Raw genomic sequence first — 117,117 nt, forward strand, 5'->3', positions numbered from 1 at the left:
ATTTTTTTTAGACGAATAAATTCTTCTAAAGTTGTTCTTACCTAATGTTTCTTTCAGAATTGTCGACAAATTTCGGAACAATTTTAGGGGGGATAAAGTACACAAATTTGCTCTGTCATTTTCTCTAATCATATCATTTGCACTCTGAATACTACTTTCTATTAGACAGTTTGCAAAAAGCGAAGAACGGAGGAGGGCCTCTTGGTGTCTTTGAATGCTAAATTGATATATGTGACTTTCATGTCCCTCAACCTCGTCTTAAGTTTGGCGCTTTCGTTTAGTGAGAATGTAATTCCAAAAACGCTCCGGCCACTCTTAAGAGTATTATTATTAGCATCCCTCTTTTATACATCACTGATGTTCATTGAAAGCACTATAGGTACGTAAATTTAACATACAAAATATCGCCGTATATTGTACCTGTCAATCCAATGGTTTCTTTGTGACCATTCCTCAAAAGCTCGCATATTAACTGGTAAGCTAATGTATTTTTTTGTGAGAAGGTTAATTATAGTTTTTGTTCAATTCACATTGACAAGCTTATTAAAGAACTAACAAAACATCATCATCTAAATATATAATAATTGATGTTGTAGATAACATTAGGTGTGTGTTATTTTGCTATAGCATCTCCAATATAAGCTGGTTCTGATGATGATGATGTAAAACTAACATCTTTTCTTAACACGTATAGAAAAACAAATACATCTGTAGACTCATGTATTAACTATTATTCCCGTTATATTAGTAGCTTCGATACCTAAACTAAGTGTAACCACATGGAACATTGATGTGGCCTCCATATATAATACACCAACCAAATTCATTATAGTGGGTTGCATTTACTCTTTTTGTTGGGTGTGTGTATATACTTCTCTACTTAAAAAGAGGTGAAAATTAACATTAAAATGCATAATATGTTAATTTTTGGTTCAACCGGAGGTCCGAATCGGGTTTCAAAACACTGCATAGCATTGATTTTCTGTCAAAAAGATAAACCATCAGTATTCATAGGTATCTCTTACAAAATGTTACAATATGAGAATAATTAAGTAAAAAGATTCAAAATAGAAATACATTGATTATTAAAACACACATATATACATATATATAGCTGCTTCTTTTTCAAGACAAATTGCAAAAAAAAAACGGACGTATCATTCTGACAACAAAAAAAGAAAAAGAATATTTTCGAACATAAATATAGTGAAAAATATTGTTATGACTAAGATTATTCACATAGTTACATAATCACCTCTGAACATTACCTCAAGAATGATAATGGAAAAGAAAGAATTACTCCGTCTTAATTTTGATAAAGGTGATGTCGTAATGAAACGGCCTTTGGACTTTCCAAGCCCGTGAAGCTTCTGTATGATACTGGGCCAATGTTTAACTTTTCTTTTGTTTCCACTTCTTCTTTTGTCTCAATAAATCACATCCGAAAAAGAGGACAGTTTTCCCTAAAAAAATTATTTTATACAGTAATCTCGAATAAAACATTTTTGTAATACACACACATATATATATATATATATATATATATATATATATATATATAGTTTTTTTTAAGACTTTAATATATAATATTTTTTGGAAGCCACTCTGCGATTTTAAGAATAAAAATCCTTTATAATTTAATCTAGAATTTGAAGACAAGAATTTATTTTTAAGTAAGAAAATATATGAGTATGGTAAAATTAGAACTAGGTTTTTAATATAAATTGTATAATTCTATTTTTTGTAAAATTTAATAAATTGTTTTGATGTACGGTCATTTCTCGTCAAAAATTTGTAATGAATAATTTTATATTATTTTGTTGTTGTGGCAGATAATTAAAACTCAACCAATTGCTAATTAAAAAAGATTTGACTGGCGATGAAATATAGTGAAATTGAGTGGTTACACGTGTCTCTTTCGGTTTGGTTTTAGAAAAGATTATTTATATAAAGATAGTTTAAAAAAATTATAAACTTTAAAAGAGGAAAAATAACTTCAAAAGTAGCATTTTAGCAAATAAAAAAAGTAAGCTGTAGGAAAATTCAAAAGCTATTTAAGCCGGAAGCTAAGGTAATCTTTTCAGGTCAATGTCTGCCACCTCCTGTCTAATTCACTCGTGCAATATTAGAAGAAAATAAAAATGACAACAGCAAAATTAATAAAATCGAATGTTTCCGCTCAAAATCAACCAAGAAAGTAGAATATGGCCTCTTTATACACGTTTTCTGTAAAGAGTTTTGAACCGTGTGTTGTCTTGTGTAATTCTATTTGCTTTCCAGTTAGTATTCGAGTCATCTGCAGCTGTACAAAAAAACCCTTCAACACACAAGCAATAAATAAAATTTCACTAAACTGGTAAGTAGTACCAAGTTTCTAATCGAAGTTCAGAATGATACTAAAACCAAAAACCGAAATGAATGTACATGATGATAAAAATATTAAAAGAACCCTCAATAAATACAAAGCGACAGCCACATGGTCTCTACTTTTTACATAGACTTTGAATGGTTGCTTTAGTTTTCTCAAGTCGTTAAAGTCTATCCACGAAGTCTCCAAAACAACGATTATGTAATCTTTGATGTCAAAACATTTGTTTTGTTATAGTCGAATGGGTCCTCAACTGTTACTTGTAGTTTTTAGTGGGTCAATTTGGAATAACGTCAAATATATAGATTCCAAAGAGAAGATAAGGTATAAATTCTTACAATAATAATAATTTCCTATAAGGTACAACGTAGTGTGTCAATTGATGAGCTTACCTAGCAACTCGAGAATAATACAATTATATCTATATTAACATTTATAATTTATAAAACTGAATAACACAATGAAAACTGCATCATGATCAAAAAAAAATTTGTCAACATAAACTATACTAAACTACAAAGATCCCAAATCCGAAAGCTTATCATAATCAAATTTTATTTGTAGAAATTTGAAGGATGCAATTTCTATTTATACCATGATAGTTTTTCTAGTTGAGAGGTATTTATATTTTTACTATTTAACTAATTTTAAGTGTTAATGTGGTTGTTGATAGTGCATAATTTCTAATTAGATACCAAATGTGACACTATTTTCATTGGCCAAGTGGGAAATGAAAGAATTCCAGTGCAAAACGAATCTATGAAAAGGATAATTATGACTTGCTTTGAATCTTTTATTAGGGTACACCATTTGGTTACCAAAAACCTAATTGGAATAATAAGCTTTGATTTTAAGTTTTAACTAATGTTAGTTTTGATTTAAACCTTGTGATATGAATTTCTAAGTACTAAGTACGTAGTCCCCACCAACTACTAAAAGATAAAGAGCACATTATTCTCGATGGGAACCCTTTCTAATTTCAACTTCCTTCTTTCGTAATGGGTTTTATTTCAACTTCATAATATTAATTTTTTCTTAACATCTGACCCTACAAAATTAACATTTATTGGATCTTTAACAAACCTAAAATAGGACTGTAAACAATTTGTTTACGAATATTTGGAGAATGAATTTTCTATAAATTTTTTTTGGAGTCCCTTTTTAGAATCTGGGCATACACCTGAACAAAGTTAGACCTTGCATAATATAACAGTAGGAGAAACATTAAGAAAGGTTTTTTTGTTTCAAATTTTAGAGTATGTATAATTGTATATATATGATTTTTGTGAGTTAGATAGGAATTGATTAGAACACGAAAGGTGGTGGCCTGATCCATACATGAATCCAACTAATAGTTTAGAGGGTCTTTCCGAGCCATTGAAATTTTTTTTTCTTAAAGACGACACTTAGAATTTTACACAAGAAACCAGGTGTATCCTTTTCTTAGGTTCTTGGACTTTCATGAGCACATATACTCAGATACTCGGCTCGTACTTGCTAATCCCTCTGTACTTGTTCCGTAAAAATCAAGTACTTGCAATGATCAAACCAAGTAACAAATATCTCAAATTGATAAATTGCAAGCATAAATCAAGTATCAAATCTTAAAGAAATAGTAACTACTCAGCTTGCGTTGCCTTGTTATTCGTCCATGTTTTCTTAAAGTAATATTGACATGAGTTTTTCCAGTATCAAAATCTTACTGTTTAATATTTAAAATTAGGTGATCATTCTTTTTTTTTTTTAGCTTATTATACTCGTTACTTTCCTCGTTTCGTCTTGAAAATCAAGTATTCGACATTGTCAAATTGGATAACAAACCAATAAATCTTATTATTTATATAAAATATTAGATTAGATAAGAAAAAAGTCCATTAATAAAATGGATAGTAAAATTCAAATACTGTACTTACTTTTGTATGAAATGTTAACTTAGATGGGCTTCTAATCTAAAACCAATTGGTGATAAAAGGAGGGACCCATCTATCTTATATATTGTTAATGATCTCCTTCCAATACCCGATGTGGGACATTTGTCCCTAATATGTCCCTTCGAGATGATGGTTCTTTGAATGTCAATCTCGGAATGTTTTGGGTAAAGATCGATGAGTCGATTTGGACTGGATCGATGATGGATCGGATTGGACTGCATGAATCGGGTTCTGATATCATGTTAAGCTAGATGGGCTTCCAACTTGAAACCAATTGATTTAAGTGTGAAGTCCATCTAGCTTAACATGAAATTGTATTTTTATTATATTTACTTGCATGTAATAAGTATCTTAGAAGTAAGAACTTGATTTTGGGGTTTTTTTTGTCGAATACTTGATATAATAAGTACTTGCTTTAAACAACAAACTAGAATTTGACCCGTCTTTAAAAATGGCAGGTATATTTTTTTGTTGGAAAATTATTTTACGTAATAAAATTATGATTTTGATAAATTATATATTTTAACTTTTTATAAAATTTATCTTAAATTTACTTATATGACTTATTTTTGTTATTTTCAATATGAGAAGACTATAAATAGTTCTAACCCGTAATATGATTTTATTTATTTAAACCGAAGTTAAACTTATTTTACACTGATTTTTTTTAATTTAAATAAAATATTTTATATCTTCAACACTCTTGTATTGAAAATTTCATTTGTGCGTTTTAAAACATTTTCTATAATTTTATTAAATTTAGTTTATGTGATTTAGTTTTTCTTTTAAATGAAACTATTTTTTAAGGAGTTGAGATAATTCAGACCCGTATTATGATTTTGTTGATTTAATCATTTGTTATTTTAACTTGATTTTATTTTGAGGTTTCATTTAATAAATGCTTTCAAATAATTAATAATGTGAAATTTTTTTTGAAAAGATATAGTGCAAACATTTAGGAAACAAAATTTTCAAAAAGATTAAGAACTGAATTATATTAAATACTTTTAATGTAATTGCAAAATAATGACTTTTGATTGGTTGTAAATAATGTTGAGAAAAAAATACAGACAATTTTTATAATTACTTAAAATTTTAAACAGTCATCTGCTTTTTTTTTTGACATCACAGACATCTGCTTTAATAGTATAGATTCAAGTTCAAAATATGATTACTTGAATAAGTCAAGTTAAATACCAAATCTCCTAAAGTTGGCAAATGTTTTGCTTGTGTCAAATCTTAAGTACGGCTGGTTTAATTACATTTACAACGTTAAAAGGACTTTGTTTGAGGGTTCAATGATATATCATGACTTCTTATATTCGATCCCCTCAGATATTCTAATTCCCCAAACTGATGGTTCATTGACTGACAGGGGGGTTTCTATTGGTGAAATAATTAAACACTTAGGGCTAAAGAGATCAAGAAAAAACTTGTCACCTCTTCACACCTGAGTTTGAATCTATCATTTGAACAGTGGAATGTTTAAAATGGCTAGCTATGACTAAATTAGTTTTGCATTGGATCGCAACAATTTTATTTATGTGATTGATAATTCTGCAGAATAGCCGACTTTTTGCTCTAGAACTAGAAGACTTCAAATATCTTAGAGAATGTTTACCTTTTCTGAATTAGATATGTTCCTCGAAATTTTAATATCTGTGTAACTGTGTTAATTGCCTTGCAAAAAGAGCAAGAGTGCGAGTTTTTGTTTTTCTCATGTAAGTTTTAAGATTTCTGGTTGGGCTTCTTAAGAGGAGTGTTTTGATAAAACTTAATAAAATGGTGAATTTGAGAAAAAGGGCTTTGTTTTATGGATAGTTACACTACCTAAACTAGAGAAAGAAATACACAATATCTCTGAAGGGCACTACAGAAGTAATAGCTGATGTTTTGTCAGAATTATTAACTCATTGTCCCGAGTCGAACCCAAGTCGCAATGCACACCTAACGTTTGCTGGTACCAAACGCTACCACAAAAACACCACTCACTCGCTCTTTACTTACGATTTTAGTAGCCGTCCTTTCTACAAATATACCATTTACTGCCATTACTGTCCGTTTTGCAAAAAAATATTGATTGAGCAAAGAAATATCTACATTAAAATAGTAGAGGAGTAAAAAAGATTTCGACTCTATTTTGGTTGGCTACATCCTGCATGTAATGAAGAGTAGACGAACGGTGAAATGAATCCAGACATATCTCACGTGGTGTTGTATCCAGAAAGTTAGGCATCTAACACAAAATATATATTGCACTATTTTGTTTATAGTTTATCATCTGTGGGCATTAATTTCTGCAGTTCTTTTCTTCTTTATTTTTCTTATGGTTAATCATTGTTCATTTCATTGGTATTGTTTTTTTTTATTTGCAAGGAGCGTATTATATCATGGGTGCGATAAAAATATCTAACTTATTAAAACATCATGTACATTCTTGTATTCTTAGGACATCTCCAATGATACACAAAAGTCAATTCTATATTTTACTTTAAAATAAAGTAATTTTATTATATAGTTGAATTTGCTCCAATGATTCACTTTATAATAGAATTATTCTATAAACAAAGTGAATTATAGAGTAACTCTATTATATAGTGAACTATTGAAACAAATACAATTCTATAATATAGTTACTCTATTTTCGAGTAAAATATAAAGTAAATTTTTGTATTCCATTGGAGATGGTCTTAGAACATCTCCAAAGTTCACTCTATTTTTCACTCTATAATAGAGAAGGAGTTTGCTCCAGTGGTACTCTATTTTAGAATAGAAAATAGAGTGATGAACAAAAAAAACAACTTACTCTATATTTGGAGTAAACCTATTTTTCATTCTATTATAGAGTAAGAAATAGAGTACCATTTGAGCATTTTTTACTCTAAACTCTATTTTAGAATGAAAAATATAGTGGAGTTGGAGATGTTCTTAGAGTCAACAAATACAAAAGTCAAAATTTACGCAATCCAGAAGTTAAAAATTCAAAAATTTATACTAATACCTAAGAATTTATACCAAGAAAGAAAGATTAAGAACCCCTTCATTTACGTAATACTTCAATGATCACTTGTTCTTATTTCTCCAGCACAGAAGCTTATAATGTTCCCCTGTACTTTCAGTCAACAATTATTTTTCATTGTTGACAAAATGATTAACGTTGTAGATGAATATGTTTATTGATGCTAGAAATAGTAAAAATGTGTGGTAAGTTACACAGGTTACATTATATTATGCTATTTTCTTTACCAACATATATAAGTAAAGGTGAGATTCCTAAAGCTGTAAGGTACAATAATCACAAATGCTTCATGCTTGGTCTAAAGATATTATCATGGAGACTCATGATTTTACTTTGTCACATTAGTTTCATGTTAATGCAGTGGACCATGGAGCCCCTTTGAACGAGACATGTTTCCGAATCATCATCCATTTTCCAACATATCAGACAATATAATCTGAATCTTCATCTCGTTTAGAAACACGTTATTAACTAGATATTTCAACTTTATTAGAAAAATGGATAACACTATATATTTAAGGCTGTTTATTTTTAGAAAACTAACATTTATCGATAGAGAAAAGTTTATGTCCAAAGCGTTTTTCTAATTAATTACAGATTATTCTTAATTTGAATGCAATATACAGGTGTAGAAACTCTCTCGTTTGTGAGAAACAAGATGGGAGCACATCGAGAACGTTATGCCGGCAACGCGATCGCAGCCGCGTCTCTGATTCTTTAGAGCATCTTTATTGGTATATTTCAATACATTTTAGAACAATATAATAAAAGAAAAAAATTGAAATAGTGATGAGAGATGTGTATTTCAAAGTCTTCCACAAGAAGTGTTTTGGTAAAATTATTAAGTGACATGACACTAAATTTTATTTTTTACTTTATTTTATTAACTTTTCACATTTAAGATATATCTTTCTACTTATTCCATTAAAGAAGCTCTAACCAAAAAGGTTTGCCAACATATTACAACATTTATTTACATCTCAGAATCCGCTGACATTTTTGTTAAATAATAATGTGGACTTTTCTGCTATGCGTCTAACATGCAATTAAGCATATGTTATTTGGTAAAAAGTACAAACTAGTGAAACACATTGTTTGACCGAAAATGCATAAAGATTATATTATAATAGCTAACCACAATAAAAAAGAACTCTTTACGCTAACCACTCAAAAACTGAATATTCTCGAAAATATTATCATTTACAAAAAGACTAAACTTAAGACACAAAAGAACCAATTCCATATATTAACCAATAATCACTCAGCTTGACTACAGAAACATTTTTAACTGAAAAAAAAAAACATGAACACAAATAACATATTTTCTGATTGTTTGTTTATAACTATATTATAGGATGGTTAGCTATAAATTTTGTCGCACCAAATGTTATTAATAAAAATCAACAATTTTCAAGCCAACACAAAGGAAAATCATACAACATACCATAGGTTTTCAATAGTTTCGAATTCATTGGACAGATGTGTCTCGACTGTTAGAATAGTTTGCACAATTTTTTTTTTAATTATACAGAGGTATCATAGCCCTATAAAAGTGGTCCAGACTAGTCACGTGTTGTCACGTGTCGGTTTTCTATCTCTAGCGATGCCGAAATGTTAATTCGAAATCTTAATTCGAAATGTTAGTTTGCACAATTGAATAAACAATTTTCTATTTTTCTTAGGTGGGTCATGGGTGGACTGACGACGTCATGCTAGTGTCATTTTTCGCACCTGATAGATTTTGACTATACACGTTGAAAAATCTTCTAGGGATTTAGAGAATCACGCACTTTCTTGTTCCACTTGTTTTACATCAGTTTACGAAGTTTTGTCTTCAGCTTATTTGTGGATTGTCTTAGCTTTTTCTTTTTGGAAACTGAGGATTGTTTAACTCTTAGCATTTCCAAGTATAAAACTCTATTTTTTCTTTTAAAATAGAATAAAAGTAAATATGGAGTAAAATTATTTCAACCCTTCTATTTCATTCTATAATGGAACTATGAATAAACAAAAATAGATTACTCTATTTATGGAATAAACTTTAAAATGGAATGATATATGAAATTAGATTAGAGCACTTGTTACTCAATATTCATTTTTACTTTATTTTGAAATAAAAATGGAGTTGGTTTGGAGATGCCTTTAACGAATCAATAATGGTGTTTACGAACACTATTCAATAGAGATTCTATAAATAAAAATTAGTGTGAGATTTTTTTTTAGTTTTGAATATGATATATATTATTTCAGAATATGGGAAATAACTCTTGAAAGTAATATAAAACAATAAATAAAAAATAATTCAGCGGTTCAATATAATCTAAAAGAAAACAGGTTAAAACAGAAAAAGGTCTACTATTAAAAAATCATCAAAAAATAAAGAAATCAATTAATCTGAGAAAACAAATTCAAATATTTTAGTGACCAATCAAACGTACTTAAAAATAATATATATAAATAATTAAACCGATTAACATCATTAAAACATTACATTCTTATGTATTGTTACTTATTATTAGGAAATATTTATTTATTTTATATAATATTTTAGAAATTAAGTTCTTAATCGTTTTAATTATTTTATAAGAATGTAATGTTACATAACATTACAACGAAGCATAGTTATACGGAAATCATATGTAGAATGATAAGTAAGATGAGTAAAACTAAATGCCTTTTTACAAGGAAGAAAACATATAACTAATGACATATTAATAACATATTAAAGTATTCAGTCGGTCTAGTGATTCGTTGGTCAAATAAATTAGAGATTGAAATCGGTCAAAGACTATTAAAGTAACATCATTTGAGATTGTACAAAAATCATTGTAAGTTCAAATGTATCGTGTTGCAGTCCTATTAGTCTCAGTACCAGGTGCGCCGTGGAGAATCTACGATAAATTCAAAGGTTTTGTTGACAAAGAAAAAATCATTAAAACCACTCAAAAGCCAATTCTGTAATCCAAAAAGCAAGAAAAATGATAAGATGTTTGTATATTGGTGTCGTGTTAGATAATCACATGCACAAAAATCAAATTTCCAAACTCAAATGATTTCCTTGCACTCTTCCTTGTCTTGCACTCTTCCTTGTCGACAAACTACTTTTATTTCCAATGGCATAGAGTTGCTAATCTGAATTACTAAAGGAAATATATGAAAAATGTAATAAAACTATCCACGTCTCTTAGAGCAACTGCAATAAAGGATTCTACCAAATCCTTCCGCGGATTTTTAGAAAAAAATATTAAAAAATTGTTGTGTTTGGTATCTGTGTCGAGACCGTGAGCGAAAAATCCTTTCCTAAAGATTGATTTTCGTCGAGTCCGTTACTGTGTCGCAGACTCTACGACACGTGGCGGCTCACGATTATTTTATTTTTTATTTTTTTAATTAGACGAAAAAAGAAAAAAAAATAGTTGGAAATCGAGCCATTCGAAACCACGATTGCAGTTGCTTTTACACTCTCTGCATTAAAGAAAAGACGTTGATTTTTCAACTAAAATATTAGAACTTTATGACTATTATAATTAAGACATCTCCAACCACATTCTATTTTTCACTATAAAATATCATTTAGAGTAAAAATGCTTCAATGGTATTCTATTTCGCATCTCTAACCTCATTCTATTTTCCACTCTTAAATAGAGTTTGGAGTAAAAATGTTTCAATATAGATTTATTCCAAATATAGAATAAGTTGTTTTTTTTTCATCACTTTATTTTTTACTCTAAAATAGAATATCATTGGAGTAAACTTCAACTTTATTATACAATCACTCTATTTTAAAATAGAAAATAGAGTAAATCATTGAAGATAATCTTAATAACACTAATCTTCAAAAAACTGAGGCCATCAATACTGTTAAAGTGGAATCAGTAAGGATTCATATTACAATCAAATACCATTTGCACATGAATGATATGGCGCTGATATAAAAGAAAAAGCATACAGCCATAAGCCATTTGGCTCTTCTTAATCAATTCCAAGTTTATTATTCTCACACTAATTACCAATTTTTTTAGGTGTTCACATAAGTATTTTTTGAGAAAAGAACTAATGCTAGAAACAGTTAAAACGCATTAGTGTTTTTTATCCAGTGCAAGAAATTCATTGATGGAACAAATAAAACTATAGATCTACTAGTGATGCACATCTTTTATGTTTTATTTATCAATAACAGTAGAGTCCATCACAACATTTTTTAGTGGGATAAGCTTAAAAATGGAGGAAAATTCGATTAAATCACTTTCAAAAAGAAACAAAGAAAAGGTTCTTAAGCTAAGCACATGGAATCATAAGTAAAAAATAGTTGACATTTATAAAAAGATGAAATATGGAAAGGCCGCAAAAAAGAAGGTAGGGCCAAGTGAAGGGAACAGAAGGGAACAAGGTCCAAAACTTGATCCCCGTTGGAAAGACCAATCTCTGCTCTCCATATCCTTCTTCTCATCATTACTTCTCCACTCTTCCCCATCTTTTTTCCTCTCATTTTCTAAACATCTTGGGTAATTATTTACTACTCCCTCTGTTTATAAAAGATACTTCCTCCGTTTCATTTTATTTGTCGTTCTAGATTTATGTACACAGATTAAAAAAAAATATAATTTTGTATATTTCCAAAATAAAGACATAATTACCTATACACCTAACCATATTTTAACCAATAGAAAAATAAAATAGAGAATCTTTTTAATAAGTTTTGCATTGAAACTCTAAAACGACACTTATTTTGAAACGAAATTTTTTCTCTACAATGACAATTAAATCGAAACGGAGGGAGTAGTTTGTTTAGTATTTTCACACATATTAAAAAAACGCATTAAATCATTATAATAAGTTTATTGTTTTCTGTAAATTTTTAATTATCAACAACTTTTAACCAATAGTAATCCAATAAAACCATGTTAAAAAAAATCCAACAAAACCAATTTTTTTTAAAAAAATTTGCAATTTTTTCATAGAAAACATAAAACAACCATCTTTTAGGAATGGATAGAGTAGTATTTTTATTTTTCATCTTTAATTAATCACACCGAACAAAATTATTTTGTTATCATTTAAAGAAGTTATATACAAGCACAAAACAATGTAGTTTGATTATCATTTTCTTTTAGTAATTTTGCGAAAGAGAGTGTACTACATGACAATATAGACTCGTCTTAATAAAACAAAGAAATAACTGAAACATTCGGTAGAATGGTAAAAATACATCAGTGGTTAACATAAATTTTGTGAACTCAGTGTTCCGAACGTCTTTATTGGTCCATAGCTGGCAAGTTTCATAAAACTTGTGTCTGTATTTAATTTTTCCATCACTCGTTTTCCATTATTCTTCCAAATGTAAGTTTTGCCTCTATACGAGCAAGCTGCAAGATGTAGGATTGTTTGGGTAATATGCAAAACGGTGAGTAACGTTTGTGATGAAAATTTACGGTTGAGTTATTAGTCACAGAAAGTAGTATAACTATATAATTCGTAACATCATTATCTTTCCGTTCCACTCACAAATATATATCGTATTTTGACGTTAACCTTGGTCCATTACAAAAAGAAGGATCTTGTGGAAGAGAACACTTGGATAGTTTTACAAAATACTAATCGAAAATCGATATGTTTGATACTCTTTTTACATCAGAATATAAGTGATGTTTTATGTTTTACATGCATAAATTATTGTTTTCTCTAAAGTAAAACTTCATTTATCTCTATACACATGCATTCATAATATTATGTAATTTGCTCAATTTTACCCAAAAACATTACTTAATTTGTGTGAAAGGAGTATATTATCGATATTTGATGGCACATTAAACTATAATAATATTCATAAAAGACTAACCACTATGTAAAGATTGTGAAACCCAAAAATATTGGATTAAAGTTCTTCAGAACAATTGGATTATATATATAGAGTTATAAGATGGCGTTTAAAACAACTCAGATAGATAAATTGACATCAAAGAAATAATAAATTGCAGCCGACTACTCCCTCCACTTCCAATTTCATACATTTCAAAGGCTTCAGAAAATTTGCACTGTCCCATTAATATATATTGCACTGAAAACTCCTTAAACAACCAAGTGGTCTTGGCCTAGTGGTAAAGGGGCTCCGGCTGGAGCTTCCGCCCTGGGTTCGATTCTACTTGGCCACCCGGAGCGCCTTAAGTGGTAAGAAAACGCGGATCTTGCGGGCCTCGTGGTGATTAGTCCTTGGGCCTAGAAAGCCTTTGGGATCACACCACGGTTATCAAAAAAAAAAAAAAAAAAAAAAAAAAGAAAACTCCTTAAACAATCATATCTTTTGTGTTGATATTATTCAAGCCATCGCCTGCTTAGTGTAATATTGGTCCCCTATTTATACTAGGGGCATAGCCCCGCGCAAGCGCGGGGCTAGGTACATTGTTAATGCTTATGTAGACCTGAACCAAAAAGAACAATCCATAAATCAAAAAGTTGGGGCAAGCAAAATGTAGACGACATCATATTTTGAAGAACAATGATGATTGTTTCATGCGTTTAAATAAAAAATGTAAAGAATTTTATTTCCAACCCATAAATCTAATGGCTTCCCATCTGATCAGGGGTGGGTTTTTGTAAAAAAAATAGTACAGACAACAGAACAGAGGTGGTGGATGTATGTGTAACTGAGGCATTTGGGGGTTATTTGTTTTATCTTAATAGTCGGTCTCAATCACTCTAATATATGACGAAACCATCTTCTATGTATACGAAGTGCAATATTATTAAGTTTAAAACGGGAATATCATGGTGTATCAGTCAATTCAATGTTTAGTGTCTGCGTATGTATTATTTTAATGAGTATTGCATGCTCTGTTCTGTCTTATATTAACAACAACCTTGGAATCGCAACAAAACAGAACAGGCATCCGCTCGGTAAAACATCTGCTCTGCAGCAAACCATTGATAAGTACACAGTCACATTCCCGTCGTGGAAACAATAAGCAGAGACTTTCAAATAACCATAGAAGCAAAACCCAACAATGAACAAATCTTATATGAAGCAGTAGAGTGGACTATTGCCTCAGGCAGCTAATCTAAACGACACAGTATAAAGATCTACCAAGAAGCTGCACAACATGAGACCCAAACGACAGATTGAATGGTTTAAAAGTTACGCACTGTTCAATTAAGAGGCGGACCACAACTCTGGTGGTTGCTGCAGTGTTCTTCAGATCGGAACCCTGCATGGAACGTATTTCACCAACAACATCTGCCAAACAGAAACTACCTTAGCGACGTTGGTGTGAAAAGGTTTAAAATAAATTTGTGTTGATACGGAACACAGACCTGGGAGCTCTAGGTTAGTGTTCGCAAGAACTTGAAGATGATCATAACGTCGGACCATGAATCTGTCGAACTTGATCACAGGAGCGTCCGTCTGAACCTCACCCATACGTGTTGAAGGGATGAAACGAAGCACGAACTGATCCTCCGTAACCTTGTACATGTGAGGCACACACGCAACTTCAAAGCGGTCCAATCTTACAATAGAACCGACTTTCAGATCGTTCCAGTAGTGGCTGAAACGGTTAGCGGGAATGAACCCCTGAATCACAGAGTCCTGCATAAAAGTTAAAAATTAAAGATCATGTATTCAGAAGTTCTCATATACGATAAAAGGTGAAGCTTCGATCTTCAGTAAGAGGCAAATAAATAGAATCGAAACAGTCATCAAACGGAAAAGCTTTGTTCTTCGGTAATTAAGCGAAACAATAAAATCGTAAAAATCCTCACCAATTCATCAAGGAGGAGAATCGTTATCCCCAAAATCTCATTGTTCTTGGTGATGTCTCTGGAATCCCAGAAACGGATGAGCCTACAAACGACGGTCTGAGCAGCTCGGCCGAGGCGAAGGGAGTTGAAAGTGGAGTAGGCGGCGGCGTTAGCGACGGGGGCGTTAAGGACGGCGGTGGTAGGGACGGGAGAACCTGATGAACCAAAGACAAAAAATGGAGTAGAAATTTTTTGAGCAAATGAAACCCCACCAGACAAGACCTCGATATATAGGAATATTTAAAATCCGTTACAGGAAGATGATTCGCGACGTCGAAAGAGATCATGCTAAGGTTCATAATGATCGAGTTAAAGAAATGGGCGCTGGAAGAGGAAGAGCCCCGCAAGCGAAGGATCGCGAAGGAGAGGCAACCCTAAACAGACGTAGGGAGACACATAGGAGGACGGCTACCGCCGGAGAAGCCCAAAATAAAATAGAAAAGCCCACGCGCTAAAAATGCTGACGTGTCCTTCCAGGAGAGACTCAAGTGTCCTATTATATTATAGATTTATAGAAATATATGACTTCAAAGGGGTCACATCAAACGGATGCAAACGTCAAAATTTAGTTCTCCTAAACAAAACTTAATGAGAACTTGAACTCGGCCTATTGTATGAGGATTACGTCTTAATTGCTAGGATGTAATATGATAACGTAAATTCGTATATTTTGTATTAACCGAGACCGAATCCACACTAAATAAGGGATTTGGCAGATCGGACTTCTAATAAATTTGCAAAAATAAAAATAAATTTGCAAAATAAAAATAGTTCCTCTGCTACATACTTTCTTCGTTTTATAATAATTTTTTTGTTATAATATAAGAGTTAATTTTAATGCAATTTCAGTTATTTTATTTCCTTACCCTATATAATTAAAAATAATAAATGCAATAAATTTATAGTTAAATAAGAGTAAAACTGAATATCTAACCATCTTTAATATGTATGAAAAATGTAAAAAGATATCTAATATGAAACATAGAGAGTATATATTTTAATAAATTTAGTTAAAAACTTGCAATTAGTAGATATTGGAAATAATTATAGTGTTGGTGGCGATGTGGCTCCACCAGTTGCTCTTTTATTACGAATGTAGTCTTCTCCATGTGTACAAAGATACGATTATGGTGTTGATTCATAAAATACTAATTATTTAATAATATTCAATTTTAAAAAAGAAACCTCACTAATAAAAATTTAAGGATTTTATATAATTAAACAGCAGCAAAGATTCCCGAGATATGTCTACTACATGAGAAATGGACCCAATCGATCTGATAGCTACGTTGTCAAAAAGATTAATATTAACCTGTTCGAAATAGAATATTATATATAAATTTTTGAGAATGGAGGTCCCGTAGACTATTTAAGAAACATGGTGACATGTTTTTGTAGTCTAAAGAAAGAAATATTTATTTATGACAATATATACATAGAACATATATAGAAAAAAATTGTATGATATAATAGTGTGTTCACAAGGGCTTACCAAACCTGTGACATGATTTCATTGAACGTTAAAAATTATAAAATTTTGTTGCAAATTGTCAAAAAGAGATGGACCCACTAGCCGATAAGGGGATCTATGGCAAAATCGTCCGCTAGTAAAAAAGCATCTTTATAAATGATGAAACGGCGGCGTGTAGGGGCGCAGGTGTTCATTGTGCGCATGTTTCTTCTGTAAAGCCTCAAGCGTGTAAGTTCGTGGAAGGTTCGTTTCTGGTTTGTCTCGTCTCGGCTGGGAGCTTTGTTGCAACTACAGAGTTTTTTGGCTCATAGTCATAGTCGTATGTGTTTCACAGCCTCGGCTGTTTTGGCTCCCAGTTTAAGGAAGGATGACAAGAGCTCTTCGGTTTCAGTCTTAACATTTTCAATATCTAACTATTCCCAGACCTGATATACCTATTTGTAGTTCTATCTGAAGCAAATAATTATCTCCTTCTTGGCTTAAAATTAGTCTTTGATAGTATAGTTAAAGTATATATATCGTTCCTCACATTCTACAAAAAAAAAAAATATATCGTTCCTCAAGCAATGGAAATTCTAACTTAAAAGAACAAATCGTTTGTAGTGGGAAAGAGTTTGATCCATAGTAACATAGAGAAAAATATATAAATGAGAAAGAGTCCGGTCCAAAACATATGTGTGGAAATCAAAGCATATGTCATACGCCTCCGGTGTTATTGTTATAATTTTATGTTGGTTTTACCTTTTTAGTGTGTTAAGAGTAATATGATGAAAATTTACATTATATATGTAGGTGGTAGTCTGGTAGATGTTAATGTTACTTTGCATATGTACTTATGTCTTGATTTCATGTCAAATACAACTCTATAAAATATGTAGTCTAGAAGTTATATATCAACATGATATAAACGTATGAGAATAATGTAAATATAGTATGTTGTCAACCTTTTTTAGTGGAATCGAGTTGAAAATATATATAAAAGGAATGATATATTCATTATTAATTAATTTAAGTTTGAAACTTCACCATATGTAATCGTCAAATAATTTACAAATATGCCATTTCTCAAATGTGGTGACGAATTACAGGTTTACTATATTAATATTTGTGTGAAACAGAAGCAAAACAAGCAACTCGTTGGGTAAAATCTGCAGTTTCTGCACCAGATTAAAGAAAACCTGCAACATTGCCGCCTTTACATAAACACACTCTCTATACACACATAGGTAATAGGTTATTTGCAGTCCTGTATATTTGTTTATGATAGTATGCAAGTTGGTTAGATTTATAAAGTTTCAAGAAAATAGTCAAGTTTCGTTGTCTACAAACCGTTGCTTAAGAGTGGGAACATGTTATTCAATATTTAAACAATCCTTTTTAGCTGCTGCGCAAGCAAGTTACTTGCAAAACGTAGAACCAAAGATTGCCATGCTAATATTGATATAGCTGCATATTCGTGCATTTCACATCAATATTATAACTTTCATTTTATAAAAGGTATCATTATACAATTTATTAACAGACTAGATGTTTATAATATAAAATTCTCGTAAACCTCATTAGACCATTAGTGTCGACCTTACCTTTGACATCAAGGACAAAATACCATTTTTTTCTTGAAATAACCAGGCCGGCACAGAGGGCAAGCCATCCAAGCCATGGATTAAGACATCCAAATTAGTAGGACATATTTTTTGGAAAAAAACTTATAAGTATGTATAAACAAATAAAATTTTGTAGGAAAATCTTAAGATTAATTGCTTCAATACACTCATGAATCAAGTTCTAATTTCTTTTGAATCTAGATTTGAACAATTCCAAATATATAAAATTTCTTTTGGATTTTTGTTTATTTTTAAAAAAGTAATACGTGCCAGTGAGGATACATTGAGGGCATTATGTTTGAATTTGGAACTTTCTTTAAAGAATGGTTATCATTTAGATATAACTAATGATGGTTTTTTTTTATGGAAAAAAAGATTCTTCGAAAATCAATATCAAAAAAATTAGAAAATCTATTGACGTGCTCAACTTTTTTTTAAATGGAGGATGATTTAGAAAATTTCTAACACATATTTTTTACCATTCCGGTGACGAACACCATAACTGAATAAAATATTTCAAAACTCGAGTTGGTAAGAAATTATTTGCGATATATTATGTCACAAGAAAGGTTAAATGAATTGGTTATATTATCAATTGAAACGGAAATGGCTATAAGAAATGGCTGTAAGAAGATCTATATTTCAACAATAATTGTTTTAATATCACTATTTTTTTTATAAACAGACTATGGAATTTGACTTTTTTAATGAAAACTCAAATTCTTTTTGATAATGCGTTATGATCTTTTATCAAGGCATAATTTTAAATTTTTGATTGGGACATCATAAAAAGTTAGTCCGGCACTGAAAATAACACATGTATTATGAAAAAACTATAAATATCCAACTTTTTCTTGAAATAACACATGTATCATAAATAATTTATATTTTGAAAAAAAAAATTATAAAGTAACTTATGTTATGAAATAGTGGATGTATAGAAAAAATAGATAGCTGTTGAAAAAAACTGTAGATAGCTGTTGAAGAAAAATGTAGATAGCTGTTGAAAATATAGATCTCTAACTCTAAATGCTAATTCAATAAATCGCCAACTTTGATGTGTTTGCGTTACAATATTTTTTCTCATCATGTCTTAATTCGAATCAATGAATATTTTGTTAGTCATAGAAGTACAACTAATGATTTGGTAGATGGAAAAGATGTATACTTTTTGCTTATATACGATTTATGTATTTTAAACCCATATGCCTTTTGTTTTTTTGGACAACAACCCATATGGCTTAACAATTTAGCTTTTATTCTATTTTTTAATAGAACCCGGAAATCCTGGATGTCAATAGTCACACTAAATACTAATGCGAAAACGTAAAAAATAATTAGATGCTACCGTTACCTAAAAAAAGTTAATGGCATGATTTTACAGCAGCTGTTTAATCTTATTTATTATATAAAAAGAGAGAAGAGATTGGTCTATAAAAAGGAGAGGGGGTGAAGTTCGAAGCTATCTTATAGCAAGTTCTTTTTAGCTTTCGTTCCTTCTTTTGCTCAGATCAAAGAACTCTCTCTCTCTCTCCTTCTCTGCCATCTTCTGCGTTCTCTTCTCTGCCAAAGACACAGAGAGAGTAAATATTCATTTAAAGAGAAAAAGAGGAACAAGTGTAACTTAAATCAGTTGTGGTCTTTGTTTGCTTCTGATTTGTTCTCACCTTCTTCTTCTTTAAAAGAGAAAAACACGTAAGTCACTCTGTTTCTCACTAAAGAAGAAAAAACAAAACTTTACACTCTGCTTTATAATTGATCCTCGTAACTGTGTTCTCTGCCTGTATCTCACCTGAATCATCTTCCAGCCTGATCTCTCTCTCACACACACAGATCTAGTAGAGGCAAATCATAGAGAAAGCAAAAATGTCGGCGGGAGAAGAAGCAATAGTAGCTAGCGGAAATGACCACGACGGAGATCAGAATAACGGTAACCACACCGGAAAAACCGAAGAATACGACCCCTCCACCGGTTCTGCACTAAGCAACTTTCTCTGGCACGGTGGCTCTGTCTGGGACGCTTGGTTCAGCTGCGCATCTAACCAGGTATACCAACCCTCAAAAATCGAGAAAAAAAAATCAAGAAAATCTTGATTTTTAAGAATCCTCAAAAGATCTGTGGTTTTGGCACCTTTTCAGGTGGCGCAAGTGCTTCTGACACTACCGTACTCGTTCAGTCAACTAGGGATGTTATCAGGAATAGTACTTCAGATCTTTTACGGCTTACTCGGAAGCTGGACTGCTTACCTCATCAGTGTTCTCTACGTTGAGTATCGAGCTCGTAAGGAGAAAGAAGGCAAAAACTTCAAAAACCACGTTATTCAGGTATATAATTATCATGCTAATCACTCACTAACTGTAATTAAAAATTCACTAAATCATTTTAATAACAGTGGTTCGAAGTACTCGATGGGTTACTCGGCACATACTGGAAAGCAGTAGGCCTCGCATTTAACTGCACTTTCCTCTTGTTTGGATCTGTAATCCAACTCATTGCTTGTGCCAGGTCTCCTTAATCTCTCTTTTAATGATGATCTCTCCTTTTGATTATTAATGGATGATTAATATAAAATGATGATTGATTTGTTGCAGTAACATTTATTACATAAACGATCACTTGGACAAGAGAACATGGACTTACATATTCGGCGCGTGTTGTGCAACCACTGTGTTTATACCGTCGTTCCATAATTATCGAATCTGGTCATTCCTCGGCTTGGGTATGACCACCTACACGGCATGGTACTTGGCCATCGCCTCCATTATCCACGGCCAGGTATTCTATTAAACATATTTAGATTTTTCTTTCAAAATATAATATTACAGATAAATACATTGTCGTTTTCATATTTTTATGCTTTGCATTGAGGTGACAGTATATGCCCTTGATTTAAAAGAAATTATATTCGAATTTCTCTTTTAAGAATAAGGAAAAAGAATTGAATTATTCCTTGCATCTAAACCCAAATTAGTATTTATTTATGCTTCTAAAACTAGGCAATTATAGAATTGTTTTAATATTCTCTTTATCAAATCACTGTTTAAGATTTGTTTTTGATGTCTTGTGGTTTATCTTTAATTTTTAGACGGAAGGTGTGAAGCACACTGGTCCAACAAAGCTAGTCCTTTATTTTACGGGAGCTACCAATATCTTGTATACCTTTGGTGGTCACGCAGTTACTGTGTAAGTTATCACTTAATAATTATTGTTAATCCATCTATATTTTATAGGTTAGTAATTTTTTATTAAATTCTGTCAGATATAGTTGAATACTATGTATATAAAGCTCGATTGGCAGTAAAAGTAATTTAATATTAAATTGTGGGTGCTGTATTGTTTTATCGCCGCTTCTATTGCAGCTTTTGCCGGCAAATAAGGTGTAATATTGTTAGTCATGATGATTATCATTAGTACAGTATTATTTTCTATCCTTATAGCAGAAGCTAGAAAATGTTACAAAAACATTTATAGCCTTTAATAAATAGTAAGCGTCAATAAAACTAAATAATAAATTTAATATTCCTATCCCTATACTATTGAATGCCACCCAAGCACCTCTACTAGCAACAGTAACGCGTCTACGAAATGTCACATACACCCTTATGCTTATGTGATCATTTGTGATTTAATTATGAGGTATTAACAGCAAAAGTTTAATTATGCAGTGAGATAATGCATGCAATGTGGAAACCACAGAAGTTTAAGTACATTTACTTGATGGCGACGTTATACGTTTTCACACTAACGATTCCGTCAGCTTCCGCCGTTTACTGGGCCTTCGGAGACGCACTTCTCAACCACTCTAATGCTTTTTCTCTTCTCCCCAAGAACGGGTGGCGTGACGCTGCCGTTATCCTCATGCTCATTCACCAAGTAAGTTATAATAAACCTTTAGTATATTAATGTTTATTGTTTTTATCATAAGGTTAATAATGAAGCTTAATGTAATGTGTTAATGCAGTTTATAACGTTTGGATTCGCGTGTACCCCGCTCTACTTTGTGTGGGAGAAAGTGATAGGGATGCATGACACAAAAAGCATTTTCTTGAGGGCTTTAGCTCGATTGCCTGTGGTTATACCGATATGGTTCTTAGCTATTATCTTCCCGTTCTTTGGTCCGATCAATTCAGCGGTTGGTGCTCTTCTGGTTAGCTTCACCGTCTATATCATCCCGTCCCTTGCTCACATGCTCACTTACCGATCTGCCTCAGCTCGTCAGGTTTGCTTTTACAAATCTCCTCTATTTAACTAGCGCCATATATGGAGAATCGAACTTAAATATCGAGACTACAAACGGTTTACATTTTGCGCTATAACATGATCAAGATATTATAACATGCATATGCAGAACATTATCGTGGCTTGATTGAAAACAATGGTTTAGATTTACAAACCTATAATCATTATAATTCTCCTAATGATGTGCGAGTATTGAATAATTATATAGTTAAGGGTAGGGTTCTGAATATATATTATTGTCAACGGAGGGTATAAAGGTCTTGTTCATAAGGATAGATGGGGTTCAGTGTTCCGTATCTTACGGAAGATGGGATCATCACCCACATTCCTTACTGGCGTCCCCTCCAAATTATTTATTTGAGTTGGTTTCAAAGTTCTTATTTTTATTATTCCTTTTTAAAAAGTAAAAAAAAATACTATGTCATGTTTTCTGGTTAGGTTAGAATTAGTAATCGACCATGAAATACTTTTTGTTTTTTTTCCTCTGTTTCAAACTCGTGTATATTATATTATTACTGACAATAGAAAAGAAAAAGAAGTTAGAAAAGGGATAGTTTATGAGGAAAATAAGGGAGAGAAGAGAATAGGCAAGAGTCAGGAGCTGTACAATAGAGACTGTCTGCCTAACATTGATCTAAAAGTGAATGTCTGAGTATGACAAATCACGATCATAACTCTCTCTCTCTTTCGCATTCATGGGTCAACACAGCTTTGGCTTTTGTCCATTACCATACGACAAACACATACAGTCACTCATTACCTCTCTCTACAATAGTTCTTGATTTTTTTTTATCCTTTGGATTTTTCTTGTAGAATGCGGCGGAAAAGCCACCGTTCTTCATGCCAAGCTGGACGGCGATGTACGTGTTGAATGCTTTCGTGGTGATATGGGTTCTAATAGTCGGATTCGGGTTTGGTGGATGGGCAAGTGTAACCAACTTTGTTCGTCAAGTCGATACTTTTGGTCTCTTTGCTAAGTGTTACCAATGTAAATCACCGGTTCCAGCTGCCGCCACTCATGCTCCGGTCTCTGCTTTACACCACCGCCTTTGAGAGATCTAGCCAGCATATATAATCTAATGCTTTTGTGGAGTTTATTAAAAATTATTTGTTCTTATTTTCGTGTTTTGTGTTTGTATACATGTTGGGAGTAAAAAGTCACGAAAATAGTGTACTTATTACACATCCCCTTTGAATGCGTGTTAAGCTCTTAGTTTTTTTGGGTGTTGTATTTTTTACTCGTTAGGTCGATAATATAGTAATGTGTGATTTCTTAATTTGGTATTGTTAAAACAATAGGCTGCTAAAAAGTTGAATCGGCTTCTCTTTTTTATTTGGCTTGTGGTAAACACATAATAATCCTTTTTATCATTTTCATTGTTGGTGTGGCTAATTTGTATTATTTAATGAATTTGTTTTTAGAAATTAGATTTTCTCTAGCATTTTTATGCGAATTAGAAAAACTAAATTTCACACATGTAAGAATACATTCATTAAAATCCGAATGTTACATTTATAAAAAAGATTGGGTGAAAAGGATATTTATTTTTGCAAGTTTTTACTTAATTGGGAAATAAATACAGAGAACAATGGACAAGTAGGACCGACGGAGCCGGTCATTTATATATGGGGCACATGGCTGTGGGGAGGGACCGCACGTGGCTTCTTGGTCTGAGTCACGTGCCATTATTGACTTCCCACTCTTTCTCTCTGATCAGAAACTTTGAAGGAATGGATCAGAGGACCCGTTCTTGTCCCTCTTATTAAATATGACATGTGTTCATATCATTACTCAATCGTTACCCATATCATACGCTCTAGTTTCACATGTACCTTTGGATGAACGGAAACTATATAATATTCACTAATATTCTCGTTCCTGTACTCTTAATTTGACCTTTTGTTTTTATTTTGTATATATAAAAAAGTAAAGCGCTTTGGGAAAATGTTTAGTCTAATATCAAATAATCATCTTTGTAGAAAGAACAAAAAGACATGAATGTAGTAAATATAAATGTCACACAATGTGAGTGTGAAGAAAAAAGAAACACATAATGTAGCACACAATGTGAATGCGAGTGAGTTGCGTCTGAGAAGTGCAGCCGGGACTCGCTACGAAGGGGAGAAGTAACGCTGGTTATTGAGTGGGTCAAATATTCATGACTCCTAACCATGTGGCGAGATGTGAATCCTCTTTTAATTTGTTCTGGTTTTAGCCATGTGAACTTTATTACAAAAGTTTTTTTATTTGTTTTAATAGAGACTTCTATTCGTGAAAGATAGAGTATTTTGGAAACATAAAATCTTGTTAACATGGATATATCCCAATTTGAATTTTAAAGAAGGTACTTGTGAAAGAGAACTACTAGATAGCATTCTACAAGGGTATTCAAAAATCAGAAGATACTTTCGTCAAATTTCTCAAAACAACTTAAATGTGTGTATAATTCAAAACATGATCGGTCTTGAGATTTTTTTAAATATAAACAATTCAGTAAAAACATTAACAAAATTATAACATATAGGGCAATATCTTTATATATATTAACTCTTAAAAATTTTAGGGGTCCAAAGCTAAAGTTTCACTTGGCTGTATCAAAACCAGCTCTAGTTCAAAGTTTGTTTACTATTTTATGTCCAAACTTAATTAGGTATCGTTTCGACATAGTAGCTTGTATGTTTTGTCCCGAACAAAAAACAACTGATCATTTCTTAAATTTTTGGTGGAGCTTCGTGTTTTCTTTCTCACTTTGTGACTCCCAAACACTGGACGTTAAACCCCCACAGTGACAAAAAAAAGACGTTAACCCTAGTCGAACGAGAACATTTCATGTAAATAAGCTCTGTAGCCACTAAATTTAGTAGCCCAATAATTTGGGCCTAAATAAGCCCACTAAATATGAATAAGGGAAGAGGGCCGAAAAGAGCTCATGTCCCTCCTGCACCTCCGAGGAAAGATAAGTTTTGAGAACGACGAGAAGATCAAAGATCGACGAGTCTCTCTATTAGGACAAAAGACTTCTTGTCTTATAAGCTTTATTATGCCTGCGACTCTTTGCTGTTATGTAAACATCCTCACTTTCAACTTGTATGAAATTAAGTCAATGTTAGAGATGTTGTTTAGACGAAACTAATTGAGATTATCAATAAAAAAAACCTAAAGCAAAAGTGTAAAGACTGTAATTAAAAACGAGAATCTATAAACATATGAAATGAATATTTTGTCTCTTCTTGGAACTCAAGCGTGAGAGTTTATGATATTTCTGCAGACTGTGCAGTGTGTGGAGATGAGCTTGTGCATCACGCTTCCTTGTTCAATCTCAATCTTTCTCGTCACTTTATTCCACAGATGCACCATGTAACTCCCTTTGCTCATTTCTTGTACCGTCTTCTCCACCCATGTTGCTTCTCCCGTCGTGTTTGGTTTCTTGAAAAGCCTCGGGATGTCAAGCCAGTTCACCGGATAGAAAGCACCCGGCGGAAAGATCGTGAGATTGAACTCAGGTTTGTCTCCTAATCTCTTGATAACTCTAGTGACCAGGTAAGGACTGTTGTGTCCCCATCTGTTCCCGTTGAATGTTGTAGCGTACTCGTTCAAGAACTCTCTCATGAGTGGGTGGTAAGGGTCAAAGACCATCACTGCGTTGTTTAGCGTTCTCCATTTCCTGGCATCTTGTTCCAAAGTCTGTACTCCGATAGCGTTTCTCAGCCGAGTTATGTCGTTGAGGAAGATGATGTCCGTGTCTAGGTAGACACCTCCGTATTTGTAGAGCACCGCGAGTCTCGTTAGGTCAGAGAGGTTCATGAACAGAGGGATGGACCCTGGATCCATGTCGCCGCTCTTTAGTTTGACAAGCCAAGGCTCTGCGGGTGTGTTCTCGACGAGGAACGGGATGTCTAACGTTACGGCGACGAGGTTGAAACCTAGAGAAAGAAACGGGTTAAGGATGGTGTGTCCTTGAGGTGAGTCTAAGGAGTTGGAGAGAATCACCAAGCAAGCGTTGGGATTGGTGGTGAAGAGAGTGTCGACGGCTAAGATCTCTCTTGGTCCAAAGGACTTTGCTGGAGAGAGCCAGATCATGAAGAAGTGAGCTGAGCAGTTCTTGTTGTGTAACTCCGAAACTCTTTCATGGAGCCTTTTGCTCTTGTTTGTTGAGTTTAGTATCTCAAGCTCAGGCAGCTTGCTTCTGAACCAATTGATTCTCTGCCTCTTGTTAGCCTTAGGGGGAGGTACCAACGGATCTAACTCCTGCTCTTCTTTTTCATCCGAGAAACTGCTACTAGGCACGTTTGGTTTGACCGGTGGCGTATCGTCAGAGACAATAGATGTTGAAGGTTTCATGTAGAGGAGATGCAACAGAACACAGACTGAAAATATTGCCAACATCAGTAAGGTCTTTTCTCGCATCTTAATCTTTTGGAAAAAAAAACACTCTTGTTTGGTGTTCCTTAGCTTTACGTTTAGACAGAACTAGAGTTACATGATCAGTTCCTAGTTCTTGTTCTAGACGGAGTAAGATTAGCACATGTGTGTGGCCGTGTGGTGAGGGAACGCACATGGCTTCTTCGTTGTGAGTCACGTGCATTATTGACTTCTCACTCTTTCTCTCTGATCTGACTGAAAGAATGGATAAGAGGAAGGTTCTTGTATCTTATTTAAGTACGGGATGTGTTCATTACATCACTAGATCGTTACCTTGTTATATGCTCTTGTTTCGCATGTCCTTTTGGAAGAAAAGATTCTCAATATATGTATTATATACCAACATGCTCGTAAGACAAATTGTTTTTAAAGACATGTTGAGGTAGAATTATAAAAACATGTTGAGTTCATCTTTCACATTTTCTAGGTATAGTTTTTGGATTAGAGTGTATTAAACAAAACTAACAATATTAATATGAAATGATTACACTGTCTAAATCTTGTTTAGGTCAATCTTAGGACTTTGATTACAAAACTAACAATATTAGTAAGAGGATGGCGATGACTCCTTCTTGTCCAACATTGACTTTGTTGCAATGCTTGTTACCCGTAGATTCCCCGGAACGCTATGCTTTATGTTCTGCACAGAAGAAGCTTACAGTTTTGTGAGAAGTTAAGGAAGAAAACGAAGAAAAGCTAACTGAGTAGCTTCAATGGTTAAAGGAACAAGGAGGAACCGTACCATGTGCCTCATGGCCATATCAAGAGACGACCTAGAGAGAGTTCTCCCGAATCCCGAGTTCATCTTATCGTCATGTTTCGGAGGTGGTAGTTTCCTCATGTTCACCACTCTTTCCACCATTTGAGTCCCCATCAAAACAGGGTTCACATCATCGCTAGTCTTGGACGATCTCCCACCAGAGCTGTTGTATCCTCTGCCTCTGGAAGCTGAGACAGGTCTAGCTGGTATTTCACGGATTGTTAAAGATGTTGACTTAGCCGCAGTAGGAGCAGACTTCCCCACAGAGGATGAACGTGTACAGGAAGATGCTCGTGGGTTTGATTTGATTGAAGAGGCTTTACAAACTGGACTCGGATTCCGAGCAGAGTTGGTTGGTCTTGTGGAAGATGATGTGGTTCGTGGAGTTGGGGTGGCTTGTCTTGAAGGCTTACTTTTTGTTTTTGGTTCTGCAATGGTGTTGGATTGTTTCCTTACAGGTGTTGAAGAAACCAATCTTGGGATTTGCTTGGAAGCCTTAACGCTCAACGTCACAGGCTCTTGCTGAATGTTTTCGACCTTCAAAAGAAAAAGATTAACATGAATCAGCAGGAGAGATCATCATTAAGAAGAGTAAGTTTATAACATGGCGAATGAACACATTATACAGTGAAGTGAACCGTATTACTTGGGGCTAGAAGAGATGTTACACAGACTGGTTGAAGAGCAGGAAAGTATAACTTGGAAGTTTTGTAATTTGATTCTCAATCTCACCCGTGGTTTTAGAGCAGTGGACCTAGCTGCTTTAGGCTGCTTAGGTTGAACCATAGAGTTCTCTTGCGCTTCTTTCTTCTCACCTAGTGTCTCTGGAGCAGCAAGTAACCTGATGAAAAATATCATCTATAGATATTTATGTCTTCAACAAAAAAGATGCCGAATCAAATCCATTGAGGCATCTACATTCTATCTAACAGAAGCAAACATCAATCAGATAAGACCTGGATTCTTAGAAACAAGCTAATGTTCAGATTCAAACTCTAATACAGATTCAGCTCAAAGAAGTACCACTCATAATCAGATTTGTTGTTCTCGGAGTCCAAGAACTTTTCAATAGCGCTCCTACGCTGATGAACGTATCTCGTGGTTGTTGACACTAAACTCTCTGTGGTAGTAGTCTCGTCAACACTGTTTGTTCCTGTGAACAAATCCAAAATTACGATAATACACCAACCATTCAAATACTAGAAAATCCACCAGACTTTTCTCGTTAGATCTAACCACTAACTATAAACAGCTAACGAGGTTCAAAATCTGAGCAAACAACACTATAGATACTTCAAATGTACAGTCGTATCGAACTAAAGCAGAGATTCATCATTGATTGTGCTATTCCGATTCTCAGATTCAGGTTCCGTGAGCTCAGATTCGGAGAAAGCGTAACTAACCAGGCTCTGAGAGAGAAGAAACGCCTTGAACCTTCTTCTCGCGCCTTCGCATCTCCAGGAACAGAGAGAGTTCTTCATCTACGTCTCGAGCCACAACGTTCGCCATTTTCGAAAACCTCTTCTTCACTATCACTTTCAGCTAAATAAACAACGATGGAGAAGAGGAAGAAGAAATTTAACGAAGCTGCCACTGTTTTCTATTTGTCAGGTACTCTTTTGCAGTAGAGGAGCTGGAGCGTTGAAGGTGGGGGCATCGATGTATAATTGATGTAGGTCCCTTTGACTGAATATATTGAATCTGAACCGTTGGATGTATAACGGCGATGAGTGATCTGACGGTTGGTATTTGAATGGACTGACAAAAAATGAAGTAGCCTCGTATATCGTGTGATTCAAACTCCTAACGACCCGGGTTTTTTTTATTTGTTTTTGTTCCACTCTATATCTAACAGGCCCAGTAGCTAATTCATTCGGCTTTTAAGTCCATGGAAGCCCACGAAAGACCGGTACTGAGAAATATATGTATCGATCAACCGACTCTCAAGTAAGCTGTATCAAACCAAAATGTATGCATGGGTTAGTTACTGTGATGGATGAACATTCAGATTTGCGATTAGATTTTTTTTTTTTTTTTTTAAGTTTTCTCTTTATCGGTTCTAAAAGTTTACACCATGCACATATTTTGGTTTGATACGGTTAAGAGGAGTGTTTAATAACAGTTTATTTCTAAACACATCCTAATTTGGAGGAAAAAACCTAGTATAATCCCATACTATCTGCTAAGAAGAATGATTAATCATAAAATAATGAGATAGAGCATTAGACAAAAGAAAATATTAATAGATATATAGTTCATCTAAACCCACACATGAACATCACAAAAACTTCTCAAAACTCATCATCATCAAGATCACAACACAAAGCATAATGTGAGAATACACTCACTGAATCTCAGAAATCTCTCTCACAAGTTCTTTGATATTTGAAATGAATCAAGAAATTGGGAAAATTTATCATCTCCACTGTGTCCCTTTGAGAGTTTTTGTTTCAACACATTGACAGTAGTCCAGATTTAAGATGAGAAAACTCCTTCACCGACAGCAGCGGCAACATTGTTCATCACTTGATGTCCCAAGTGAATAACATTTGGTTGTTCTGAAATAAACATTTCCGTAAAACTATTATTGTCCATCTAGTAACGTATATGTACTAATATAAAATATGAAATTTAACTCACTCTGAGGAAGTTTGTCAACGAAGAAACAAATGGCAATAATGATGTAGCAAAGCAATAGAACCAATCCCTTCATGTAGTGAGAAGTCCCATCCTAAAGAACCACAAAACATAACACATAAGCATTGATGAATTATGTAAATCATAGTATAATGGACCAATAATCATTGTAAGGGGCTGAAAATGTCTAACCTGTAATGTGAAGGCTGTGATTATAATGGAAAGAGCAAGAGAACCGGTTTCAAGGAGATTGAAATTGAGATCCATGTTAATTCCTATAATCCACGCTACGATAATGGTCAAGGGGACGACAAATAAGCCAATCTGAGTTGCAGAACCTAAGGCAACTCCCAAAGATATATCCTACAAGAATTTTGCATTAAATGAGTTCATGCATTGTATCATTTTTTTGTTATAAAGGGATATTGATGCTAAAATGAATCTTACAAGCTTGTTCTTAAAAGCGAAAATGATGGCTCCAGCGTGTTCAGCTGCGTTTCCAACAATAGGAAGCAATATGATACTTATGAAACTCACTGATAGTCCCCATGATTCCGATGCGTCCTAACCAAAGATAAAGCCATTTTTAAGTTTATTGGTAATCTGGTATATACATTAATATAATATGATTTATTAATATTCCAAAATTTATATAATATGATTTATTAATATTCCAAAATTTATACAGATTGATATTAAGAATCTTATATAAGAAATATAAAACACATGAACTAGTTAAAGGTCATGAAGCTTAACAAAAGTTACCTCAATGGTGGCCACAACATACTCTGATAGCAATGCGATGACTAGTGTCATCCCAACCAACCACACAAATCCACTCCAAAATCCAATCACTGCGGTTTCTTCCTCAGTGACATCGTCATTGTACGCATCATCCTGACCCAAAATTCGTTTTAAAGATTTGTTAGAACACGAGAAAAAACGACTTCCTTATTTATCTTAGGTGTATATATTTATTTGTATACCTGATCTTGTGCGTCGAACAATTGGCGGTGAGTAAAAAGCTGAAAAACGAGATACGCGATATAACTGATCAACATAACAATACTGCTGGCTCGTGACAAGTTCAGTGACATGTCAGCAATTAAATCAGCTGAAGTCTCTCCGGTTGCAACGTATCCGAACAACATTGGCAGCAAGTGACACAACAGTCCCATAAGGAGTAAGAAGAAGTTCACATCAGCTTGTTTCTGCAACAGTGACAAGAAAATACACGACAAAATCAAATTAATGTGGTTCCTCAAGTCCAGTATTTAGATATTAACCGGACTACCATACTACTACTACTTGATTGTTTATCAAGATAGGAGTTAACACATAATTACAATACCGGTTAAGACTAATTATACCAAGCCTATTTCATTTCTGGATCGGTTATCTTAAACTTATTGGTTTTGTTAATTTTTATGTAGGGAGATTATACCCGGTCGAACCGTTGCTCCCTTTGAAGATTTTTAATTCCACCACAGAAGAGTGAAGTCCCGAGAACCAATAGAAGGTTCGACAAAATCGAACCTAGAAGCGAGTACTTCACCACTGCGACCTTGTGATTGGTCAATGCCAGAATCGCGATGATCAATTCAGTTGCGTTTCCACACGTTGCGTTCAGTAGACCACCCACTGCGGTTCAAAACACAAACAAAACATTGAGTTTGGACTGATAAACTAAGTTGTCATTGAAATTGTAGGATATAACAAAACTAATAGTTGGTAAAGAAGACGTTACATGTAGGACCAGTGTAGAAAGCCAGTTGCCTGCACGGGATGCACGAGAGATTTTATTACACAGTCACCACATAAAATAAAACAAAAATTATAAATCACTAACAGACACATTTTTATTTCCAAACGATTCTAGATTGTACTATGTTGTCACGTCGACATATGAGTGGAAAATCATTGAGTGCGGTCGGTGATACCCGATTATGAAATGACGAATCCAGAAAGAATATATTGGTCCATTTATTTCAAAAAGCAAAGTAATAAAGGAACAAATATACGGTGGATTCAGACAAAACTAATGTTAGGTTCAAATTCAAATAATGTGCTGACAAAGTTGCAATGGGCTAAATCTTGAAAGAGACATACAATATTTGATTTAACGTAATATTTTATCTAAAGATGGATGGTTATATACGATTTCATTTCATAGACAGTTGGCTAAATCTTGTTTTGATCGAAAAGAAAATGTCGTAAGGTGAATAATTCAAATAAATAATGAATTGTAAATGGATAGAATAAGAATAAGTTTTTGGATGAGGATGAAATAAAGTACTTACTCTGTCAGAAAGCTGACTCGCTCAGCCAAAGGTGTGAGTCCTAGCAAGCTCAGTCCAAATATCCATGGCTGTAATATTCACCATTTTAACTTAATGTAAGTACGTTACTCGGGTTCAATGATGATGAACTGAGAGCCCAAACTTCGAGATCAAGAACAAGAGGAACACGATGATGGATGAAAATTTTATTAATATATCATCATGGTGTATGTGTTATGTTCGGTAAATATATTCTTTATCAATTACGTGGTAATGCACACCAAATAATCAAAAACGTTAATGATTGCAAAACCAATCAATTAAATTCTTCCATTGAATACATCTCCCTAATTTAGTGGAGTCTAATAAGTAATAATTCAATCAGATGCGCTAATTATGCCAAAATATATTACAAATTAACTGCCAAAATATATTACAAATTAACTGCAAATTTTCTCATTAATTGTTTACATTTTGGAGAATTAATTGTTTAATAAAAATATAACTGATAGTATTTCATATCTTTATCCTGACACGTAAAATGATCAATATCTAGATGTAATTTTGTATATTTGTTCAAAACAATAAAAAAAACTGAAGGAGCTTGAATGCTATTCTGTTTGATAATAGGTTCTAAATGTTAAGTTTACCAGAAAAGTTATGAAAATGAAACAAATCTCACCTGACTGAAGCCGCAATAAGTGCCAATAATGGCAGCTGGTATGGCCGGAAAAAGAATGGCAAGCTTTGTGCCGAGAATGACTTCTTGAAGATTAGAGAGAAAATCTTTAAGACCTTTGTAAGGAACCTTCTGGATCACTCGGAGGTCTGATTTTTTCCTCAACGATGAAGAAGACATGCTGTGAGCTGTTCTTCCTCCATATCTCAGCTCTCTGCTCGATCCCTTCGCAGTCATGGTTGCGTTCCCGTTCTCCGCCGCTGACCATTGTTCTGGAACGATCCCCGCCATTTCTACACTGGTTCAAAGTATGAAATCTATGTATAACAAGTATGTTTTGACTTGATATTAAAATATTTTGCTTTGCTGATTGATTTTTATGTTATGCTTATATAAAAAGGCGTCGCAGGTGTTTAAATAGTGAGTAGTAGTTATACGTTATATGGGTATCCATCAGAGGCAACTTCCAGGAAGTTTCGTTCGATTTATCTATTATTTATTTTTTTGGATTTTATTCTTTATTATATTTGGCAACAAATAGTAAAAGATGGTAGAGTATATATGTGTAGATGAAAAATTGTAAACACATGGCTAGCAAATCTGTATTTTTGGGAAAGTTAATTCTTCTAAATAGACTTTTTAGATAAAATTATCACAAAAAGAATTTTTAAAACGGAAAATGACCAAAATATTTTTAATAGATAAAAGGGGAAATTTCACTTATAGCACTTTGGTGATACCACTTTTCATGTTTACCATCAACATGAGGACATTTTCAAAAATACATTTTTCATTAAAGTATAAAAAACTAAATTGCCTTCTAACCTAATTTTGTTTTCCATCTTAAGTCTGTTATCGTCTTCTTCGTCAAGCTTACCTCGCCGTCGCCGTAGTTAAGAATTGAGCGCATCCTTCCGGTGTTCTATCGGCGACGTTGCTGCTCCTTTCTCATGAACAGTGTTCTCTCTCCTCTTATCTCTCAGTTCCAGTGAATCCTTTTTCTAGCTCCCTCCGATGACGTGTCTTCAGCAAATCCCGATGGTGTCCTTCCTGCTTTCTTCCTCTGCACCGACGACTCAGACAACCCAGCTCAACCATGGCGTTCACATAAGTTTGAAGAATCCCTCAGTTGCACGTGGTATTGCTCTTGGGTTGATGTCTCTTGACCCTCCCGAGCCACCAGATCTCCGCCAGATTTGGGATCTGTCATGGTGGAATCAAATCTTGTGACAGTCTCCTTTGAGTATGAAGTTTCATCTTCTATGTATGGCCCTGATTTGATTTAGGTTACGATAGGGATGGACTTGAGGGTTGTTCTGGCGGGGTAAAAGTACATCAAAGAACATCATTGGTTTTGTTTGAGTGGTATCTTTACATAGTTGCTAATCATATTCCAATGGATAGCACTTGCCTAGATAATTGTTGTCAGTGTGCTCTCTTCTGTTGCTTATAATGTTCTTGCAACTCCACACCCCTTTGTGGCTGAGGATTTCCTCACAATTTCAAGGTCATCAAAATGGTGTATGATCTCACCTTTGTAGCCAAGTTTCTTGCTGCTCTTTATGCCTTTATTGCGGCAGCATGTTTGGGTAGCAGTTCACCAAGTGCCTTCTCTGATTCCCATGGCTTCATCTCACCAATTAGCACTTTGATGTTTAACTTTAAATTGTTTAATTACTTTGTTTGCTTTTATCTGTGTTTATGTTATCTGCTAGCCTTTGATACAGCAGTTTTTTTCGTCATTTTGACAATGTTATTATGTTTGCCAAACAATTTCTCCATTGATGGAGCTTGAGTTTTATGTATAAAAAAGAACGAGTCATAAATATATATATATACATAAACACAGATAAAGGCAACCAGACAATAGATAATGTTCTGACTGTAGATCAAAGTAAGCATTATAAACTAGTATCTCATGTATTTCAGATATACTAGTTTCATGAAGAGATTATATAACTTATAACCCCTATAAAGTATATTATAACTTATTAAAAATTCACTTATAAACCTTTATAAAATTCAGATATAGTAGTTTCATGAAGAGATTATATAACTTATAAACCTATATAAAACTCAGACATACTAGTTTACAAAATATTATATAATTTCAGAGATGAAAAGGCTGATAAATAATAACTTATAAATATTTATAGCTGGCTCATGTATCTCAGATATACTAGTTTCATGTATCTCATATATACTAGTTTCATGAAAAGATTATATAACTTATAACCTCTTATAAAGTATCTTATAACTTATTAAAAACTCACTTATAAGCCTTTATAAAACTCAGATATAATAATTTCATGAAGAAATTATATAACTTATAACCTCTTATAAAATATCTTATAACTTATTAAAAATCACTTATAAACCTTTATAAAACTCAGAAAATACTAGTTTATAAAGTACTATATAAACTCAGAAATGAAAAGGCTGATAAATAATAACTTATAAATGTTTATAGCTGGCCCATGTATCTCAGATATACTAGTTTCATGAAGAAATTATATAACTTATAACTCTTTATAAAGTATTATAAAACTCAGAAAATACTAGTTTATAAAATATTATATAAACTCAGAGATAAAAAGACTGATAGATAATAACTTATAAATGTTTATGGCCCATGTATCGCATATATACTAGTTTATAAAGTATTATATAACTTATAATCCCTTATAAATCTTATAATAAGATTATAGAAATCATTTTGAAAGTCGTGATAAAATGTTTATTAAACAAAGAAAAAGTAAAATCGGTAATATAAATACATGAAGATGCTCGTTACTAAATTTTTTTAAAAATAATTAGAGTAAATGTAATTACAAATGGTTTACAGCTTTTAGTCACTTATAAAAACACGTGTTAGAGATATATATATATAGCTTACAGAAATACATGTGTCATGTTTCTCTTATATGTCTCACAGAAATATTTTATATTAAATCCTATAGATAATTATTTAAAGGAGCTGATTAAAACATTTCTAAGTTATTAAAAAATAACTTATAAACCTTTATAAAACATTCATAAAGTTATAAAAATAATTTATAAATTTTGTACACCAATTTATAAGAGGTTACAATGTTTATGAATTATTTATAAAGGTTTATAAAATCATTTATAAGAGTTTATAAAATGAATAAAATGTATAAAATAAATAGACAAGAAGAATGTTTTTTTTTGTTGACAATCAAATTTTATTTAGAATTCTCGAAATATAGTACCAACTTAAAATGACAACACATTCAAAAGCATTCATTTGCAAGTTATCTATAGAGATGGCAACACATGCAAAAGCCTTATTAATCAAAGAATTATTTACTAAAAGTCAAATTTGTTCCAGTTTTTTTATAAACCCTTATAAACTATAAATGTTAAAAAAAACAATTTATTAAACGTGACAATAGTATGATTAATAAACGTGTCCAATTCAGAACGCAAACCGTTCGCTTCCATCTTGTTCCATAACAGAACAGCTTCCTTTACTTCCCCCCAACTCACACGCCAAACTGATAACGACACTGTAAACATCATGATCGAGATGATACCCTGTCTGCTTCATCTTCTCCAGCAACTCCAAACACTCGTCAAGATTGTCTCTCTTCTCATGAGCCGCCATTATATGCATATACATAACTTAGGACGGCACAAACCCTTTTCTTTAACATATCATCTAACAAACTTTAACACTTGACAATCTTCCCTGATTTACAAAACCCACTTACCAATTCAGTGTAAGTCACAGTATCAGCCTCACATCCATACTCTCCATCGATCTCAGCAAACACACTCATCGCCTCACCCATTCTATCTACCTTACACAACGCCTGGATCAAAACAGTGTAACAATTCTCACTCGTCTCAAACCCTCACCTCCTCATATCTTTCAACACATCATAGGCATCATCCATTTTACCAGCGTGAGCATAACCACTCAGCAAGTTAGTGTAATCAACAACGTCAGGCTCAAACCCAACTTCATTCATCTGAACCAAAACATGCTTAGCTTCCATCATCTTCCCTTCTCTACACCAACCATACAACGGCAAAGCAAAATACCTACGATCCATTGAAAAAAACTGTAACCTCATATCCTCGAAAAGATTTGCAGCATCCTTAACGCAACCGTTCTTACACAAAGCATCGAGCAAACACGCGAACACATACACGTCCGGTTCAGGCATTTCGTCGAGCACCTCGACGACTTTTTTCACAATATCCGAACCCTCTAATCACCTCTCGAGAACAACGAACAGCTCCGGCTCGATCAGGTGAGGATTCTGCTTCCTCATCTCCTCGATTAGACTCCAAACGGATCCGAATCGCTGCATTTTGCTTATGATTTTCGTCATCGATATGTAGATTTGGTGGTTGTGGCAATAATACCCGGGTCGCTTCGCTGCCCAGACGAAGAATCTGTAACCTAGGTTCCCGGCATCTTCGCAACGGTTCAAAACGCGTTCGATTAGCCCGAGTTCGACACCGGATTCGTTGAGCGCGAGCTCCAGCTTCGGGACTCATCACTGCCGGAGATATTTGGGAAGATGACAATTGTAGATTTATTTAATCAGGGGTATAATAGTATTTTGGTTATTAAAATTTTAATGGTAAAGTTGGTTAGTGTAGAAATGAAAATTAGTATCATGAAAGTGGTATATTTGGCAATTTCTCTAGATAAAATATATTTATACTCTAAATATATAAATGCAAATAGATAAAATAAATAATAAAAATTATAGTTTCAAGTTATAGTTTCTAATTATATGTTTTCAAATTATTATTTTTTATATTTTTCGATATTTTTCGATTTTTATATTCTTTTCGAATTTTCTTTTGAAATTCGAAAATGATTTTTAAAACTATTTTAAAAAAAATTATTTTCAATTTTTAATATTTATTTTTATGTTATAAAATTTTAAACTCGAACTCAAAAGCTCCATCATTTAACTCTAGATTAGTTATTCCTAAGGATATAAATATATATATTTACTTCTTTAATGAAATATTTTGTCATTTTGATCTTTATAGGTAATATTTGTGACAAAAAAAAGTTTAGGGCTATCTTAGGATATTTCTCTAAATTTTATGTAATATAATTTTCCACCAAAATTATTATATTGTTATGACATTATGTATTTTCTGATATATCTGTTAAATTTGTTATTTTCAAGAAAAATATCATATGATAGCTCTAGAAACGTTTTTGTTAAAAATATAGTCTTTAAAGATAAAAATGACCAAAATATTTCAATAAAGAGATAAATATACACTTATACTATATGATTAATTAATTTAGATTTTAGGGTTTAGAGTTCAAGGTGGATTTTTGGGATTAGAGTTTAAAATTAAAATTTAAAATTAATATAAAAATTTGAAAATAAAATTTTAAAAATAGATTCAAAAAACATTTTTGAATTTCAAAAATAAAATTCGAAAAAGAAATAAAAAATCGAAAAAATCAGAAAAATATAAAATATTTTGAGTTTAGAACATATAATTCAAAACTATAAATTCTTTATTTATTTATTATTTTATTATTTATTTGCATTTATATATTTAGGGCATAAAGATTTTTTGTTATTAAATGAAATATTTTTGGTCATTTTTTTCTATTTAAAAGTTTTTATGACAAAAACTTGAAAATTGTCAATTTAAGGGGGGGTTATTGGGAGAAGAATTTGTATAGAGTTTGTGAATTTTAAGAGTTGATTGATTTTAAAAGTTATGTGGATTGTGCGAATTTGATCATGATTTTCTTAGATTTGTCTAGCTTTTCATTAACTTGGATTACCAAAAGATGTTTCATTAAGAGACACACTTGTTATATATAAAGAATAATAAAAAATATTTTTAAAAAAATATTTCGAATTATAGTTTTCAAATTCTAACATTTTTATAAATTTTTTGTTTTTTTTTTAATTTTCTTTTTTAAATTTGAAAATGATTTTCCAAACTATTATAAACTTTTTATTTAAAGTTTTTTTTATATATATAAATATAATTATATATTGAAAATGATAAACATTATAAATATAAATTAAGTTTTCAAAAGTGTAATGAATTATAGATTTGGACATAATTTGGTAAAAGTTGCACATGGATTTTGAAAATCACATGGATACATATGATATTTTGAAAGTTGAGTCTCATGAATAAAAATGAATAGAATTCATGTCCCGATAACAATAGATTTAGTTAGAATTAGAGAATCTATAATAACAAAACTTTTTGAATAACAATGGATTTGAATGGATTTTGAAAATTCTTAAACCAATAACAATGGATTCTATTAAGATTTATGAAATCCAAGAACCAATAACAAAGAAATCTCAAAATTTCCAAAATTCATCTCCCAATAACCCTCCTAAGAGAATTGTGCAAGGAAAAATCCCAAAAAAAAATAAGAAACATAAAAGACTATCATTGACTTCGTTCCTCCCGTAAAACAACACTAGTAAATTTTAGTATATCGAATATAAACGCAGTCTTTTACTTATCTTTAAAGTTTTTTTTTTTGTGACACATCTTTAAAGTTTTTTCAGAAGTCAAATATCTGTACAGTAGCTTTTAAACTTCTGTACCAGTAATGTACGGATCTCCGTTTGGGATTTGCCACCCATACTCTTTGAGAAGTTAACTCCAAACTTTCTATTGTGAGATAAATTATGGGCCAGTCGATATCGAAATGTAATTCGTATAGGAAGATAATAAAGATTAGCATCAGTATGCCACGTGCTGTCAGAGTGTTCCATGGAGGAATCCAATGGCCCAAAATTGTATCGTGTAGTTTGAAATGAAGCTGCTTATTGCAGTGTCTTTTTTGCTTAACGAGGAGGTAGCTTAAATAAAATGTTGAAAGTGGCTCCTACCTTTTGTCCTCTATTTATTAAGTTCAACTTCTAGACTTGATGTGATTTCATCATACTTCATTTTAAAAAACATTATTAAAATTTGACCTCAGAGTATCAATCAGTTGAGATACGTGGCTCAGTTTGAAACCTTCAAGAATTAGAAGAAGAACTCGATGTTTCAAAAGAAAATTCGTAGATATTAAAGAGAGACGTGCAACAAGTAAACATTACTTCTGATTTTTTAGTTCAAAAAAGAAGTAAACAATACCGAGGATAGTGATGCTAATCTGTCGGCACCAATTCATTCCGAAATCTATAAATATTGTACTCTCCATGTGCACGACAATGTTTTTTAAAAATGAATATGGTGATCCACAAACTTTCTAGGTCACAAGGGAATCACGCTCAACTAGTTTAACCTAACTTTTTGACAGACTAGTTTAACCGAGTTAACATTTTAAACTTATTATATATTTATATAGCTTCCAGCGAGGTAAGCACTTCTTCTAAAAATAAATATTTAAAATCAACTACTGTACTATAACAAAATGAACTAAACCATTTTACTGCAAGTCCGCAACAACATTTAACGTATTTGATATACTTAATTTTTTATTAACTTGTGAGCGTATAAAACTTCCTTGAGCTTTTTAGCTCATGGCCACTCTTAAATACAAATTTCTAGAATGATTTCATTTACAACAAAACGTACATTTTCTTTTTCTTTCCCCCCAACTCAATAACTTGAATCTTAAATTATAGCGCCACGAGTCCCAGAGAATTATTTGTTCATTATAAAACGATAGATACTCTATATTTATATGTAGTCCTCGTTCATTGATAACAATTGATCCGAGAATCTAGACTAATCGAGATATCAATTATATTGATATTCAAATAAATGGTCCATCAACCCGATCATTAGAGAAATAAGAGGAACCCAAGAGGTTAAAATAAAGAGACAAACACCGCTGAAAGACCCATTTGTCTTGTCCGAAACACACCACAAAGTAGTTATTCTTGAAATGCCCCCACAAATCTTTGTTGATTTCGTAAGTTACACTAATTTCTTGTTTGAGTTCGTCGACATACATATGGGCAACAACGGACGAAAGGCATTGTGGTCACAAACTCACAATGAGGAAAAGGCCAAAACACATTAAACTGTACTTGATGTTAAAGGAAACTTCCTGGAAGCTGCCTTCTTGAGGATACGTCTATACATTTCTCACATGCATGCGGAAGATGTTGATATCAACCCACTCTTCTTGGATATAAAGATACGATAGTACTTTTTGTCTGTTATACAATAAGTACTTTGTAGTAAATAAAAGTGCCTACATTATTTTAAGTTCTTCCAAAATTTACATATTAGGGCATCTATAGATTACTAGCCGTTTTTTATATATAGTTCGGCCACAGACCATTTGACGAGCTGTTCCCTTTATGTACGGAACAAGAGAATTCCATTACAAATTCTTATCTTCCTACAATAGACATCATAACTTCTTAGAAGGAATCATACTACATTCTCACGATGGAAAAAGAAAAAGAAAAAAGAACCATATCTTCACACAAAGAATCCTAATCATAAATGAAAATCAAACCTACGGATTTAACGGTTTAGCAATCAATATTTATATCGTGTACAACTTCATGTACAACTATTTTCGGGTTATTACACGGTGTCACGGTGTGACCACATATTTACGAATGATCTTGACAATCTAAAACCATTGAAATATTTTATTCATGTTTACGTTTTGGGGATTACTAATAGGTGGATGCGGAAATTCAAGCTGAAAGATTGTGTGAATCTCAAGTCTTGATCACAACTGCGTACATCCACCTTAGGGCTCTATATATGGCTGCATTGATGGTACCTTCAGTCATATGATCGACTTTCCTTGGCTACAATACTAGATTGTAAATTTGTGGAGCAAAATCGTTTGAGATGGCCATTCCATAGATTTCACGTTAGTTCTACAAAAATACAAACAAAATACAAAGAAAACATTCATATACATTTTGTTACAATTTTGATAGAGAATGAATGGAATGAATCTATTCCCGTTTTAATGTATTCTTTTCATCTTGTTCCATCTATTTTGATTTCACTAATTCCATTTTATGTTTATGTCTACTATTTACAGTTTTTGTTTCCTTTTTTTTGCCAAAAGATCATAAAGTTATTTTCTAATTTGCCAATGGTTCAATTTTTCACTATAAGAAAGCAGGCGGATACTGACGGACGAATTCGTCAGAATATCGTCGGAATAGACATATTTTGACGAATATCTGACGAAACTGTCCGTCGGTATCATTTCGTCGGAATTTCGAACTTCGTCGGAATTTCGTCAGCCACACCGACGAATTTCTGACGAATGCCGAGAAACTATATTCTGACGAACTTCTGACCACATTCCGATAACAGCTCCGACAACAGCGGTCCTCGGAAAATTGAAAATACTGACGAACTAGGTCCCTCGGAAAATACCGACGAACCTGTCCCTCGGAAATACCGACGAACTCGGTCCCTCGGTAAATACCGACGACTACGTTCGTCAGTATTTTCCGACGACATTGTTCGTCGGTAATTTCCGAGGGACAGGTTCGTCGGTATTTTCCGAGGGACAGGTTCGTCGGTATTTTCCGAGGGACAGGTTCGTCGGTATTTTCCGAGGACCGCGGTTCGTCGGTATTTTCCGAGGGACATGGTTCGTCAGTATTTCCAATTTTTCAATATAGAATTTGTATTTTGCATTTTTAAATATTTTTATTATAGAATAAAATTTTGCAATTTTATAAATTTAATTAAAATAAATCTGAAATTGAAAACTAATAATATTATAGAATTTAAATTCATACAAACCGAAATATAAAAAAAAAACATTCAGAAAGTTTTAAAATTCAGAAAAAAACTAAGAACTCGAAGCAAATAAACGGTTTAGCTTCTCCATTATCTCGGCGTTGGTCTTCTTTTGGGATGCCAACTCAGCAAGGATAGTGGCATTCTCAGCAAGGATAGTGGCATTCTCAGCTTGGATAGTGGCGTTCTGCTCCTCCAATGCCACAATCCGTTCACCTTTGTCATGTAGCTCATCGAGAATCATGGGATCGGCATACGGAGCCTGCGAAGAAGATGCCGGATACGAAGAAGCACGGCGGGCCAATCCAACTAAAAAGCCTCCTTTCCTTTTAGGAACAGCCTACAAAATATTTTAAGTTAGTAAACTACATTATAAAATGAATATATTAATAAAAAAAAATTACCTTTTCAACCATCTCATTGATTTGCAATCGGGACAAGTTGGTTGAAGCTCCCACTGAATCGCCGTCATCAGAGAGAGGCTGAGATTGAGATGCTATTTCAGTTTCCACCAAATCAACGACATCTTTGATCAAGAGGTCCTGAATTTGACCCGTCTTCTTGTTAGTGTGAGCCACCTTAATGAGTTGGAGTCGATCAACGGGATTACCGTCATTTGCTTCGATCTAAAAAACCACCATTATTAGCCAAGGAATATATAAAATATTTATATAAATAAACATAAAGATAAATAATAAAAAAAACTTACAAGTTCATCTTCCTTAGTAGACATAGAGCAAGCCCCGAGGTTGTGCACATACATACCTTTCCCGCCACGATCGCTCTTCCGGTTCTTAGAGTTCCTAGAAGACGTCTCTGCAGTTTCGTCCTTCTGCCAATGAGCTACCAACTGCTCGAACACCCTCCCGTTGATGTTCCGTGGCCTCTTGTTCTTCTGCCAAACTTTCTTCCACGCATTCACTTGCTTTGTATAAGAGTCCATGGCCTTAGCTTTGAATCTAATACGGACTGTTTCCGTGTGATCGGGGTGCCAGTTGAACTCTTGCTACAAAACACACATAATTTTAATAAGTAGATATATTAAAAAAATGTAAGTAATTTTAAAAAATGAAGAGTTATTACCGCAAATTGACGAAACCACAACTCTTGGTCTTCTTGAGGGATCTCACTCCACTTCGTATATCCAATTTGGAGCATGGAATACATCATCTGGTTGATGCTCCTGCTAATGCCATTACTCGACTTGGTGAACCTTTAAAAAAATACAAGTTAACAAGTTAATTAATGGAAAAAAACATAATGCAACAAATAAAAAAAATACTAACCAAGTGCTATGTCCTCGTCGTGGGGTGGGATGGAGAACCGGGAGATGCTCTCGACCCGGTTGTTGAACCAATAGTTCAACTGGCATGACCCCCGGATTCTGTTGAGCGGGAGGTGGAGCGGGAATATATGCGGGAAACGAGTTTTGTTCGTGAGACGATCCCGATGCACGGGAAGAGCTCACCGAACTACGTCGACGGGCTGCAGGGCGGGGTGATTCCTCGGACCTAAAAAAATTAATACATCAAATTAATTAAAATGATTTTTACATAAAAAATGATTTATATATATATATATAAAATATAAAAAATTATAATTTTTTATAAATATTGAAAAGGGTTGTTAAATATTTTTAAAAATCGAAAAACGTTTTTAAAAATCAAAAATCATTTTTAAAAATCAAAAAACGTTTTTAAAAATCAAAAAACGTTTCTAAAAATCAACCAAAAAATAAACGTTTTAAATAATACATAGTTTAAACTGTAAACTTGAAAAAACGTTTTTAAATATCAAAAAACGTTTTAAAAATCAAAAATCATTTTTAAAAATCAAAAAACGTTTTTAAAAATCAAAAAAAACGTTTCTAAAAATCAAAAAAAAAAACGTTTTAAATAATACATAGTTTAAACTGTAAACTTGAAAAAAACGTTTTTAAATATCAAAAAACGTTTTTAAATATCAAAAAACGTTTTAAAAAATAGTAAAACGTTTTGAATTTAACAAAAACACAAAATAATTCCAGAAAAAAATTAAAACAACAACAATCCTAACTTATATATCCTAAACAATCCATTCAATCCTAAAACATTCAATCAAACAAGAACAAATCGGAGATCTAACATCTAAAACCCTAAAAAATTGAAATAAACAAAGGTTAGGATGATTCTTACATGATTTCGGGTTTGGGGGAAGAGATATGAGCGTGGGTAGAGGAATCGCCGGGGATGGGAGCTCGAAAACCACCGGAATCGCCTTCAAAGAGAGAGAAACGGCGGAGAGGATAGAGAGAGAGGCGGAAATAACGAAGAAGGAAGAAGAAGGGTTAATTATATTTGATGATTCCGACGGACACGGGTTCGTCAGTATTCCGTCGGAATCATTAAATATAAACCAATTCGAGGTGCGCGAAAATTTTCACGCGGTTTAGTTTCCCGGGTGAATAAAATTTCCGACGGACACGGGTTCGTCAGTGTTTTCCGACGGAATACTGACAAACTTTACCGAGGGAATTCCGACGACATAGTGTTTAGGGGTTGATTACAAGTTTCTAAATGCAAAATCCTAATCTCTGATAATATATATAGTATTTGCATAAATATTTAACAATAAAAATGTTTTTATAACACAATTTTACACAATAACATTTTTTTGTAGTAAGATTAGATGAATATGATTGTATAAGTATATGAGTGTTAAGATGAGATGTTATAAAACATTGATATGCATAAACACTTATTTTATGAGTTGTTATATTTGAATGGTTGCGATCTAATACTATACTAAAAACTTATTATGTGTTATTTTGTTGTTTTGGCATCTAAATTTATAGATTTATATGTTTGAAATTGTTTTCAAACACAAGTCCTCGTTAATTCGTCAGTATATTCCGACGACATACCGACGAACTCGACCAGTTCGTCGGTATGTCGTCGGAATATACTGACGAATTAACGAGGAAGTATACAAACATCATTGAAACCCTATGTCGTCGGAACTCCGTCGCAATATACCGACGGATTACCGACGAACTAGCCTGGTTCATCGGTAATCCGTCGGTATATGCCGACGGAATTCCGACGGACCGAGGAAAAAAAAAAAAAAAAAAAAAACCTAATCCGAATCTTCTGAATCTTCATCAAACTCCCCAACCTCAGCTTCTGGCTCCGAATGTACAACAGCATCAAGTCCAAACTCAGTAAAATTCTCAACGAATTCAACATCTGCCAAATCTTGAACTGCCTGGGCGTTGCTGGTAGACTCTGGTTGCAATGGTTCATCATCATCAGAACTTCCATTCAATCGTCCTCTTGGGTTGATTTGCGTTACTGTGACCCATGGATCGTCTCTGTACGTCACCCGAGGGTAACTGATGTAGCACACCTATACATATCAATTTTACAAGTATTAGTAGAGTATATAACATTAATTAATGATATTGGTAAAAAATTATGAATAAATTAACATACCTGATCAGCTTGCGAACCAAGAATGAAGGGATCATAATATTGAAGTTTCCGCCGCGAATGAACCGATATAACACCAAACGCATCAATCTTCACTCCTCTATCTAGGGTGGTGTCATACCAATCACAATAGAATACTACACAACGCAATCCAACCATTCCAGGAAATTGGATTTCTAATATTTCTTTTATGTTGCCGTAGTAGACATCGTCACCGGAAGAAGATGAAACACCAGCATCATATGTTGTCTTAGAATGACCTTTCTTTGTGAATGCATATCCTCGCGTACAGAATTTTGGATATGATTTGACCACATAGTTTGGTCCCTGCACAAATTCGCGTATCCAATCATCGAACACAAAACCTCTGGCCAAACCATCATTCACCTATAAATTAAAAACATATATGAGTGAAAAGTTAATTTGTTTATATTAAAATTAAACTACTCATTTGCATAGGGTAATATGATATATATAACTCACATAACTACGAAGCCACGCAGCAAATCCATTATCTCTAAGTTGTTGAAGCTCATGTTCTGTTGCATGGCTGTGAGTCATACGCAACTCCGCCATATATACACTATATACAAAAATATTATATCAATTTATTGAATATTAAAAAAACAATGTAAATGAATAAATATTTTTACCTCTCATATTGTAGAACATCTTCACAGTTGGTGAGCAAATATGTTTGCAAATGAGCGTGCTCAGTGTCCGTAAGTCTCCGCTTCGTGAATGTTCCACTAAGTCGTCCTATTTCCTTGAACATGCTTGGGACAGTAACATGATATGTTGCTCTCTCTCCTCTGTCATTGTGCCGAGAAGGTCTTCGGTGTTTTGTATGCACTTCTGGTGGAAAATAATTTTCAGCAAAAATTGCAGTTTCTTCATTGATCACCTGTGCCACTATAGATCCTTCCACCCGGCTTAAATTTTTGACCATCTTCTTCAGATGATGCATATAACGCTCAAAAATATACATCCATCTGTACTGCACAGGACCACCAAGTTCCAATTCTCTTGCGAGATGAATAACAAGATGTTCCATAACATCAAAGAATGATGGAGGAAATATCTTCTCGAGGTTGCACATGCTGACTGGAGCGTTTGTCTTCAAATTATTAATACCCTCTTCAGTCACTACTCTGCTGCATAAATCGCGGAAGAAAACACTTATCCCTACATAGATAAAAGACATAGATTTCATAAGTATTAGTTTATATAAGCATAACTGTTAAATATAAAAATAAATTAAACTGTAAAAATAAAAGATACCTGCAATTGCTTCATGAACATTACGTGGCAATAATGCTGAAAAAGCAAACGGAAGGAGGCGCTGCATAATTACATGACAATCATGACTCTTCAAGCCAGTAAACTTTCCTTCGCTTCTATCAACGCAGTTCCCCAAATTTGATGCATATCCGTCAGGAAATTTCATTTTATCTGTAATCCAATCAAAGAACTCTTCTTTTCTAGCACCATCCAGACGATAAATGGGAAAAGGGGCCGTACCATTCTCATCCACATGAAGTTCAGGACGATCACAGATATCGACTAAATCCAACCTTGACTTCAAGTTATCCTTCGTTTTACCTTGGATGTTAAGGACTGTGTTCATCAGATTGTCGAAGAAGTTCTTCTCAATATGCATGACATCTAAATTATGCCGCAATAGATGACTTTCCCAATATGGCAGATCCCAGAAAATACTCTTTTTGTGCCAGTTATGTAGCTCTCCAACCGCACTGACTCGAATGTTTTCATGTCCACCTACATCTGGCGTCCTTTCTGCATCAAAATACCTAAACTGCTTCAACAAATCTTCCCCACTAACTTCCACAGGTGGACCATCAAACACCTGCTTGTTCTTCGTAAATGCATTCCTACTCCTGCGGTATGGATGATCAGGTGGTAGAAATCGCCTGTGACAATCAAACCAACACGTTTTCCTTCCGTTCTTTAGTTGGAAAGCAGCTGTGTCATCTTGACAATATGGACATGATAGTCTCCCATGTGTTGTCCATCCAGATAACATACCATATGCTGGAAAGTCACTTATTGTCCACATAAGTACTGCCCGCATATGAAAGTTTTCTTTGCACGAAACATCGTATGTCTCAAAACCATGCGCCCATAGTTGTTGCAACTCATATATCAGTGGTTGAAGAAACACATCTAGTGATCTTTTAGGATGCTCTGGCCCGGGGACGAGAATTGAGAGGAACAAAAACTCTCGTCGCATGCACAAGCTCGGCGGTAGGTTGTACGGTGTCACAATAACTGGCCAAAGAGAATACTGTCTTCCATGCTTTCCAAATGGGCTGAAACCATCAGTAGATAATCCAAGATAAACATTTCTTCTCTCTTCTGCAAATTCTGGATATGTTGACTGGAAATGTTTCCAAGCCTTCGCATCTGAAGGATGTCTAATCTCACCATTTGTGGAATGCTCTGCATGCCATCTCATTGCTTTTGCTGTGCGCTCACACTGATACAACCTCTTCAATCTTTCCGTCAAAGGCAAATACCACATTCTTTTGAACGGGATCGGAACTCTTCCCCTCGTCTCCTGGAAACGAGGTTTCCCACAAAATTTGCATTCATTCCGTGTCTCATCCGCTCTCCAGTAGATCATGCAGTTGTCAATACATACATCTATCACTTCGTACGGTAGTTGAAGACCGGCAACCAGTTTCTGAACTTCGTAGTATGAACCCGGTGCAACATTATCCTCAGGTAGAATGCCTTTGACAAAATCAGTAATCGCATCCATACATTCTTCAGCCAAATTATAGTCTGTCTTAATACCCATTAATCTAGTTGCAGATGATAAGGCTGAATGACCATCTCTACAATTTTGATACAAAGGTTGTTTTCCTGCATCTAACATGTCAAAAAATCTCCTAGATTCGGGATTTGGTTCTTCCCCTCTATAATGATCATGTACCATCTGCTCAGTACCTACACCATAATCTATATCCGTTCTAGATTCTTCTAACCTAATATCCGACTGAAATTCACTAATAGGCTGAGGTTCGCTAGTACTACCATATTCATAACCAGTTTCTCCATGAAGATACCAAACTTTGTAATTACGTGAAAACCCTTTCATATACAAATGAGTCCAAACATTAAATTCTTCTATAACTTTATTATTATTGCAACTAGAGCAGGGACATCTTAACATACCATTTTTTGCATCTGGTTGTTGTTGAACAAGCCTCATGAATTCTTTAATCCCTTGAACGTATTCTTCCGTAAGCAATTTGGTGTTGGGATCCAAATGAGGTTTATCCATCCATGAACGATAATAACCTCCTGAAGACATGATTTTTACGGAATTGTTATGATCAAAGAGAATGAAGAGAGAATGAGGAGTGAAGAGTTGAAATGAGGAGGAGTTGAATTTATAGGAAATTGGTTACGGCTTTCCGACGAATTTCTGACGGAATTCCGACGGACATAAAGCAGTGCGTCGGAATTCCGTCGGTATTTACAAATTTTAAACGGCTATAAAACGGTCATATGGATTTGTCGGCAACGGTCACATAGTCCATCAGAAATTCGTCGGTATTTTCTGACGGAATACCGACGACCTCAACGGTTATATCTGTTGATCAGAATATCGTCAGATAGTCGTCGGTATATGCCGACGAACAAGGGTTCGTCAGAATTCCGTCGGTTTATACCGACGGAATACTGACGACCCCAACGGATATAATTGTTGATCGGAATATCGTCGGATAGTCGTCGGTATATACCGACGAACCCTGTTTCGTCGGAATTCCGTCAGTATTTACTGACGGAATTCCGACGACCTCTTATTTTTTGCTTCCGTCAGAAATTGGTCGGAAAATCGTCAAATTTGTCCGACGACACTTTGGTCCGTCGGAACCTCCGTCGGAATTCAGCGTGTTTTCTTGTAGTGTTTAAAACACTCTTCTGTTAGAGATAAACTCGAAGATAACTTAGAGTCCAAGAAATATTAATTCTAATTGAGTTAGGATAAAGAGGAAAATATATATGTTTTGTTAAGAGAGTTTATGAAGTTTTAAGATCTGTTTAGGAGATATCAACTTGTGATATAACATATGAGTTTGTAAGAGATCTTTGTGAGAGTTTATGTTTTTAAGAAAATTTTCTTAAGCTAATAATAAGAGTTAGAGTTATTCTTATCAAGATCTTTGAGTTTATACTTTGTGTCTGAAACAATAATTGGTATCAGAGCGGTTGATGAGAAATCTACAAGAAAATCAAAAATACCATTCGAGATATGAATGGAACTCTTCGAGTGAGACACAAGATGAATGTGATCATTAGTTTGAGAGAGAATGTGAGATATCAAACTAAGTCTCACATTAGAAAATTAGATAAGAAATGTTTAATATATAAACAGATGTCCAAATCTAATTAGTACAAAACATTTTTGGGAGGAGCTCAAAAATAAATTCATGCGGATTAGTTCCTTAGATCCAAAACGAAATGTATCGTACTAATCATACAATATAGAGTTGGAAATGGACTTTCACAATTCCAACATCTTCATGACCAGATTATTTTGTTTTCTAACAATGTTAATATTTGTAGCAAAAACTAATTTAAAAGTTGCTCCCAAAACTACAGTATCTTTTATGAATATATAGTACCTGACTGGAGCAGTTGAAGTGTTGAACCACTCTAAGGCGATGGGGGCTGTGGGGGTGTGGAGGGATCTTAGAAACGTGAATCCAAACATATGGGTACACATACAAACTTTTCTCATTTCAAAAAACGTTTAAAATCAAACAATTCATCTACGTAGACGTGATAAAGGTTCAACAATTCAAATTTTAGAATTTTAGGGGAAGACAATTAGACAAAGCCAACATTAATAAACATGAATAATTCTTTCAGAGCCAAAAAAATAATTCTTTCAGAGCCAAAAAGTCACACAATCCAAAGCTGATAACTAGAATACAAACGACCACTACATGCCAAATTAGAAGAAAAAAATGTAAACAACGGAAAGAGCAAAAAGGAACAACAAAATAATCTATCTTTTTTTTTTTTGTCAACACAAAATAATCTATCTTCTATCCATCTAATTTCTATTTTCAAGAGTTTAAATTACCGACTAATCATATTCTGCAAAACGATTTTTGTTTTTTTAACACATCTGTAAAAAGATTAACCTTAAATAAACTTTCAAAAGAAGGACAAAAGAAAAAGACGGTTGATGCTACCCTAATTAACCCCAAACTCCCAATTAACCGGAGTATTTTTAAAGTATATTGCTTAAATATTTTCTTAAATATCTTAAATTTAGTATAAAAATTAACCTATTAAATCATTTATAAATATTTAAATATTAATCATTTATAAATTATAAACTTGACTTCGACTTCTAAATAGTAAACTTTAAACAATAGGTGTGATTGGTTGAATGTAGTAAGTGATTTTAACTATTAAAGTAAGATATATAAACTAATAAATAATTTCATATTTTAATATACATATTTAAAATAGAATATAAAATAATGATTAAATATATTTATCAAGTACGAAATATGTTAAATAGCATATAATTAATTTATATAATAATCAAATAAATTTTAACCAATAGAAAAAAATAAAAATAAATGTGTACTACAATTTAAGCTTTAATATATAAATAAAATAAATATTGGGCAGATCATATAAATGAATTATATTATCTTCATAAAATTATATTAATGTAAATTGTAATTTAATTATATATACTTTAAAAATAGGCTCGATAATTATCCGTCTAATGCCATTTTTTGGTGTATTCTTCCGGATTCTGCTAATAAAAATTTGGATTCGTATCCTACACGATCTATTCTGATATTATATTGCAAACCGGATAAAAAATTGTATTTTTCTGTTTCGGTTTGAAATTTGGGTTGTATTTTTAATGACAAAATACTATTATATACATTTTTCACCAAAATATGAAAATATTATCGACTAGAGTAGACTACCACAGATTTGTAATTAATTCTCTGTTTTTCTTTTTGAGGAATCATTTAAGGAATATTTGTCGATGTGTCAGTACTGAAGATCTAATCTAACACAAAAGGGCAGTACTATATACTCCCTCTGTTTTTTAAAGATAGATGTTTTAGAAAAATAAATTGTTTCACAAAGATGTATTTTTTATGTTTTCTATGGCCTTGATTGATAGAGCATTAGCATTAGCATTATGCTCTACATATATATATTAATTAATGGTAAATTTTTGTTTTTAAAATAAAATTTTCAATATAAACATAATTTTTGAAATTAGTAAATAAAATAATTAATTATATCTCTTTTATATATTAATATATAATATAAAAAGATAAATTATAATGATAATTTTTTTTGATAATATTCAAATTATTTTATATCCAAAAAACTTATATTTAAAAAAAATACATTTTTTTTTAAATAATAATATTTCACATTTAAAATTTAATTTAATTTATGTTATTAATTAAGATTCGTTAATTTTAATATATATATATTATAATTTAATATATTAATATATATATATATATTACAATTTAATATATATTAATATATATATTATAATTTAATATATATTATTTTAAAATAAATATATTATATATTAACTTTTATATAAAAAATTAAAATTGTATACTGCTACTGCTCTACCAATCATCTTATTAAAAGTTTTAATGAAAGCATACAGCTTCTGCAGCATACTGCTTCTACAGCATACTGCTACTGCTTCTTCATCAGCTGTACCAATCGAGGCCTATACAAAAATTGTAAATTTCAATAAAATTGATTGAATTTATTGAAAGACTATTGGTTAAAATGTATTGGAATTTGATAATTTCTAAAAATGATGTATAATTAATATGTTTTCTTAATATGTGGGAAAACACCAAAACATCTTTAAAAAAAACAGAGGGAGTAATACACTTTTCAATCGGAGCATTCAAGTGTCACGAATCGAAAGAGAGAAAGCTCGATCGGAAGAAGAAGCCAATGGTTGGTCCAGGAAGACCTCAAATCGTCCTTTTCGGTTCGTCAATCGTACAATATAGCTTCATCGATGGTGGATGGGGAGCCACTCTCGCTAACATCTACTCTCGCACGGTTTGTGATCCTCTCTCTCACACAACTGGTGTCTTTTTTGTTTACTCTGATCCATAACTGTAACACTTGAAGTTTCAATCTTTTTGATGAACTTCACAGGCTGACATAATCCTCCGTGGGTATGCTGGTTGGAACTCCAGATCTGCCTTGAAGGTGTTAGACCAAGCGTTCCCAAAGGTACATTACTACACTCTGTTTTTTCTTTTAGTGTTTCAAAAAAAAACACTCTGTTTTTAGGAAGTGGGCTTATTGAAAATGCATATGTTAAGTACACAATGAGGTTATATTTTTTAATCATAAGTGAAAGTGACACTCTTTATGTCTGATTCTTTTGTGACATGTTCTGCAAATGAATTAGCTTTGGCTTGAAGGTTCACAAAGGTACACTCTGTTTTTGGGGAATTGGGTTTATTGAAAATACATATGTTCAGTGAACAATGACGTTAGATTGTTTCAACTTATGTGAAAGTGACACTCTTTATGTATGGTTCTTGAGTGACATGTTCTTGCAAATGAATTAGCTTTTGCCTTGGAGGTCTTAGACCAAGTGTTCCAAAAGGTATACTCTGTTTTGAGGAAGTGGGCTTATTGAAAATGCATATGTTAAATGAACAACGAAGTTATAAGTGAAAGTTACACTCTTTATGTATGGTTCTTGAGTGAATTAGCTTTCTTTGATGTCTCTGTCTTTTTTTTACTGTTAGGATGCTGTATTACAACCTTCTTTGGTGATAGTGTACTTCGGTGGGAATGATTCAATGCCTCCTCATCCATCAGGTCAAGGAGGATCTCATGTTCCTCTATCTGAATTCACTGATAACATGAGGAAGATCGGAGAGCATCTTTTGGTAGCTATCCCCTTTTTCAAAGTTTGAGACTTTTTTCTTTCTTAGTGTATTGCTACTAGCCCATGATATCTTCTTACCAGAGCCTTTCGGACAAGACCCGTGTCATTTTTCTCTCTCCCCCACCAATGAATGAGAGACAGATCCAAGTAGTGTTTGGGTACATGTCATAGAGAATCGGTTAAAATGTTTCCTCTTGGTTATTATTTTTGAAAGCTTGATGATCAGTATCCTTGTGTAACTCATGTACTAGAGATGCAATGAGAGGACGTAGTAACGAGCTGTGTCGTCCATACGCAGAAGCTTTGTTGAATCTATGCAGGGAGATCAATGTGAAAGGTATCGATCTTTGGAACGCAATTCAGCAACAAGATGATTGGTTAAACACTTGCTTCACGTGAGCTACTGCACCTTTATATGATATTGAAAACGATTCTCCATCAAACTAACTTTTTTTTTTTTTTTTTGCTTTCATAGCGATGGGATCCATTTCACGGCCAAGGCAAGCGAGATTGTCGTGAAGGAGATACTGAAGGTTGTGAGAGAAGCTGACTGGAAACCGAGTCTTCACAGGAAGGCATTACCGAATGAGTTTCCTTTTGATTCTGGTCTACCAAACTCCCTTAGCCTTAGTGATCTAGAGTTAACCAGAAACAAGAAGTTGGAGCCACCACCACCTGGACCTGGTATGGCCCGGTTGTAGAAACAACTTAGCGCTTATACATTGACATGTTTTTGAACCCTTAGGCTATCATGCAAGTTGAGTTTGTTATAGTACTCTAGGTGTCAGTAGATCTACCAGACTATCACAATACGAGAAAGCTTCTGAGTCAAGGCAGTCTTTGTTACCAAACACAAATATATTGTTATGATAAAATCATTATCATAATCTCCATGAAGTAGATTGAAATCATTAACTTTACAACAGTTCACGCTTTATACCTTTAGACTTCACACATCATTTTCGTTCAAGTTATCTCCTAACCCAAAAATATCTGTTACCACAAAAAAGAAAAACACAACAACAAATATATATCTGAATTAATTTGAATGGTTGTTCAACATACACGGTAATACAGGAAACTGAGGTCCACGTCAGCAGACATATCTCTTCGGGACTCTACATTCACATTGATAGAAATGAAATTTGTGGTCAAACTTTCCATTATCCAAACACTGCTTCTCCTCCCTACACTCAACTCCACCGTAATCCACATGCTCCTTTATCTACCACCGTTCGATGAGATTACTTTGACCTTTTTCTTTCAATCAGATTAATCTCAATTCGCGCGCCTCACTCCATAAATACAAAATCTCTTATCTTCCTCTCCCTCCACACTCCCTCAAAAAACCCTAGAAAAAATGGCGGAACCAACCGGAGTGGTGGCGGTTTACGGCGAAGGATCCATGACGGAGACGACGACGACAAAGCAGCAATCTCCCTTCTCCGTCAAGGTCGGCCTCGCACAGATGCTCCGCGGCGGCGTGATCATGGACGTCGTCAACGCCGAGCAAGCGCGAATCGCCGAGGAAGCCGGCGCCTGCGCCGTCATGGCTCTGGAGCGCGTCCCCGCCGACATCAGAGCGCAGGGCGGCGTCGCGAGGATGAGCGATCCGGAGATGATCAAAGAGATCAAACGGGCGGTTACGATTCCGGTGATGGCCAAGGCTCGGATCGGGCACTTCGTCGAGGCGCAGATCCTCGAGTCCATCGGGGTGGACTACGTCGACGAGAGCGAGGTACTCACTCTCGCCGACGAGGACCACCACATCAACAAGCACAAGTTCAAGATCCCGTTCGTCTGCGGGTGCAGGAACCTCGGGGAAGCGCTGAGGCGCATCCGCGAGGGAGCCGCGATGATAAGGACCAAAGGAGAGGCAGGGACGGGGAACGTCGTGGAGGCCGTTAGGCACGTGAGGAGCGTGACGGGAGCGATTAGTTTGCTTAGAGGCATGGATGAGGATGAGGTGTTCGCTTACGCGAAGAAGATCGCCGCGCCTTATGAGTTGGTTATGCAGACGAAGACGCTCGGGAGGTTGCCGGTGGTTCAGTTCGCCGCCGGGGGGGTTGCGACGCCGGCGGATGCGGCGCTGATGATGCAGCTGGGGTGCGATGGAGTGTTCGTCGGGTCGGGGATTTTCAAGAGCGGGGATCCGGCGAAGCGTGCTAAGGCGATTGTGCAGGCGGTTACGAATTATAGAGACGCGGCGGTGCTGGCGGAGGTGAGCTGTGGGTTGGGGGAAGCTATGGTTGGTATTAATTTGGATGATAAGGTTGAGAGGTTTGCGAACCGGTCTGAGTAAACTAATCAACGAATTCAAATGTTTTATTTCGGTTTACATTGGTTAAAAATATGTAAGATTGGGATTCGATTTCGCATTTGTGCTGTGTATGTTATGTTTGGGTCCAACGGGGTTTGCTGTTTGGGCCCATTGGGCTTTGTTATGATAATTCAGTTATGTTTTGTTTCTTTCGGTTTTGTAGTACTTACCTATGTTAACAATGAGCTAGCTTTTAAAACATGAAAACAAAATGGCACATGAAATTGTCATAATGTTGTTACTTATTTTAACTTCTATTAAAACATAAACTCTTCCTTATCAGTATCTTTGGTTACGAATGATTGATTAGGAATAAAAAAAAGATTGATTAGGAAGAGTTTGTGATAATGGGTTCGTCCAATGATCTTTTGTAGCCGATGATATTGAATCCTTTCTTAAAGGAGATATATATATATAAGCTTTAAAAATGAAATGTGTAAGATGGAGGAAGCGAGGACGGGTGGGATCATGCCCGACCTTGGAATAAAGCAAAAGTTTACAGCCTTTTAGAACTTATAGATTATTTCAGTCTATTTCTATGACAAAAACTACATTAGGTAGAAGTTAGGACTGGTACATGGGTATATATGGAAAAATAAAATCGAAATTAAAACGTTAAACAAATAATGATACGATGATATTCTTTTGTTTTCTTTCTACTTTTTTCTTTATTGAATCTGAGGTTGATACAGTAAACTTTTCGTGCAACTTGAATCAGTGGATGACAAACATGTTACATAATACGACACGTACGATATTCTTTTACTCCACTTTTTGCCAACATATTCCACCTTTTCTTTATTAATAATTTTGATGTCGAGCTAGTTGAATGACAATTGAAAACATAAACAAAACACGTTTTAAGAATTGTGGATAGATGACACTATTTAGTATTTAGAGTATGTGCATTGTTTTTTTATAGTACTCTCTCAACATTTAAATAGTTAAAAGAAAAGATGTAGAAAATAGAAGGAATGTTTCTTCTTTGAGAAACTCTTTAACATTGGTAAAAATCCCAAAATACATATGTATCAATATATAACTAGTCATGTTTTTATATTTATACTTTATTACATAATAACTTATACCAATACTCCTTCCGTTTCATAAAGTTACAAATTATGGAAAAAAAATTATTTTGAAAAATCTGTATTTCACATTTTTAATGCATGTTTTATTTACTAATCACAAACTTAAAAAAAAAAAATTACACTTATTGATTTTTTATTGGTTTAAAATCATGGAAAAATAATCACAAAAAATTATGCATATATAAATGAGATTTAATATATTTTATTAGTATGTGTAAAAAGTCTAAAATATATTTTAAAATGGAGGGACTATTAATTAGATGAAAACTTAAAGAGACTGATTCATTAATAATTAGTTTGCTTACTGTTTAATTAAAATATGTTTGTTATAAATTAAGTAAATTTTTTATATTTTAGAGACACACGTTTAATATTTTTAATCAGTTGCATAACATAACATTTTTATTGGTTAAATTAATTTTATTATAGATATTTTATACTGTCAAGATAAATTTTCAAAAAAGTTGCACAATCTATAGTAGAAAGCTTATTATGAGAGAGACCAAAAGCTAAGATATGTAAGTAAACTATTTAAATCTTTGTTTTTATTGTTGTCATGTCCCATTGATGTTTTCTCTAAAATATTTTGGTTTTTCCTTTTAAATCCAACTATTTAATTTTAAACCTTATATATGATTCATGACTTTAGTACAGTAGAAAATAATAAAAGAAAAAAACTTATGTGCGATCGACTATTCACCGTTTTTGAATGTTCGACTTGAATAAGCTTTTTTGTAACTTTAACTTCTATAAACTTACACTAGTGAAAGAGTAGCAGGGCAGTTGTAATACTTTTCTTATCAGTGAACCAACTAGGAATATACATATCCAGCCTCAGGAGAGATCATGAATTCTTTCCGTACTCTTTTAGCTAACACAATACGCTAAATAAACTATTAAAAAGTAAACATGAAGATCAGGTTTGATGCCAATTGTGCAATTATTCTTTCTTACATAGAGTAAGTTTACATATTATTTAGGTACGAATACATAAGTAGTGTACGTTTGTACGTAGTAACTGATTTTTCTCGGGATATATATATCAATTATCATGTGCTTGCCAACAGTGAATCGACTTGATTTTTTCCACTAGGACCCTTTTGCCTAATCAGAAGACGGTACTCGTCGAACCTGATCGGCTTATAAAGAGCAGGTCGATCTTCGGTTAATAGTTCTTTAACCGGTCCGATCGGGATATCACTTCTTGGGTTGTAGAAGAGTGCCAAGGAGACTCGATCCATACCGGAATTAACGACCACCTGATGCTCCACGCTTTTGTAAATTCCATTGCTAAGTATCTACAATTTGATCCCAACATATTGTTTGGGTTAAATGAATTTGCTAAAAATAATATCGTCATAGGAACACTATTAAACTATTATTATACATATGTTCCGCAGAATGGAGACTTTCTATATAACTATGAGCCTAGGACATACAATCTTATTTGTTTTTTTGCTATGACAGATCTAGGGCTTGCTCCATGTAGAGTTTCAGTATATCATATGTAAATGAACAATAAAGTCTCTAAAACCATATATATATGGCGATGACTATTTTGTTCTCCAGGTTATCTATAGTTTAAAATGTTCCAAAAGGTAAAATCTAATTAGGAACCGGTACCTGAACTTGGTCTCCAATGTTAACAATCAAAGCATTGGGGACGGATTTAACGGTGACCCAGCAGTCACCACGACGGACCTGGAGGCCAGCTACCTTTTCGTCCGGGAGGACAATGGTAATGCCACCAGGGTCAGAATGGGAAGAAAGACCTAAAGTTAGGTGTGGCTGAGGGCATTTTGGGTAGAAATTTGCCCTCAGATTAGCTCCAACTTTGTCTTCTCCTCCAAAAGCCTTCATGAGATGGTTTGGTTCTAAACCTAAACTCTCTGACAATGTCTCCACCAGCCTCTCACACAGTTTTCTCACTTCTTCTCCGTACTCTTCGATCAATTTTCTGCATCGGTGAAAAAGTATGCTTTTAATATTAATATAATACGTATACTGGTTGATTGTAGACAACTGTTTGTGAAATAGATGTACTACTAAAGTTTGTGATCTTACTGTCGGTAAAAGTAAGTGAAAAAAACAACCATTTAAAGTTTTAAGACAAATAACACACAATACAAAGCTAATGTACATATTTTAAGTCATGATTCACATGGTGTGACACACGAAACGTGTTGACACATGAGACACGTGCCTAAATTAACAAAAGACCAGAAGGCATGTGTGTACGTATTTGCAAGTTGTACCTTCACATAATCAAGATGCATCAACAGCTATAAATCAAAACACACACGAAACGTGTGTCCCCATGCGAACATCCACTTAGTAACATATCTTTTTAAACAAAGGGTTTCTTTAAGAACATACACACTGAGATTTATAATATACATATATCAACTATAACTATATCTTAGAGGTTCATTGGAATTGTGTGAATATGTATATACTAAATACCTTATCTTAGGAGGCTGAGATGGCCACTTGGAAGGGTTTCTAATGGAGGAAGGCAAGTAATTGAGGAAGAAATAATCACTCCAATCTAACTTAGCATCTTTCACAACCCCAATCCTGCTTCCATAGCCTTCATATGTGTCTGGTGAATTTGCATACTTTCGTTTCATCTCTACGGGTAAATCAAAGAACTCTCGCCACGCTCCCCTCACACTCTCCATCAGCGCATAGTCTACACCATGGTTCACCACTTGGAAGAAACCCCACTCCTCACACGCATTCCTCACGCGCTTCAGCCCCTCCGGTTTCTTCCACACGTCCCTCATGTCTAGCACGGGTACTTCCATGTCAAGATCGGATTGGTCGGAGTTGTAGACCGGTCTCTGATGAACCGGTTTAACATAGCGGTTTGGAACGGTGGATAGGCCGGTTTGGGACAAGGCTTGAACGGAAACAATCGGCTCAGGCCAGGTTGCAACCATTTTCTTTTCTTTTGTGAATTGTGTTTTATTAGAAGACACTCAAGCAGAGAGATGTAAAGGAAACAATGAAAGTTTTAGATGGTGGAAGAAGCAAGGACGAGTAGGGGTATAAATACATGAAAAAATAGACCGAAATGAAACGTGAAACAATTAATACGGTATTTTTTGTTTCACTTTGTATTTTTTAATTGAATTTCGAGTTCGACCTAATATACTTTGCATGTTGAGCTAATTGGATGAAAAACATAATAAGACACGTTTTTATAAAGTTGTGCATAGATGCCGACAATATTTCATTTTTTCTTTAGTGACTTTTGAAGTTAGGGAGATGGAGAACGAATGTCGGCGCCGTGCGATGGTTTGCAACTCATTTATTAATTAGTTAAGATTTAAGAGCTATATGGGAGAGACAAAACGATAACACTTTTATCATCACGTGTTTAGTTGAGGTGTCCTACTGAAGTCTTTCCTCAGTTACATTTATCTTAGGATACAATCTTCATGGTAAAATGACACTTGAATGAACATACTTAATAATATAGTTTTTTGCTTCTTTTTGTAGCAATACATAGATGTATTTACACAAAATGAACAGACTCAATTTTTTTTTTCTTTTTGTAGCAATACATAGATGTATTTACACTTGAATGAACAGACTTAATAATATAGTTTTTTGTTTCTTTTTGTAGCAATACATAGATGTCAAAATGATATGTCAATTTTTGACCAAAAAAAAAAAAAAAATTTATGTTCTCATACACCGTGAGTTCAGATAAACGAGATTGTATAAATCTCTTAGGTTGGAACTCCACATTGTCAACAATAAACAAACAAGCTAACTCATAGTGATCGTTTCGTTTTCAACTTTTCATTATATTTATATTCATAAGCCCATTCATAATATATACCAAATATAAAAAGCTGAAAATTCGTGTTTTCAGAACCACAACGTAAAACTGGAGCACAGGCACTTGAAAAGTAAACATTTGACATAGTGAATAAACACGATTATTCAGAATAATATGTATCTCATGTAATCACATTGAGAGCACATCCACTTGTAAAATATAATTAACCTCTTTCACTGATCAAATACATATCGCATTTTGAAATTTAAGTCAAAAAGGTAATTCAGATCGCATTTTTCAAAAAAGGAAATTAAACACTTTTCAACCATATGTTTAGTTGTTGGAAAAAGTCTCTTTCTTTGAAATTTTATTGATAATAAGGGACCATACAGTAGAGAAGAAGCAATGTATATTGTTGCGTATGTATCACATGTGTTATTTAAAATCGGCTGAATATATTAAGGGTTTCAAATCGGCTGAATTATCAGTGCTATAACTCATCGTCGCGAATGATAGTGCTAACCTTGCATAAATATAGATTACATCAAGTCATCAATCAAGCCAACGTTTATTTAAGCTTTCAAAAATTACAAATATTATGTGGGAGATTAGTTTCCCCACGAAAGTGAAAATGAGTTGGCTATTTCGGTGTTATTCGATTGAAAATTTTATCCACGTCATGGACTACACTTCTGGTGATTATTTTCGCATATATTTAATATACCGAATCTTTCGTTGTGATAATAAAATTAATTTCATTTAAGGCTTATTTGCTTAATAATCAAAATCATAATAAAAATTAAGTGCATGACATTGATGTTGATATAATTAAAAAACTATCAGTTGTGTCTCATATTATCCGGTTATACCCTCTGCATGTGCAAATTGCCAGTATCAAAAGAAGAAAGAGGTGACACGATGGTTTATGAAGTCAATTCATTTTTTTCTTTTTTTTCTTTTTTTTTTGTTTAAACCCCTTTGTGTTATTGGAGATGATATAGCAAAATGATATATGGTAAATTAAGCACATACGTATGATGTTAACAAAATGAAATGTGGCCAATATTTATTGTACACTATTCATATTTCACACAGTCAAATCAGAGTGTTCTAGTCCATATAAACAAAATAGTATATAAGAGTGAGTTAGTGAAACCTCTCCCCCAGATGATAACACTAAACCCTAATCTGGAAATGTCAACCCACATCCGAGATATAAATAATTTTCTCCGTTTTCAAATAATGACATTCATCAGGTTCATAATACTATACTACACAGTAGATATAGTATACTACTTTAGAGGTACGGGAAACTAAATTTTAGTCTCATTCAATAATTCAGAGGACTTTAGTAGCAAGGTTATATGGATGTTGTACTACTATATTATTGAATAGAATAGACTGACATTACGACATAGATGAGTTCATATCACTAATACAAGTAATAGAGTAATGAGGGTGAGTTAGTAAAACCCTCACCCAGATGATAACACTAAACCCTAACTTGGAAATATCAACCCAAATCCGAGATATAAACAGTTTTCTCCGTTTTCAAATAATGACATTCACCAGGTTCATAATACTATACTACATGGTGCATATAGTATAGTACTTTTAAAGTTTACGGGCTCGTTCAATAATTCAGGATGAGTTAGTGAAACTCAACTTAGATGATAAAACTATACCCTAACCCGAAAATGTCAACCCACATCCAAAATATAAACAATTTCCCTATGCTGAGAAATATTCATTGTAACCAGATTATTACATGTTTATGAAATAGTATAGAAATATGTCACGAATAGTATGGTACCCTTGCATAAATAACTACACTAAAGAATATATAGTATACTATTTCGTTGACTGAATATAGTATAGACGACGAGTTCATCTTCTTCAATTCTTCTTTTTTCAAACGTGCTGATACACCTCCACTTTGTTCACCATCGTTATTCTTCACCACCATGCAAAGATCATCTTTGTCTCCTTTCTTTTTTTCCGACACAACGATTCTTCTACCGGTCCGTCGTCGTTATTTTTCACCATTGGAACACTAAAACAAAAACAAAATCAGAATAAAAACAGAAACAGTAACTGTAACGGAGTATAAAAACAGAAACATAAACATAATATAAAAATAAAAACAGAAACAGAGTATATGCAAAAACAAAAACAGAGTAAAAAGTATGATGTCACCTCATTCTATACGGTGCCATATTCTCCTCCAAATTCAATTTCATAAGTCATGAATCTTTGTTTCTTCCTTGCTTTGAGATAAAGTGGTGTGTGTTTGTACGTACCAAGAAAAAACAAAGATTTGGTGAAAAGAGGAAGGAGAAGAAAAGAGATGTGTATCAATAATAGCCACAATTTATCATATTGTTTTTTAATATTTATTTTAATATATATTTTTCAGTAGGTTACACAGGTCACAATTAAGGGGTAATATGGCTATTTTTTATATTGTGGAACTGGTATATAGATGATCTAGGGGTTTTAGCTATGAGGTGAATTAACATTTGTTTGATGATTGTACAATCCAATTCCCCTTTTATTTAGTAATGAGATAGAAACTAGGTCTTGTCCTGCAGTTTGCAAGATTGGATATTAATTATTCCATCCGTTTCAAAATACGAGAGTTTTTAATGTTTCAAAATAGTTGATGTTTTGATATTTTTATATTATTCTTAGTTTATAGAAAACTGTGTAACCAATAATGTTTAATATGTATTTTAAAGTAGTGGCTGAATTAGTTTTGATCCATCTATACTATTATTTGCGAAGTAATTTTTCGTGACGGAGCTCTCACGTTAAAAGTTAGAGTGGTTAATATCGATATCACCCCTAATGAATAAAATATATAATTAAGGTAAAAATAAAAACGAAAATTACTTTATTTGATTATATAATTGATTAAATTTAGTAATAATAAGATTTATCCAAAATCTAAAAATATTTTAAAATATAAATATAATTCCTATATGTATGTTGTGTTGTTATCTGAATTTTTTTAAAATAAATTTGAAAACATAAAGTATATAACTAAATATAATTAAATGATATTATTAATTTTATTTAATTGAAAAAGAGAATATTAAGTGACTAAAAATATATAATTAAGCTAAAAATAAAAACGAAAATTAATTTATTTGATTAATAATTGATTAAAATTATTAATTATATTTAGTTATAATTATTAAAATGGCATATTTATTTGAGTAATTATTAATTAAAAGTTAGAGTGGTTAATATCGATATTACCCTTAATGAATAAAATATATAATTAAGGTAAAAATAAAAACGAAAATTACTTTATTTGATTATATAATTGATTAAATTTAGTAATAGTAAGATTTATCCAAAATCTAAAAATATTTTAAAATATAAATATAATTCCTATATGTATGTTGTGTTGTTATCTGATTTTTTTAAAATAAAGTTGAAAACATAAAGTATATAACTAAATATAATTAAATGATATTATTAATTTTATTTAATTGAAAAGAGAATATTAAGTGACTAAAATATATATAATTAAGCTAAAAATAAAAACGAAAATTAATTTATTTGATTAATAATTGATTAAAATTAATAATAGTAAGATTTATCCAAAATCTAAAAATATTTTAAAATATAAATATAATTCTTATATGTATGTTGTGTTGTTATCTGAATTTCTTTGAATAAAAGTTGAAAACATAAATATAAAGTTGAAAACATAAAGTATATAACTAAATATTAATCAAATAAAATTCTTAATTTATATAATTGAAAAGAGAATATTAAGTGACTTAAAATATATAATTAAGCTAAAATGAAAACGAAAATTAATTTATTTGATTAATAATTGATTAAAATTATTAATTATATTTAGTTATAATTATTAAAATGGCATATTATTTGATTAATTATTAATTAAAAGTTAGAGTGGTTAATATCGATATTACCCTTAATGAATAAAATATATAATTAAGGTAAAAATAAAAACGAAAATTACTTTATTTGATTATATAATTGATTAAATTTAGTAATAGTAAGATTTATCCAAAATCTAAAAATATTTTAAAATATAAATATAATTCCTATATGTATGTTGTGTTGTTATCTGATTTTTTAAAATAAAGTTGAAAACATAAAGTATATAACTAAATATAATTAAATGATATTATTAATTTTATTTAATTGAAAAGAGAATATTAAGTGACTAAAATATATATAATTAAGCTAAAAATAAAAACGAAAATTAATTTATTTGATTAATAATTGATTAAAATTAATAATAGTAAGATTTATCCAAAATCTAAAAATATTTTAAAATATAAATATAATTCTTATATGTATGTTGTGTTGTTATCTGAATTTCTTTGAATATAAAGTTGAAAACATAAATATAAAGTTGAAAACATAAAGTATATAACTAAATATTAATCAAATAAAATTCTTAATTTATATAATTGAAAAGAGAATATTAAGTGACTTAAAATATATAATTAAGCTAAAAATGAAAACGAAAATTATTATTTTTGATTAATAATTGATTAAAATTAATAATAGTAAGATTTATCCAAAATCTAAAAATATTTTTAAATATAAATATAATTCATATATTAATGTTGTGTTGTTATCTGAAATTTTTGTAAAGTTGAAAACATAAAGTATATAACTAAATATTAATCAAATAAAATTCTTAGTTTTAAATAATTGAAAAGAGAATATTAAGTGACTTAAAATATATAATTAAGCTAAAAATAAAAAATAAAAAATTTATTTGATTAGTAACTGATTAAAATTAATAATAGTAAGATTTATCCAAAATCTAAAAAATGAATTTCATTAATTTGATTCTCATTATTATCTAAAAAGTTATATATTATGTGATCCAAAAAAATATTAATTTTAAAAAACTGAAAAAAAGTAGTTTATATTACTATTTTCAAAACGATTTTCCTTTTCTCACGGTAAAATTTAAAGCATTTAAAATCTTCATTACCCTTAATAAATAATTAGATTAGATTTGTTAATATAAAATTGCTCACAAATTAAAAATGAATTTCATTAATTTGATTCTCATCATTATCTAAAAAATTATATATTATGTGATCCAAAATATTTTACATCAAAATATTTTAAAAATAAATATAAATACATATGTATAGTTTTATGTATATATGAATATTTTCAAAAAATTATGTAATAAAAATATCTTATTAAAATAAGAAAACTTTATTTTATATAAAATTAATATTTAGTTAATTATTAAATATATAAAAAGCATGAGAATAATTTATTTTAATGGTTCTCGAATTGATAATATATTTATTTAGTAATTTAGAAAATTATTAAGCCCGCAAATGCGGGCAAAACACCTAGTAGCATCTAAAAAGATAAAAACATGGAAATCAGCGTTAATTAGTTTATTATTTCAAAAGCCATTAGAGAAAAAATAATTAATTTCCTTTTTGTTAAATAGTGGCCAGCATAAAATTTATTAAAAATTATTAAATTTTTTGTTTTATCTTATTGGCAAAAACAGAAATTAACATAAATGTTTTTCAGCCATAAACACTATCGCTATCTGTGTTATTCAGTCACATCCATAGCATCTTACAAAAATGCCATATGTTGAACATTTCTTAAACGTGGTTGCCCATTGCCGTCAACATTTTCTGCTAAAATATTTTCTAAAAAAATATATTTCATAATATGAGGATAATTACTTAATTATATGGAGAAAAATACTTTTTTGAACAAAAAGAAAAGAGACTACTTTTTGCTACATTTCTCCATCTAATTAAGTAATTATCCCCTGGATGTCAAAAAAAATTAAGTAATTATCCCCTACATTTTTTTTGAAACTGTAATTATCCCCTACATGTTATGTAATTATCCCTACATGTTAGAAAAAAATACTAAGATCGTGATGTTAACAAAGCAATTGTGCACCGAAATGTTGAATATTCTGAACGTATTTAATATGTGTAATAATTAACGAAAAGTGTTCATCTAACTCGTTGATTAATTGTTTAGAAAACAGCAGCTCCGTACATAAAAACAGTTTAAAGAAAAAACAGCTATGTACGTCGCCAAGAATAGAATAAAAAGGTCAAAACAGTAGGTGCATGTGGTTACTGGGCTACTGGCTACCAAACGCACATGCGAACAGAACGTTTGTATTTTTGATATATAGTATTCCCTCTTTTTCAAATTACATGATGTTTTGAGGAGTTTTGATATTTCAAAATACATGATATTTTGGTATTTTTATATTAGTTTTAGTTTATTAAAGATTGTGTAACCAATGATGTTTTTATAGTTCTTTTGATGATCGGTTGAATTAGTTTTTATTTATATTTTAAATGATACATTCTAGGTAAACGTGTATGTCTTAGTTCTTATGCATTAACCAAAACATCAATTATTTTAAAACAGATGGAGTAGTATATATATATATTCATATCTTTCCTTTTTTTTCTTCATATCTTTCCTTTTTTGAAACATATATATTCATATAGAAAATAGATTTTTAGTTTACTATTTGCAAAGCTTGTCTTGGCCAAAACCGAATGAAACATTCATCTCTCACCCCCAATTTTTTTTGAAGATTACGTCGACATAGATTTCAAGCTTGTAAATAGTATACTTTTTCGAAATCGCGTACATCCCCAAAGTTTGGGACCTGACTATTTGTAATCAATAATTTTATTATTCAAATATTGCATAGGAAAAATAATTCTAAAACTTTTAGTTGATCAACTAAACTCAAATTAAAGATTCAAAAGTTGTCCAATTAAATTAAAGTTTCTGTTAATCCTAAATTTATATGGTCAGCTGCAACTTTGCCCAGTAAAGAAACTGTAACTTTGAGAGATAAATATAGTTTGATATTAAAACTATCGAATGGAACTAATTAAAAGTTAAATATTCATTTTTGCGGTTATCTATTTTACCACCACATCTGATATATAGCTCTGGGAAATCTAAAGATTATGTTAAGAAAAAAACATTGTTTTATGAGTTTTTTTAATGCAATCAAGTCAAAAAATTTATTGTAGGAAATAAATTCAAAATAAAATAAAATGTGTACTAATTTAAGCGGCTAAAATCATCAAAAGAAAGATAATTCCTTAAATTTCAATTCTCTTCTTTTACTTATTTATGGTTTAGATTTTAGTTAACTACTGTTTGATTTGTATGATTATTTATTGAACTCTAAAGAAAAATAATTCCTTTGCACTTTCAAAAAAAAAAAAGATAATGCCTTTGCTAAAACAAAAACTCTAAGGAAATACTTTTTTAGATGGATCATTAGTAACAAGTATTCTTAAGTTGGATCATCACAAATTAACAATTTCTCAAACTCCATTTTGAGAAAATTGAGCTATATAAATGCATCTACAAGAGTGAATATAGAAGAGCTGTCATGTTGCCAAAAAAAAAGAAGAGCTGTCAATTGTTTATTAGTAATCTGAACTACAAAATGTTTTTAAGTTAGAAGTAGAAAAAGAAAATTGGGTGAAACTAATTCAACACACTGCCAGAAGTGCCGTGTTCGCAATTCTCATGCGTTGATGTCAATATATCACATCCTCCTAAGAGTTTATCTTTTCTTTTTCAAAATGATATAGTGGATATCTAAGTTGAAGTATGATATTTTGAGCGTTTTTCTTATTTTATTGTTTACTATATATATTATCTTTTAATCACTACATAATCTTATCAAAAATAGTTCCCCTAAAATCCAATCATCAGAGAGATATCATAAGAAAATGTTGAAACATCTCGTCTTTTCTAGATCTGCCTCATCTTCAATACTACAAAAAAACAATAAAACAAAATGTGTACGAATTTAAGGTAGACATGGGGAAAACAATAAAACAAAGTGTGTACTAAAATTTAAGGGCCAAAATAATATAAAATTCATGTTTGATAGAAAATTCTCTTGTTTTATTTATTTGTGGTTTAGAGTTTAGTTAATTATTGTTTGATTTGTATGATTATTTGTTGAAGTCTAAAGAAATACTTTCTTGAGTTGGATCATCAGAAGTAGAAACTTCTCCAGCTCCAGTTTGAGAAAATTGAGCTATATAAATGCAGTTCCAAGAGAGAATATAGAAGAGATACCAATAGTTTATTAAAATTCTGAACTAAAAAATGTTTTTGAGTTAGAAATAGAGAAAGAAAATAGAATGAAATTTATTCAACACACTGCCAAGTTCATGATTCTCAATTCTCACACATTGACGACAATATATCACAACCTCCTAAAAGCTCTCCGTTCACAGACACCTGTGAAAACATAGGCCACTTGCTTAACTCTTCAGCTTCTCTCTTAGTCCGTGACATCGTCAAGAACATCAACCGTTTCATAATCTACTCCTTGGCTCTCAAGCATCTCGACATAATCCACACTGTGGAGTGCTCCTTGATCTTTTTTATGAAAGCTACCACTTTGTTCTCTTTCACTATATCAATCAGTTCCTCTAAAGGAACCATGAGTTCGACATGGCAACCTGGAGTGAGACGGATATCAGATTTATATCTTGGAGTCTGTTTGACCCATGTGTTGTTCCCTGGAGGGACTTGCTAGGTTACTTTTATGTACTCTTATGTCCATGATTTTCATGCTTAATTGCTTGTGTTAGATAGAACCGCTTTATCCAGTTCTTCTCCTATATCAATTAAAGCAATCAATTATGATACATTCAGACCAAATGTCAGTATCAATGGTGCCTAAACTTGCCAATATTCACTCATCATGTCCCTACTTGTAACATGTGAAATGAAGAAAGAAAGTACAGTTTAGAAAGCTAACAAGAGTAACAGAGTTTCTCTAAGACACTTGTCGATCTCTGAACATGTATTGAAAAGTCAAAGAGAAACGGACACGTGTGAACTGATTCCATTTCTCTTGCTTACTATATAAAGATGAGCTCACTACCTTGACGTAGCAACAACATGCAAATCAACATTTGTCCTTTTGATATCTGGTTCTTATAGACTTGTTGAGTAAAGAGTTTCTTTTTTATATATCTTAATTGGGCTCTTTAAAGTCAGCTCTAGATAAATAAAATAAGTATTTTTTTTTAAGTTGTAAACAATAGATTTGACAGTCTTCATTAGGGCACAACATTAGCCACTCATATTATTGTTGTTAAAGTATCTCCAAAATGACTCAGTTTACAAAACTCTAAATTTGAAGTTTTAATGTGCTATTCTCTAAAAAAAAACTTCAAACCTAACTTCAAAATTATTTGTATTTTGCACTATAGTTCTTATATTTTTTATAATTAATATAAATCCATTAAACTTATAAATAACTAGCACATATATAAAAAGTATCACATTAATATTAATTAATAAAATCTTAATATAAATATATAAATTTTAAATATAAATACATAACTAAATATTAAACTACAAGAGAAGACACTATATTTTGAAGTTTGCAAAACTTCATATTTTTATTTTGCTAAATAAAATTTGCAGAGTTTGTACGTAAGATAGATTAACTTTCTTATATTTCACATTATTAAGATTAACGTGTAAATGGTAAACATACATAGGAGCATTTTCGATAGTTAGTTTCATTTCTTTATCAAAAAATGAAACAATACAAAGTTCATATTTGAAGTTTAAAGATATTTTTAAACTTCATATTTGAAGTCTAAAGATGTTTTTAAACCTTAAAACTTTTTATTTTAAGGTTTATATATAGTTTTATGTGTAAAAACTAAAATTTATGAAAACAAATATGAAATATTATAAGATATAATTTTTAAAGATTAAAATAATAAAAAACAAAATATCTAGGAATCATGAAATGTAATATGTAATTGTAAGGACCAAATTTCAAATAAAAAGGTGAAACTTCAAATTTGAAATTTTATTTTGAAAAACAAAAAACTTCAATAGAGAAGATGCTCTTATAGGACTTCATATGTCACATTGGTAGGAAACTATATATACGATCCTTAAATAGTTAAATCTTTTATCCCAGTGGCTCTGGTTAATGGAATACGATTCTAAGTAAAATTTGCTAATAAATAGTAAAACTACATAACTCAAAATTCATTAGTTAATCTGGTTAGGGAATTTCGTTAGTTCAAAAAAACAAACAGAAAAGGAAAACTGGAGACTCCATAAGATCATCATTAATGGAATATATGTAATCTTATCTACCTTTGACAAATTAATTAAAAACTAATCCTGAACAACGATGAAGCTAATTAAAAATCAAAAAAGGAAAGTGCAAGCGATATATTTCCTTTTCCTGATGAGAAAAGCAAATACGCTATGTCGGTCACCACTAATCGTATAAATACAGATCACTACATACTCATCTAATACAACAGTCTCAAATCTCTCGAACGAACGTAAACTTCTCCACAGGAAACTATATATTAGTTCTTCTCTAGACTCTAGCAGCTAGCTAAAGATTAATTAATTCTTGTACAATGGCGATGAGCCATAATAATCCTTTCTCGATGCCGACCTTGTTCGATGCTTTAGAACGTATCCGTCTCTCAGAAGAAACCTCCGCGCGTTTAATCAAACTACACAACCTAATGACTAGCGAGGAATGTGAGTCCCAGTTCAGAGACATTATCTCAAACTCAAAGGCAGATGACCCTGAAGCTCTTCCCAAGTTGGTCTCGTTGCTGACGTCAGACTCCGATCACTTCATGAAGATTGTCAGAAACGAGCACGGTTCGAAACGCGTGCAGAAGCTCCTCGGAATATCAGACGACGTGGACGCGCTCCTCTACGCGGCTATCTTGCGCCGGTTTCTCGACATCATGACGGACAAGTACGCATCCCACGTGGCGATACGAGCTATGCTCGTTTTCGACACGATGGAGAAGTTTATAATGTACAATCACGTGCTCTACCACGGGCTGGACATGGCGCGTACTCAGTACGGGTGCATCGCGCTCAACGAGGTTATAACCGATGTGGGTGATCCTTGCTACAGAAAGCTTCTACTAGACTTTGTTGCATGCAACGCTGTCTGCCTAAGCAACGATCCTTCAGGGAACTTTGTGGTCCAACACGTGCTTACGCTGAATGACTCGGTTTGCACGTATAACGTAGCGGTTGGTCTTTTTGGTCATTGCGTTGATCTGTCGTTTAAGAAGTATGGGAGCTACGTCGTGGAGAAGCTTCTTGAGGCAGAGGAGTCGAGGGATGTGGTGGTTGTGGAGCTTTTGGAGTGCGAAGAAGACAAGTTGGTGAGGCTGGCGAGGAACGAGATTGGGAATTTCGTGGTGCTCAAGGCACTGAAAGTCACGCGTGGGGATAGGTTCGATCTGTTTGGAGATTTGGTGCATAAGCTGAAGCCGATTCGCGACCTTTTGGTTAGGTCTCATGGAAGCAAGATTGCAAACTTCTTGGAGGCATATTAGAAATCTCAGACTAGAAGTGTTTGGTTGTTTTATGGTTTGATTTCTGAATATCTTGTTGAAAGAAGTTTTTCTTTTAACATTTGTTAAAGAAGTTTATCATTGAAGTTTTATATAAGGGACCAAATTTGATTTAACATTCCCACCGTTGAGGATTTTTTTTTTTACTGCAATCAAGAACAGATAAGTTTTTACTGAACTGATTCAAAAAATTTGTTTTCGGAAGTAGAATCTTCCTAGTAAAGAGGAATGAAAGACGCATGATGGAACGTACCATTTTCAAAACCGCGCGTAATCAAATTTGCATGAAAACACAGAGAGGAAAAAATAAAAGGGTAGATAGAGTTCAACAAAAGTATTTTCTCTCGTGTAAATAAAATAAATAATTTTTTTTTCAAAGTTGTAAACAATAGATTTGACAGTCTTTCATTAGGGCACAACATTAGCCAACTCATATTATTACCCTATCTACTTATTCTTCCGTCACTCCGTGTACTTCATGGAACAACAACATCTGAGATAGATGCCTTGCCCAAATAAACTTGTTGCATCTCCTCTTTCCAGATCTGCACCAACTCGTATATATTAATTTGCTTTCCTACCAAAAAAAGGGACTTTAACCTATGCAAAGACATAAATATTTTGATCGTTACCGTGTCCCTGAACTCCACCCTTATGTGAGGCACATTTGTTTTGTGAATGTCGTTTCCATCAGGTCCTCTTTTGTAGTAGTCTTTCCCAATCCAGTGCGACTAGAAAAAAAACATGTCAAAGAATTATTATTATTATCAGAGCAAAGGCTTCATGTTCACTTATACTATATAGTCTATAAGGGTACGTTTGATAATAACAAGTACCTTCAGAGCATGTGAGAAGCCTGACTGGTACACTGAGTTACGAGCTATCTCGCACAAGTCACAAGAACTAAGCTTCCAGACCTGAAAAACCAGTTTAGTTAAAATACATTACTAAGACAAGAGTCCTAGTTTATGATGTGTGAGATAAATTCATAGGACTTACTGAGGCAGCAATGCTGTACTCTTCAACAAGAGGTTCTTTGGTTAAGTGAATCTGAAGAGGATCATCCGTGGACAGGGAAACATTGAGACCTCTTAAGAAAAACACAGGAAATGGGTTTCTGTGGTAATCTAGAAACAGAGAGTTGTTGCTCAGTGGAGACATGGCCAGACCAATCTTGTCAAAAATTAAATAAATGTCCACTCAGTTTTATTTTTTATTAAGATCAGACACAATAATACAAGCAGAGAGTCTAGGCAAACCTGAGCGAGGTAGTAGAGATACTGAAGGACAGGAGACTTCCGTAGATTGATTCCGTGTGCGATGCTATGGCATGTGAGAAACGTAGCAGCCAAGTGGTCAATGTCACCAGCCTGATAAGTTGTAAACATCTTAAGATCCATTTTCAATATTATATAGCACAAAGGAAGATATAAAATACCTCCCCAGAGTGTGGCCGTAACGTGATGGTAGTCATGCCCTTTGACTCCCTAAGCTGATAATCAAAACAGTCAACTCATATTAACACAGTGTAGACAACCACCAAGTTAGTTGCAGAAAAGAACTAGAATAAACGGTACCTTGTTTAACACGTAGAGGTTAGCATAGCAATAGTAGACATAGTAAGAAAAGGCAGGATTAAATGCGTTGGTCCATTGAGCTGGAGTGGGCATGTGTTTCGTGGGACGTCTTTCAGGTTTGCTTTCATCATCAACCAAATCAAATCCAACAACCTGCTTCAGAAAGACATGGAGCTGGGGGTGCGAATCGGGATCTACTGTGGCTTCAAACAGAGGAATGAATATATTGTCAAGGATATTCTGGAACGATGTCACAATGCCCATGTCCTTGTAAATGTTGTACAGGCGTGGGAGCTAGTGAGCAGACAGACATAAAACAAGTGAAGTATTCGTCAGTTAGTAATCATGTGACAGACACACTGAGAGAGACAGATAAGATTCAAAATGATAGGTAACCTGAATCAACCAGACAACGTTCTCACTGTATAGATCGTTGTTAACAATCCAACTAGCTAGTTGGTCCCACTCGCTCATTTTTCTACCGTATATAGATATTCTGTATTCAGCCATCTGCAATTTTGGGGAAAAAAGAAACAATAAAGAGCAATTATGAATCTGTTTTGACAAGAAGATTTCTTAACACAGAAAATGAGTACAGTGCCATGAAAAATGTTTTCAGAAAAGTCTATGTAAAGGACATTAGCATGAAGAAAGTTAACTTTAGTAATAAGAAAGAATATGTCTATATAGCATATGCAACAAGAAAAGGAAGAGTGGTTAACATTTATCTGGCCTTGGTTCAGGATCCATTATCAATCCTAAGTCTCTTTGTATTTCTAGCAGGTTATTATACAAAAAGCTTAGTTATTATAGATTTGATTGTAATAGGGTATTATCATGTTCTTTCTCAATGATAAAAGACTACTGCAGATGCACGTGGAGTTTTTACCTGATATTTGCTAGCTTCAAGGTCGGAGAAAACTTGTTTTGTTATCTCACCAAGAAAACGACCTGAAACCAAAAAAAAAAAAAAAAAAGTCAAAACTCAAAAGTATATCTTACAATCACAACAATTAACATATCTTCGTACAGTGTTACACTCACATCACATGGTGAGGTACACAATATGTAGAAGGAAAAATAAGCAGCTGGCAATGCATAACTGACGCATCAACTGAACTAAAAAAGGTGTTGAGAGTGACAAAAATATATTTAAATATACCTTGGATGAGATTATCCTGTTTAAGGAAAATTTCCCTAAGTCTACTTTGACCACAGGGATTGTACTTGAGATTGAACTTATCAAAGCGATGGAATGTGCTCTTGTCTGCATGAACATCCATAAGGTCCACGTTCAGGTCATATCTGTGCAATGTTTCAAACACAGGGGAAGAAGGTTTACTCCATCAGTAAAATCGTAGAATTAGGAGAACTGTAATACAGACAATCGTCATAAACAACAAGGTGGATCTTATGAGAGTCTTGCATTTAAAAAATTGGAAATGTATATTATTACCCAGTTAGATCCAAGCTCTCAAAGACTTCTTTCAAGGTTAAATATGTTCCGTCCCGGAAGATGACAACCTGTATAGAGCAAAAAAAGTTATCATACCTGTATATACTAATCTAAATACCAAATACAAAATGATTATCACAGAAGTTACCTCATCAGGTTCTTTCCGGAGCTTTGACTTGATAAACCTCAAGAGGTGTTTCTGGTTCATGCAAGCTGAATGATGAACATGAGTATCCACTTTCCTCACGTTATAAAAATCACGGTGTGGTGCACTTTTTTGGGCTAGAAATTCTTTATCAGCATTAAGCATCAGATGCAGATTAAATTTCTGAAACACACACAAAAAAAGAACATAATGTTAACCAGATGAAACTTGCTTTACTGGAACTAATTCTGATCTAACTAAAACTCTTGCCTGTTCTAGGAGCACTAGACGACGGTGACACAATGTCCTGATGTTTCCTGCAGCTGTGACTTTGAGCACGTGGTGCAAGTCAGTGAAAAACGCTGTGGCGTCAGCTACAGGGAAGAGCTCTTCCTTTGCTGGGAAGTAACAAAATAGATAGAACACAGAGTCATTTTCCATGTACATCAAAAAAATAAAGCCCTAAAGAGTTCCAATTAACTTGTGCCTCTTACCATCTTTATTTGGAAACACATGGACAACCCCATCTTGCATCTCAAAATAGTGCTGTAAACACACACACACAAATTATTGAAGTTAAATTTACCAGGTGAAAAAAACAAAACTGAGGAGAAGGAACCCACATCAGTCTTTCCCTGAGGATAGTGTGCAAACGGCTCTAGATTAGGCTTAGGAGTACTAGGATCAGAGATGACTTCCTTCTCCCACGGCGCAACTGTTTCTTGGAAGACATATCTCTTCCGTAACTCAAGACACTCTTGCAGACATTTGTAGGCATCAACTTCATCTGACGTTGGGGCCTCTGAACAAGATATTATATTTAAAAATCTTAAATAAAAAACTGTTTCAAGGTATAAACTCTTAAACCATGGTTTAGAGATTCAAAAGGCTCACTCAAGCTAATAGAGAAAAAGATTTGAACTTTAACCCTTTCTTGTATTGCTACTTAACTCATTGCCACTAGTAAAGATGGGAAAAAAAGCAAGTAAACATTCTTTACCAAGAGGCACATCAAGACGGACAAAGGTCTCTTGCTCCGGCTCTTTGCGAAGGATGTCAGCGGCAATAGGATCAGGCTGAACTCCATGTAAGTCACCAGACATACTGTGTGAACGTATCATGCTTGAAGCAGCCATAGATATCTGCTCTTCAGTAGCATCCGCAGGCTGCAAAAGACAAACTTGTAAAGCCTTTTGCTTTTGCTCACTCAATCAACAAAACAAAACAGAGAACACTCACCAAGTCCCCATTGGTTTGCAAGTAGGAAGCATCCAACTCTGCACCATCAGTCACATTATCATCATCATCATCTGATTCTCCCATACTCTCAAAGGCACTAGCACTAGCAACAGGGGATTTAGGAGAGATGGGTCTGACAAAGCTCCCAGCTTTCCTGATACTACTACTACCACTACTCCCATGTAATGAAGATCTCCCTTAGAACATAACCAAAACACACAAACCCATTAATAAAAATTGGATCTTTTTTACTAATCACACACTGAAAAAACAGAGAGTTCTTAAAACACACAAACCCATTAATAAAAATTGGATCTCTTTCACTAATCACACACACTAAAAAAACAGAGACTTCTCAAAACACACAAACCCATGAATAAAAATCGAATCTTTTTAACTAATCACACACTCTGAACGAAACAGAGAGTTCTCTCAATACCTTCAGATGGAGTATGAAGTCTAGGCAAACCAGGAGGGATCTCATCCACACACACGTGGTGTCCGTTGCTGCTGCGTCGTCCTGTATCACCATCGGTGAAGGGCGTGGCGTCTGGGAGAGAAGCGGGGCTGAGTCCTTTTCTTCGGACTTGGCTCCTCCGCCTCGAAAGGCTCTGACTTTGATGCTGCGGAGGAGAGTCTCCTCCTCCTCCTCCTTCGTCTTTCTTCTCCCTGATGCTACGCTCGAGGACGAGATTCAGGGCCTTGAAGTGCATGAAGAACCCTGAGACGGCGACGAAGGAGGCTCCGAAGAGAGCCGCGAGGGCGAGCTGGTAAATGTTGGGTTCCATGAGTGTGGAGCAGGTTTTGGTTTGGAGACAGTGAGCTATAGAGTTTGGTCTGAGTGGGCGAAGGGTTGAAGAAAAAAGGTTTTAGCTTTGGAATTTATAGGCAGGCCCATCGAGTGAGACTTTAATAACCTGCCAGGCTTTTTTGGTCTTTCGAATAAAATCGCATTTAAAACATTTCTATAGAAAGATCTTCATAAAAGTATGTTATAATAAAGAATAAAAAGAATAAGATGGAGTTCTCATATATTTTTAATTGGAAAAATTATTTTTTATATAAAACACTTACTTTTATAAATTAGTTTGATTTTTATGTCTAAATTAGAAATTATCTAAATAAATAAATTATATTTAATATTAATGTTTTATTATAGTTTTGATTGGGATCTTTGAAAAAGATATCTAGAGGATGAAGATGCTTTACGAATTGATAAAAACAAATAGAAAGTGGTGACTCAACTATAAAGACAAACTTTAAGCAAATAATTTTATTCACCAGAGTTTGTTTTTTTCAAAACACCAATTTTTTTATGGAAGGTTTGCCACGCATACGTCATCCATGATCCTAAGGTAATCTTGATTTGAGAGTTACATGTCCGACTTTAATTACTTAATTATTACTGTTAATTTAGAAAGAGTCCATTCAAATCCAGAGTGAACTTGGGTTTGACACGTTAGTAAAAAAATATAAGAGAATTGAGTTTTACAGACCTTTGAAACTAGAAACAGTGATGTGTCGGTCACGATTCTAATATAACCAGGTCTAACAATGAAATGTCATAAACCTAGTTGCTCTGTCTTTGCCACCACTAGAAAGCACAGGCTGAGCTAATGGTTGCACCACTAGAATGCAATTTTTTTTGTTTATCAGGATGCTTTTTCTAGTGTTATCTAGTTTTGTTTGTTTCAGCTGGTTTCAGTGGCTCCCTTTTGTACGCTCATCTTTTTAGGCAATTATCACAAGAATGTTTTTGGTTCTGTCTCCAAACGTTTTCTCATGATCAATTTAGTTCAGTCCAACTGTACTTGTACTCAGTGTTCTAAAAAGCGGTTTAGGCGGCCGCCTAGGCGACGCTTAGGCGCTAGGCGTTCCAAGACCGTGGCGATTACTCTTTAAACCGCCTAGATAATTACAATATTGTAATAATAAATAATATATAATTTATTATTCATAAATTATAATAATTAATATATTTTAATATATATTCTTATTATAATAATTTTTATCATATATAAATAATAATTTTTCCTATTATTAAGTATGAAACATTACATATATTTAATATATTGTTATAATTTATAAGCGTCTAAACCGCTTAACTAATAATCTAGACATCCGCTTAGCCGCTCTAGGCGCTAGGCGTTAGGTCGTCGCCCGCTTAGCGCCTAACGCTTTCTTGAACATTGCTTGTACTAATTAAATATAGTGGAGGTTTTATTTTAATATCTCATCCATTAAGTTGTAAAGTTTTTTTTTTGGTAAATAAAAAGTTCCTATTGGTACCAAGAAAACTGTAAGAACATGCATATACATTCATTACAAACGAATCCTAAGCTAAATGACCAAGTCTTCTGAGTTTATATGGTTGTTAACTAAATCAGAAGAAAATGAATACTGGAGTTTTTACCTATGCAAAACACATCACTCTTTCATGTCTCTACAACAAAAGGAAAAAAGAGAGACAAAAAAGAATAAATGAAAACACATAAAGAGGGTTTTTTATAAAACAATGGTTACACCTCTAGCACCATGAACATAAGAAGGATGAGCAGCTTCTTGATCTCTTTCAAACTGTTGCATCTGTGTGGCATGCCTTGTGGCGTCGAACTTCTCTCCATCTCCCCAAAGAGCATAAGCTTCTTCTCCATGAGCAGCGTCATCTCCAATCCCAAGCTCTTCCTCAGCCATTCTCAATGGTATGAACATCTTGATAGCAAGAAGTATGAGAGTCGTCGACACAAGATTCCATACAGCAATGAAGGCAGCTCCGGCCCACTGTTTTAAAAGCTGTTTGCCGCCATTGCCGCCGTAGAAAGCTCCATTTGTTGGATTAGGAAGTGACAACTCGCAGAGATCAGGATGTGCGAATAAACCGGTCATTGTTCCACCTAGTATCCCCGCTACTGCATGAGTGTAGAATACCGCTAATGTATCATCCACCTGAATATCACATTTCAGAGTTTTGTTTAATTAAAATGAATTAATTCAAGAATTGATATATCCACATTAAAATACGGGATTCCTTACAAAAAAGTATACCCAATTAAACATTTATTTAATAAATTACTTCAGTTGATATAAGAAATACATATAAATTTCAAGAAACAAAAGTTAAACAAAAAAGTTGAAGGCTGAAGATATTTTACCTGCTGGAGGAGTCTGGATTTCTTGTGAAGGATCATCATAGAGGCCCATGGAACTGAGCCTGAGAAAATTCCAATTATTATAGCTGCCCATGTTTGGATCAACCCTGCAACATAATAAATTAACCATGTAATGTTACAATTAGTTCCCATATGTATTTATGTCTTGACCAATATTAAACCTGATTAAAGTGTAATGAGACCTGCTCCCGGAGTAACGCCGGCGAGACCCGTGACCATGCCTTGAATGGCTCCGATGACAGAAGGTTTGCCAAAGAATATGACATCGAGTGTGGTCCATACGAGTAGGCTTGTGGCAGCGGAGAGGTTGGTGTTGAGCACCGCGATTGAGGAGGTTAAATTGGCCGCGTATGGAGCTCCGCCGTTAAAACCGGACCATCCCATCCATAGAAGCCCAGCTCCGGCAAGCATTAAAAGAACATTGTTGGGAGGAAATCTTTCTCTGTCAGCTTGAGGCCTAGGTCCCACCTACAACATCTCACACGTAGCCAATTTAATTTATATATCAATTCACATGTCAATAATGCAACATGGAAGTAATGAAGTATGGTACGACTCTTTTCTCAACTAGTGGTTGCTTTTTAGCTAACCATTTTTTATTTTTCTATTGCATAATTACATAGAGACTTATTATATGTCGTATCATGTGGAATTGACTTGACTTATACGTGCCACAACACAACCACAAATGCAGAATACTGGAAACAAATTTATTACTTTATAAAAATAAAGTTATTACTCTTCTCAAATTAAAATTTTATCTGAGCTGATTATACTATGTAAGCTAATATCGAGTTGTCCAATCCTAAAATGATTCTGTTTAATCTATGACTTGCAAATTAATTACTTTTTGTTAGTGGACCGATCAATCATTAAACTGATCTATAAATTAACTAAAAACCTTGAATATGAATACGTAATCATCTAGAAGAGAAAGCAAAACAAGACTTGGTATTTCAGGATGAGTCTACATCAAAATATACTTTTGTTAGAAATTGACCATGTCGTCTACCGTACATTAATATTCAACAAAAAACAATATAATAGTATTCTTTCGTTGCTTAAAAGACCCAATAAGTATTTATTATCTATTTTGATAATAAAAACAAAATTTTAGCCTGAGAATTTAATACCAACATGTCCAAACTAAAAATAATCTATCCTTAAATACTCTAGACCTCCTCTTTCATAATATACATTTTTTAGTATTTTGTATTTTTAAATTGAAGTTATTATTATGTTTCTATACAACTTTTTATTTTATAACTAACTAATTGCTGCAATTTTTTTCATGGCTAACCAAATTTATTTAATTTTTATATTAAATAATATTGTAAAAATACTTGTACTTTTAAAATCTTCATGTACTTACCTAAAATATATACAAACCCCCCTATAGATCACAACTAAAAGATGTACATTTATTTTGGTCGTAAATGAATGCAATTGAATGTAATTCGAGGAAATAAATAACATAAAGAAAACTGAGATATTTAATTATCTTTAAACATACCCAATAAGCGGCGACGAAGCCGGCGACACCAGAGGAGAGATGAATCACATAACCACCAGAGTAATCAATAACTCCCCAATGGTAAAGAAACCCTCCCCCCCATATACTATAAGCTCCAACTGTGTAGCTAAAGATCAACCACAACGGCACAAAAGCCATCCACGCTTTAATATTCATCCTCCCTAACACTGACCCGGCCACAAGTATCGTCGTTATCGCCGCAAAAGTGAACTGAAAATACACCAAAGTTGCCATCGGAAACAACGGCGTCGTCGCTTCTCTCTCTATCGTCCCGTTACCAAACTTCTTGACGGTTGATGGGATCTACAAAGACAAGGGAAAAAAAAACAAAAGAGTCAACCAAAGATATCTATCTCATTTCAGACAACTATTTTGTGGACATAGACTGATTTTAAGACCGTGGCTCTGTCTTTGAGGTAGCCTTGGTCGAAAGCGGGGCCACCTCTACCCCAGAAAGGCAAAAGCTCGTCTCCGAAAGCCATTTTGTAACAGAGGAGGACCCAACATAGGAGAACGGCGGCGAAGGCGTAGAGAGCCATAAAAGCAGAGTTCACGGCCCATTTCTTCTTGACGATGGAGGCGTAGAGGATGACCAGACCTGGCATGCTCTGCAGACCGACCAGAGTCGCCGCCGTGAGCTGCCACCCGTTGTCTCCTTTGTTAAGCCATTCAGGAACCTTTGTTAAGGTCGCATTGTAAGCTCCAGCCATCTTTATCTCTATACCGGAGTTGATGATAATAATCCTGATGACTTTTTGGGAGGTTTCAAATGTTTTATAGTCAATGGTAAAAGAGCATGAAATTGTAGGTGTGAAACCTTTAATATAATAATGTAGACAAGTCACAAGTGGTGTTTTGTTGTACAGTCTGGAGGAGAAAAGTCTTCGAAGATAGACTGATATGTTTCTCATTCTTCATTTAGCAATCTTGATGTTTTTTCAAAGTAGCTTCTTCTTTCTTTGTCTACTTTCACAATTATCGCGTCACAGAATCACCAGGTAATATAAATAGACAGATGCGGTGTGGACTTGGTATTTATCAATTATCATCACAAGAACTCATAAGTTCTTAACTATTTTTAAAAGAGTTGAGAGAAGTGATATATAGTATTGAATTTAGAATGTTGAGAACATTTTCTTCTCCAAGGGATTCTATATAAGAAATGAGAAAAAAATTCCTTCATATTTTTGAAATTATCGTTGAATAAATATATTTATTTTGAAATTGATTGTACAAGGCTGACAAACTTGTATTTTTCAAATTCAGTTGTAACAAGTGACTTATAAAATCATCGCCAAGTAATTTAACATGAGTTTTTGGTTACATGTATTTTGAAAATATTTAAATTCAAATAAAATGACATTCGAGATACATAATGGAGATCAAAAGTGTACCACCCTTACCATTAAGAATTAAAGATACTCTCTGGATGCATTTTCTCTTTAATTAGCTGTTGCGAAATTCATGTGGTTTCAGAAGTTATTCGAATCTCGGCGTGAGTGACTTTTACGTACTGTACCCAAAAAATTACTATGTACAAGTATGATACATATGATTCAAAAATTTGGGCATTGTTCCTCAGTTTTGATCGTGTGGCCACGTTAAATACCGAAGAAGTTGACCAGTAACACATCGAATGGTTAAGAAGCAAAGATTCATTTGTTTGTTTGTAAATCAAATTTGATATTATGGCCCGAACGTCGTGCTTGATATGTCAACAAAATCGATTTTGGGCCATGTTAAGTGAAACACTTGTAACATGGTTCCAAATTTTTTGAAAAAAATTACATAGACATAAATTCTCTTCCAAAACGATTTTTTAGATCTTCCAACTGATATTTTTTTACAGACATTGCCACATATCTCCAATATCTTATGTTGAAGGTTCAAAAAATTGTTTTTTTATAAGTTGTAAGATTTATAAAAATACTAAATTATTATGATGATTTATAAATATTCTGATCCATGGAAGTCTCAATGAAATGTATGTGATCAGTTGCAAACAATTTATGGACACCTTAGTAAATGGTCCGCAAATAAAGAAGCTAGCCGATAACATAACAATTAATAAGTACTAGATCTTGACCCGCGCTTTAGAAGCGCGGAATATTTTATGATGAAAAATTTAATTAATAATTTAATAAATATTTTGGTAATTTTTAAAGAGTGTATTTAAAATAGTTTTGCATTTAAATTAATATTTTTAAATTCAACCCGATTGTGATTATACCGGTTAACCAGGAGATCTGACAATTAAATTTAGGTTTTTAAAATTTTCATATTAAAAAAATTACTAAAACCCGAGACTAACCATTGAACTGATGGATGACCGATATGTAATTTAATTTGATTTAAATTGTAATAGTTTCATAATTTGTAACTTATAATCCAAATTTTAAAGTTCATTATTTTGCAATTTATGAAATTATGACGTTTCTACAAAATTTTAAAGAAAAAATGATAGATATAAAATAAGTAATATTAATTATTGTATTGTTTGGAAACATTGATAGTAGTATAAAAATATATTGTTTGAAAACATTGATAGTAGTATAAAGACATAAGTATATTGTTTGGAAACATGGATAGTAGTATAAAAAAGGAACATTAGTGATTTAATTTAAGTTTAACTATAAAGTATAAATGTGTATTTAATTTAGAAACTTACAAAATAAATGTTAGGTCCAATAGAATGTTTCTGTTTTAATAAGATAGATATACAAAAACATTTTAAACAAACTTACATCGTTACTTTTCGATGAAGAGGGATAGCTGTTGATTGCGACTGCAACATGTGATGTTGTAAGAAAACACATTAAATCTTTTTCAAAATGAGATTCACCTGAAAAAAGTCAAATAAAATTATCAATTAGGAAAGAAAAAATTATTTATAAGAATGAATATTAATAAAAACTTACTTAGATAGTCTTACATCAAAAGCTGGATTTGTAGATTGTAGGTTATATGTAAGAGAACAATCATAACTTAGTACTGATCCTTCGCTACTAAGAAATCTTGTTGTTGTTTCGAAAGAAGAACTCAAAGCCCTTCGAGCTCCACTATTTTTTAAAGATCCCACTTCATTTAACAATTGCAGCAACCGATGATGTTGCAAGACATGAAATCAATTCATCCTCAAAATCAGCTTCATCTGACAAGTAAAATGGAATACAAGTTTAGAAAATAAATTTTTATGAGTAAAAATAAATATTTTTAAGAAGAGATAACATAATTGCTTAATCTTCAATTAAGTGCACTATTTGTTCATAAATAACAATCACTTTTTAATGTTATATGAATCTTGGAATTCCAGTAAGGAATCCCAATTTCATCTATGCTAAAGCGACATAAAACATTGCATGGATGACTGAATTTTTTTTCATCTCGAGAAAATCTGTCAATATCCTCCTTCCCTTCCTCACTTTAAGGTAGTCATCGACTCCTCTGTTTGGGCCATAAGAATCTTGGAATAGCCAATAGGGAATCTCAGTCATGGCGTCTCTGTTAGAACCACATAGCAACATAACATATTATGTGTTTTCTCGACCTTCACATCTATCAATCATCTCCCCTAGGGTTGGCACATAAATCTCCTGGAAATAAATAAATTAGCAGTGGTTGCAAATAAATAAAATAGCAGATAACTTACATCGCAAACAACTCTTGATAAAGAGGGATAGTTGACGATTAAAGCCGCAACAGGCGATCTTGAAAGACACCTCATTAACTCCTTTTCAAAAAGAGCTTCAGCTGACAACAAAAGTCAAACAAAATGATCAACTAAGAAAAGAAAATATTGTTTTTAAAATGAAAAATTAGGAAAAACTGCTTATTATCATAGTCATCAATGTAGTGGACTTTGATCTCAACCCCATTATAACGTTGCTTTCTATCAAAACATGGATTGGTAGCCTGCAGCTCATAGGTGCGGGGACACTCATGTTCTAATACATGACCACCCTCAGTCAAAAATCTTGTTACTATTTCGAAATCTGGAATCCCTCCTTTTCGAGCTCTTCCATCGCCAGTACTCAACTACTCATTGAAGATCCCACCTCATTTATAAGATATTGTATTGAGAGTTCTGCATCAGCAGCAATAACTCGTGTAATCTCAAGAGAGCTTGGAGCTGTCTTGTCAATGCAATTGCCAAACAGACATCCACTTCTTCTTGATGGAGCATCTTGTCCATGATGAGTTTTGTACCTCTATGAGATATATAATCACTCATTTCTGAAATTAAAACAAATAATAGTTGGTAAATAACAAAAAAGATATGAAAAAGTGTTTAATGAATTAAGTGGGCAAACATCTCTCCAACACTGTTGAAAAGGTAATGAGATCAAGTGTTTGATGAATTAATTAACAAAAATACGGTCATATATCTTGTTTATTAATAGTACAATTGAGTTTGAGTTGATTGTCACAATCAACAAGATGAACAGTGCAGTAGTATTGGCTAAGTAACTTGTAGAAAAGATAGACTTTATGCTTGATTCTTGGTGATCAGTTGTGTGATGTTTGGATATTTTACTTGTTGTTTACTTAGCCCACAATGATAATACTTAATGTGTTATACTGCTATATTTTTTGGTACGACTTATTATTAATATTAGCTTATATACTTTTAAACAAACAATTTTAAAAGGTGGATTTAATAGATTGTAGTCAAACAGATATAGCCTTAATTTTTTTGAGTAAGAATAAATATTTTTTTAAGAAGAGATAATATAATTGCTTAATTTTCAATTTGGTGCACTATTTTTTCATAAATAATAATCTCTCTTGTTATGCAGCTTATGCTATAGGAATCTTGGGATTCCAATAAGGAACCCGAAATTCATATATGCTAGAGCTACATAAAGCATTGCATGTTTATCTGAGGGTAGACTATTCTCATTAAGATTTGAGGTATAAATTGTCTATAAATAAAAAGTCAGACATTAATATAAATAAAAGAAACAATGAAAATATACAGTAATTTTTAAGAAGAAGTTTACGTTCTCAGTAGTTTACGTTCTCAGTAATACTCAAATAAATTTTAAATGTTGCTGGAACAAGTGAAGGTAAAAAGCAGAGATTCAATTTTGCTTCAAAATCAGTTTCTGCTACAATAAAATAAATAATTAAAAAGAAAAAATTATAAATTTATAGATATAAATTTAAAAAGGAACCATACTTTTAATTGTCCAATTCAGTGGACTGCTTTGAATTGTGGATGTTTCCACCAAACATATCTATTGGATTTGTATACTGTAACATAGCTGAGAGGAGATACATTTAGTAATACAGACCCTCATTCAAGCAGAAAGCATGTTGCTAGTTCAAAATAACTAATCATTCCATTGCAATGCCATGGAAGTTGTCTATTATAAAGAGAACTTTATACTTCATTGATGAGATATTGGACTGAGAGCGGAGAATCCATATTTAGAACTCCACAAAGTTTCAAGAGAGCTGAGAGATGTATGTTAAGGCAATTGCATAACAAACATGGACGTGATCTTGGTAAAATATCTTCTCCATGAGTTGAGTATCTCTTTAAGTGATGCAATCACTCACAGATGATGTTTTTTTTAACATGATGATGTTTTTTTCAGATGTAAGTGATGTAATCATACCTGAAAAAAACATCATCATGTTTACTAAATCTTAATAAGATGTTAAGCAAGTAAGAATGAGAGACTTTTTAAGAAACTGAAATCTTACTCAAAGAGACAGAGAAAAAATAGCAAAAACAAACAAAGAGAAACAAAGAGAACTATATTTTCTCTCTAGCGCGGGTTGACGAGCTATTTCCCCACGAGTACTATCATATATCACTAAATGTATCTCGAAATATGATCTGATGCTATTTATCCACGAGAACAAAGTTTGAAATCTATTTTTTCCATGAGTATAAACCAACAGTTTATATTGGTTTACTGTTTTTAAGCAAATATCAAAATCGAAAAACCCATTTGGTTTACTGTTTTGAATGCCATTTGGTTTACTGTTTGGTTTACTGTTTTGAAATCTATTTTTTCCATTTGGTTTACTGTTTTGAAATCTATTTTTCCATGAGAATATACCCAGGGATACAAAGATCAAAATCGAAAACCCCATGAAATCAATTTATATTGGTTTACTGTTTTTAAGCAAACCAACAGTTTTATGGTTCTTGATTGAAATTAATTTGTGATTTTTGTTCTTTTCGGCTTTTTACATTTTGGAATATCAAGTTGGGTTTTTGTTCCGTTCCAGATTTATATTTGGTGGGTATTGATTTAGTTTTGTTTATTCAACAAGATTTGAGATTTTAAATTCGGTTTTCAGAAACCATGAGAAAACTAAGATGGGTGGAGAAATAGATTATGAACTTTATTCTCGGGGATAAATAACACGAGGTCATATTTTGGGAGACATTTGGTGCTATACAATAGTACTCGTGAGGAAATAGTTAGTCTACCCTTCTCTAGCCTATAAAGCTATACTCTTGTAGCTTCCTTGGGTATCAATAAAAGAATCAATGAAGGTAAATAAGTGCAAAATACTTGAATGGCTACGCCCACAAACATATTCTCAAAACCCTGACAAGATTCCAAGTAGTGAAGCCAATCATGCTCCCATTAATGACCAAACTGTGTTCCCAAGGTTGTTTATCGATATAAACAGCGCAAAGAATGTTCCTTAAACAGCGCAAAGAGTGTTCCTTCAATCCCATGAGGACACAAACAACCAGACAAGATCAAGAACGGTATGAATTTGAGTTAATTGATCCGAAGAGAACCATTGTCTTGTCTGATACTCCATAACCCACATTTTCTCTACACACTAAGACCAAATCGAAGACTTAGTTATGGACAGCTCGACGTGAGCAAACAGGAGAGACTTGTGCAGAGTCATGTTTGCCAGATAGTGGTTTTAGATAAAGATTCCAAACATGAGACCTAACCAGTCAACAACACATGTTGTTCCTAGGAAAGAAGCGTGCAACTGCAACACCTCGGTTTGGTAATAGAGCATGACAGTAGAGAGATTTGGCACAGTTTGTCTCTAGGGTTTGTGTGTCTTTTTCAGTTTTATAACAAACAAAAAAAAAACTCATCAGAATCGGATAATCTTTATAGTCGTCCGGAAGTATTTAGAGCAAGAATCTGGTGAAATAACATCTACCATTGCAACAAGCTTATTAGACACGAAGATCAATACCAATATTAGTAATAATATCGCTATAACTAAACAGAACAAGTAATTTATGAGAAAAACTAATAGTTGTAAGTTGTAACTTATTACTTTTAGTGTGTGTTTTCTCTTTTAGATTGCAACAAGAATGTAATATATCGAGAATCTATTTACTTGTAGCTTAAGAAGATAATTATGAACTTTCTTTGATAAATAAATGTGATTATGAACTTTAAGTTCCCAACGTTTCATATTTGTAGTTGATCCCTGTTTACTGCTACAAAGCTCATTCAAGTACCCAACGTTTCCAAGTAAAGGGTTTGCTTCATCAGAGCTTACTTTTGACACAAGGAGTTAAAAAGCATACATACATACAAAAAACAACTTGGCAAAGCATCCATAAGTTAGAATTTATCAACAGTAACACCAGGCCGTATAACCTCATAAGCATCTCTGCTCCTGCTTTTCTTCATCCCAGCCGTGAAATATACCTTTGACGCATCTGCTGAGATACAACTCACTTTCACCCAAATCATCACCTTTGTTTTCAAGCCTTCCACTTCAGCTAGCTTCCCTTTCTCCAGGTAACCAGTTACCGTGGTTGAAAACCGCAGGACCGATGAGTCTCTGTACCCAACCTCGCAGGTCTCGGGGATGAAGACAGTCAACTTACCCGTCTCTTCGTTGAACTCGTAGTTTGTGGCGTCCTGTGGAAAGATCCCAACAGGTAAACCAAACTCCTTCAGCAGCTCAGGCAATGGCTTCTGCATTTTTCCTATTCAGAACAACAAGGTGCACACAGCATGTACATGTTTCTTAAGCTTGGCTTAACATATACTACAAGAACTAATGAGAGATTCACATAGTTTATACACAGTCTTGAACTAGATATTGTGTGAAAAAACCATTGAATAAACGTCTAATCTACATGACTCTCATCCTAAGTGGGATCTTGACATTCAATATCTTCGATAAAGCAAAAACTTATGACACAAGAACTGGAAGAAGTAAAAAAAAAAATCAAACCTTTGAGTTTGTTGACCAACCACTTGGTACCTCCTTCAATACTGCTAGACAATGACTGAAAAAAACAAGAACCCAAAGGTCATCAAACTCAGAACACTAGGTATATTAGTAAACCGCAAGCAATAAACTTTTCTCCATGATTAGAACAAATTGTAACAAAAACTGTTAAATCAAGCCTTCTTTCAATGGTAACTCAAGAATCTTCATTTAAGCTACCTTTGAAATAAAAAAGCAGTGAACTTTCAATTAAAAACACAACAAGTTTCTTTATTAAACCTCAAAAGATACAAACTTGTTTCCAAAGCATAGTGGTTTGATGACCAGGAAACATGTAAAAGACTAAAACAGAGCCATCAAAGATCAAAAACTCTAAATTAAAATGGGTTTCCTTGATATTTAGAACGATCAAGATGGTAAAGTGAGACTATTAAAAGCAATAAACCAAAGAGAGAGTTAGGGAAGAATACATTGAAGTCGTCACCGACCGAGTTGAACTCTTTGTTTGCCTTTTGTCCTAGCCAATAAGACCCCACCTTGTTCATTATCTGATCCATCTCTCCTGCCTGTAACACAACTTGATAATCCAACTAAGGGAGAGGAGACGATGGCTCTCTTTGACGTTCTTCTACTTCGTTCCGTGTATGAAGAGAATGTTTCTTCTGTATAATGCTTCTGTTGTAGCACCGAGAACTAAAACAGCACAACGTTCGTCTTTCGGTAACTGAAACGACATTAGTTTCATCCTAGCCGTGTTGTTTGAATGTCGTTAATTAAAGATATAGTCAGAGACCCTCTTGTCAACTTGGCAATTACCACATTTAAAAAAAGGGCTAACGAACGCCTCAATCACGTTTTAAAGAGTTCAGTCTTCTTCCGCAAGAACCTAGTTTTTATTAGGCATGAAACAAACTGTGGACACTTGATTCGAATATTTCAGATATACAAAGTGTAATCGGTCATGTATTTGTGAAATTCAGATATTCAGTTTGATTCTTTTTTTCTTTTTTTTTATTCTCATCATTTTATCCAAAAAATATTGGAAAATAAACATCAGCTTGTTACTGACATGTATCTTTGAACCGGCAATCTCATATAGTCTAAGTTATAACAATTACTAAACAATAATATCGTTCTTTCATGGTTACCCATTCTTTTCTTTTTTTTTTTGTAACTGGCATGGTTACCATTCTCCACTAATAATAGTCTTACAATTAAAATATAACCTACAAATTTCTGTCCAGTAGCTACTCTTCCCTCTAAAAAATAATTTATGATTTTCGTATATTTGAAGTTTCCACGGCGTTTACGTTAGAGCATGCCGATTAGTGAACCCCAAGGGAAGGTTCATAGGGATTTTTTTTATTGTTTTTGGGTGGATCCGGGAATGTTGACGAACCCGTATTAATTTTGCTCTTCCATTAGTGAACCCGAAAATGGGATTCATAAGAATAAAATAATAATTTTTTTTAAAAAAAAATTATTATTTAATACAATAGAAATTAAAAAACATACAAAGATTATTCATCTAGATTACCAAATTTGTGCCATATATTTTCAACTAAATCGGCTTTCAAACGATCACGTTTTTGTTGATCCCGAATTTGAGCTTGAATGCCATGCCTATTAACGAAGTTGGAAGGAGAGTCCGTAGGTTGCGAGATTTCCACCTGTGAACTCCTCCTTGATCACCTTCTCAGCCTTCTCCAGCCGGGCAGTCAGCTTCTCGATCTCCTCCTGGACACCAAACACCTAAGGCTGACGATAATGGAGCCCATCAGCCTTGGTTATACCAAAAACAAAAATATAAAACTCATAAGAATCTTGATAGGAAAAAAAATTGATATATAACTGAAACAAAGAAAGAATTCAAACAAGAAAAAAATTGAAATATACCTCGTAGTTTATGCAGGTGAAGAAGCGCTTCCCCGGAAGAGTGTCTCTCTCCTCCTTCCCCTGAACTTCGTCTATCATTTTCCCACCACAGTAACACCTACTTGGTATCCCGTACTCTGAATCCGCCACATAGATCAAACTGTTGTTGTACTCAATGTTCCTCTTCATGTCTCTTCTCTCTGCTGCGGGATCCATCTCTACCACAAACAAATATCAATCATTAGTGAACCCGAAACAGTTAACCCGTCTAGACGATTAAGAACCGTAACCCTAAACCCACATAATCGATTAAGAACTGTAACCTGTAAATCCCCCAAATCAATTTCGAACCCTAACCCTAAATCCCCAAATCAATTAACAATCCCCGATAAACCAACCATAACTCGGTAAATACAACCCCGCATGACCTTTAATCGAAACAATCAACTCGATTTCGAACCCTACTACGAAAACCCTAAATTGATTAAGAATCCCCGAGACCCAAACCGCTTTAAAATGATGGAGAATCTACTCGATACTGACCTGAGCTCGTGAAGGGAACCGTTCTTCGTCGATTTGATGGTGAAAAGCTTCAGAACTCGCCGTCGCACGAGAATCGCCTCTCAATCGCCTTTCGGAGGAGAGAAACCCTAGCTATCGAAGAACAAAAGAAAATGAATGGTCTCGGTCAATGCTTCGCGTAAACTCGAAAACGCGGGGCCAATGCCTTACGAACACGTGTCTTGAACCCGTCTAAGAGCGGATCACACGTAAGACTCGGGTCACCGAATATTGCCCATTTTCGATTTTATTTTTCCTGCCCGGCCGTAAGAACTTGAGCCCATGAACCCGTTAAAAGCCGCTAATGGGCATGCTCTTATTCTAGTCTTAGTTACCGTGAAGCTGCCTCGATTCCGGGTTGAATTAACGATCTGGATAGCTGACTTTGTGGACTGAAGTTTCTTATTAAAATATTTTGTCCTGCATCGCATCAATTCTTTAGGCTTTGCACAAAGCAAAAACTCATCCATCGTGGTCACATTAACCATATGAAACATGATAAAAAAAAAAACATGATATGATTACCAAAAAGAGTTGATCTTGCCACACCTAAATCATCTTCAGTTAGAAACACTTTTACAAACTCTTTCCATATTTTTGTGCATCACATGATGTATATCGGATGTGAATGTGCATATCCTTCTCGTGACGTAAAATGGACGAAAGAGATTTTGTTTGTAATTGCGTATCAGTATATCATAATCAAAGCGATACAACTTGTTCATCAATATGGTTATGAATATTATTGGGTCTGATATGTAGTTGTGAGGCAATTGCTTTGTATATTGCGTATCAGTATAACATAATCGAATATTAATACAAGGATTTTCTCAGAAAAACCTGCTCCATCTACTTGTTCATCAATATGGTTACGAAGTTTGGTGAATTTTTGGATATACAGATCTGATATTTTAACTGTCTAGATATGAGTTGAAAGCATAAGTGTCCCAATTCAGAATAGTGTACTTTGTAAGTTTTTCTTTTCATTTCGTATATCTTTCATAATACATTAAAAGTAAGTAAAAATAGGTATATATATATATTTCAAATTTAACCATGTTTTTAAAGTAATAACTTATTTATATCACAGTTGAAAATAAATATTAATACTTAATAAACTTGAATTTAAAAATCTATTTACTTACAGGATTATTATATCCAAAAAATCATCAGTCTATCTACTTAGATACAACCGTCTAATTTCTTAAATAGATTGTATTAGATTATTATTCAGATTAAACCGTCCCACACATTGTCAAACCATTTTGTCCAGATTTTGTTTAGCATATCTTGTTAATCCCTAGTTTAAAATCTGTAAGAATAACTAAAACCGATTGCTACTTGTACTTGACTATTGAAAATGTTCTATAATACTCCGTAATAAACAATACACGAGAATTATGGTCACTACTTGCCAATTTATAAATCATACCGAACCAGTCAGGTCAACAAAAGGGGTATAAACGTAAATTAACAAAGTGCAAGTTGCTGGTTTTGTTTTCGTTATTACCACTCACATGAACTCTGCATTAAAAACTCTTTCTCTATCAAATCGAAGGGCACAGCCCAACTTTTTCGCAAGTCTCTGCATTAAAGTTGATTTTGCTCCTTTTTTATAATACACACATCTCCTCCTCTCTTTTAACATCTTCTTCTTGAATCCTCCATCTCCTTCATCTAACCCTAAAGAACTTCATCAAAGATCGATCAAGATTCTATAAAACACAAGAACATGCTTGCCGTCCACCGCCCTTCATCCGCCGTATCAGACGGAGACTCCCTCCAGATTCCAACGATGGTTCAAAAACGTTTCCCTTCACTCTCATGCGACGCAACAGCAGCTCGTTTCCACACGCACGAGGTCGGTCCTAACCAGTGCTGCTCCGCCGTGATACAAGAGATCTCCGCACCTATCTCCACCGTATGGTCCGTCGTCAGACGCTTTGACAACCCGCAAGCCTACAAACACTTCCTCAAAAGCTGCAGCGTCATCGACGGGGACGGTGGGAACGTTGGTAGCTTACGTCAAGTCCACGTCGTCTCTGGCCTCCCCGCTGCTAGCTCCACAGAGCGTCTTGACATACTAGACGACGAGAGGCACGTCATTAGTTTCAGCGTCGTCGGTGGTGACCATAGGCTCTCTAACTACCGATCCGTCACGACTCTTCACTCTTCTCCGGTCTCGGGGACCGTCGTTGTTGAGTCTTACGTCGTCGATGTGCCTCCGGGGAACACGAAGGAAGAGACATGCGACTTTGTTGACGTTATAGTACGATGCAATCTTCAGTCTCTTGCTAAGATAGCTGAGATATCTGCGGCGGAGGGGAACAAGAAGACGTCCATTTGATATGTGTTTACGTCGTCTGAATAGTTTCGTTGAGATCCGACGTCGTTTCTTGATTTTTTTAGCCGTCGTGTGATCTATGTTTTTTACCGGCTTATTGTGTGAAAAAAATGAAAAATACATTAGTAAATTAATCTCTCATGCATCATAATCTTATATAATTATTTACTTCTTTTGTATTTTATATCCATAAAGAACCGATTCGGATAAGCCCTTTTCCGGCTTTCACCACGCAAAGATAATAAAAACTAATGATAGGAGAATTTGGTTATATGATTTTCCAAAGTTAACACATTGTTTTTACTTTAATATTTACCGAGTTTCTGACCATTTCCATTTCGACAGTAGAACTTACATATAGGCTTTTCCTAAATGGCAGCATTAAACTTGGGCATGATCTACAATGTCTTCCATTTCTTGATGATTTAAATTTTAAATCGTTCCTCCAACTTTTTACTTTCTTAGTATTCCATAATGATTAAAAAGGAATTGATATTTAAGTGTTATGTATTAGAAAAACCAGAAAGTGTGTTTTTACCAAAAAAAAACCAGAAAGTGTGTGCAACAAATAGTTAAACTAACCTTTTTAGAAAAAGACAAACGTTTATTTCTCATATATTTGATAGAAAATAAATTTCAAGAGTGGAATTTGTTGAAAAATTTAGGCTTCAAGGTGAAGGGTAAATGAACAAGAACAAGATATATGCATACATACATGGGATTTGAATATAGGATTTGAATATAAAATAGATGTGAACATGTTGATGGAATAAAAAGAAATAAGAAATTGCAAGTGGGCAAATTTTTGAATCATAACACACAACAAGCCAAGCTGTTTAATAAAAAGGAATGCAAGTTGCAACTTGTTTATCTCCACCTTCTTTTTTTATGCTTCTTCCCAATTGCAAAAGTATATTATTAAATTTTGAATATAATAAAACAATCTAGAATAGAGAAGATGGGCAAGTTGCATGTCCTTTTACATCACGAGAGTCGCGATATGTTTCGTTGGGGTTTCTAAGAATATACAATATTTTAAACTGATTTCATTTGTTTTCTATATTCAAGTGGGTTTGAAACTTTAGACCATGCGTTTCTTTCTATCCGCAAGATTCAAAAATGTCCAGTTGTTATATTTTGATGTTTTGCAATAACTATAAATCCATGTTTTCAGAATTATACAATCAATTCATGGTCGTATGTTGAATGGGAAATTTATCTATGGATGCAAAAAAGTAGAATTCAAACTGTGTTCCTTTTGAAATTATAATAGCTTTGGGATTAGTTTGGATTTCGATCTGGAATCCAAGATGATTATAATTTTTTTTATCAATATCGTAAATAGCATAAGCAAACACCAAAATGAATACACGACATAACGAAACAATGAAATCAAAACATTAAAGGCAACAAGGTTTCGAACTTTCATTTACCATTTCTTGTGCTCGTGAAATATCGACAATTATAGCATAGCTTACAAATCATAAGATGCATACATATGTGGCTAAGAAATGTGTAAAAATAAAATCAGTGCTAGCAAGTTGGCGGTGCAAGTGGGTCTGAGTAGCTGAAATATTTTGCAAGTTGGGCAAAACATATCAATTATATATGGTTTGCAAATTATTTTTTTTTCTTCTGACTGAAGAAAAAAAATATTATGCTTTTGAGATCCTTCACGCCACAGTTTCCTCTAGTTTGATTGGACCTCTGACCAAGTTTCCGCTCGTTCGAGTGAAGGAAATTAAGTAATAAAATGAAAAAGTCGAATACAAAATAAATTAATAATTTACGTAACTCACTTTACGAAGAAGAAGAGGGATCGCGCGATGTTTATAAAACGAGACATCCCATCAAAATGAACGTATGGCCTGCCTTAACACAATAGCACTACTTTTGGGTCGGGTTAAGGTGGGTTCATTATCATGTGTACTTAATTCCTTTTTATTTATATTGATTATAAACATTATTTAGAAGGTCCTAAGGAACGTAGAAGATCTTTAATCCAATTATTAAAATGACTAGATCTTTTGCCCGGGCTACGCCCGGGTTATTCAAATAATATTTTACTAAATATCTATATTACAATAAATTAATTCTATGTAATAAAAACATAAATAGTAAATATAATTAGAAATGAATAAAATTTACAATTGTTTCTATCTAAAATATGTTTGGGATGGCGAGAAAATGTGAAATAAATAAAGAAATTGTTAAACCGTAGTTATTATCCAAAATATCTTCTGTTACATTTTTAGGTTATTAAGAAAATATATTATTAATCTCCACATCACATATTTCTTTTTTATATGTATTATTTATACCATATTTATGTTTTTTATTTATATGTTATTTAATCTTTATAATATATTTTCTTACAATTATAATCTATTTCTTACAATTATAATAAATAAAGCTAATTTAAATGCTCATTTTTAAAATAAATGAGCATTAAAAATGCTGTATGTGTCAAATACACTGAAAATTCTATGAAATTATTACTATTACAGTATTTTTTGTCAGATATTAATATTACTATATTATTTGTTTAGTTATAAACAAAAAGACATCTTCCAATCTAGCTATAAATAAAATATTATTTTGGATTAAAATTCAGTGTAAAGTGATAATCAAAATATTCTCAAAAGATATTCACAATTTATTTAAATTTTATTATTATATATTAGTTGGTTCTAGAATTACTATTTTTTTAAAAATACAATCAGGTTATTACGCTGTTATTAAAAATGAATATTTATATACCATTTAGGGGAATTCTGAATATATTTTCAGTCCAAAACTAAGATCCAAAACATTATTTTCTTATTTTTTTTTCTAATTCGATATAGAAAATTGTGTACTAATATCACAAATTGAAAATATAAATGATTTCTAATTCGATATAGCCTTACTATTTTAACTTCCATTAAAAAAACATTTAGTGATTTAGACGATTAGTTTTTTTCTTTCTTACTTTGAGTCTTTAATATTTGTTTTGTTAAACTTTATACACTATTTTGATTTTTAATCTTTTTTTATTTTTTGTGAACATAAATTTTAAAATGTTTATTGGCTGTTATTGTTTAGTGTGGTATAAGTTTGTCTCCTTAAATGGTTTCCTCAAATTTCCTTAATCAAAAACAAATCTTAATCGCCTTTTCCAAGAAAGATGAAGCTCTATCAACAACATCCAAAGCAAGCAAAACTGGTCTTACAAAGCAAGCAAAGCTCATCAACTGATTTTTCTTTTTATCTTATGTGGTTCAGTGGTTCTTTCATTCTACTTCTTTTTGTTAGAGTCCTTTTTTTGTTAGTTTTTAGCGACTGTTTGAATACCTAAAATAAAGATTGCACATTTAGATCAAAATGTAATTCCGGTGAAAGACCAAGTAATGGAAAGAGTACAAATAACTCTGCAATAAACTAATATGGTGGAATTAAGACAAAACAAAGTACATAATTTTTCACTGGAATTGAGACAAAATAGAAGTACATAATTTTCCACGATCATGTTCTGCATATTACAATTCCAAACTGTATCATAAGTAATTTGTCAACATGATTTACTCACTGAGCTAGTTTGTGTCTCTTTGTCCTCTCTGGCGCACCCTTGGCTACCATTTTCAACGCCTTCTTTAGCTTCTTTACAGTCTTCCTCTCTCTTTCTTGCAGGTCCTCCAAACACAGCATCATGGACTTCTTTATGAGTGATCTATACTTTGTCTTCTCCAACAGATTCATCATCACACTATTCAGGAAGCTCAGTACCTTCCACATTCCCTGTCACTGGCTCATAAACCCCAGTTTTCTTGCCCCATCTTTTGATGCAACTATGGTAAGACATTGGGGACATGAGCTGCCTCTTCAAAGCTCCCATTTCATCTTCTGGCTAACCTGCTTTATTCAGATAGTATTTTGTCTCCTCCACATCTACTGTCTCGTCCTTTTTGCATCGTTTTCTCTAGCAGAATGAAATGAGTCTGAAACAAAAATATCAAATATGGTCACGTCAGCCAGCTTCCAACTATCAAAAGTACAACAAATGGATTTCCAGAATTGACCAAAAAAAGTTGCTTGTGAGCTGAAAACAGTGGAAACCATCTAAAAACACCTGATTGTAAGAGATTAGAGAGAAAACCTGACTGTAACCTGCGGAGACGCTTCTCTTGATCCGAAGCATTTCTCTATGTGTCTTCTTTCCCACGTTGCACGTAAGACCTGTGCCACATGGTGTAACAGAAACTTCCAAACCAACTTCTTCCTCTCATATATTAACCAACCCCAAACATATATATGCCAATCTAAATTTTATAATAAATTTTAAAGAAGGCATATTCAATTAGATCAGAGTTGAATATTCACAGTTTCACATAACTAAATGCTCATCTAGACTTCAATATCTTAATGACATATAACTATTGCACAGAAACATATAACTATTGCACAGAAACATGGCAGCACCATCCCTTAATGAATTCTGGGTCGTACCTTGGATCAGCATAGTGAGAGACATACTTGTAGACTGCACGATCACCAAGAATATGTGCTGAACGGGGAATATATATCTCACACATCTCTACACTCTAGAATTCTGGAACCTTTTTGGTGGCTTTTTCGGCTTGTTTGGCCAGACTATAACCCTCTTCTAGCTTGTCATACTGAAGGTATAAGGTCCTGACAGACAGCATCTGATGGAGCCTAAGAGAAAGATAAGATAATTTAGATCAAAGTATAAATCGATAAACAACAAAAAATAACCTTTTAAACCAAAAAGAATGTATATGAAAGAAAGATTTAGATTACCATGGACACATCATGCTCAAACAACTCTATTGCCTACTCCAGCTTTGTCTTCCCACATCTCTAGACAAACTTTGCAAGATAAGTTACCATATGTCTCTAACATGAAATACTTGAATATCTTGAAACCTCTTTCATTCACATATCGACAAAAAAAGCGATAATCTAGAAAATCACATGAAATCTAATAACATGAAATCTGTTATAGGAGTCTTTCAAATTGCGACAAAAAAGCGCATGGGGGGAGAGGAAGCAGAAACAACAAAGAAACAATCTAGGAAATCAGCCATGACAATCTCATCTCAACATATATAAAGCGCTTAAATTTGGGATCAAAAAGGTGAGGGCTATTAGCAATTTACCATTAGCTGGAGCTGTAGCAAACTGATTTTCCCATTGTTGTTCGCCATTGATTCGTTGAGTTTTGATTGACTACTTTGTGGAGTGGAGAAGCAGAGACGAAGATATAGCAGCAAAACAATAAAGAAGAGATTAAAGAGCGTCATTGATTGATCAAAAGGATCGAGTAGAAACGGAGAGAATCCGGTGAAGATGAAGTGCAAGAGTCAGGAAGCTCAGGTCTAAGTTTTAGAAGAAATTAGGTTTAGTCATGTTGGAACCGGTGAATTACGTTTAGTCATGTTGGATTTAATCTGGGCTAAAACCAAAATTTTAAAGCCCATAATTCTTTTTTCAGTTTCATTATTCTGTCGACAAAAGCATTGGTGATGTGGAAAGATAAAGCTCTTTCATTGGTTGATTTATTAATTCTATGTGGACACTCTAACCTTTGAGATTATTCTCCTTTTAGTATAGTATAGATTGTGGCAGAAATACTTTAGATTAATTTGAAGTGAGTTTGTGAGTTTATACTAATACAACTACTCAACATAAGTAAAACCATCTCTATAATGTAGTATGTATTTTCTGTAAAATAGATAAATTATAAATATATGCTTTTAAAATAGTGTTTCTGCTTATTTAAATAAATATTAAAATTATTTTGGAAAAATGTGTTAGAGGTATATTTTTCCATAATAACATTTGAAATTAAAATTAGCATGAGTCGAAGATGCTTTAAAATCCTTTATTTGCAAATCATTCATTACTATGCATCAATTAGACATTTCCACACTATATTTCTAGTTTTCTTTTCTTTTTGAGAAGCTAACTTAAAGTATCTATGGGGAGAAAAAGGTTAGGATTCGACCGAGTGTGGTTTGAGAAATTAGTTGAGAACGTGACGAAAAACAATGACAGTGGGGGTTCTAGCGAGGATGTGAGGTGCTACTCATAGCTAGATTTGCGCAAGTAACTGAAATTTGAAAAATTTACAGCATTTATGATCACTTCTATCCTACATGAATATTCGTGTTTGTAATCCATTTTGATCCAAAAACTTTAGATATCTAGAAGTTTGGATATTCAAAGCTTTTTAAAATAATCTAAATTATTTAATTCGATCCGTGAATATATTTAAAAATAAATAAAAAATAACATTAAAATTAAATTTTAATATCAATTTGAAATAAAAATAATAATATTATACTAACAATTTAACATCTTTAACAAAAATTATAAAACAGAAAAACAAATTAATATTATCAAGCCTTATAAGAAAACTCATATGTTAACATTTAAGTCAACATAAAATTAAATTGGATATTCAATAACCCAAAACAAAAATTTGAAAAACAACCAAACTATATCATACTCCCTCTGTTTCAAAATAGTTGATGTTTTAGATGTGTGCACAAGAATTAAGAAATACACTATTTCCTAAAAAGTAACATTAAAAATATAAATTAAAACTAATTCAACCAATCCTTAAATATAAGTATAAAATATCATTGGTTACACAGTTTTCAATAAAACTAAAACTAGTATAAAATATTAAAACATCATCTATTTTGAAACATCCAAAATTCTCCAAAACATCATCTATTTAGAAACGGAGGGAGTAATATTTATTGATATAATGGTTTGTATATAGTTATATTACATATCTATAAATACATGAATTAGATCGGATATCCAGCTTTGTAAAATATAATATTTTGTTTCGTTTTTTTATGAATATGTTTGTTATTTGCTTTGATTTGAAGCTTTATGAATCCGAATTTTAAAATTTTGAATTGAATCAAAATGAATAATGAATTAGATCAAATTTAATAAATAATATGTCCACCACTACTCATAGCGAGGCAAAATAAAATGCATGACAAGATCAATGTCTACGACGACCTAAGCACCATGAGCATGGCTGGTCTGCAGATGAATTTGGCCCGACGGTATCCATCTCTGTACCCAACTGGGCCTAGTCAACATATGATTAGTGGTCGCAATTCCATATATACAATTGAGGTAACTTGAAGCCAACGAATAGTATGAATGTGGAAACGTCAACAACTTAACTTACCTTTACATATTATATATGATTTGACCATCTCGAACCCTATTCTTGTACAATGAATTCAAAAGCAAGCAAGTACAATCCTATCATTTGACTATGTGTGTTTAAACTATAAATGTATTAGACCCCAAAAAAATATATGAATGTAGATTCAGCCCTAATTCAGCCTCGCCTTGAAACATGATCCTCCAGTAGTTAATGAGTTTACTTTATTGGAATATATATATACTATAAATAATTTTCTTTCCATTATGGTCACTTAATAAATTAGAATACTACTCTGTGAATGATTCGCAGACAAAGCACAACAATGCGAAGTTAGATCTCAAGCTCAAATCAACTTAGCCTTCAAAAGTATCATGGAATTAGGAAAGATGTTTTCTCTCTGTAATAAACTAGAAAATTATTTATTTTTGCTGCAAGTGGGTATTGCTTGAGAAACTATCAACAAAAAATTAGAATTGTACTAATTAGAAAAACATTCAGATATATATACAGCTACTATAATTTGATTGGCCACCAAATTACAAATAAAAATCTTCTGGAAGGCTGAAGTTAAAGGCAAGTCAGAGATAGACACATCAATATAACCTAAAACAAAACATCATAAAAATAACAGCACAAACTAATGGCAAAGCGACAATTATTGATACTGGGAATCAGGGCGAGCTTTCACACTCTCGCTGCCGTGCTTGTGGCCGGAGTAATTTTCACTGCCTTGTTTTTGTCCCGAAACGGTATGCCAAAAGAAAATCCTCAAAGCGAAGGTGTTTCGAACGTGAAAGAAGGTGAGGGCAGTGACAGAGAGTGTAATCTTTTCGAAGGGAAATGGGTATTTGATAACGAGTCAAACCCTATTTATAAAGAAGAAGAGTGCAAGTTCATGTCTGATCAGCTGGCTTGTGGAAAGTTTGGAAGAAAAGATTCGAGTTACAAATTCTGGAGGTGGCAACCTCATAAGTGTGATCTCCCCAGGTTAATTTCCTTCTTTATCGATTTCACTTCACTTTTTACATCTTTGTTTCTTACTTTATGTGTGGGAATTAGTATAGACACTTTTCATTATCTCGCTGGTATTACACCTCTCGAGAAGTAGTTCTGTCTAGTAACCTAGAGAAAACAATTGACATAATTTTACTAAACGTCTTTTTTATTTATGAATCTCAGTTTGTACGTAAACGGCTGCAATGATTTCATCAGATATTTGGTTGTATCATGTATGCAAGTTGCAACAAAGCAAAAAAACTTTGTGCCAGACATAATTCTATTGCAATCAATTGATGAGAATTAGCTAGAGAATAGAAAGAATACTTCCCCTGGTTTTTTTTATTATACCATTTGCAGTCCTCATAATTTCAGCTTCAGCTCACTGGTATGACTGTTTCTTAGTTTTCCTAAACAAAAAGTCGAAAACCTTTTGCTTTCATTTGTAGTCCTCATGCAAAGAAAAAATAGTTATAAGTTGTTGGGCCTAATTTGGGCCATTAATGTGTTTCCTTTTTTAGTCTGCCAACTCGTCCCTCACGGCCTTTAATTCGGTACAAACCGAAATTAAATAAATTAAAATACAAAGATTACAATTTAAGTTACTTAATGGCAATGTTTTGAAAACCGACCCGGATACTGAACCGCACTACTTACCGGATCACTGGGTCATTGGATCGACCGCGGGTGAACCGCGGGTTAAAAATGAATTATTTATTATATAATAATATATTAGTTATGAAAATAAAAATTTAGAAACTAATGTTAATATTTTCTAAATATTTTTTAAAACATAAAATAATAGTTTGGATACGTATATATTTTATGTTTAAAAAATATTTAGAAAATACTTAACTTTACTTTTTATATTTTTATTTTCATTTGATATACAAACTATCAAAAAATAGCTTAGACTATTGAAGTTAGAAACATGTGAAAAAAATCATTTGTTAATCGGCAAAGAATAGAGTTGTAAAACTTAGAACATAATAGATTTTACTACAGATTTATAATAAACAAAATAATCAAAAAGAAAAAAAAAAGAAGAAAAAAAGATACAGAGTTAGTAGAAGATAGCAAAAGAAGAAGAAGAAGAAAACCGAAAAGAACCTAATTTTTAATTGAAAATTTAAAATATAAAAGAGAATCAAAAAAATAAAAGTTTTAGAAAATATAAAAGTTATATATTGGTTCAACCAGTGGTTCAACCGGTACCGGGTCTCGGGTTTTAGCGGGTTTTTGCGGGTTTTTAAATTTTGGGTTTTTCACAAAACCCGAACCGGATTTATCTCGGGTCACCGGGTTTACCGGTTCAACCGCGGGTCCGAGTCGGGTTTCAAAACACTGCTTAATGGTTGTTACAAAAAGAAACATGTTACCAATATCATCAAATTTCAAATTTTATTTATTTGAATGGCTACAGCTTCTAGACCGAAGGCCCATAGATCCCTTATGGGCCAGACCAAACAATTTTAAATTAAACTGTTTTGAACAATTTTAGCAACTAGACCAATTTTGCGTTGGTATCATAATTCAAATCTTGTAATGTACGTTTGAAAAATGGCTTAATGTACATAAAAAGGTTTAATGGGACGAAGTTGTTGGAGAGGCTGAGAAATAAGAGGATGGTGTACGTAGGAGACTCCTTGAATAGAGGCCAATGGGTATCAATGGTGTGTATGGCTAGTTCTGTCATTACGAACCCAAAGATGATGTATTTTCACAGCAACGGCTCTAATCTCATCACTTTCAAATCCCTTGTAAGTCGTCCAAAACATTTAAACTCAGCTAGTGCATTTGTACCATTTTTTCATCAGATATACATTTACACTCGATCGTCAAATAATCTGCAAGTTTTTTTGTTGATAAATAATCAGGAATACAACGCAACAATAGATTTTTATTGGGCTCCCTTGATGGTGGAATCCAACTCAGACGATCCAACAAACCACAGGTTACCCGAACGGATAGTTCGGATCCAATCGATAGAGAAACATGCGAGGCATTGGACTGAATCAGATATCATTGTCTTGAACTCTTATTTATGGTGGTTAAGGCCTCATATGAAGACACTGTAAGTTTCTTAATTTACTTATATCTTAAATCAATAAGATCTCTCTATATGTATTATCTCAATAGATGGGTATCTGTGAAATAAATAAATAAAAGGTGGGGGTCGTTTGAGAAGTTAGATGGAATATACAAAGAAGTGGAGATGGTGAGAGTTTATGAAATGGCTTTGCAAACAATGTCTCAGTGGTTGGAAGTTCACGTTAACTCCAATCTTACCAAACTTTTCTTCATGTCCATGTCTCCCACCCATGAAAGGTACTCTCTCTTACTCTTTTCAATATACATAATAATGCATTTTTGTCTCTTTATTTATTCCTCATATATTCGTATCTTCGTTCGTTACTTTCTTTTTTGTCAATATGTTATTCCTCCCAATGTACCAATTGATTTTTAAGGCGTGCAATTTCTCTAGTTGAACTTTATTTAATGTTAGAGACAAATATAATTATAAAGGCCCTTGTTTTCAGGTGTGCTTTTCATTTACGTATCAAACTTTTGTTGTATGTTTTAAAATAGAACATAGTAACCTTTTTTTTATCAAAAATTTTAAGAGATTTATAAGCATCAATAAAAGGAAAAAAAAAAGAACGTAAACAAACTAAGAAAATCTAAAGAAGGAAGGAGCTTTTAAAATATTTGAATTTTTTTAATATATTTGAAAGAAACTCAATCGGTCTTCAATTATTGATTTACATAGCTGAATATTCTACAATTTGTTTATGATGGTCAATGATATTGTTGCATGATATGGTTACTGCATGATGCATATGTTTGGTAATGACAAACTGAGATTATACACTATTGTAACTTGTAAGTAACAGAAATGCATCTATACAGGGCAGAAGAATGGGGAGGAAAAAACAAACAAAACTGTTACGGAGAAACTAGTCTGATAGATAAAGAAGGATATCATGGAAAAGGGTCGGATCCGAAGATGATGATAGTCGTAGAAAATGTACTTGACGAGCTAAAAAGGCGAGGACTGAATATGCATATGATAAACATAACGCAATTATCGGAGTATAGAAAAGATGGACACCCTTCGATATACAGAAAACAATGGGAGCCATTGAAGAAAAGTCAAGTCTTGGATCCAAGTAGTTACTCAGATTGTATACATTGGTGTTTGCCTGGAGTTCCTGATGTATGGAATCAGCTCCTTTATGCTTATATTATTGACGACCACAAGTCTAACTGAAAATTGTTCTTACACTTTTTTTTTTGTTTCTTACCTATATTCCACTTCAATTGTACAGCTGATTTACTTTACCTTCAATAAATGTTTTGTCTTCTTTTCCACCTATCTTTCTTGATTTACTTTTCTTTTATTATGATTTAGTTGAACAAAAAAAAAGTTCTCCTTTTTTATGATTTTTTGTGTGATATATTTCTCTCTCTCTCTCTCTCTCTAATCTGTTTTAAATCATAATTATCTTAAACACAATTCTAATAATTATGAGCATAAACTGTAATTTTGTTTTCTTCTGTCAAAGGAATGTCAGAGTAGTCCATTCATACGATATCTTCTTTCTGTAATTGAAAGATTGATGTTCTGAAATTTTTGCATATATTAAGAACAATAATTTTTTGTATATATTTGTTGTTTTTTGCTTTGTTTTTTGTTTCTCATAAATATTCTATCAATCATATATTTACATTTTAGTTTATATTTAAACATGAAAACAAAATGCATTAATTGAAATCTGAAACATCAATCTTTCAAATACAAATAAAAATGTTAAAACATCATTGTTTTGAATACTGAAGGAAATATAATATAGTAAAGTAAATATAGAAGCTATCCTCTTCTGGGTCTAAACAATTTATGGTTTTGGGCTTTGAATAAATTTCAAAAAATATTGGATCCCTATTCAGTGAAATACATAATTCTACGTACGCTAGCTGAAAATTTGGGTACTTTTACTCTGTTATCTGTTAGACCATCTTTTAACTCTGGTGGTCTCTGCAAAGTGCGGAAAATGGTAAAATATATAGTTGATTAAGATTCCTAAAATCATAGAACTATACGAATTAATTAGTAACTATGTGTAAAAGCCCTTACAGTGTGTTGTTTGTAATTTTACTCATGATCATCCTACGATTACAATGTTTAGGATTTGATTATTAGTCCTTTATGTGGTTTATTAGGATTGATATATGATTAGTGGACAAACTTTCTGGCTCCTTCTCGGTTCTTATGTATGTGTAAGATTATTTCCAATCTCATTCAATTTTTATTTTAAAACTGAGTTAAATTGAGTGTATAGTAAAAAAATACTTTTAATTTTACTCCATATATGAAATAATCTATTTTTTGTTGTTCATTGCTCTATCTATTATATAGTGAGAAATATAGTAGGATTAGAACATTTTTACTTCATATTCCATTTTATTCACTCTTAGAGAAAATGAGTTTAACATTGGAGATACTCAAGAAACATCTCCAAAAATATTTTATTTTAAAGTTTGCAAAACTTTATATTTGAAATTTTAAAGTGATCTTCTCTAAAAAACAAAAAAAATCCAAATTTAATTTCAAATTATTTGTATTTTACTCTATGATCTTTGTATTTATCATAAATGTAAATAAAAAGCTATATATAACTAGCACATATATAAAATATTACAACAATATTAATTATTATAATCTTACACTAAAATATAAAATTATTTATGTAATGTTCCATCTTCGATTACACAAAATTTGTTTAAATAATATTTTAGAGATTTAGGAGGTTCCAGAGCAAATTTATCAGAGTATTAGTATAGTTGTAATATTTTAATATGTGTAATAGTTATGTTTTCATGTACCTTTTGGAAAAAACAATTCTACATTTCTTTTGTAATATTTTTATTATCTAATTCTAGTTTTAATTTTTTATCCAACTTTATGTGTAAAACTTGATCTTATAAAAAAATCTGAAATATTTATCTACTAATAATAGGAATCCCAAACAATGTTGAAAAGTTATGAATTTTTATAGAAATTTTATTTTTTTGTTAAAAATTGTGTCTTTTCATTATTTGTTTAAGTATTTGTGTATTAGTTAGTATTTAAATTGAAAACATGTAATTATTTAAATGAAAAATTGTGACTATTCATATATGTATCATTTCAAAATAACTACTTTTAAATTGAAAATATATGACTATTTAAATTGAAAATTGTAACTATTCATATAATTATCATTTTAAAATAACTACATTTAAATTAAAAATTTGTGACTATTCATATATATAGAAAGTTGCATCTCTTAATTTTTTGTACAAATATTTATGTATTTTTGTTTTTATTATGCTTTTATCTATTTATTAATATTTCATAAATATTTGTAACTTTTTATATCTAAAAATCAGTGTATTAAAATGAAAAATTAAATCTCTTGAGTTTTTATACATGAAAGTTTCATCTCCTATATGGTTTACATGAAAAACCCTAACATTGTTGAAAAATTGTGTATTTTTGAATAAATTTTATTTCTTGTTAAAATTTATATATTTTTATTATATATTAAGGTGTGTCTTTTTATTGTTTGTTTCAAGAGTTGTGTATAAGTTAGTATTTAAATTTTATACAAATATGTTTGTTTTCAAATTTGCATATTACACATATCTAATGATTTTGTATATTACACATATCTAATGATTTCAAATTTGCATATTACAAATATGTTTGTTTTCAAATTTGCATATTACACATATCTAATGATTTTGTAATACTAACTAAATTAAATTAGTTTAAGAGGCGTTCGTACTTCTTCTTCGTTGACGACATAATAAAAGATATATTTTTATTTAAGAAGATTTTAATCTTTCAAAAGATATTTTTTATTTATTATAAAGTTATATAATTTAAATTTTAGAGTAACTTACTTAAATTAATAAAAGATGTATAAATATTTTGGTAGGAAAACATATAATTATTTATACAGTACTTTCACTATATATCCAAACTTTTTTGTGGAATGTCATAAGACTTTCTTGGGGTGTTCTAAGAAGTTCTTAAACTGTATTTGAACGTCACTACCGTATCCATTGGTTTGTTTCGAAGCAATTTTGAGAGATTTTGGAGTTATTTAAATGCATAACTGCACATAATTTTCAGAATTTCCAGAGTTTTATGAACTTGATGTGATCGTCATTACCCTGTCCACATGTGCATTTTAAGCAACTTTGAGAGATTTTGAATTTTTTGAAATGTATAATTGCACAGAATCTTCATAATTTTATCTATTGATTGAGAACTAGCTATTGTAATATTGAGCTCATCTTTTCAGAAAAGTAAACATTTTGATTAACTTTCTAATGCCACCAGTTTGAAGACAATCGGATCCTTAGTCAAAAGTTTTGATAATTTTACTGAAGAGTGGTCGTTTGACGAAAAGGAAACTTAATATCCTAAGCCATCTGTCATAAGACTTCTTTAGAAAGTCATAAGACTTCTTTGGAATGTCATAAGACTTCTTTGGAATGTCCTGAAACGTTCATAAACTGTATTTAAACGTCATTACCCTATCCACTGGTTTGTTTCGAGCAATTTTGGGAGATTTTGGAGTCATTTAAATACATAACTATACAAAATTTTCAGAAAGTTCAAAAATTTCAGAGTTTTATGAACTTAACAAGTTATGATAGTTTTACTGAAGAGTGGTCGTTTAACGCACGAAGAAGAAACTTAATATCGTAAGACATCTGTGGACATTGCACATAAGGTTGTGGAATATTACACATCTTTAGAATGTCATAAGACTTCTTTGGAATGTCATAAGACTTCCTTGGAATGTCCTGAGACGTTCCTAAACTGTATTTGAACGTCATTACTGTATCCACTGGTTTACTTCGAACAATTTAGGGAGATTTTAGAGTTATTAAAATACATAACTGTACAAGGTTTTCAGAATTTTCAGAAATTTCAGGGCTTTATGAACTTTATGTGATCGTCATTACCCTGCCCACTGATACGTTTTAAGCAACTTTGGAAGATTTTGAGTTTTTTTTGTAATGTATAATTGCACATAATCTTCAAAATTTTATCTATTGATAGAGAACTAGATATGGTGAAATTGAGCTCATCTTTTCAGAAACGGTAGAGATTTTGATTAGCTTTCCAATGCCAGCAGTTTGAGGTCAATCGGGGTTCTTAGTCAAAAGTTTTGATAATTTTACTGAAGAGTGGTCGTTTGACGCACGAAGAGGAAAATTAAGATAGTAAGCCATATGTGGACATTGCACATATGGTTGTGGAATGTAAGCAGACATCCTTGGAATGTCATAAGACTTCCTTGAAAATGTCCTCAAACGTTCCTAAACTGTATTTGAGCATCATTACCCTATTTTGGTTTGTTTCGAGCAATTTTGGGAGATTTTAAAGTTATTTAAATTCATAACTGCACAAAACATTCAAAATTTTCAGAAATTTTAGAGTTCTATGAACTTAACAATGCCACCAGTTTGAGGTCAATCGGAGTCCTTAGTCAAAAGTTATGATAGTTTTACTGAAGAGTGGTCGTTTGACGTACGAAGAAGAAATTTAATATCTTAAGATATTTGTGGACATTGCACATAAGGTTGTGGAATGTCACCAGACATCTTTGGAATGTCATAAGACTTCTTTGGAATGTCATAAGACTTCTTTGGAATGTCATAAGGCTTCCTTGGAATGTCTAGAGACGTTCCTAAATTATATTTGAACGTCATTACTGTATCCACTGGTTTGTTTCAAAAAATTTTGGGAGATTTTGGAGTTATTTAAATACATAACTGCACAAAATTTTCAGAATTTTCAGAAATTTCAGAAATTTCAGGGTTTTATGAACTTTATGTGATCGTCATTACCCTGTCCACTGTTACGTTTTAAGAAACTTTGGGAGATTTTGAGTTTTTTTGTATTGTATAATTGCACATAATCTTCAAAATTTTATCTATTATAGAGAACTAACTATGGTGAAATTGAGCTCATCTTTTAAGAAACGGTAGAGATTTTGATAAGCTTTCCAATGCCACCAGTTTGAGGTCACCCGGGGTCCTTAGTCAAAAGTTTTGATAATTTTACTGAAGAGTGGTCGTTTGACGCACGAAGAGGAAACTTAATATCCTAAGCCATCTGTGGACATTGCACATAAGGTTGTGGAATGTAAGCAGACATCCTTGGAATGTCATAAGATTTCTTTGGAATGTCATAAGACTTCCTTGGAATGTCATGAAACATTCCTAAACTGTATTCAAACGTCATTACCCTATTTTGGTATGTTTCGAGCAATTTTGGGAAATTTTGGAGTTATTTAAATTCATAACTACACAAAACTTTCAGAATTTTTAGAAATTTCAGAGTTTTATTAACTTAACAATGCCACCAGTTTGAGGTCAATCGGGGTCCTTAGTCAAAAGTTATGATAGGTTTACTGAAGAGTGGTCGTTTGACGCAAGAAGAGGAAACTTAATATCCTAAGACATCAATGGACATTGCACATAAGGTTGTGGAATGTCAGCAGACATCCTTGAAATGTCATAAGACTTCCTTGAAATGTCATAAGACTTCCTTGCAATGTCCTGAGACGTTCTTAAACTGTATTTGAACGTCATTACTGTATCCACTCGTTTATTTCGAACAGTTTTGGGAGATTTTAGAGTTTTTAAAATACATAATGTCCAAAATTTTCAGAATTTTCAGAAATTTCAGAGTTTTATGAACTTTATGTGATCGTCATTACTCTGTCTACTGTTACGTTTTAAGAAACTTTGAGAATTTTTGAGTTTTTATTTGTAATGTATAATTGCACATAATCTTCAAAAATTTATCTATTGATAAAAAACTAACTATGGTGAAATTGAGCTCATCTTTTAAGAAACGGTAGAGATTTTGATTATCTTTCCAATGCCACCAGTTTGAGGTCACCCGGGGTTCTTAGTCAAAAGTTTTGATAATTTTACTGAAAAGTGGTCGTTTGACGCACGAAGAGGAAACTTAATATCCCAAGCCATATGTGAACATTGCACATAAGGTTGTGGAATATAAGCAGACATTCTTGGAATGTCATAAGACTTCTATGGAATGTCATAAGACTTCCTTGGAATGTCCTAAGACGTTCATAAACTGTATTTAAACATCATTATCCTATTTTTGTTTTTTCGAGCAATTTTGGGTGATTTTAGAGTTATTTAAATTCATAACTGCACAAAACTTTAAGAATTTTCAGAAATTTTGAAGTTTTATGAACTTAACAATGCCACCAGCTTGAGGTCAACCGGGGTCCTTAGTCAAAAGTTATGATAGTTTTACTAAACAGTGATCGTTTAACGAACGAAGAAAAAATTTAATATCCTAAGAAATCTGTGGACATTGCACATAAGGTTGTGGAATGTCACCAAACATCCATGGAATGTCATAAGACTTCCTTGGAATGTAATAAGACTTCCTTTGAATGTCATAAGACTTCCTTGGAATGTCATAAGACTTCCTTGGAATGTCCTAAGACGTTTCTAAAATGTATTTGAACGTTATTACTGTATCGACTGGTTTGTTTCGAACAATTTTGGGAGATTTTGGAGTTAATTAAATACATAACTGCACAAAATTTTCAGAGTTTTCAGAAATTTCAGAGTTTTATGAACTTTATTTGATTGTCATTACTCTGCCACTGGTACGTAATTTGAGTTTTTTTGTAATGTATAATTGCACATAATCTTCTAATGCCACCAGTTTGAGATCAATCGGGGTCCTTAGTCAAAAATTATGATAGTTTTACTGAAAGGTGGTCGTTTGACGCACAAAGAGGAAACTTAATATCCCAAGACATCTGTGGAAATTGCACATAAGGTTGTGGAATATCAGCAGACATCCTTGGAATGTCATAAGACTTCTTTGGAATGTCATAAGAGTTCCTTGGAATGTTCTGAGACGTTCTTAAACTGCATTTAAACGTCATTACCCTATCCACTGGTCTGTTTCGAGAAATTTTGGGAGATTTTGGAGTTATTTAAATGCATAACTACACATAATCTTCAGAATTTTATCTACTGATAGAGAACTAGCTAGGGTGATTTTGAGCTCATCTTCTCACAAACGGTAGAGATTTTGATTATCTTAACAATGCCACCAGTTTGAGGTCAATCGGGTCCATAGTCAAGAGTTATAATAATTTTACTGAAAAGTGGTCATTTGACGCACAAAGAAAAAACTTAATATCCTAAGACATATATGGACAATGCACATAAGGTTGTGGAATGTCATAAGACTTCCTTGGAATGTCATAAGACTTCCTTGAAATGTCCTAAGACATTCCTAAACTGTATTTGAACGTCATTACTGTATCCACTGGTTTGTTTCGAACAATTTTGGGAGATTTGAGAGTTATTTAAAAACATAACTACAAACTTTCAGAATTTTCAGGAATTTTTGAGTTTTATGAACTTAACAATGCCACCAGTTTGAGGTCAATCGGGGTCCTTAGTCAAAAGTTATGATAGTTTTATTAAAGAGTGATCATTTAACGCACGAAGAAGAAATTTAATATATTAAAACATATGTGGACATTGCACATAAAGTTGTGGAATGTCACCAGACATCCTTGGAATGTCATAAGACTTCTTTGGAATATCATAAGACTTCCGTGAAATGTCCAGAGACGTTCCTAATTATATTTGAACGTCATTACTGTATCCACTGGTTTGTTTCCAACAATTTTGGTAGATTTTGGAGTTGTTTAAATACATAACTGCACAAAATTTTTAGAATTTTCAGAAATTTTAGGGTTTTATGAACTTTATGTGATCGTCATTACCCTGCCCACTGGTACGTTTTTAGCAACTTTGGAAGATTTTGATTTTTTTTTGTAATATATCTTGATGTTATATTTTCTCTTTTTTTGGTATATGCGAGTCAGAACCTCTTATAACTCATTTGAACCAAATATCTATATAAAAAACTAGAAAGATTACTATAATAACACTAATTCATCTTTTTATTACTAGATTAGTTTATATTTTTTTAATTACTAGAATATTTTGCATACTCATTATACCCTTTTTCTTTGTTTAAAAACATATTACCAAAAATGCCATTATTATTTTTTGCCACATCATCAAAAATCTGCCGTAACTAAATAATTTTTTTTTATCGAATAAAATCTATGACACACGAGAGAACAGTTTTTCTACTTTCTGGCAGATGTATTATCTATCAAAAACTTATCAAAATAGACTTAAAATTGTTAAAGACTTTTATGAATAAGTACACCATACGTTACAGTAGATTTGTTTACGTTGGAAGATTTCTTTTTTGTTGACAGCTTTTATATGGCAGATTTTTAATATGTGGAATATTTTCACACAGTAAACGAAATTTGTCTCGTAGACTTTTTAATAGTTTGGCAGATTATTTTGTTTTCGAGGTAGCATACATATTTTATTCGTTTATACACGACAAACTTTTCGAATAAGAATGCTTGCAGCAAACTTATAAATTAATAACATAACTAACTATATATGTTAGCATAATTTTTCTATGTCATGACAGATCTTCACGAGTAATATGTAGTAACAGACTTTTTAACCTTGATTCCGGTTTAGTAATTGAACCAATTATAATTAAAAATTCCAGTTAGCTAATTAAAATTGATAAATTTTGGTCAACTAATTGAATAAAAAATTGACCACTGACCACCATCAGTTACTAAAACCTAGATCTAGCCGTAAAATTTCTTCTCAAAGTCACGATAAGAAACGCCCTAGAAAAAAAATAGAATAAATGGTCAATTTGTCATCAGTTGGTCACAATTGTAAAATATGTCATGTTGCTTAGATAATTTGTTCTCATTTGCTATTGTTTCTAGACATTGGTCACATTGTAAAATATGTCATGTCACCAGACATCCTTGAATGTCATAAGACTTCTTTGGAATGTCATAAGACTTCCTTGGAATGTCATGAGACGTTCTTAAAATGTATTTAAACTTCATTACCCTATTTTAGTTTGTTTCGAGCAATTTTGGGAGATTTTGGAGTTATTTAAATTCATAACTGCACAAAACTTTTAGAAATTTCATAAGACTTCTTTGGAATGTCATAAGACTTCCTTAGAATGTCATAAGACTTTTTTGGAATGTCATAAGACTTCCTTAAAATGTCCTGAGAAGTTCCTAAAATGTATTTGAACGTCTTTATTGCATCCACTAGTTTGTTTTGAACAATTTTGGGTGATTTTGGAGTTATTTAAATACATAACTGCACAAAATTTTCAGAATTTTTCAGAAATTTCAAGGTTTTATGAACTTTATGTGATCGTCATTACCGTGCCACTGGTACGTTTTAAGCAACTTTGGGAGATTTTGAGTTTTTTATGGAATGTATAATTGCACATAATCTTCAAAATTTTATCTATTGATATAGAACTAGATAGCGGTGAAAATGAGCTCATCTTTTCAGAAACGGTAGAGATTTAATTAGCTTTCCAATGCCACCAGTTTGAGGTCAATCGGGGTTCTTAGTCAAAGTTTTGATAGTTTTACTGAAAAGTGGCCGTTTGACGCACAAAAAGGAAACTTAATAGTCTAAGACATCTCTGGACATTGCACATAAGGATGTGGAATGTCAGCAGACATCCTTGGAATGTAATAAGACTTCCTTGGAATGTCATATGAGTTCCTTGGAATATTCTGAGACGTTCCTAAACTGTATTTAAACGTCATTACCCTATCCACTGGTTTATTTTCGAGCAATTTTGGGAGATTTTGGAGTTATTTAAATGCATAATTACACATAATCTTTAGAATTTTATCTATTGATAGAGAACAAGCTATGGTGATTTTGAGCTCATCTTTTCACAATTGATAGAGATTTTGATTATCTTAACAATGCCACCAGTTTGAGGTCAATCGGGTCCTTAGTCAAGAGTTATAATAATTTTACTGATAAGTGGTCGTTTGATGCACAAAGAAAAAACTTAATATCCTAAGACATATGTGGACAATGCACATAAGGTTGTGGAATGTAAGCAGGACATCTTTGGAATGTCATAAGACTTCCTTGGAATGTCATAAGACTTCCTTGGAATGTCATGAAACGTTCCTAAACTTTATTTAACGTCATTACCCTATTTTTGTTTGTTTCGAGCTATTTTAGGAGATTTGGAATTATTTAAATTTCATAACTGCACAAAAACTTTCAAAAATTTTATAAGACTTCTTTGGAATGTCATAAGATTTCTTTGGAATGTACCTGAGACGTTCTTAAAACTATATTCGACGTCATTACTGTATTCCACTCGTTTATTTCGAAAAAATTTAGGAGATTTTGGAGTTATTTAAATACATAACTGCACAAAATTTTCAGAATTTTCAAAAATTTCAGAGCTTTATGAACTTTATGTGATCGTCATTACCCTGCCTACTGGTACATTTTAGGCAATAAGACTTCTTTGGAATGTCAGATGAGTTCCTTAGAATATTCTGAGACGTTCCTAAACTGTATTTAAACGTCATTACCCTATCCACTGGTTTGTTCGGCAATTTTGGGAGATTTTGGAGTTATTTAAATGCATAATTACACAGAATCTTTAGATTTATCTATTGATAGAGAACAAGCTATGGTGATTTTGAGCTCATCTTTTCACAAATGATAGAGATTTTGATTATCTTAACAATGCCACCAGTTTGAGGTCAATCGGGTCCTTAGTCAAGAGTTATAATAATTTTACTGATAAGTGGTCGTTTGACGCACAAAGAAAAACTTAATATCCTAAGACATATGTGGACAATGCACATAAGGTTGTGGAATGTAAG

General features: G+C 32.8%; 16 protein-coding genes, 2 long non-coding RNA genes and 1 pseudogene across 22 annotated transcripts; 6 read left to right on the forward strand and 13 right to left on the reverse strand.

Moving 5' to 3' along the window:
- The first annotated feature begins 19,625 nt into the window (after positions 1-19,625).
- On the forward strand, positions 19,626-23,798 carry LOC108855681 (auxin transporter protein 1). Of its 2 annotated transcripts, none has more exons than XM_057009207.1 (9): positions 19,626-19,882; positions 19,996-20,233; positions 20,327-20,512; positions 20,581-20,693; positions 20,780-20,963; positions 21,274-21,371; positions 21,854-22,061; positions 22,150-22,407; positions 23,241-23,798. In XM_057009207.1, exons 2-9 carry the CDS (start codon positions 20,054-20,056, stop codon positions 23,478-23,480), a joined length of 1,467 nt encoding a protein of 488 aa, XP_056865187.1. In that variant the 5' UTR covers positions 19,626-19,882; positions 19,996-20,053; the 3' UTR covers positions 23,481-23,798. The 2 variants fall into 2 exon arrangements, with proteins under 2 accessions (XP_056865187.1, XP_056865188.1); XM_057009208.1 differs by having other exon boundaries at positions 20,021-20,233.
- A 1,607-nt stretch (positions 23,799-25,405) lies between these two features.
- On the reverse strand, positions 25,406-27,177 carry LOC108850990 (uncharacterized). Its single transcript, XM_018624428.2, has one exon. It carries the CDS (start codon positions 26,833-26,835, stop codon positions 25,666-25,668), a length of 1,170 nt encoding a protein of 389 aa, XP_018479930.1. The 5' UTR covers positions 26,836-27,177; the 3' UTR covers positions 25,406-25,665.
- Positions 27,178-27,301: 124 nt separating this feature from the next.
- LOC108852559 (uncharacterized) lies at positions 27,302-29,232 on the reverse strand. The gene is made up of 5 exons (XM_018626062.2): positions 29,014-29,232; positions 28,634-28,763; positions 28,343-28,451; positions 27,593-28,147; positions 27,302-27,490 (listed from the first exon to the last, which is right to left on the reverse strand). The coding sequence occupies exons 1-5, from the start codon at positions 29,117-29,119 to the stop codon at positions 27,395-27,397; spliced, it is 996 nt and encodes a 331-aa protein (XP_018481564.1). The 5' UTR covers positions 29,120-29,232; the 3' UTR covers positions 27,302-27,394.
- A 600-nt stretch (positions 29,233-29,832) lies between these two features.
- Positions 29,833-33,599, reverse strand: LOC108855059 (vacuolar cation/proton exchanger 1). The gene is made up of 10 exons (XM_018628761.2): positions 33,209-33,599; positions 32,548-32,615; positions 31,995-32,023; positions 31,692-31,888; positions 31,234-31,458; positions 31,013-31,144; positions 30,695-30,811; positions 30,440-30,610; positions 30,251-30,341; positions 29,833-30,168 (listed from the first exon to the last, which is right to left on the reverse strand). The coding sequence occupies exons 1-10, from the start codon at positions 33,494-33,496 to the stop codon at positions 30,086-30,088; spliced, it is 1,401 nt and encodes a 466-aa protein (XP_018484263.1). The 5' UTR covers positions 33,497-33,599; the 3' UTR covers positions 29,833-30,085.
- A 2,736-nt stretch (positions 33,600-36,335) lies between these two features.
- On the reverse strand, positions 36,336-42,649 carry LOC108850992 (putative pentatricopeptide repeat-containing protein At5g65820; annotated as a pseudogene).
- A 225-nt stretch (positions 42,650-42,874) lies between these two features.
- On the reverse strand, positions 42,875-45,636 carry LOC130510686 (uncharacterized). Its single transcript, XM_057007251.1, has 6 exons — positions 45,109-45,636; positions 44,221-44,445; positions 44,018-44,147; positions 43,644-43,940; positions 43,339-43,560; positions 42,875-43,274 (listed from the first exon to the last, which is right to left on the reverse strand). Coding segments are annotated over exons 1-6 (1,164 nt in total). The 5' UTR covers positions 45,111-45,636; the 3' UTR covers positions 42,875-42,986.
- Positions 45,637-46,015: 379 nt separating this feature from the next.
- Positions 46,016-47,837, reverse strand: LOC130511486 (uncharacterized). The gene is made up of 5 exons (XM_057008527.1): positions 47,683-47,837; positions 47,055-47,586; positions 46,885-46,984; positions 46,405-46,788; positions 46,016-46,318 (listed from the first exon to the last, which is right to left on the reverse strand). The coding sequence occupies exons 1-5, from the start codon at positions 47,747-47,749 to the stop codon at positions 46,049-46,051; spliced, it is 1,353 nt and encodes a 450-aa protein (XP_056864507.1). The 5' UTR covers positions 47,750-47,837; the 3' UTR covers positions 46,016-46,048.
- Positions 47,773-49,738, reverse strand: LOC130511354 (uncharacterized). The gene is made up of 4 exons (XM_057008296.1): positions 49,600-49,738; positions 48,870-49,515; positions 47,923-48,332; positions 47,773-47,798 (listed from the first exon to the last, which is right to left on the reverse strand). The coding sequence occupies exons 1-4, from the start codon at positions 49,736-49,738 to the stop codon at positions 47,773-47,775; spliced, it is 1,221 nt and encodes a 406-aa protein (XP_056864276.1).
- A 3,570-nt stretch (positions 49,739-53,308) lies between these two features.
- On the forward strand, positions 53,309-55,251 carry LOC108855420 (GDSL esterase/lipase At2g38180). Of its 2 annotated transcripts, XM_057008922.1 has the most exons (7): positions 53,309-53,517; positions 53,617-53,694; positions 54,053-54,076; positions 54,222-54,365; positions 54,446-54,522; positions 54,616-54,759; positions 54,840-55,251. In XM_057008922.1, exons 1-7 carry the CDS (start codon positions 53,407-53,409, stop codon positions 55,063-55,065), a joined length of 804 nt encoding a protein of 267 aa, XP_056864902.1. In that variant the 5' UTR covers positions 53,309-53,406; the 3' UTR covers positions 55,066-55,251. The 2 variants fall into 2 exon arrangements, with proteins under 2 accessions (XP_056864902.1, XP_018484738.1); XM_018629236.2 differs by lacking the exon at positions 54,053-54,076 and having other exon boundaries at positions 53,311-53,517.
- Positions 55,252-55,682: 431 nt separating this feature from the next.
- On the forward strand, positions 55,683-56,833 carry LOC108855419 (pyridoxal 5'-phosphate synthase subunit PDX1.1). The gene has a single exon (XM_018629235.2). It carries the CDS (start codon positions 55,725-55,727, stop codon positions 56,664-56,666), a length of 942 nt encoding a protein of 313 aa, XP_018484737.1. The 5' UTR covers positions 55,683-55,724; the 3' UTR covers positions 56,667-56,833.
- Positions 56,834-58,691: 1,858 nt separating this feature from the next.
- Positions 58,692-60,874, reverse strand: LOC108853893 (jasmonate-induced oxygenase 4). The gene is made up of 3 exons (XM_018627370.2): positions 60,239-60,874; positions 59,399-59,732; positions 58,692-59,073 (listed from the first exon to the last, which is right to left on the reverse strand). Exons 1-3 carry the CDS (start codon positions 60,715-60,717, stop codon positions 58,825-58,827), a joined length of 1,062 nt encoding a protein of 353 aa, XP_018482872.1. The 5' UTR covers positions 60,718-60,874; the 3' UTR covers positions 58,692-58,824.
- An 11,024-nt stretch (positions 60,875-71,898) lies between these two features.
- Positions 71,899-73,119, forward strand: LOC108852869 (pumilio homolog 18-like). The gene has a single exon (XM_018626345.2). It carries the CDS (start codon positions 72,020-72,022, stop codon positions 72,965-72,967), a length of 948 nt encoding a protein of 315 aa, XP_018481847.2. The 5' UTR covers positions 71,899-72,019; the 3' UTR covers positions 72,968-73,119.
- A 187-nt stretch (positions 73,120-73,306) lies between these two features.
- LOC108855740 (AMP deaminase) lies at positions 73,307-78,272 on the reverse strand. The gene is made up of 18 exons (XM_018629627.2): positions 77,842-78,272; positions 77,403-77,599; positions 77,164-77,329; positions 76,787-76,965; positions 76,658-76,709; positions 76,434-76,561; positions 76,167-76,346; positions 76,019-76,086; positions 75,725-75,867; positions 75,452-75,513; positions 74,959-75,072; positions 74,563-74,856; positions 74,424-74,477; positions 74,245-74,355; positions 73,985-74,158; positions 73,822-73,902; positions 73,618-73,716; positions 73,307-73,530 (listed from the first exon to the last, which is right to left on the reverse strand). The coding sequence occupies exons 1-18, from the start codon at positions 78,188-78,190 to the stop codon at positions 73,462-73,464; spliced, it is 2,520 nt and encodes an 839-aa protein (XP_018485129.2). The 5' UTR covers positions 78,191-78,272; the 3' UTR covers positions 73,307-73,461.
- A 1,412-nt stretch (positions 78,273-79,684) lies between these two features.
- LOC108848311 (ammonium transporter 2) lies at positions 79,685-82,950 on the reverse strand. Its single transcript, XM_018621640.2, has 5 exons — positions 82,505-82,950; positions 82,086-82,409; positions 80,755-81,040; positions 80,555-80,658; positions 79,685-80,348 (listed from the first exon to the last, which is right to left on the reverse strand). The coding sequence occupies exons 1-5, from the start codon at positions 82,814-82,816 to the stop codon at positions 79,908-79,910; spliced, it is 1,467 nt and encodes a 488-aa protein (XP_018477142.1). The 5' UTR covers positions 82,817-82,950; the 3' UTR covers positions 79,685-79,907.
- Positions 82,951-89,540: 6,590 nt separating this feature from the next.
- LOC108851756 (uncharacterized protein At5g01610) lies at positions 89,541-90,980 on the reverse strand. The gene is made up of 3 exons (XM_018625220.2): positions 90,764-90,980; positions 90,297-90,351; positions 89,541-90,045 (listed from the first exon to the last, which is right to left on the reverse strand). Exons 1-3 carry the CDS (start codon positions 90,848-90,850, stop codon positions 89,675-89,677), a joined length of 513 nt encoding a protein of 170 aa, XP_018480722.2. The 5' UTR covers positions 90,851-90,980; the 3' UTR covers positions 89,541-89,674.
- A 915-nt stretch (positions 90,981-91,895) lies between these two features.
- Positions 91,896-92,957, reverse strand: LOC130511538 (uncharacterized). The gene is made up of 3 exons (XR_008945032.1): positions 92,712-92,957; positions 92,190-92,386; positions 91,896-92,075 (listed from the first exon to the last, which is right to left on the reverse strand). It is a non-coding gene; the product is annotated as an uncharacterized LOC130511538 (long non-coding RNA).
- Positions 92,958-94,261: 1,304 nt separating this feature from the next.
- On the forward strand, positions 94,262-95,214 carry LOC108848537 (abscisic acid receptor PYL4). The gene has a single exon (XM_018621927.2). The coding sequence runs from the start codon at positions 94,462-94,464 to the stop codon at positions 95,074-95,076; it is 615 nt and encodes a 204-aa protein (XP_018477429.1). The 5' UTR covers positions 94,262-94,461; the 3' UTR covers positions 95,077-95,214.
- Positions 95,215-98,489: 3,275 nt separating this feature from the next.
- LOC108839618 (uncharacterized) lies at positions 98,490-100,493 on the reverse strand. 3 transcript variants are annotated; one of them, XR_001947693.2, is made up of 5 exons: positions 100,233-100,488; positions 99,874-99,933; positions 99,559-99,768; positions 99,209-99,288; positions 98,490-99,050 (listed from the first exon to the last, which is right to left on the reverse strand). It is a non-coding gene; the product is annotated as an uncharacterized LOC108839618 (long non-coding RNA). The 3 variants fall into 3 exon arrangements; XR_001947694.2 differs by having other exon boundaries at positions 99,209-99,768; positions 99,874-99,942; positions 100,233-100,493; XR_001947692.2 differs by having other exon boundaries at positions 99,209-99,768; positions 100,233-100,492.
- A 2,315-nt stretch (positions 100,494-102,808) lies between these two features.
- LOC108836354 (protein trichome birefringence-like 34) lies at positions 102,809-106,632 on the forward strand. The gene is made up of 5 exons (XM_057007809.1): positions 102,809-103,258; positions 104,850-105,027; positions 105,145-105,341; positions 105,437-105,595; positions 106,178-106,632. Exons 1-5 carry the CDS (start codon positions 102,912-102,914, stop codon positions 106,536-106,538), a joined length of 1,242 nt encoding a protein of 413 aa, XP_056863789.1. The 5' UTR covers positions 102,809-102,911; the 3' UTR covers positions 106,539-106,632.
- The last annotated feature ends 10,485 nt before the right edge of the window (positions 106,633-117,117 follow it).

This window comes from Raphanus sativus, chromosome 4 (assembly GCF_000801105.2).
Source record: "Raphanus sativus cultivar WK10039 chromosome 4, ASM80110v3, whole genome shotgun sequence".
In the NCBI taxonomy this organism is placed as follows: Eukaryota; Viridiplantae; Streptophyta; class Magnoliopsida; order Brassicales; family Brassicaceae; genus Raphanus; species Raphanus sativus.

Coding starts and splice junctions, on each gene's coding strand:
- LOC108851756 (XM_018625220.2), bottom strand. CDS start 90,850: ATGGATCAGATAATGAACAAGGTGGGGTCTTATTGGCTAGGACAAAAG. Junction 90,352..90,763: donor CGGTCGGTGACGACTTCAAT/GTATTCTTCCCT, acceptor TGTTTTTTTCAG/TCATTGTCTAGCAGTATTGA. Junction 90,046..90,296: donor GTTGGTCAACAAACTCAAAG/GTTTGATTTTTT, acceptor TGTTCTGAATAG/GAAAAATGCAGAAGCCATTG.
- LOC130511354 (XM_057008296.1), bottom strand. CDS start 49,738: ATGTCTTCAGGAGGTTATTATCGTTCATGGATGGATAAACCTCATTTG. Junction 48,333..48,869: donor ACAGCAAAAGCAATGAGATG/GCATGCAGAGCA, acceptor TGATTGTCACAG/GCGATTTCTACCACCTGATC. Junction 47,799..47,922: donor ACTTCATGTGGATGAGAATG/GTACGGCCCCTT, acceptor CTGCGTTGATAG/AAGCGAAGGAAAGTTTACTG.
- LOC108852559 (XM_018626062.2), bottom strand. CDS start 29,119: ATGGCGAACGTTGTGGCTCGAGACGTAGATGAAGAACTCTCTCTGTTC. Junction 28,148..28,342: donor CCACTGCTCTAAAACCACGG/GTGAGATTGAGA, acceptor TTTCTTTTGAAG/GTCGAAAACATTCAGCAAGA. Junction 27,491..27,592: donor ATATGGCCATGAGGCACATG/GTACGGTTCCTC, acceptor TCTTCTGTGCAG/AACATAAAGCATAGCGTTCC.
- LOC108853893 (XM_018627370.2), bottom strand. CDS start 60,717: ATGGTTGCAACCTGGCCTGAGCCGATTGTTTCCGTTCAAGCCTTGTCC. Junction 59,733..60,238: donor TCTCAGCCTCCTAAGATAAG/GTATTTAGTATA, acceptor TCACCGATGCAG/AAAATTGATCGAAGAGTACG. Junction 59,074..59,398: donor ACATTGGAGACCAAGTTCAG/GTACCGGTTCCT, acceptor ATCAAATTGTAG/ATACTTAGCAATGGAATTTA.
- LOC108855681 (XM_057009207.1), top strand. CDS start 20,054: ATGTCGGCGGGAGAAGAAGCAATAGTAGCTAGCGGAAATGACCACGAC. Junction 20,234..20,326: donor TCAGCTGCGCATCTAACCAG/GTATACCAACCC, acceptor GCACCTTTTCAG/GTGGCGCAAGTGCTTCTGAC. Junction 20,694..20,779: donor CAACTCATTGCTTGTGCCAG/GTCTCCTTAATC, acceptor GATTTGTTGCAG/TAACATTTATTACATAAACG.
- LOC130510686 (XM_057007251.1), bottom strand. Junction 43,561..43,643: donor CTACTAAGGAAGATGAACTT/GTAAGTTTTTTT, acceptor GTGGTTTTTTAG/ATCGAAGCAAATGACGGTAA. Junction 43,275..43,338: donor TCAATGAGATGGTTGAAAAG/GTAATTTTTTTT, acceptor AATATTTTGTAG/GCTGTTCCTAAAAGGAAAGG.
- LOC108850990 (XM_018624428.2), bottom strand. CDS start 26,835: ATGCGAGAAAAGACCTTACTGATGTTGGCAATATTTTCAGTCTGTGTT.
- LOC108848311 (XM_018621640.2), bottom strand. CDS start 82,816: ATGGCTGGAGCTTACAATGCGACCTTAACAAAGGTTCCTGAATGGCTT. Junction 81,041..82,085: donor GCTTCGTCGCCGCTTATTGG/GTATGTTTAAAG, acceptor GAGATGTTGTAG/GTGGGACCTAGGCCTCAAGC. Junction 80,659..80,754: donor CGGCGTTACTCCGGGAGCAG/GTCTCATTACAC, acceptor ATTATGTTGCAG/GGTTGATCCAAACATGGGCA.
- LOC108836354 (XM_057007809.1), top strand. CDS start 102,912: ATGGCAAAGCGACAATTATTGATACTGGGAATCAGGGCGAGCTTTCAC. Junction 105,028..105,144: donor TCATCACTTTCAAATCCCTT/GTAAGTCGTCCA, acceptor ATAAATAATCAG/GAATACAACGCAACAATAGA. Junction 105,596..106,177: donor ATGTCTCCCACCCATGAAAG/GTACTCTCTCTT, acceptor GCATCTATACAG/GGCAGAAGAATGGGGAGGAA.
- LOC108855740 (XM_018629627.2), bottom strand. CDS start 78,190: ATGGAACCCAACATTTACCAGCTCGCCCTCGCGGCTCTCTTCGGAGCC. Junction 77,330..77,402: donor TGCAAACCAATGGGGACTTG/GTGAGTGTTCTC, acceptor TGTCTTTTGCAG/CCTGCGGATGCTACTGAAGA. Junction 74,857..74,958: donor ACGTTGTCTGGTTGATTCAG/GTTACCTATCAT, acceptor TCTGCTCACTAG/CTCCCACGCCTGTACAACAT.
- LOC108852869 (XM_018626345.2), top strand. CDS start 72,020: ATGGCGATGAGCCATAATAATCCTTTCTCGATGCCGACCTTGTTCGAT.
- LOC108848537 (XM_018621927.2), top strand. CDS start 94,462: ATGCTTGCCGTCCACCGCCCTTCATCCGCCGTATCAGACGGAGACTCC.
- LOC130511486 (XM_057008527.1), bottom strand. CDS start 47,749: ATGCAGCGCCTCCTTCCGTTTGCTTTTTCAGCATTATTGCCACGTAAT. Junction 47,587..47,682: donor TGTTCATGAAGCAATTGCAG/GTATCTTTTATT, acceptor TTATCTATGTAG/GGATAAGTGTTTTCTTCCGC. Junction 46,789..46,884: donor CTGCGTGGCTTCGTAGTTAT/GTGAGTTATATA, acceptor TTTAATTTATAG/GTGAATGATGGTTTGGCCAG.
- LOC108855419 (XM_018629235.2), top strand. CDS start 55,725: ATGGCGGAACCAACCGGAGTGGTGGCGGTTTACGGCGAAGGATCCATG.
- LOC108855420 (XM_057008922.1), top strand. CDS start 53,407: ATGGTTGGTCCAGGAAGACCTCAAATCGTCCTTTTCGGTTCGTCAATC. Junction 53,518..53,616: donor CTAACATCTACTCTCGCACG/GTTTGTGATCCT, acceptor TGAACTTCACAG/GCTGACATAATCCTCCGTGG. Junction 54,366..54,445: donor AGATCGGAGAGCATCTTTTG/GTAGCTATCCCC, acceptor TCTTCTTACCAG/AGCCTTTCGGACAAGACCCG.
- LOC108855059 (XM_018628761.2), bottom strand. CDS start 33,496: ATGGCGGGGATCGTTCCAGAACAATGGTCAGCGGCGGAGAACGGGAAC. Junction 31,145..31,233: donor TGTTCGACGCACAAGATCAG/GTATACAAATAA, acceptor ATTTTGGGTCAG/GATGATGCGTACAATGACGA. Junction 30,812..31,012: donor ATGTTGTGGCCACCATTGAG/GTAACTTTTGTT, acceptor ATCTTTGGTTAG/GACGCATCGGAATCATGGGG.